The 143,843-nt window shown below is 47.2% G+C and overlaps 3 protein-coding genes across 8 annotated transcripts in view; 2 read left to right on the plus strand and 1 right to left on the minus strand.

Moving 5' to 3' along the window:
* Window positions 1-4,521: 4,521 nt before the first annotated feature.
* Window positions 4,522-53,061, plus strand: LOC140387357 (very-long-chain (3R)-3-hydroxyacyl-CoA dehydratase-like). The gene is made up of 11 exons (XM_072470315.1): window positions 4,522-4,748; window positions 27,028-27,070; window positions 31,728-31,801; window positions 32,690-32,858; window positions 39,946-39,996; window positions 41,339-41,449; window positions 45,186-45,313; window positions 45,843-45,955; window positions 50,267-50,373; window positions 50,574-50,705; window positions 51,555-53,061. Exons 1-11 carry the CDS (start codon window positions 4,602-4,604, stop codon window positions 51,629-51,631), a joined length of 1,152 nt encoding a protein of 383 aa, XP_072326416.1. The 5' UTR covers window positions 4,522-4,601; the 3' UTR covers window positions 51,632-53,061.
* A 2,831-nt stretch (window positions 53,062-55,892) lies between these two features.
* Window positions 55,893-92,763, minus strand: LOC140387356 (integrator complex subunit 14). Of its 4 annotated transcripts, none has more exons than XM_072470312.1 (12): window positions 92,649-92,763; window positions 91,042-91,306; window positions 88,599-88,706; window positions 86,394-86,549; window positions 85,604-85,722; window positions 76,617-76,759; window positions 74,546-74,638; window positions 69,777-69,921; window positions 68,673-68,806; window positions 68,450-68,568; window positions 67,449-67,514; window positions 55,893-64,786 (listed from the first exon to the last, which is right to left on the minus strand). In XM_072470312.1, the coding sequence occupies exons 2-12, from the start codon at window positions 91,261-91,263 to the stop codon at window positions 64,535-64,537; spliced, it is 1,557 nt and encodes a 518-aa protein (XP_072326413.1). In that variant the 5' UTR covers window positions 91,264-91,306; window positions 92,649-92,763; the 3' UTR covers window positions 55,893-64,534. The 4 variants fall into 4 exon arrangements, with proteins under 4 accessions (XP_072326413.1, XP_072326415.1, XP_072326414.1 ...); XM_072470314.1 differs by lacking the exon at window positions 92,649-92,763 and adding an exon at window positions 92,436-92,593 and having other exon boundaries at window positions 85,604-85,716; XM_072470313.1 differs by lacking the exon at window positions 92,649-92,763 and adding an exon at window positions 92,436-92,593 and having other exon boundaries at window positions 69,777-69,918.
* Window positions 92,764-125,064: 32,301 nt separating this feature from the next.
* The window catches only part of slc24a1 (solute carrier family 24 member 1), a 325,564-nt gene continuing 306,785 nt past the window's right edge, over window positions 125,065-143,843 (plus strand). For all 3 annotated transcript variants that reach the window (XM_072470316.1, XM_072470318.1, XM_072470317.1), the window contains exon 1: window positions 125,065-125,618. In XM_072470316.1, coding sequence (XP_072326417.1) covers window positions 125,109-125,618 — 510 coding nt within the window. In that variant the 5' untranslated portion in view covers window positions 125,065-125,108. The remainder of the gene's footprint in view (window positions 125,619-143,843) is intronic.

Raw genomic sequence — 143,843 nt, forward strand, 5'->3', positions numbered from 1 at the left:
AACGGTTGACCTGGGAAGGGAGCGCCTGCGGGGAGCGTCGGTAGGTGGGGGGGGGCCGGCGGAAGGACCGATCCTCCTCTAAGGTGCTGCGGTGGAGGGGAGGGTGGGACTGGTGGCTGGGATGTGCGTGGGGTTCCGGCGGGCGGCAGGTCCCGTAGGGAGACCGTATCTTGTCGGCCGTCGGGGTACGCCACGTAGGCGTACTGGGGGTTAGCGTGGAGCAGATGGACCCTCTCGACCAACGGGTCTGACTTGTGCGCCTGCACATATGTTCGGAGCAGGATGGGTCCGGGGGCTGCCAGCCACGTCGGGAGCGAGGTCCTAGAGGAGGACTTCCTGGGGAAGACAAGGAGACGTTCGTGAGGTGTCTGGTTGGTTGTAATCCAAAACAGCGACCGGATGGAGTGGGGGGCATCCGGGAGGACTTCCTGCCAGCGGGAGACTGGGAGATTCCTGGACCGTAGGGTCAGTAGGACAGTCTTCCAGACCGTTCCGTTCTCCCTCTCTACCTGTCCGTTACCCCGGGGGTTGTAACTGGTCGTCCTGCTCGAGGCGATGCCCTTGCTGAGCAGGAATTGACGCAGTTCGTCGCTCATAAAGGAAAACCCCCTATCACTGTGTATGTAAGCGGGGAAACCGAACAGTGTAAAGATGCTATGAAGGGCCTTGATGATGGTGGTTGCGGTCATGTCGGGGCAGGGGATGGGGAATGGGAACCGGGGAGTACTCGTCAATCACGTTCAGGAAGTACTTGTTGCGGTCGGTGGAGGGGAGGGGGCCTTTGAAGTCCATGCTGAGGCGTTCAAAGGGACGGGAAGCCCTAATCAGGTGCGCTTTCTCTGTTGGTAGAAGTGCAGTTTGCACTACGCGTAGATTTGGCAGTCCCTGGTGGCTGCCCTGACCTCCTCGGTGGAGTAGGGCAGGTTGCGGGTCTTGACAAAATGGAAAAACGAGTGACCCCCGGGTGGCAGAGGTCCTCGTGGAGGGCTCGGAGGCGGTCCACTTGTGCGGTGGCACATGTGCCGCGGGATAGGGCATCAGGAGGCTCATTTAGCTTCCCGGGACGATACAAGACCTCGTAGTTATAGGTGGAGAGTTCGATCCTCCACCGCAAGATCTTGTCGTTTTTTATCTTGCCCCGCTGTGCATTATCAAACATGAAAGCAACCGACCGTTGGTCCGTGAGGAGAGTGAATCTCCTGCCGGCCAGGTAATGCCTCCAATGTCACACAGCTTCTACTATGGCTTGTGCCTCTTTTTCGACCGAGGAATGGCGAATTTCGGAAGCATGGAGGGTACGGGAGAAGAAAGCCACGGGCCTGCCCGCTTGGTTGAGGGTGGCCGCCAGAGCTACGTCGGACGCATCGCTCTCGACCTGGAAGGGGAGGGACTCATCGATGGCGTGCATCGTGGCCTTTGCAATGTCTGCTTTGATGCGGCTGAAGGCCTGGCGGAATTTAGATATTTCAGTAAGCTCAGGGAAGGTGGTAAAAGAGGGGGAGGGGTGGCATTGTTAGTCAAGGACAGTATTACGGTGGCAGAAAGGACGTTTGATGAGGACTCGTCTACTGAGGTAGTATGGGCTGAGGTTAGAAACAGGAAAGGAGAGGTCACCCTGTTAGGGGTTTTCTATAGGCCTCCGAAATGTTCCAGAGATGTAGAGGAGAGGATTGCAAAGATGATTCTGGATAGGAGCGAAAGCAACAGGGTAGTTGTTATGGGGGATTTTAACTTTCCAAATATTGACTTGGAAATGCTATAATTCGAGTACATTAGATGGGTCCATTTTTGTCCAATGTGTGCAGGAGGGTTTCCTGACACAGTATGTAGATAGGCCAACGAGAGGCGAGGCCATATTGGATTTGGTACTGGGTAATGAACCAGGACAGGTGTTAGATTTGGAGGTAGGTGAGCACTTTGGTGATAGTGACCACAGTTCGATTACGTTTACTTTAGTGATGGAAACGGATAGGTATATACAGCAGGGCAAGGGTTATATCTGGATTCAGTCACACCATCCTGGATTCCGGTTGGCAGCTGCGGAAACGTGTTGGAGCTTGTGAGAGAATTTTAATGGGCGGCACAGTAGCACAGTGGTTGGAACTATGGCTTCATAGCACCAGGGACCCAGGTACGATTCCCGGCTTGGGTCACTGTCTGTGCGGAGTCTGCACGTTCTTCCCGTGTCTGTGTTTCCTCCGGGCGCTCCGGTTTCCTCCCACAAGCCCCGAAAGATGTGCTTGTTAGGTGAATTGGATAAGTCCCCAGGGCCTGATGGGATCTACCCCAGAATACTGAAGGAGGCTGGAGAGGAAATTGCTGAGGCCTTGACAGAAATCTTTGGATCCTCACTGTCTTCAGGGGATGTCCTGGAGGACTGGAGAATAGCCAATGTTGTTCCTCTGTTTAAGAAGGGTAGCAAGGATAATCCAGGGAACTACAGGCCGGTGAGCCTTACTTCAGTGGTAGGGAAATTACTGGAGAGAATTCTTCTAGACAGGATCTACTCCCATTTGGAAGCAAATGGACGTATTAGTGAGAGGCAGCATGGTTTTGTGAAGGGGAGGTTGTGTCTCACTAACTTGTTAGAGTTTTTCGAGGAGGTTACTAAGATGATTGATGCAGGTAGGGCAGTGGATGTTGTCTATATGGACTTCAGTAAGGCCTTTGACAAGGTCCCTCATGGTAGACTAGTACAAAAGGTGAAGTCACATGGGATCAGGGGTGAGCTGGCAAGGTGGATACAGAACTGGCTAGGTCATAGAAGGCAGAGAGTAGCAATGGAAGGATGCTTTTCTAATTGGAGGGCTGTGACCAGTGGTGTTCCACAGGGATCAGTGCTGGGACCTTTACTGTTTGTCGTATATATAAATGATTTGGAGGAAAATGTAACTGGTCTGATTAGTAAGTTTGCAGACGACGTTGGTGGAATTGCGGATAGCGATGAGGACTGTCAGAGGATACAGCAGGATTTAGATTGTTTGGAGACTTGGGCGGAGAGATGGCAGATGGAATTTAATCCGGACAAATGTGAGGTAATGCATTTTGGAAGGTCTAATGCAGGTAGGGAATATACAGTGAATGGTAGAACCCTCAAGTGTATTGAAAGTCAGAGAGATCTAGGAGTACAGGTCCACAGGTCACTGAAAGGGGCAACACAGGTGGAGAAGGTAGTCAAGAAGGCATACGGCATGCTTGCCTTCATTGGCCGGGGCATTGAGTATCATAGAATTTACAGTGCAGAAGGAGGCCATTCGGCCCATCGAGTCTGCACCGGCTCTTGGAAAGAGCACCCTACCCAAGGACAACACTTACACCCTATCCCAGTAACCCCACCCAACACTAAGGGCAATTTTGGACACTAAGGGCAATTTATCATGGCCAATCCACCTAACCTGCACATCTTTGGACTGTGGGAGGAAACCGGAACACCCGGAGGAAACCCACGCACACTCCGCACAGACAGTGACCCAAGCCGGAATCGAACCTGGGATCCTGGAGCTGTGAAGCAATTGTGTTATCCACAATGCTACTGTGCTGCATTGTATAAGAATTGGCAAGTCATGTTGCAGCTGTATAGAACCTTAGTTAGGCCACACTTGGAGTATAGTGTTCAATTCTGGTCGCCACACTACCAGAAGGATGTGGAGGCTTTAGAGAGGGTGCAGAAGAGATTTACCAGAATGTTGCCTGGTATGGAGGGTATCAGCTATGAGGAGCGGTTGAATAAACTCGGTTTGTTCTCACTGCAACGAAGGAGGTTGAGGGGCGACCTGATAGAGGTCTACAAAATTATGAGGGGCATAGACAGAGTGGATAGTCAGAGGCTTTTCCCCGGGGTAGAGGGGTCAATTACTAGGGGGCATAGGTTTAAGGTGAGAGGGGCAAGGTTTAGAGTAGATGTACGAGGCACGATTTTTACACAGAGGGTAGTGGGTGCCTGGAACTCGCTGCTCGGAGGAGGTAGTGGAAGCAGGGACGATAGGGACATTTAAGGGGCATCTTGACAAATACATGAATAGGATGGGAATAGAGGGATACAGACCCAGGAAGTGTAGAAGATTGTAGTTTAGTCGGGCAGCATGGTCGGCGCAGGCTTGGAGGGCCGAAGGGCCTGTTCCTGTGCTGTACATTTCTTTGTTCTTTGTTCTTATTCTGATTCTCCCTCTGTGCACCTGAACAGGCGCCGGAATGTGGCGACTAGGGGATTTTCACAGTAACTTCATTGCAGTGTTAATGTAAACCTACTTGGGACAATAATGAAGATTATAAACGCCGGGCTGTGTCCATGAGAGGATGATAAAGACATCATTCTGTTTATTTGCCAATAATGTTTCACTGGGATGTCCGGAAATGCATCTTTAAATCCGGGAGACTCCAGGGCAGTCCTGGAGGGTTGGGAACCACCCCGGCGTGTGCGCGAATCGCTTCGTGCGCGCTCCGCGGGAGGGGCGGCGCGGGTCGCGCGCGCGCTCCGCGGGAGGGGCGGCGCGGGTCGCGCGCACGTCAGCGTGCAGATTGTTCCAGCAAAGGCGCCGAGCCGCCCGCCCGCCGGGAGCTCAGTGAGCGCGAGCCGCAGCTGAGGGAGGCCGGAGCCGGGGATGGAGCAGCAGGGCCGGGAGCAGGCTGAAGGCAGCCCGAGGCCGGGGCCTCCGCGCCGGGAGCCGGGCCGGAGCCTCACTCCCCATGTGTACTGGGCGCAGAGACACCGCGAACTGTACCTGAGGGTGGACCTGAGCGGAGTACAGGTGGGACCGGGATCGGGAATACGGGGATTGGGAATACGGGGATTGGGAACACCGGGATCGGGAACACCGGGATCGGGAATACCGGGATCGGGAATACGGGGATTGGGAACACTGGGACCGGGATCACCGGGATCGGGAACACCGGGATTGGGAACACTGGGACCGGGATCATCGGGAATACCGGGATCGGGAATACCGGGATCGGGAACACCGGGATTGGGAACACCGGGATTGGGAACACTGGGACCGGGAATACTAGAATGGCAACACGGGAACACTGGGACCGGGAACACTGGGACCGGGAACACTGGGACCGGGAACACCGGGACCGGGAACACCAGGATTGGGAATGCCGGGATTGGGGGGACCGGGAATGCTTGGACCGGGACCGCTGGGACCGGGAACCTCGGGACCACTGGGACCGGTAACCCCAGGATTGGGGGGGACTGGGAATTCTCGGACTGGGAACACCAGGACTGGGACCAGGAAGACTGGGATTGGGAATGGGGCTAGGGAATGGGAATGCAAGTATGTTTTTGTTTTTTCATGGAATGTGGATGCCCCTGGTTAGACGAGCATTTATTGCCCACACCCAGTGCCCTTCAGAAGGTGGTGGTGAGCTGCCTTCTGGAACCGCTGCAGCCTTGAGGTGTAGGTATACCCACTGTGCTGTTAGGGAGGGAGTTCCAGGATGTTGCCCCAGTGACAGTGAAGGTGACTTGGAGGGGAACCTCCAGGTGGTGGGGTTCCCAGGTATCTGCTGCGCTTGTCCTTCGAGACAGGAGTGGTCGTGGGTTTGGAAGGTGTTGTTTAAGCAACCTTGTTGAGTTCATAGATTATAGAACTTACAGTGCACAAGGAGGCCATTCAGCCAATCGAGTCTGCACCGGCCCTTGGAAAGAGCACCCTAACAAAGCCCACACCTCCACTCTATCTCCGTAACCCAGTAACCCCACCAAACCTGTTTGGACACTAAGGGCAATTTAACATGGCCAATCCACCTAACCTGCAAGTCTTTGGACTGCGGGAGGAAACCAGAGCACCCGGAGGAAACCCACACAGACACAGGGAGAATGTCAGACAGTGACTCAAGCCGGGAATCAACCCGGGACCCTGGTGCTGTGAAGCAACAGTGCTACCCACTGTGCTGCCAGGCAAGTGGAGAGTGTTCCATTACACTCCTGACTTGTGCCACTAGATGGTGGGCATGCTTTGGGCAGTCAGAAGATAGTTATTCGCCATAGGATTCCCAGCTCTGACCTGGTCTTGAATCCGCAGTATTTATACGGCTGGTCCAGTTTCGGTGACCCCCAGGAAGCTGATAGTGGGGGATTCAGCAAAGGCTGGGAATGGGGGCTCAATGATTGGGAATGAAGTGTCAGGATTTGGGAATAGGAGCTGTTAGAAGAGGAGTGAGTGAGTTGTAAGGGATGACTTCGGAATGACATTGGAGCAGTTGAGTGGTAAGATTTGAAAAGAGCTGGATCCATCAGTGAACATTCTTGAACTGGTATTAGGTTCATACAGTTTTACAGTGCAAAAAGAGGCCCTTCGGCCCATTCTGTCTGTGCTGGCCATCAAGCACCTATCTATTCTCATCCTATTTTTCAGCACTTGGTCCGTATTAAAATGAACTATTGGAATGGGGTTAGGAATGAGATGAGAAGTGTCAGAAATTGGGATTGAAAAGGTACCGGAACTGTCAGGTAGTGAATATGGTAAAGAAATGGGAACAATCAAGAATCGAAACATGGACTGGTTAGGGTACAGAGGAGGCCATTCAGCTTTGTCTGCGTCACTCTCTGCAAGAGAAACTTGCTCATTCCCAATCTCCTACTTTTTCCCTGTGGAATTGTCAAGATTTGGACATTGTGTGAAGAATGCAAGCAGTCTGGATATGGACATGCTTTGTAATCATCCTGGATGGTTTGACCGATGCGAATGAAATGATTGGGTTAGAGCAGGTGAGTTGGATTGAAGGAGGGGGCCGAGTTCTGAGGTGCGACGGGATTGTATTACTGATAAAATAAAGGAGGCGATTATCCTTGCAGTGTCCGATAGAATTGCAGCTCCAGCTGCAGTTGATGAATAATATATTGTGTGTTGCACAGAGTAAAATAGCTTTACAAATTGGCAATGTGCATGCCATTTCTGTAATGGTGTGGAGGTGGCTGATGTTTGGGACACTGAATTTGCTGATGACAGATACATTTTGCTTAATGTACAGATGACTAATTTAAGGAAGATTGATGGCATTAAATGGGATTTGGACCCGTTCAGTTGATGAGCTAAGGAATGGGAGATTAATTTTAATCTAAAGTTAATCTGATGCATTTTGGAATATAAAATATGGGACGTAGACAGTGAGAGCCTTCCATTAGTGAATGTGGGAAAAGAGGAAGAGTGACATTATTGAACATTTGCAGGAGGTATCCAGTGAAAAGTATTATTAACGATGCTATCAGACTGGGCTGGACTGGGATGTGTCACCAGGATGTTTGTCTACAAGTCCATTGTGTTTTGGTCCCTATGTTTATCTCTGCTCGTACCTAAATTGTGACCATACACATCATTGTTTGGTCTTCAAATTATTATGTCCAATTCCATACCCTCAAAATGATGCATGAAGAGGGTTTAGAGAACCGTGAGAAGGATTATTAGATATAAGCATCCATAATAATCTTTATTAGTGTCACAAGTAGGCTTACATTAACACTGCAATGAAGTTACTGTGAAAAGCGTCTAGTAATAATCGCTTATTGTCACAAGTAGGCTTCAACAAAGTTACTGTGAAAAGCCCCTAGTCGCCTGTCTGGGGAAGTCGGTACGGGAATTGAACCCGAGCTGCTGGCATTGTTCTGCATTACAAACCAGCTATTTAGCCCACTGCTAAACCAGCCACATTCCTGTGCCTGTTCGGGTACACAAGGGAGAATTTAGAATAACTAATTCACGTAACAGCACGTCTTTCAGGACTTGTGGGAGGAAACGCGCGCAGAGACGAGGAGAACCTGCAGACTCCACACAGATAGTGACCCAATTCGGAAATCGAACCTGGGACCCTGGAGCTGTGAAGCCACAGTGCTAACCACTGTGCTACCATGCTGCCCATTATGTGGTTTATTTTAATGAGTTTTATATCCTCTGGTTAAAGTAACAATTGGTTCTTCCATTTAGTTTGGTTACATTTTGTTCCCCCAAAAACTCGAATATCTAGTTCATGAATAACAAATAACAGTCCTATCTGTTGGAAGAGTGAGTGGAAAGTTACATTAACACTGCAATGAAGTTACTGTGAAAAGCGTAACTGGAAGTGCAAATGAGGGGAAATGGGGTTTCATCAGTTCAGAAGCAAGAGCAGTTAGAATGAATTTTGTAAGTAATATTCGGCATAAAAGTGTGAAAGTTGCTGGAAATTGATTCTAAGAGTTTTTCTACATTTTTAAGACCAGGATGGTTCATAACAAATAGAACTTTATATTAAATATAACTTTATATTAAAATAAATAATACTGCCTGAGAAACTCAGCCGGTCAGGCGGAATCTGCGGAGAGAGAAACAGAGTTTTTTTTTTTATTAAATATTTTATTGAAAATTTTTGGTCAACCAACACAGTACATTGTGCATCCTTTACACAATATTATAACAACACAAATAACAATGATCTATTTTATAAACAAAAAATGAATAAATAATAAATAACAAAAATGAAAATTAACCCTAATTGGCAACTGCCTTATCACAAGTAACACTCTCCAAAAATATAATTTAACAGTCCAATATATAATTATCTGTAGCAACAACCTATACATACTATACAGTATATATTAACAACCCTGAGAGTCCTTCTGGTTCCTCCACCCCCCCCCCCCCCCCCCCCCCGCCCACCCCGATCCTGGGCTGCTGCTGCTGCCTCCCTTTTCCCATTCCGTCTATCTTTCTGCGAGGTATTCGACGAACGGTTGCCACCGCCTGGTGAACCCTTGAGCCGACCCCCTTAGGACGAACTTAATCCGCTCTAGCTTTATAAACCCCGCCATGTCATTTATCCAGGTCTCCACCCCCGGGGGCTTGGCTTCTTTCCACATTAGCAATATCCTGCGCCGGGCTACTAGGGACGCAAAGGCCAAAACATCGGCCTCTCTCGCCTCCTGCACTCCCGGCTCTTGTGCAACCCCAAATATAGCCAACCCCCAGCTTGGTTCGACCCGGACTCCTACTACTTTTGAAAGCACCTTTGTCACCCCCATCCAAAACCCCTGTAGTGCCGGGCATGACCAAAACATATGGGTATGATTCGCTGGGCTTCTCGAGCACCTCGCACACCTATCCTCCACCCCAAAAAATTTACTGAGCCGTGCTCCAGTCATATGTGCCCTGTGTAATACCTTAAACTGAATCAGGCTTAGCCTGGCACACGAGGACGACGAGTTTACCCTGCTTAGGGCATCTGCCCACAGCCCCTCCTCGATCTCCTCCCCCAGCTCTTCTTCCCATTTCCCTTTTAGTTCATCTACCATAGTCTCCCCTTCGTCCCTCATTTCCCTATATATATCTGACACCTTACCATCCCCCACCCATGTCTTTGAGATCACTCTGTCCTGCACCTCTTGTGTCGGGAGCTGCGGGAATTCCCTCACCTGTTGCCTCGCAAAAGCCCTCAGTTGCATATACCTGAATGCATTCCCTTGGGGCAACCCATATTTCTCGGTCAGCGCTCCCAGACTCGCGAACTTCCCATCCACAAACAGATCTTTCAGTTGCGTGATTCCTGCTCTTTGCCACATTCCATATCCCCCATCCATTCCCCCCGGGGCAAACCTATGGTTGTTTCTTATCGGGGACCCCCCCCAAGGCTCCAGTCTTTCCCCTATGCCGTCTCCACTGTCCCCAAATCTTCAGTATAGCCACCATCACCGGGCTTGTGGTGTAGTTCCTCGGTGAGAACGGCAATGGGGCTGTCACCATAGCCTGTAGGCTAGTCCCCCTACAGGACGCCCTCTCTAATCTCTTCCACGCCGCTCCCTCCTCCTCTCCCATCCACTTACTCACCATTGAAATATTAGCGGCCCAATAATACTCACTTAGGCTCGGTAGTGCCAGCCCCCCCCTATCCCTGCTACGCTGTAAGAATCCCTTCCTCACTCTCGGGGTCTTCCCGGCCCACACAAAACCCATGATGCTCTTTTCAATCCTTTAAAAAAAAAAAGCCTTTGTGATCACCACCGGGAGGCACTGAAACACAAAGAGGAATTTCGGGAGGACCACCATCTTAACCGCCTGCACCCTCCCTGCCATTGACAGGGATACCATATCCCATCTCTTGAAATCCTCCTCCCTCTGTTCCACCAACCGCGTTAAATTTAACCTATGCAATGTGCCCCAATTCTTAGCTATCTGGATCCCCAGGTAACGAAAGTCCCTTGTTACTTTCCTCAACGGTAGGTCCTCTATTTCTCTACTCTGCTCCCCTGGATGCACCACAAACAACTCACTTTTCCCCATGTTCAATTTATACCCTGAAAAATCCCCAAACTCCCCAAGTATCCGCATTATTTCTGGCATCCCCTCCGCCGGGTCCGCCACGTATAGTAGCAAATCGTCCGCATACAAAGATACCCGGTGCTCTTCTCCTCCCCTAAGTACTCCCCTCCACTTCTTGGAACCCCTCAACGCTATCGCCAGGGGCTCAATCGCCAGTGCAAACAATAATGGGGACAGAGGGCATCCCTGCCTTGTCCCTCTATGGAGCCGAAAATATGCAGATCCCCGTCCATTCGTGACCACGCTCGCCACTGGGGCCCTATACAACAGCTGCACCCATCTAACATACCCCTCTCCAAACCAAATCTCCTCAACACCTCCCACAAATAATCCCACTCCACTCTATCAAATGCTTTCTCGGCATCCATCGCCACTACTATCTCCGTTTCTCCCTCTGATGGGGCCATCATCATTACCCCTAACAACCTCCGTATATTCGTGTTCAGCTGTCTCCCCTTCACAAACCCAGTTTGGTCCTCGTGGACCACCCCCGGGACACATTCCTCTATTCTCTTTGCCATTACCTTGGCCAGGACCTTGGCATCTACATTTAGGAGGGAAATAGGTCTATAGGACCCGCATTGTAGCGGTTCCTTTTCCTTCTTTAAGAGAAGCGATATCGTTGCTTCAGACATAGTCGGGGGCAGTTGTCCCCTTTCCTTTGCCTCATTAAAGGTCCTCGTCAGTACCGGGGCGAGCAAGTCCACATATTTTCTATAGAATTCGACTGGGAATCCATCCGGTCCCGGGGCCTTTCCCGCCTGCATGCTCCTAATTCCTTTCACCACTTCTTCTACCTCGATCTGTGCTCCCAGTCCCACCCTTTCCTGCTCTTCCACCTTGGGAAATTCCAGCCGATCCAAGAAGCCCATCATTCTCTCCCTCCCATCCGGGGGTTGAGCTTCATATAATTTTTTATAAAATGTCTTGAACACTCCATTCACTCTCTCCGCTCCCTGCTCCATCTCTCCTTCCTCATCCCTCACTCCCGCTATTTCCCTCGCTGCTCTCCTTTTCCTCAATTGGTGTGCCAGCAACCTGCTCGCCTTCTCCCCATATTCGTACTGTACACCCTGTGCCTTCCTCCATTGTGCCTCTGCAGTGCCTGTAGTCAGCAAGTCAAATTCTACATGTAGCCTTTGCCTTTCCCTGTACAGTCCCTCCTCCGGTGCTTCCGCATATTGTCTGTCCACCCTCAAAAGTTCTTGCAGCAACCGCTCCCGTTCCTTACTCTCCTGCTTCCCTTTATGTGCCCTTATTGATATCAGCTCCCCTCTAACCACCGCCTTCAACGCCTCCCAGACCACTCCCACCTGGACCTCCCCATTATCATTGAGTTCCAAGTACTTTTCAATGCACCCCCTCACCCTTAGACACACCCCCTCATCTGCCATTAGTCCCATGTCCATTCTCCAGGGTGGGCGCCCTCCTGTTTCCTCCCCTATCTCCAAGTCCACCCAGTGTGGAACGTGATCCGAAATGGCTATAGCCGTATACTCCGTTCCCCTCACCTTCGGCATCAATGCCCTACCCAGCACAAAAAAGTCTATTCGCGAGTAGACTTTATGGACATAGGAGAAAAACGAGAACTCCTTACTCCTAGGTCTGCTAAATCTCCACCGGTCTACACCTCCCATCTGCTCCATAAAATCTTTAAGTACCTTGGCTGCTGCCGGCCTCCTTCCAGTCCTGGACTTCGACCTATCCAGCCCTGGTTCCAACACCGTATTAAAATCTCCCCCCATTATCAGCTTTCCCATCTCTAGGTCCGGAATGCGTCCTAGCATCCGCCTCATAAAATTGGCATCATCCCAGTTCGGGGCATATACGTTTACCAAAACCACCGTCTCCCCCTGTAGTTTGCCACTCACCATCACGTATCTGCCCCCGTTATCCGCCACTATAGTCTTTGCCTCGAACATTACCCGCTTCCCCACTAATATAGCCACCCCCCTGTTTTTCGCATCTAGCCCCGAATGGAACACCTGCCCCACCCATCCTTTGCGTAGCCTAACCTGGTCTATCAGTTTCAGGTGCGTTTCCTGTAACATAACCACATCTGCCTTAAGTTTCTTAAGGTGTGCGAGTACCCGTGCCCTCTTTATCGGCCCGTTCAGCCCTCTCACGTTCCACGTGATCAGCCGAGTTGGGGGGCTTCCTACCCCCCCCCCTTGTCGATTAGCCATCACCTTTTTCCAGCTCCTCACCCGGTTCCCACGCAGCTGTATCTCCCCCAGGCGGTGCCCCCCCACCCATCCTCTCCCATACCAGCTCCCCCCTCTCCCCAGCAGCAGCAACCCAGTAATTCCCCCCTCCCACCCCCCCCCGCTAGATCCCCTGCTAGCGTAATTACTCCCCCCATGTTGCTCCCAGAAGTCAGCAAACTCTGGCTGACCTCGGCTTCCCCCCGTGACCTCGGCTCGCACCGTGCGACACCCCCTGCTTCCTGCTTCTCTATTCCCGCCATGATTATCATAGCGCGGGAACCAAGCCCGCGCTTCTCCCTTGGCCCCGCCCCCAATGGCCAACGCCCCATCTCCTCCACCTCCCCTCCTCCCCCCATCACCACCTGTGGGAGAGAGAAAAGTTACCACATCGCAGGATTAGTACATAAAACCCCTCTGCCCCCCACATTCGCCCCACCACTTTGTTTGAACGTTCTTTTTAATAACCCGCTCATTCCAGTTTTTCTTCCACAATAAAAGTCCACGCTTCATCCGCCGTCTCAAAGTAGTGGTGCCTCCCTCGATATGTGACCCACAGTCTTGCCGGTTGCAGCATTCCAAATTTTATCTTTTTATGAAGCACCGCCTTGGCCCGATTAAAGCTCGCCCTCCTTCTCGCCACCTCCGCACTCCAGTCTTGATAAACGCGGATCACCGCGTTCTCCCATTTACTGCTCCGCGTTTTTTTCGCCCATCTAAGGACCATTTCTCTATCCTTAAAACGGAGGAATCTCACCACTATGGCTCTGGGAATTTCTCCTGCTCTCGGTCCTCGTGCCATCACTCGGTATGCTCCCTCCACCTCCAACGGACCCGCCGGGGCCTCCACTCCCATTAACGAGTGCAGCATCGTGCTCACATATGCTCCGACGTCCGCTCCCTCCACACCTTCAGGAAGACCAAGAATCCTCAGGTTGTTCCTCCTTGCGTTGTTTTCCAGTGCCTCCAACCTTTCCACACATCGTTTCTGATGTGCCTCCTGCGTCTCCGTCTTCACCACCAGGCCCTGTATATCGTCCTCATTCTCGGCTGCCTTTGCCTTCATGACCCGAAGCTCCCGCTCCTGGGTCTTTTGTTCCTCCTTTAGCCCTTCGATCGCCTGTAGTATCGGGGCCAACAGCTCTTTCTTCATTTCCTTTTTGATCTCTTCCACACAGCATTTCAAGAACTCTTGTTGTTCAGGGCCCCATGTTAAACTGCCACCTTCCGACGCCATCTTGGTTTTTGCTTGCCTTCCTTGCCGCTGTTCTAAAGGATCCACTGCAATCTGGCCACTCTCTCCTTTTTCCATCCGTATCCAGGGGGGATTCCCTTCTGGTTTACCGCACAGTGTTTTTAGCCGTCAAAATTGCCGTTGGGGCTCCTATCAAGAGCCCAAAAGTCCGTTTCACAGGGAGCTGCCGAAACGTGCGACTCAGCTGGTCATCGCCGCACCCGGAAGTCCAGAAACAGAGTTAATCTTTCGAGTCCACATGGCCCTTGAATTTTATATCGTTGCATTTGAACGAAGTCACTGATGGTTTTGTGAGTTCCCTCTGGTCAAACAAGCTGCAAGATGTTAGGGATGAAGCCCATTGTGTTGCTGGAGAGTTTAATCTTTTAACAGTGAAAATTATCCCAAGGTGCTTAACAGAGCTGTAATTGGACATAAATGCCAAGCCAATGAACGAAAATTACTCTGGTGACCAAAAGCTCGGTCAAAGAGAAAGGTGTAATATCCGGCATGGGACTTGAGGGGTGCCCCCCCCTCCCCCTCATTTGCGCCTCAAGAAGCACCAGCCTTGGGAGTGGAGCAAGGCCCAGGATGAGACGTTTATTTAAAACAAAGTGAACAGTGGTTGTCGTCTTCGGGGGTGCTGCTGACACGTTTCGATCCTCTGAAGCCATTATTCGCCACGTGATGCATTGTCGTATGGGATTAGGGCAGTACTGCCTCACCGGAGGCGATGGCCGTGATCGTCCAATCGCCTTTGCCTCACGGATGCTGGCTGCGTCTGCGTGAAAAGACGCTCAAATAATCTTTAATAGAGTCACAAGTAGGCTTACATTGACACTGAAATGAAGTTACTGTAAAAATCCAGAAAAGGAAGATATGGTGGTCATGTTTGGAGTGAAGTGATTTAATCCGTGCATCTAATGGCCTCCATTTGTTTATTGTCACGGACCACAAGAAGTTGTTGGGCCTCTTCGTGAGGACAAGGTGATCCCACTGATTATTTCCGCAAGGATCCAGCCCTCTGCCGTCTTATTGGCTGGTTACTAATACTCTTTTGAGCAGTGCCATGGGGCCCAGATTGCGAATGCTGATGCATTGAGCCATAATCCTCTGCAGACCAAATTCGCAGATTCCCCTAACGGTGGATGAAATGGTCTCTGTCCTGAATTTCAAGGACTCCTTGCCTGTTGCGGCATTGTGTATTCGTAACTGGACACAAACCTGGCTGTACCAAGGTGTGGCATCTGGTGCTATATGGTGGCCAGCATTGACAGCTACCAGAGAGTCAAAGGCTTTCTCCTCTAAGTTCTCCGAGCTGACCATAGAAGTCAATATCCCAGGGTTTTTGTTCCGGCGAAGTACCTTCACAACGGACATGCCGGAGAGCCCAAAATGAAGATGCTGCTGACGCGCACGTCTTGTGGCCGAGTTTTGACATGGAAATCGAGACATTGCCTCCACAGTGCCACATCTGTCAATAGCACCAGGGCAGCATGGTAGCATAGTGGTTAGCACTATGGTTTCACAGCGCCAGGGTCCCGGGTTCGATTCCGGGCTTGGGTCACTGTCTGTGCGGAGTCTGCACGTTCTCCCTGTGTCTGCGTGGGTTTCCTCCGGGTGCTCCGGTTTCCTCCCACAAGTCCCGAAAGACTTGCTATTAGGTAATTTGGACATTCTGATTCTCCCTCCGTGTACCCGAACAGGCACCAGAATGTGGCGACTAGGGGATTTTCACAGTATCTTCATTATAGCGTTAATGTAAGCCTACCTGTGACAAAGATTATTATTCTACAATAATAGGATGGAGACGATCCACCTCCCAGACGATCTTCGAATGAAATGAAATGAAAATTGCGTATTGTCACAAGTAGGCTTCAAATGAAGTTACTGTGAAAAGCCCACGTTCCTGCAGAGGCTGGTATGGGAATTGAACCCGCGCTGCTGGCCTACATGGGTCTGCTTTAAAAGCCAGCTATTTAGCCCTGTGCTAAACCAGCCCCAGAGCCCTGTGCTAAACCAGCCCCAGTCATTGCGCATTTCTTTTTCCAACTGCACTGGTAATTGGGAGATTTTATTTTTAACAGTATGCAAATGAGTATAGAAACTAGAAGCAGGAGGAGGCCATTCGGCCCCTCGAGCCTGCTCCCCCATTCATTGTGATCATGGCTGATCATCAAGTTCGATACCCTGATCTCACGCCCCCCCCCATATCCCTTGATCCCTTTAGCCCCAAGAGCGAGATCTAATTCCTTGAAATTACACAATGTTCTAACCTCAACTATTTTCTGTGGTAGCGAATTCCACTGATTCACCGCTCTCTGGGTGAAGAAATTTCTCCTCACCTCAGTTTTAAAAAGTTTACCCTTTATCCTCAAACTATGACCCCTAGTTCTGGACACCCCCACCATCGGGAACATTCTTTCTGAATCTATTGAAACATTGAAATAGCAAAATAACAAAAATTAAAAGGGAAAAAAAAACAGGGATTGACAGGTGGGGGGCAAGTTAAAGTGGTGCATTCGGAATTCGATAAGTGAACCAGTTGCATTTGCTGCATATTTAATTATAGTTCTCGTTATAAATAAAAAGTCATTGTGTTTAAACTTATAAACCTGGTGACTAATTATTAGGCAGCCAAGGGCCAAAGACTTTGGTATTTTTCTAAGAATTAAATTCACTTGTGTCTGCTTCTCAAACACACTTTTTAATGAGTAACGGGAGAAAACATGATTGGTTAGATGAAGTTGGGTAGGAGGAGGATTGTGTGGAACATAATGATGGTGTAAACCATTGCTTCAGAATCCAAAACTGTGACATTGTGTTTCAATAAAAGCAAAACTATTTCTCTTGTGTCCTTACCCTTTTAATCCACTTCCAGGACTTCCGACATAACATCTGCAAATCCCTGCCAGAATTCCCTCCGTTTCGGACATGCCCAAAACATATGAACATGGTTGGCCGGGCTACCCCCACACCGCCCACATCTGTCCTCCTCCTCCTCGAAGAACCTACTCATTGGGGCTACCGTCATGTGGGCCCTGTGGACTACCTTGAACTGAAAGAAGCTAAGTCTAGCACAGGACGAGGATGCATTTGCCCTTTTCAAGGCTTTTTCCCACAGTTCAGATTCCAGCTCTCCTCCTAGCTCCTCTTCCCATTTCCTCTTCACCTCTCTGATAGGGGCCCCTTCCCACTCTAACAATTCCCTGTATATGTCCGAAACCTTCCCATCTCCAACCCCTGTTTTTTTTAATATAAATTTAGAGTACCCAATTCATTTTTTTCCAATTAAGGGGCAATTTAGCATGCTCAATCCACCTACCTTGCATATCTTTGGGTTGTGGGAGTGAAACCCACGCAAACACGGGGAGAATGTGCAAACTCCACACGGACAGTGACCCAGAGCCGGGATCGAACCTGGGACCTCGGTGCCATGAGACTGCAGTGCTACCACTGCGCCACCATGCTGCCCCAACCCCTGTTTTTGACAGTACTTTATCCTGTAGTCCCCTCGGGGAGGCGAGGAAAGCTTGGGGCCTGTCTCCGTACAAAGTCCCGCACTTGAAGATACCGAAACCTGTTCCCACCCGGCAAATCAAACTCCTCCTCTAATGTGTCCAAGAATGGAAATCCCTCCTGGATGAATAGATCCCCAAACCTCTCAATCCCTACCCCCTGCTGTACCTTAAAGCCCCCATCCAGCCCCCCCCCCCCCCCCCCCCCGACAAACCGGTGATTGTCACAGATCGGTGACCACACTGACTCGTATGCTGTCTCCATTGCCCCCACACCCTCGGGGCTGCCATCACCACAGGACTTGTGGAGTACCGAGCCGGTGAGAATGCCAGGGGTGCCATCAGTAAAGCCTTTGCAGGATGTTGCCTCCATCCGCTCCCAGACCGACCCCTCCCCCACTACCCACTTCCTGACCATCGATATGTTGGCAGCCCAGTAATAGTTAATAAAGCTCAGGAGAGCCAATCCCCCTTCCCCGCGGGCCCGTTCCAGGAGTGTCCTCTTTACTCTTGGGGTTTTACCCGCCCATAGAAATGAAATGAAATGATAATCGCTTATTGTCACAAGTAGGCTTCAAATCAAGTTACTGTGAAAAGCCCCTAGTCGCCACGTTCCGGCGCCTGTTCAGGGAGGCTGGTACGGAAATTAAACCGTGCTGCTGGCCTGCCTGGGTCTGCATTAAAAGCCAGCTCTTTAGCTTTGTACCTCTATATCGCCACATTCATACTTCTGAAAAAAGCCTTTGGGACAAAGATCGGGAGAGACTAAAAAGAAAAGCAGTCTCGGAAGGACAGTCATCTTTACCGTCTGAACCCTCCCCACCAGCGTCAGTGGGAGCATGTCCCTTCTCATTTGATCCACTACTTTGCCCAAATGTAACTTGTGAAGCTGCCCCCAATCCTTGGCCACTTGAATCCCCAGATACCTAAAACTCTTCCCAACCACTTTAAAAGGTAGCTCCTTCAGCCTCCTTTCCTGCCCCCGTGCTTGAATCACAAACATCTAGCTTTTTTCCATATTTAACTTATAGCCTGAAAATCGCCCAAATTCTCCTAATACCTCCATGATTTCGGTCATCCCCCCCCCCCCCCCAAGAATTATCTAATTAATCCCACTTTCCTGCTGTTTCCCACCAGTCCTGCAAATGTTTCCATAGAACCATAGAATAGAACCATAGAATACCTACAGTGCAGAAGGAAGCCATTCGGCATTTCAAGTCCGCACTGGCCCTGCATCCTACCAGGGCACACTCTACTGCCCTATCCTCGTAACCCCACCTAACCTACCGGTCAATTTTATCATGGCCAATCCATCTAACCTGCACATCTTTGGACTGTGGGAGGAAACCAGAGCACCCGGAGGAAACCCACACAGACACGGGGAGAAAGTGCAAACTCCACACAGACAGCCACCCGAGGCTGGAATTCAACCCGGGTCCCTGGCGCTGTGAGGCAGCAGTGCTAACCACTGTGCCACCATGTCGCCTGTTTCCATTTCAATTAATTTTGCTGTTTGTTCCCTTTTGAAAGTTACATTTGAATCTGTTTCTACCTCCCTTTCAGGCAACATATTCCACATCATAACAGTTCATACATTAATTGAAATGACAGCACAATTTCCTATATCTCCCTCATGACACATGGTTGTCCAATGCTAACCCTTTAGAAGTCAGCATGAGAAATGGGACTGTCACTACACTGATGGTGTTACGTACAACCCTGCCTCAGCCCCAAAACTTCATGTTTCACGCTGTCTCAGTGGGTGAATCGTATCAGCTACTGGGTACAAGAGTTTGGCTACTGAAAAGAGAGAGAGAGCAAAGTAATGTTCCACTTTGCAGGTAACTTTCAGTATTTGATTGCTGGTGTGCTATGTAAATTGTCTTTTTGCTCAGTATTTTACATTGTCATTGTGGGTGATGTTTTTGAGATACAAGAAGCCATAACCCTTTCGCACTCACGCCAAAAACCTTACAAGGCTGAAGCTGAGAGCTCTTGTTAATGCATAGTTTTCTGAAGCTCTTAAGATAGGAAAATGCGATTATTTTTGACCTGTTATAATATGGAATGTGTTGCCTGAAAGGGAGGTAGAAACCGATTCTAATGTAACTTTCAAAACGGAACAGGATAAAGAATTGAAAGGAAAACATTTGCAGGACTGTTGGGAAACAGCAGGAATTTGGGTTTAATTAGATCATTCTTTAACACAACCAGCACAGATTAAATGGACCAAATGGCCTTCTGTGCCAAATGATTCTTGTATGGATTAGTACTTCCAATGTAAAGAGGATCTTCTTGGTGAAAGACCTCTCCTGATACTGGGAAAAATGTTGCATTGAATTCCTTGTCTTGAGCTCCACTAAAGGTTTGGAAACAGCCAGTTTCCAAACCTCAGCGACAGGTTCATCAGCAAAAGATCATTTATTTCCTTTGCGTCGTTCTGTTGTCAAACTTGTAACTGGTAGATTTTGAGTGTAACGAGTAGAAATAATCCTTTTCGTACCTCCAAAAATCCCTGACTTGAAAATAGAAAGTTCATCAGCGATAGTTAGCAGAGGTGTGGATACCTATACTTGTCAATCCTTTCAGTATTTGATGTTCAGTTCATTCAAAAGGAATATGAGTTGTGAAAATAATTTCACTCTCACAATTGGAGGCAGGGTTTGCAAGTTATGGAAATCAGATCCTGCTCAGCAACACTTGCAGACAGTGCAAGTATTATATGTTTTTTCATTTGATTGCCATAGACTGAGCGTACAGTTATAGGAGTGGTGAAATATGCAAAGATAATTTTAATGGGAGACTGAACACTGGCAAAGAGTTTCAGCTTCGGGAAGAATTAGCGAACTGGCCTCCAACTGAACTCAAAATTGTGCTTGTTTTCAAGAGTTTCTGCTCCATTAGTATTAGTAAAGAAATGGTTTTGGGGAAATTACTGTGATTGAAGGTGGACAGAACTCCAGGGCCTGATAATCGTCATCTCAGAGTACTTATGGAAGTGGTCCTAGAAATAGTAGATCCATTGGTGGTAATTTTCCAAAATTCTTTGGACTCTGGAGTGGTTCCTACAGATTGGAGGGTAGCGAATGTGACCCAGCTCTTCAAAAAGGGAGGTAAGTAGAAAACAGGGAGTGCAGCAAAGATTTAGACCAGTGAGCCTAACGTCAGTAGTGGGAAGTTGCTGAAGTCCATTATCAAGGATTTCATAGCACAGCATTTGGAAAGCAGTGATATAATCAGGCAAAGTCAACATAAGAACTAGGAGCAGTAGTCGGCCATCTGGCCCCTCGAGCCTGCTCCACCATTCAATGAGATCATGGCTGATCTTTTTGTGGACTCAGCTCCACTTTCTGGCCCGAACACCGTAACCCTTAATCCCTTTATTCTTCAAAAAACTATCTATCTTTATCTTAAAATTAATGAAGGAGCCTGAAGTGCTTCACTGGGCAAGGAATTCCATAGATTCACAACCCTTCGGGTGAAGAAGTTTGGATTTACGAAAGGAAAATCATGCTTGACAAATCTACAAGAATTCTTTGAAGATGTAACTAGTAGGGTTGACCAGCGAGAACCGGTGGATGTGGTTTATTTAGACTTTCAGAAGGCCTTCGACAAGGTCTCACATAGCAGATCAATATGTAAAGTTAAAGCGCATGGGGTTGTTGGTAGTGACTTGGATATGGATAAAAAGCTGGTTAGCAGACAGGAAGCAAAAAGTTGAAATAAATGGGTCTTTGTCTGATTGGTAGGCAGTGACTACTGGGGTAACGCAGGGATCTTTGCTGGGACCCCAACTGTTCACATATATTAATGATTTGGACAAGGGAACTAAATGCATGATCTCCAAATTTGTGGGTGGGAGGGTGAGCTGTGAGGAGGATGCAGAGATGCTTCAGCGGGATTTGGACAGGCTGAGTGAGTGGGCATATGCATGGCAGACACAGTATAATGTGGATAGATGCGAGGTTATCCACTTTAGTAGCAAAAATAGGAAAGCTGATTATTATTTGAGTGGGTGTAAATTGAAAGAGGCGGATACTCAGCGAGACCTTGGCATCCTTGTGCATCAGGCACTGAAAGTAAGCGCGCAGGTACAGCAGTCAGTAAAGAAGGCAAATGATATGTTGGCCTTCATAGCGAGAGGATTTGAGTCTAGGAATAGGGATGTTTTACGGCAATTGTATCGGGCATTGGTGAGGCCACACCTGGAGTATTGTGTGCAGCTTTGGTGTCCTTACCTGAGGAAGGATGTTCTTGCTGTGGAGGGAGTGCAGCGAAGGTTTATCAGGCTGATTCCTGGGATGGCGAGACTGTCATACAAGGAGAGTTATGAATACTTTGATGAATACTTTGCATCAGTATTCACCAAAGAGAAGGAATTGGTAGATGTTGAGTCTGGAGAAGGGGGTGTAGATAGCCTGGGTCACATTGTGATCCAAAAAGACGAGGTGTTGGGTGTCTTAAAAAATATTAAGGTAGATAAGTCCCCAGGGCCGGATGGGATCTACCCCAGAATACTGAAGGAGGCTGGAGAGGAAATTGCTGAGGCCTTGACAGAAATCTTTGGATCCTCGCTGTCTTCAGGGGATGTCCCGGAGGACTGGAGAATAGCCAATGTTGTTCCTCTGTTTAAGAAGGGTAGCAAGGATAATCCCGGGAACTACAGGCCGGTGAGCCTTACTTCAGTGGTAGGGAAATTACTGGAGAGAATTCTTCGAGACAGGATCTACTCCCATTTGGAAGCAAATGGACGTATTAGTGAGAGGCAGCACGGTTTTGTGAAGGGGAGGTCGTGTCTCACTAACTTGATAGAGTTTTTCGAGGAGGTCACTAAGATGATTGATGCAGGTAGGGCAGTAGATGTTGTCTATATGGACTTCAGTAAGGACTTTGACAAGGTCCCTCATGGTAGACTAGTACAAAAGGTGAAGTCACACGGTATCAGGGGTGAACTGGCAAGGTGGATACAGAACTGGCTAGGCCATAGAAGGCAGAGGGTAGCAATGGAGGGATGCTTTTCTAATTGGAGGGCTGTGACCAGTGGTGTTCCACAGGGATCAGTGCTGGGACCTTTGCTCTTTGTAGTATATATAAATGATTTGGAGGAAAATGTAACTGGTCTGATTAGTAAGTTTGCAGACGACACAAATGTTGGTGGAATTGCGGATAGCGATGAGGACTGTCTGAGGATACAGCAGGATTTAGATTGTCTGGAGACTTGGGCGGAGAGATGGCAGATGGAGTTTAATGCGGACAAATGTGAGGTAATGCATTTTGGAAGGTCTAATGCAGGTAGGGAATATACAGTGAATGGTAGAACCCTCAAGAGTATTGACAGTCAAAGAGATCTAGGAGTACAGGTCCACAGGTCATTGAAAGGGGCAACACAGGTGGAGAAGGTAGTCAAGAAGGCATACGGCATGCTTGCCTTCATTGGCCGGGGCATTGAGTATAAGAATTGGCAAGTCATGTTGCAGCTGTATAGAACCTTAGTTAGGCCACACTTGGAGTATAGTGTTCAATTCTGGTCGCCACACTACCAGAAGGATGTGGAGGCTTTAGAGAGGGTGCAGAAGAGATTTACCAGAATGTTGCCTGGTATGGAGGGCATAAGCTATGAGGAGCGATTGAATAAACTCGGTTTGTTCTCACTGGAACGAAGGAGGTTGAGGGGCGACCTGATAGAGGTATACAAAATTATGAGGGGCATAGACAGAGTGGATAGTCAGAGGCTTTTCCCCAGGTTAGAGGGGTCAATTACTAGGGGGCATAGGTTTAAGGTGAGAGGGGCAAGGTTTAGAGTAGATGTACGAGGCAAGTTTTTTACGCAGAGGGTAGTGGGTGCCTGGAACTCACTACCGGAGGAGGTAGTGGAAGCAGGGACGATAGGGACATTTAAGGGGCATCTTGACAAATATATGAATAGGATGGGAATAGAAGGATACGGACCCAGGAAGTGTAGAAGATTGTAGTTTAGTCGGGCAGTATGGTCGGCACGGGCTTGGAGGGCCGAAGGGCCTGTTCCTGTGCTGTACATTTCTTTGTTCTTTGTTCTTTGTTCTTGAGAGACTAAATCAGTTAGGATTATATTCATTGGAGTTTAGAAGCGTGAGAGGGGATCTCATAGAAATGTATAAAATTCTAACAGGATTAGACATGGTAGATACAGAAAGAATGTTCCGGGGAGAGGGGGGGGGGAGGGCGGAGAATCAGATCATGGATGATCAGCCATGATCATAAAGGGACGAATGGCCTCCTCCTATTTTTATGTTTCTATACTCTGTTTAGATAATTTTTTGTTCTAATTAAGGGGTAATTTAGCGTGGCCAATCCACCTACCCTGCACATCTTTGGGTTGTGGGGATGTGACCCACGTATGTTCAGATCATTAATGTACACCTCAAACAGCAAGGACCCAGCACCAATCCCTGTGGTATCCCACTGGACAAGTGTTTCCAGACAGAAAAACAATCTTCGACCATTACCCTCCGCCTCCTGCCACAAAGCCAATTTTGGATCCAATTTGGAAAATTGCCCTGGATCCCATGGGCTCTTACCACCTTGACCAGTTTCCCAGGAAAGACCTTACGTTTAATATTAAGAGCCTCATTGAAGGACTGCAAAGGAGGGCAATTTTAGCAGAAAGTCATGGTAATCATTTTGAACTGAGGGTGTGGCCAGTTTTATTATATACTATCCTTTTTAAACCAACATAAAAGATAAAACAGGGACGCAATTCGCACGGACGTAACCGGTGCATGAAATTCCCTGATGTCGGCGCTAATTTGACCAATTTTGGACCAATTGCTCTGGAAATATCAGCGTATTCCGATGGAAACTGAGCCCCCCTGTGTTTAAAATAATGCAATGTATTATAGTAAATGCATATATTCAGGGCTGACAGAAGGACAGTTTTGTGGATTAAAGTAAGGATAGGCATATTCCATAGACTGGAAATCTGGCCAGTGGGGAGAAACTAGGTACTTCCCATCGGAAAAGGAGGAACAAGCAGGAAAAGTCACCCAGGCTCATACTTGCGTTGCTGTGAAATGGGGTGAATTTTTATTATATTTCATATAAATTTAGATAGTGGAATTTATTAAAGTTGGGTTCAGCTGAATGACTTTATCTCTGTGCATGATCCACATACTAGGCTGGATCCTCCATCTAGCTAGGGGATTTTCACAGTAACTTCATTGCGGTGTTAATGTAAGCCTACTTGTGACAATAATAAAAGTTATTATAGCTCCAATGTGTCACTAAATTCTCTGGAAACGATTGATGTGTGGGTGGCTGATCTTCGAAATTTCAAAGTGTGAATTGCGAAGGTGAAGGATAAGCAGGCTAATTCATTAGCTACGATGGTTAAATAACGGAAGGGTGTTTCAGAGAACAGACTTGAGTCTCAACGTCAACATCTGTGACATGAAAGATTAATTTTTGGTCGAAAGGTCTGCCCTAGCTGCTCAGTTTTAGTTTAGCATTTACAGATTCTCTGTCTGGATTCAGTCCAGTAATTGATCTAAAATTGTTTTACCCAAATATTTATTCTGAAACTAATTGTATAAGAAAAATATTTTAATTGCTTGCAGACAAATTCTACCTTTATTGTTTTACATGCCATTTCAATTTTTTGTCTTAGATCTTATGCTCCCCACTCACCTTTGTCCCCCTCCAAGATGAGCAGGAATGCAGACACCTTGTAATGGCATTGTAAACCTTATTGAGTAGCATTGGCATGTTGCTGGTCCTGATCTGATTTACAGAAATATTGCTTTAAATGTTTTTGTTTGTTGCTTGTACATTTGTAATTTATTTCTTTTTTCTGTTAAAGAACATCAATTGATTTTGAGACTAAACTTGCTCAGAATATAAAAACAGACAGTAAAAGTTTCTACAAATATTTAAAACAAAAAACAGTGGCTAAGGTAAATATTGGTTCTTTAGAGGATGAGAAGGGAGATTTAATAATGGGAGATGAGGAAATGGCTGAGGAACTGAACAGGTTTTTTGGGTCGGTTTTCACAGTGGAAGACACAAATAACATGCCAGTGACTGATGGAAATGAGGCTATGCCAGCTGAGGACCTTGAGAGGATTGTTATCACTAAGGAAGTGGTGATGGGCAAGCTAATGAGGCGAAAGGTAGACAAGTCTCCTGACCCTGATGGAATGCATCCCAGAGTGCTAAAAGAGATGGCTAGGGATATTGCAAATGCACTAGTGATAATTTATCAAAATTCACTAGACTCTGGGGTCTTGGATTGGAAATTAGCAAACGTGACACCACTGTTTAAAAAAGGAGGTCGGCAGAAAGCGGGTAATTATAGGCCAGTTAGCTTAACTTCGGTAGTAGGGAAGATGCTGGAATCTATCATCAAGGAAGAAATAGCGAGGCATCTGGGTGGAAATTGTCCCATTGGGCAGACGCAGTTGTGGGTTCATAAAGGGCAGGTCATGCCTAACTAATTTAGTGGAATTTTTTGAGGGCATTACCAGTGCGGTAGATAACGGGGAGCCAATGGATGTGGTATATCTGGATTTCCAGAAAGCTTTTGACAAGGTGCCACACAAAAAATTGCTGCATAAGATAAAGATGCATGGCATTAAGGGTAAAGTAGTAGCACGAATAGAGGATTGGTTAATTAATAGAAAGCAAAGAGTGGGGATTAATGGGTGTTTCTCTGGTTGGCAATCAGTAGCTAGTGGTGTCCCTCAGGGATCAGTGTTGGGCCCACAATTGTTCACAATTTACAGAGATGATTTGGAGTTGGGGTCCAAGGGCAATGTGTCCAAGTTTGCAGACGACACTAAGATGAGTGGTAAAGCAAAAAGTGCAAATACTGGAAGTCTGCAGAGGGATTTGGATAGGTTAAGTGAATGGGCTAGGGTCTGGCAGATGGAATACAATGTTGACAAATGTGAGGTTATCCATTTTGGCAGGAATAATAGCAAAAGGAATTATTATTTAAATGATAAAATATTAAAACATGCCGCTGTGCAGAGAGACGTGGGTGTGCTAGTGCATGAGTCGCAAAAAGTTGGTTAACAGGTGATTAAGAAGGCAAATGGAATTCATTGCTAGAGGGATGGAGTTTAAGACTGGGGAGGTTATGCTGCAATTGTATAAGGTGTTAGTGAGGCCACACCTGGAGTATTGTGTTCAGTGTTGGTCTCCTTACCTGAGAAAGGACGTACTGGCGCTGGAGGATGTGCAGAGGAGGTTCACTAGGTTAATCCCAGAGTTGAAGGGGTTGGATTACGAGGAGAGGTTGAGTAGACTGGGACTGTACTCGTTGGAATTTAGAAGGATGCGGGGGGATCTTATAGAGACGTATACAATTATGAAGGGAATAGATAGGATAGATGCGGGCAGGTTGTTTCCACTGGCGGGTGAAAGCAGAACTACGGGGCATAGCCTCAAAATAAGGGGAATTAGATTTAGGACTGAGTTTAGTAGGAACTTGTTCACCCAAAGGGTTGTGAATCTATGGAATTCCTTGCCCAGTGAAGCACTTGAGGCTCCTTCATTAAATGTTTTCAAGATAAAGATAGATAGTTTTTTGAAGGATAAAGGGCTTAAGGGTTATGGTTTTCGGGCCGGAAAGTGGAGCTGAGTCCAAAAATGTTCAGCCATGATCTCATTGAATGGCGGAGCAGGCCCGAGGGGCCAGGTGGCCGACTCCTGCTCCTCGTTCTTATGTTCTTATGAATTGCAAGCAGAGTAGACCTGAGAAAATCCTGTCCGTTTAACTGGTGACTTGTTCTCTCTTTCAACAGAAACCTGATATCAAGATCACTGAAAACACCCTCTCATTCAGAGGTAAGATTGTAATGCTCATCTTTTTCTGTTGTGTAAACAGAAGTCAAAACTCAAATGGTTGGATTATAAACTAATTTGTTTCCTGATCAAAGAAAAACAATGGCACTGTTTTGTAACATTTCCGATGGGTGCTGGTGTTTAGCTGCTGACAGGATCTTGTTGTAAACAAATTGTTCTGATAAACTGAGATCAAACTCGGGTCCTCAATGCCGTAGACAGCAGTGCTAACCACCGTGCCGCCCCAACATCGTGTACAACTGTAGCGTAGCTTGCCTGCTTTTAGATTCCATTCTGCTTCTAATAAAGACAACATTCCATTTATCTTCCAAATCAGCTGCAAAAGATCGAATATAGTCTTCAGGTGAAGTGAGATTAGAGGATCAGGTTGAGTGTGGAGTAGATGTCACATTCTGTCCTTATTTTCGTGTAATATACTTTTGTTTGAAATTAGTTAAATTGCAAAGTTTAGTGCAACAGGCTGAGAAACTGAAATGCAAATAGTCAGGGGGGGATCAGGCCTTTACAAGAGGGCAGCAGAGTGGAGCTGCTGATTAGCTGTTGCGGGAAAATTTGCATCAGTGCATTGCGGTCACTGTATCCAGAACGTGTACCTGAGCAAGACACCCTCCGTGTTCAAGTGAAGGCAAGCATCCAGCAGAGGGCAGCAGAGTGGAGCTGCTGATTGGCTGTTGCGGGGATAATTTGCATCAGTGCATTGCGATCACTGTATCTAGAATGTGGTTTGTGGAGGAGCTGTTGTCAAGTGACAGTTAAACCCCAAACAGTTCTTCAGTGTTTCCCTCCCTACCTCCTCTAACCAAAAAAACCCCAATCACTGTAAGGATCCCAGCCCAGTAAAGATCAAGAGGGAGACTCGAGGGCAGGTAGAAGTGGAAAGAAGTTGAAACGTGACGTCACAACCTGCAGGTAAGTGATTGGCTGGTGACTGGTAAATAGTTTTTCTTTTCCCTGAGGTGATCTCGTGCGGGGTGCAGTTGTTGCTGAGTGAGTGCTTGCTGAGAAGGGGAGTAAATTTTAAAAAAAAACTTATTGTTGGGAGTTTCCAGCTGAATCCGGTCAGAGTGAGGACAGAGTGACTGCTGGGTAAGTCGTAAAGATGTAAATTGTTTGCGCGTGTTTTCAGAATCCTTAAGGGGGAAGGGGAACAGTCACAAGTCGTGGTACACGTCGGTACCAACGACATAGGTAAGCGAAGGGATTTAAAACCGGAATTTAGGGAGCTAGGGTGGAAGCTGAGAGCCAGGACAAACCATGTTGTCATCTTTGTTTTTTTGCCGGTGTCATGTGCTAGCGAGGTGAGGAAGAGGGAGAGAGTGCAGATAAACACGTGGCTGCAGGGATGGTGTAGGAGGGAGTGTTTCAGTTACGTGGATAATTGGAGCACATTCTGGGGAAGGTGGGACCTGTACAGACAGGACGGTTTGCACCTGAACCAGAGGGGCACCAATATCCTGGTAGGGAAATTTGCTACGGCTCTTCGGCCGGGGGGGGGGGGGGGGGTTTAAACTAATTTGTTATGGGGATGGGAAAACGAGCTGTCGTCCAGAAGCCAGTGTTGAGAGTAGTGAGGTACTGAGGGTATCAAGGTCGCAGGAGTGTACCGGCAGACAGAAAGGTGGGTTGAAGTGTGTCTACTTCAATGCAAGGAGCATCCGGAATAAGGTAGGTGAACTTGGAGCGTGGATTGGTACTTGGGACTACGATGTTGTGGCTGTTACGGAGACATGGTTAGAACAGGGACAGGAATGGTTGTTGGAAGTTCCGGGGTATAGATGTTTCAGTAAGAGTAGGGAAGGTGGTAAAAGAGGTGGAGGAGTAGCATTGTTAATCAAGGATAGTTTAACGGCTGCAGAAAGGCGGTTCGAAGGGGATCTGCCTACTGAGGTAATATGGGCCGAAGTTAGAAATAGGAAAGGAGCGGTCACGTTGTTAGGAGTTTTCTATTGGCCCCCAAATAGTAATAGAGATGTGGAGGAAGAAATTGCAAAACAGATTATGGATAGATGTGGAGGTCACAGGGTAGTTGTCTTGGGTGACTTTAACTTTCCAAATATTGATTGGAACCTCTATAGGTCGAACAGTTCGGATGGGGCGGTTTTTGTACAGTGTGTGCAGGATGGTTCCTGACACAATATGTGGGAAGGCCGACAAGAGGAGGGGCCACATTGGATTTGGTACTGGGTAATGAACTAGGCCAAGTGTTAGATTTGTTTGTGGGAGACCACAATTCGGTGTCTTTCACTATTACAATGGAGAGGGATAGGGCCATACGGCAGGCAAGGTTTATAATTGGGAGAGGGGTAATTATGATGCGATTAGGCAAGAATTAGGGAGCATAAGATGGGAACAGAAACTATCAGGGAAAGGCACAAATGAAAAATGGAGCTTGTTCAAGGAACAAATACTGCGTGTCCTTGATAGGTATGTCCCTGTCAGGCAGGGAGGAAATGGCCGTGTGAGGGAACCATGGTTCACAAAAGAGGTTGAATGTCTTGTCAAGAGGAAAAAGGAAGAGTATGTAAGGATGAGAAAACAAGGTTCAGTAGGGTCGCTTGAGGGTTACAAGGTAGCAAGGAATGAGCTGAAAAAAGGGTTTAGGAGAGCTAGGAGAGGGCATGAGAAGTCCTTGGCGGGTCGGATCAAGGAAAACCCCAAGGCTTTTTACTCTTATGTGAGAAATAACAGAATAACCAGGGTGAGGTTAGGGCCGGTGAAGGACAGTAGTGGGAACTTGTGCATGGAGTCAGAAGAAATAGGAGAGGCGTTGAATGAATACTTTTCTTCAGTGTTCACCAAGGAGAGGGGCCATGTTTTTGAGGATGAGCGTGTGATACATGCGGGTAGGCTGGAGGAAGTAGATGTTCTGAGGACGGATGTATTAGCAATTTTGAAAAACCTTAGGGGCGACAAGTCCCCTGGGCCAGATGGGATATATCCAAGGATTCTTTGGGAGGCAAGGGATGAGATTGCAGAGCCTTGGCTTTGATCTTTGGGTCCTCACTGTCCACGGGGATAGTGCCAGAGGACTGGAGAGTGGCGAATGTTGTTCCTCTGTTCAAGAAAGGGAATAGGAATGACCCTGGGAATTATAGGCCGGTTAGTCTTACTTCGGTGGTCGGTAAGTTAATGGAAAAGGTCCTGAAGGATAGGATTTATGACCATTTGGAAAGATGCAGCTTAATCCGGGATAGTCAACACGGATTCATGAAGGGTAAGTCTTGCCTCACAAATTTGATTGAATTCTTTGAGGAGGTAACTAAGTGTGTAGATGAAGGTAGAGCAGTTGAGGTCGTATACATGGATTTTAGTAAGGCGTTTTATAAGGTTCCCCATGGTCGGCTTATGAAGAAAGTAAGGTGGTGTGGGATAGAGGGAAATTTGGCCAATTGGATAAGTATCTGGCTATCACATAGAAGACAGAGGGTGGTGGTTGTGGATGGAAAATTTTCAGACTGGAGACCAGTTACCAGCGGTGTACCACAGGGATCAGTGCTGGGTCCTCTGCTATTTGTGATTTTTATCAATGACTTGGAGGAGGGGGTTGAAGGGTGGGTCAGTAAATGGATGAGGTGGAGGGCTGTTGTAGGCTGCAAAGAGACATTGATAGGATGCAGAGCTGGGCTGAAAAGTGGCAGATGGAGTTTAACCCTGATAAGTGCGAGGTGATTCATTTTGGTAGAAAAAATTTGAATGCGGATTACAGGGTCAACGGCAGGGTTCTGAGGAATGTGGAGGAACAGGGAGATCTTGGGTTCATGTCCACAGATCTCTTAAGATTGCCACTCAAGTGGATAGAGCCGTGAAGAAGGCCTATAGTGTGTTAGCGTTTATTAACGGGGTATGAGTTTAAGAGCCGCGGGGTTATGCTGCAACTGTACATGACCCTGCGGAGACCAGATTTGGAGTATTGTGTGCAGTTTTGGTCACCTCATTATAGGAAGGATGTGGAATCATTGGAAAGGGTGCAAAGGAGATTTACCAGGATGCTGCCTGGTTTGCAGGATAGGTCTTATCAGGAAAGGTTGAGGGAGCTAGGGCTTTTCTCTTTGGAGCGGAGGAGGATGAGAGGTGACTTAATAATAGTTTATAAGATAATGAGGGGGATAGATAGAGTGGACGTTCAGAGACTGTTTCCTCAGGTGGATGTAGCTGTTACAAGGGGGCATAACTATAAGGTTCGGGGTAGGAGATATAGGAGGGATGTCCGAGGTAGGTTCTTTACTCAGAGAGTGGTTAGGGTGTGGAATGGACTGCCTGCTGTGATAGTGGAGTCGGATACTTTAGGAACTTTCAAGCAGTTATTGGATAGGCACATGGAGCACACCAGAATGACAGGGAGTGGGATAGCTTGATCTTGGTTTTGGACAATGCTCGGTACAACATCGAGGGCCGAAGGGTCTGTTCTGTGCTGTACTGTTCTATGTTGTATGTATACAAATTTAAGCCAGCTGCATATAGGTACCTCTTTAGATTCACTGATAACAGCATAGACAGTGCCCAGTATAGTAATTTCTACTGATCCAAGACTGAAATATATAATTTCTCGACCCTGACAAAGGTATTTGAATACAGGTGTGATGTCTAATGTGTTATATAATGTCAGATATTTTCTAATGTGCTTCGTATCCACCTTCAGCACATGGCCATGGTGCAAAAGGGGACAATGCATACGAATTCCGCCTTACATTTTTGGAACCAGTAGATCCTGAGGTATGTCACTAATTTCTGATACTTTACCACTAACTGTGATTGCATTTCAGTGACAAATCAAATGAAAGTTGACTATTTCCAATTGATTTTAACTGTTACAGCAGGGAGACATTTAAGACCTTTAGAAAATTATTTCCTCCTCCTAGTTGTAGCCAGAAATGCATGCTACCATTCTAGTGTCCAGAGCTGGGGCTCCACGGAAGCTCATTGCTAGGCCTGTTGATCTGCTGCTTATTGTGGAGGACCTACTCCAGAGCGGAAGATCATGTAGTCATGAGATTTATAGGCAACCTTTCAGAAATGATGGCCTTATTCACAGTTGCCATTATCCAACCTGGATTGTAATGTAGTCAGTATAAACATCACGATTCGTGTTTGGAACTGTTAAAATATTGCTAATAATCTAGATCTAGTTCAGTACATGTTTTTGCTCATGGATCATTGCACAAACCTAGTTCCCGAGGTTAAGTCAGAATGTGAACTGGAATTACATAAAAGACAGTTTATGTCGTGGTAACGGACTGCCAACCCTGAAGGAAATTAGTGAACCAGCTTTCAAAACAGTTATCGAGACTTTTTGTTTGTTCTGTTTTGTGAAACCCCACAAATTAATAGTTGCTGGATACGCGATGACTGACCAATCGCTGTGCATTACAAATTCACATTCAGGACGCTGTGGTGATTCTCAAATGGCACAATCGTTGTGGTTTCTGTAATCGGTTTATCCTATCAGGGACAGTTAAGCTCTTTTTTGCTATTTTATTTCTTTCTTTTGCTTCTGCTGTATAAATGTATTTCAATAAATATATCTTGTAGTTTTAACTCAAAAATGAAGCAAATAGACTTGCTGGCAGGAAATTTACACCAAAACTTGTTGTGTGTTTATAGCCCGTGTTCAGGGCCACGGAAAGACAGGTAACTATCACAGTGAAGAAGTCCGAGAACAGATGGTGGGACAGGCTTACCAAACAAGAAAAGAAGCCAATATTCTTGGTTCCTGATTTTGACCGTTGGCAGGACGAGTCTGACGCTGAAATGGAACTCCAGGCAAAGGCAAGTTCAGTGAGGAGGCTCTACCAGTGGTATTGGGTTAAAGAATTGCCCTTTCCTTTCTCTACTTCTGCTTCAAAACCACTCGCTGTTTGAGAATTCATGTTGAACATTCTCTATCAAACCTAGTTTTCGTCCATAGCGCAAAGGGAGGCATGATGGCACAGCGGTTAGCACTGCTGCCTCACAGCGCCAGGGCCCCAGGTCGATTCTGACCTTGGGTCACTGTCTGTGTGGAGTCTGCACGTTCTCCCCGTGTCTGTGTGAGTTTCCACCGGGTTCTCCGGTTTCCTCCCACAGTTCAAAAATGCATAGGTTAGGTGGATTGGCTGTGCTAAATTGCCCTTTGTGTCCAAAAGGTTAGGTGGGGTTACGGGGATAGGGCGGGGAACTGGGCCTAGGTTAGAGGGTTCTTTTGGAGGGCCAGTGCAGACTCAATGGGCCAAATGGCTTCTTTCTGCACTGTAGAATTCAATGATTCTAAACCTGATTACATTATTGCCAAGTAACCACCAAATTGACATTGTTAATAAAACACGCCATCTGGACAATGGATGTGAAACTGGCAATAGTCTGATGTAGTTCACAGAATTATAGTGCAGAAGAGGCCCTTCAGCCAATCGAGTCTGCACCGCTGCATGAAAGACACCTGACCTGTCCGCCTATAGCCAAGTTCAGTACAACATTTAAATAAAATCATACAACACAATTAACCAACATTACACAATGGGAGAAAGAGACTAACAAGCAAAATGCACAGATTAATTTTAACCCCAAAAACTAAACTCAATCCCCGATCAGCTGACGGTAACTAGCTCCTTAAAAAGTAAATCAACGGCTGCCATCTTAGGTCAAACCCTGCTACTGACCTTCTAATAGTGAACTTAACCTTCTCCAAATGTAAAAAAGACATGAGGTCACCCAACCAGGCTGAGGCACGAGGCGGATTAGGAGATCTCCACCCAAGTAGATCTTGCCTCCAGGTTATCAAAGAGATGAAGGAGAACATCTGCGTTCACCCCGAGTCTGATACCCCAGAAATGACCACCAGCGGACATGGATCCAAATCGGCATTGCGTATCTTCGACAAGGTGTTGAAGAAAGAGACCCAGAATCTGTCCAACTTGGGGCCAGACCAGGGCATACGAGTGTGGTTAGCCAGCCCCCGAGGGCAGCTCTCACACTTGTCCTCCACCCCAGAGAAAAATCCACTCGGCCTCGCTTTTGCCAGATGCGCTCTATGGACCACCTTGAACTGAGTCAAACTTAGCCGAGCACCGAAGACGTGTGATTGACCCTGCGAAGGACCTTGCTCCACACCTCACCATCCAGAATGGGACTCAGTTGACCCTCCCATTTCATCCTCACCTCACTCAATGGAGCTGACTCCGCTGAGTGGGTATGGTCATATATGTCAGAAGTCGTCCCCCCTCCCTCCCAGTCAGACCCGGACAAAGATAAAATCCTCTTGAACAAGGAAGAGCGTGGTGCCGAGGGAAAGCCTTGCACAAACAATCGTGAATCTGAAAATACCTGAAAAGACTGGAACCAGACAATTGGAATTTCTCCACTAACTGCTTAAAACTGACAAACCTCCCCTCCACAAACAGGACTCCAAACCCTTCCCCTCCCATGACTTAAAGATTGGGTCCAAACCAGCTGGCAGGAAAAGGTGGTTGTTGCAGATGGGGGCTAGCCAATACAGGAACAGAGCTTAAAATGCTGCCTGAACTGCTTCCAAATTCTCAGAATGGACACCACCTCTGGAATCAGGGAACAGAGAGTCATAAATGTTTACAGCAAGGAAACAGGCCCTTCGGCCCAGCTTGTCCATGCGCCCAGTTTCTATCACTAAGCTAGTCCCATTTGCCCGCATTTGGCCCATATCCCCCTATACCCACCCTGCCCATGTAACTGGCTAACTGCTTTTTAAAAGACAAAATTGTACCTGCCTCTACCACTGCCTCTGGCAGCTCATTCCAGATGTTCATCACCCTCTGTGTCAAGAGATTTCCCCTTTGGTCTCTTTTGTATCTCTCCCCTCTCACCTTAAACCTATGCCCTCTAGTTCTAGACTCCTCTACCTTTGGGAAAATATGTTGACTATCTATCTTATCTACACTCATTATTTTATAGCTTTGACAAAGAGTCATCAGCCTCGAAACGTTAGCTCTTTTTTCTCCCTACAGATGCTGCCAGACTTGCTGAGATTTTCCAGCATTTTCTTTTTCATTATTTTATAGACCTCTATAAGATCAACCCTAAGCCTCCTACGCTCCAGGGGAAAATGTCCCAGCCTCTCCTTATAACTCAGACCATCAAGTCCTGGTAGCATCCTGGTAAATCCCTTCTGCACTTTTTTCAGTTTAACAATATCCTTCCGATAATAGGGTGACCAGAACTGAACATAGTATTCCATGTGTGGTCTTTCACATGGAATATGTGGCTTCACAAATGCCTCCGTCTCTTCCACCATCTCAAAATAAAAGTCTTTGGAGTTGTAGGTCACCCTCAACTTAGCTGGGTACACTATGCCGAACCACACCCCGCTGTTATACAGTGCCGCCTTCACTTGGCCGAAGGCCACTCGCCAGCTCCACAGCAAAGTCCTGGTAAATACGTATACCAGCTCCAGCCCACTGCACCTCCCCCTTCTGCTTTGCCCAACTCAGGACCTTCTCCTTCACGCAGTACCTACGGAAACAAATAATCACTGCTCTTGGTGGCTCATTCGCCTTTGGTATAGCCCTCCACGCCTTATGATCCAGTTCATACCAAGGGGAATCTTCTCCCTCCCCCAACAGCTCCTCCAACATCCTGGCAAAATACTCCGTCGGCCTGGGGAGCTCCACCCCTCCGGGCAGGCCCACGATCCTCAGATTTTGCCGCCTAGATCTGTTTTCCAGGCTCACAGACCCTTGTTGGCATCCATCACGCTCTGCAGCACCTCTCCCATCGAGGTGACTTGATCACTGTGTTATGACAAGGCCTCTTCCACTTCCTTCAGTGCCTCACCCTGCTCCCGCACCTCAGCCGATGCTCTCGATACCACCGCCCTCACGGGGGCAATCGCCCCCTCCACCTGCACTTTCAACGCTAACATCATCTCTTTCCTCATCACCTCCACGTGCTTTGCGAACTGTTGTTCAAGTTCCCCAACCATCACCTTGGTCAGCTTTTCTGCCGTGAACAGTGCGGCCCCGCCCAGCCTCTGTCTTCCTTCTAGTTGCTGAGCCGACCCTTCCACTCAACGGCGAACCTTTGGGTTTTGGACATCGTTCTTCCTGCCCCTGGGACCGGGCATTTAATTCTAAAAAAATCAAGCCCCGAGCAGCAGCCGTCCAACATGCGCCCTCCTCCAACATGCTGCCACCGGAAGAAATTAATTGTGGTTAATGCATATTGTTTTGCAAGTGTTTATTCCATCTTTCATCTTGCTTTAAATGATCCAACACTGCTGACCCAAGTGAGTAACTTGTTTCGGGAGGTAAATGATCCAACACTGCTGACCCAAGTGAGTAACTTGTTTCGGGAGGTAAATGATCCAACACTGCTGACCCAAGTGAGTAACTTGTTTCGGGAGGTAAATGATCCAACACTGCTGACCCAAGTGAGTAACTTGTTTCGGGAGGTAAATGATCCAACACTGCTGACCCAAGTGGGTAACCTGTTTTGGGAGGTAATCCAGTGTGAGAAGATAATTTTAAAAAAACCATTTAGAGTACCCAATTGATTTTTCCCAATTAAGGGACAATTTAGCGTGGCCAATCCACCTACCCTGCACATTTGTGGGTTGTGGGGGTAAGACCCACACAGACACGGGTAGAATGTGCAAATTCCACACAGACAGTGACCTGGAACCTTAGTGCTGTGAGGCAGCCGTGCTAACCACTGCGCCACCATGCCTCCCAGTACTGGCTGCCTTTGCTAACCTGTCCAGGTGGCCATTCTTTGGTCGGCTATTTGATTATTGGATGTACCAGTACTTTGTGTTTAAGTACAGATTTTAATGTTTTTTTATGATTGACGTTAGCTGACAGTGCAGGTCACACAGCGAGCCTGGTCTGTGCCACTCAGTACTACACTCCTATTGTGTAGCCTTAGAAGTATTTATCTTTTATTTAAATTAAAAGGCTGATGACCTTTATTCCATGATTGTCTGACAAAGATTCTGCTGAGGTGCAGGAGAGCACTCGGTGAGGTTCCTGTAATATCACCCTTCTTTCCATACTGCTTATTCCATGGACATTTCTCCAAATTGTACCTTTTAACCATTTTACAGAGTCCCAGATTTGTTGCATTGCAGAGGAAGGCCAATCGGCCCATCATCTCTGCACTGGCTCTCCGAATGAGCATCACCTAGAACCCTTTCCCCTGCACCCTCTCAGTCCTCCACATACATCCTATTGAGATAAGTCTAAATCCCTTTTGCAGTACATTCCAGACCCTAACCACTTGCTGCATGAAAATGTCCAGACCTCGCATGGTTACCTCTATCAAATCTCCTCAGCCGCCTTCTCTGCAAGGAGAACAGTCCCAACCTCTCCAATCTATCCTCATAACTGAAGTTCCTCATCACTGGAACCATTCTTGTAAATCTTTCTGTACTCTCTCCAATGCCTTTACATCCAGTGCGACATCCAGAACTCAACACACTACTCCAACTGAGGCTGAACTAATGACTCATTATGTTCAGCATAACCTCCTCGCTCTTGTGCTCTATGCCCCTATTAATAAAGCCCGGGATACTGTTTGCCATATTAACTGCTCTCTCCACCTGTGCTGCCACCTTCAATATCGATGCACAGATACACCCAGGTCCCTCTGCCCCTGCCGCCCATTTAGAATTGTACTCTTGATTTTATATTCTTGCCACATTCTTCCTACAATGTTTCTTCACATTGAACTTCATCTGCCACCTGTGGCCCACTCCACCAACTTGTCAATGTCCTTTTGAAGTTCGGCACAATCATCCTCAGTTCACAATGCTTCCAAGTTTTGCATCATCTGCAAACTTTGAAATTGTGCCCTGCACTCCAATGTTTAGGTGATTAATATATATATCAGGAAAAGCAAGGGCTCCAACACTGACCCCCTGGGTAACTCCAGCAAGAAAAACATCCCGCAATCAGCGCTACTTGTTTCCTGTTGCTGATCTATTTCTGTATCCATGTTGCTTATTCCAGGAACCATATCTGAGTTTGCAAGTCTGTTATGTGGCACTGTTGGAAGTCCATGTATACCACATCAACAGCATTGCCTTCATAAACCCACTCTGTTACCCTTTCAAAAAACTCCAGCAAATTAATTAATCATGAATTTCTTTTAAGAAATCCACACTGGCTTTCAAAAGACCAAAGAAAAGTACAGCACAGGAACAGGCCCTTCTGCCCCCCAAGCCCGTGCCGACCATGCTGCCCGACTAAACTAAAATCTTCTACACTTCCGGGGTCTATATCCCTCTATTCCCACCCTATTCATGTATTTGTCAAGATGCCCCTTAAACGTCACTATTGTCCCTGCTTCCACCACCTCCTCCGGCAGCGGGTTCCAGGCATCCACTATCCTCTGTGTAAAAAAACTTGCCTCTAAACCTTGCCCCTCACAACTTAAACCAATGTCCCCTAGTAATTGACCCCTCTACCCCGGGGAAAAGTCTCTGACTATCCACCCTGCCTATGCCCCTCATCATTTTGTAGACCTCTATCAGGTCGCCCCTCAACCTCCTTCGTTCCAGTGAGAACAAACCTAGTTTATTCAACCTCTCCTCGTAGCTACTGCCCTCCATACCAGGCAACATTCTGGTAAATCTCTTCTGTACCCTCTCTAAAGCCTCCACATTCTTCTGGTAGTGTGGCGACCAGAATTGAACACTATACTCCCAAGTGTGGCCTAACTAAGGTTCTATACAGCTGCAACATGACTTGCCAATTCTTATACTCAATGCTCCGACCAATGAAGGCAAGCATACCGTATGCCTTCTTGACTACCTTCTCCACCTGTGTTGCCCCTTTCAGTGATTTGTGGACCTGTACACCTAGATCTCTCTGACTATCAATACTCTTGAGGGTTCTACCATTCACTGTATATTCCCTACCTGTATTAGACCTTCCAAAATGCATTACCTCACATTTGTCCGGATTAAACTCCATCTGCCATCTCTCTGCCCAAGTCTCCAAACAATCTAAATCCTGCTGTATCCTCTGACAGTCCTCATCGCTATTCGCAATTCCACCAACCTTTGTGTTGTCCGTTTCCTTAATTAACCCACGTTTGTCCGTGTGATTAATAACTTTGTTCTGGATCACTGTTTCTAGAAATTTCCCCACCTTGACGTTAAACTGACTGACCTGTAATGGCTGATCTTTTACACCCTTTTTTGAACAGGCGTGTAATGTTGCAATTCTCCCGTCCTCTAGGACCTCGCCAAGTCTAAGGGAGACTGAACAATTATGGCCAGTACCTCTGGAATTTCCACTCTCTTTCAGCACCCTTGGGTGCCTCTTATCCGACCTGCTGCCTGATCAACTTTAAATACAGATAATCTATCCAATACCTCCTCCTGTTCAATGTTCAATCCATCTAGTGTCTGACTTACTTTCTCTTTTACCATGGCTTGGATTGCATCATCTTCCTTGGTAAGGCAGATGCAATGTATTCATTCATTCAATATCTCAGTCATGTCCTCTACCTCCATATGTAAATCTCCTTTTAGGTCCCTTATTGGCCCTACTCATATAGACATATCAATAGTAAAGGCGTGATAAAAAGAAGACTTTGGCATTTCCTTTTATGCTGACTGCCAGTCTCTTTTCATACTCCCTCTTTGCTTCTTTTTTTTGCCTCTTCATTTCTCCTCTGAACCTCCTATGGTCAGCTTGCTTTTCAATTATATTGTCTACCTGACACCTGTCAGAAACACACTTTTTCTTATTTACCTTAATTTCTATCTCTTTTGTCATCCAGGGAGCTCTGGATTTGTTTGCGCTATCTTTCCCTGAACGAACAGGAGTAGTATCTTCGAATAAACTGGATGATATTTTGGGACTATAACTATAGTAATTCTACACTTGCTCTGCTTCATTGGTAGGAAGAAGAGAAAGAAATTAATAGAATAAGTTTGGAATCAAGAATTCAGGAGAATTGTAAGTACAGGGATTCCATTGTAATGCTAGATAGTCAAATAAAACCAGAGACCACAAGAAGTGTCAATAAACAACGTTCTTGGACAGTCTGTGAACATCAGACCCTGTTATATAAAAGTAGTGTTAAACTATTTTCAATATTTTTATGTGTTTTTCTGTTGGCAACAACGTTGTAACATATCACTGTTTGAATTGAGATGGAGGGGTGGGACTCACTCCAGATGAGGACTAAGCAATGTTTTATAAAGATTTGGCATAACTTCCTTCCTTTTGTATTAATAAGGATCATGTATGCTTAACAATGACAGTGGTGCTGGTGCTGTGATTGTGACAGCAACAGAGTGCCATGTGCCTCTGCATATTTTTATATTTTTCTAAACTGAGTGAGTAGATTCCTGACTTTGCTTCCTGGTTAGTGGAGGGTTTCTTGTGCCACACAAGACTGGCTCATTTTCTGTATTTTCCACTTTACATGGCCCAGGGTTGGATGGTGGAAAATGGGACTGGTTTGATTAAAGGATTGAAATTAACCGTAATTATTCTGAAGTCCTTTTAGCTTGTGTGGGATCAGATAATTACAGTGAATTGTTTCTAAGTGAGATAATTTAGGCTCAATTTAAGTACAATTACACAGGGCCTGTTTTAGCATCCAGTATCGTAGAATTCCGACAGTGCAGAAGGAGGCCATTCGGCCCATCGAGTGCACCAACCCTCTGAAAGAGAAATATTGTGTGATATCTACCAATGATGCACCTTTGTGCCTATAATTCCCTACGTGTTGATCCCGCTAGCTCCAATGGGGGAGAGTGCCTGCCTGGAAAGAGAACCTGAGAATGAATGACCCTGGAGTCACTCTTCAAAGTGACTTGGAAGAGAGCTTCATGGTCAGGGAAGAGGGTAGCCATTGTCCTCTTGGGAATGCACCAAGGCACAGAGGGACCGACTTAGAAAATAACCTAAAGGAGAGTGGGAGGAAAGTAATCCATTTGATTAAAATTGCCAAATGCTTTGAAGTACACAAGCATAACCCACATCATCAAATCCAGTTTGTTCAAAATGATGACGCTGCAATTACGCCCAGAATAGGTGTTCCTCATTGTGTCGTACAGCATGACTAGTTGGCAGAATGAGCCTTAGCAATCTGGCCAGAGAGACCAGCCCTATTTATTTGCGTATTTATTCACTGCTTTGTTCTGATTATATTTAATGGACCTGAAGGTTTGGGAAAGCTTGTTTTTAATACTGTTGTATGTTTCATATCTCATGTTCTTAACTGAGGTAATTAAAATGGGGACAATTTTCTTTCCAGCAGCATTAACTTTTTTTTTTTCCTTCACAAAAGCGTATGTCACCATGAGGAAAGGTTATTTATTTATGTACAACCTGGTACAATTCCTGGGTTTCTCCTGGATCTTTGTCAATATGACAGTGCGGCTCTTTGTGTTGGGACAAGGTAAGTGACTAAGTAATCTGTAAAGTAGTGTGAAATGTGGCAGCCTGCCTCTGTCACTCTCAATTCCTTCTTATAATGAATCTTCTTTTGCTGTTAGGAGACAGTTGATTGTTAGATTAATTTCTTAGGATTGCGAATGTATCCGATGCAAGGTAGCACACGTGGATAGCACTGTGGCTTCACAGCGCCAGGGTCCCAGGTTCGATTCCCCGCTGGGTCACTGTGCGGAGTCTACACGTTCTCCCCGTGTCTGCGTGGGTTTCCTCCGGGTGCTACGGTTTCCTCCCACAGTCCAAAGACGTGCAGGTTAGGTCGATTGGCCATGAAGAGCTCTTGCGTGACTGCTTAGAGACAGTGGACTGGTCCATATTTAAGAACTCAGCGACCAACTTAAATGAGTATGCCACCACCGTCACAGACTTCATCAGCAAATGTGTGGATGACTGCGTGCCAAAGAAAGCAGTACGTGCGTTCCCCAACCGGAAACCATGGCTCAATCGTGAGATTGACTCCCTACTGAAGGATAGATCTGAGGCGTTCAAGGCAGATGACCCTGACCTATACAAGAAATCCAGGTACGACCTCCGCAAAGCCATCCGGAATGCCAAGAGAGAATATCAAACCAAGCTAGAGTCACAGACAGACTCTCGGCGGTTGTGGCAAGGACTAAACAACATAACGGGCTACAAAGCGAAGCCGAACAGTATCTCTGGCAGCAGCGCACCCCTCCCCGATGAACTCAATGCATTCTATGCTCGGTTCGAGCAGGTAACCAACAATCTGCTGGCGAGTGCCCCAGCAGCCCATAATTCACCCATACCCACCATCACAGCTTCCGAAGTCAGATTGGCCTTCCTGAAAGTGAACCCTCGGAAGGCGACGGGCCCAGACGGGGATCCCTGGTCGTGCACTCCGAGCCTGTGCGGACCAGCTGGCAGAGGTATTCACGGACATCTTTAACCTGTCCCTACTCCACTCCGAGGTCCCCACCTGCTTCAAGAAGACCACCATCATACCGGTACCAAAGAAGAACCAGGCAACATGCCTCAATGACTACCGACCAGTGGCCCTGACTTCAGTCGTAATGAAGTGCTTCGAGAGGTTGATCATGAAGCGCATCTCCTCCATACTCCCAGAACGCCTTGATCCACTGCAATTCGCATACCACTGCAACCGGTCCACATCAGACACCATTTCCCTGGCCCTAAACTCATCCCTAGAGCATCTCGAAAACAAGGACTCCTACATTAGACTCCTATTTATTGACTACAGCTCTGCCTTCAACACCATAATCCCAGCCAAGCTCATATCAAAGCTCCAAAACCTAGGACTTGGCTCCCCACTCTGCAACTGGATCCTCGATTTTCTGACCAACCGACCACAATCAGTAAGAATGAACAATATTCCTCCACAATAGTCCTCAACACCGGTGCCCCGCAAGGCTGCGTACTTAGCCCCCTACTCTACTCCCTGTACACATACGACTGCGTGGCAAAACTTGGTTCCAACTCCATCTACAAGTTTGCTGACGATACGACCATAGTGGGCCGGATCTAACGATGAGTCCGAATACAGGAGGGAGATAGAGAACCTAGTGGAGTGGTGTAGCGACAACAATCTCTCCCTCAATGCCAGCAATACTAAAGAGCTGGTCATTGACTTCAGGAAGCAAAGTACTGTCCACACCCCTGTCAGCATCAACGGGGCCGAGGTGGAGATGGTTAGCAGTTTCAAATTCCTAGGGGTGCACATCTCCAAACATCTGTCCTGATCCACCCACGTCGACGCTACCACCAAGAAAGCACAACAGCGCCTATACTTCCTCAGGAAACTAAGGAAATTCGGCATGTCCACATTGACTCTTACCAACTTTTACAGATGCACCATAGAAAGCATCCTATTGGGCTGCATCACAGCCTGGTATGGCAACTGCTCGGCCCAGGACCGCAATCAAACAAACCTGCCTCCCATCCATTGACTCCATCTACACCTCCCGCTGCCTGGGGAAAGCGGGCAGTATAATCAAAGAACCCTCCCACCCGGCTTACTCACTCTTCCAACTTCTTGCATCGGGCAGGAGATACAGAAGTCTGAGAACACGCACGAAGAGACTCAAAAACAGCTTCTTCCCCACTGTCACCAGACTCCTAAATGACCCTCTTATGGACTGACCTCATTAACACTACACCCTGTATGCTTCATCCGATGCCGGTGCTTATGTAGTTACATTGTATATGTTGTGTTGCCCTATTATGTATTTTCTTTTATTCCCTTTTCTTCTCATGTACTTAATGATCTGTTGAGCTGCTCGCAGAAAAATACTTTTCACTGTACCTCGGTACACGTGACAATAAACAAATCCAATCCAATCCAATGCTCAATTGCCCTTAGTGTCCAAAAAGGTTAGATGGGGTTATTGGGTTACGGGGATTGGGTGGAAGTGAGGGCTTAAGTGGGTCGATGCAAACTCGATGGGCTGAATGGCCTCCTTCTGCACTGTATGTTCTGTGTTCTATGTGATTCTGAAGACAATTCAAATCTGCCACTTCATGGTTAGACCAGTGTTACAGTGTCAGTCCCTGACCAGTGTTGTGGGTTTGAACATTGGGACTTTTTTTTAAAAAGCAGAACGTGTCGTTGTAAAAACAAAATCTCCACAATTTCTGCAGTGTCAAAGAACCTGAATGTAGAGATGCCTGAGGAAGGAGCTGCGCGCCGAAAGCTAGTGATTCGGTACACACCTGTTGGCCTTTAACCTGGTGTAAGACTTCTTACTGTCAGTACCTGAAAACAGCTGGCTTTCCAGCTTGGAAATCTTATTCAGTAACTTGACCAAGAAAATAATATAACAAAACTTGCCTCGAAGTGGAGCGGTTATAAAAGGGCTGGGAAACTTGCATGTTGAATGTTAAAAACAAGATCATTTGGAAATGTTGATAGATCAACTCCTGAATGTAAGGGTAGCACGGTGGCGGAATTGGTTAGTCCTGCTGCTTCACGGTGCCGAGGCCCCAGGTTCGATCCCGGTTGTGGGGTCACTGTCCGTGTGGAGTTTGCACATTCTCCCCGTGTTTGCGTGGGTTCCACAACCCAAAGATGTGCAGGGTGGGTGGATTGGCCACGCTAAATTACCCCTCAATTGGAAAAAATTAATTGGGTACTTTAAATTTTAAAAAACAAACTCCTGAATATGGCTACATTCCTCCAGGCAAGTGGTGCACATTTCATTCATCACAGTCCTGGCTGGAACCGTAGAAATTGTGGAGAGACATTACTGAATCAAGAGGCGAGCTTCTCATTGTAGAAAACCCAGCAGCTGACTGGCTCTTCTAGCCACAGTGTAAATCAATTTGAGCAGATCCTCTTTTAGCTGGTGGTGATTCCTGGATGTTGCTTGTGCAATTTGTTCCTGACGTAAGGCAGCAGCTAAAATGAAGGGGCTCCACAACACTGAAAATATATGAAATTTGTGACTCCTTGCACTCCACCCCCTCCACCTTTTGCTTAGACAAGGTTTAAGTATCACTACACTCTGCAGCACAAATCCATCTCATCATACCAAATCCTTCTGGGGATTTTGTGCAGTAGTATGGTGGAATGGGTTTGCTTAATCCATTTTTACATGGATTGGATGTGCATTTAAGCTGCAGTGTGGGTATGTTTAATGTGAAGTTGTCAGAACTGGCATTACAGTTGCCCTTGCTAATGATTATATTTCATTTGTGTCTATCTACAGATTCTTTATTTGATACTTTCCATGCCGTTGGTGATGTGATAAATTTTTGTCAGATGTTTGCTATTTTGGAGGTTATAAATCCATTGCTGGGTTTGGTGAAGACAGGACTGGTGCCAGCAGTAATCCAGGTACAGTACTGTCCTCGAGTCAGCACAGGTTGAGTGGGTAAAGGGGAAGGAGTGTAAAGGCAAGGCAAATCACACACCTTTTTTGATTGGAGAATGTTTTTTTGTGAAAAAATATAGCCCTAGTCCTGTTCTTGTATAGCCTGTATGACATTGTCTTTGTGTTCTGAGAAACTGGGATGTAAATAAAACTGAGCTTGGGTATTGCTGAAAATAGAGACGTGCTGTTGAAGCTTTTCATCTTGCACTCCTCAGGACAGACACAAGAATAGCGAAAGGGAGCAACAATTTATACTGCATGAGAAAAAGGTGCTGATTGGCTGCAAGTTGGCAACAATCCCAAGTGTGGAAAGAGTGACAATAACAATTTAAGATTATCAATTAAGCTTGCAATGTGGCTCACCTTATGTTTGCTAGCTGCTAATTATATTCATATTCAGGGTTTAGCTCAGTTGGCTGGACAGCTGCTTCGTGATGCAGAGACAAGGCCGGCACGCTGCTACTTATGATGTGGATATATTTGTTTTAACAGGTAATTGGGAGGAATATGATTCTGTTTGTGGTGATTGGAAGCCAGGAGGAAATGCAGAGTAAGGCAGCAGTGTTCGTTGTTTTTTACCTGTGGAGCATCATTGAAATTTTCCGGTTTGTAGCTCTTTCTATCTTGAGTTTGATTTTCAGTGTGTTGGTCATCTAAAAAACCTGGTTTTCGGATCATTCCCAGTGTCAACTTAACACAAGCAAAACACTCTGCTAGCAGACTCCGAGAGGAACATTATGGGCAAAAGATCAGACCACTAATTCAATCGGATCAATAAGATCCAAAAAATAAATCATTTCGTTGAACACCTTATTAAAATGTCATTAGATGTCATACAATGAATTACTTTTAGAATACATTACAGCTCGGGTTGCCATTCTGCCCAATTTTGGCTGTGCCCGCTATTCCACTGGAGCTTTCTTTTCTAATCCCATTCTCCTGGACCCTTTTATGTTCTCGCTCTTCAACGAAACCTTTATAATTTGTGTCAGAGCCTCAATAGCCACTTTTGGTGAAGCATCTTAGTGCCTTAACCAGCTACTAAAATGTGTGAGACCAGGTGGTGCAGTGGTTAGCACTGCTGCCTCACGGCGCTGAGGTCCCAGGTTTGATCCCGGGTCACTGTCCGTGTGGAGTTTGCACATTCTCCCCGTGTCTGCGTGGGTCTCACCCCACAACTCAAAGATGTGCAGGGTAGGTGGATTGGACACGATAAATTGCCCCTCAATTGGCAAAAAAAAAGAAATTGGTACTCTAAAATGTTTTAAAATTGTGCGAGACCAACCTGCTGCAATAATTCAGTATCACTCCTCTTTCCCCCATGTTAGCCTTGATTAGGGACTTGAGTGAAGAGCGTGAAGTGAAATGTTGCACTTGTACCTACCACTGGATAAAACAACATAAAACACATTCAAATGGGTCATATCGGCTTCAATACTTTTTGAACTGCAATCACTGGTAAAGGGGTGGCACAGTGGTTAGCACTGCTGCCTCACAGTGCCAGGGACTCTGGTTCAATTCCGGCTTTGGGTGACTGGAGTTTGCACGTTCTCCCCGTGTTTGCGTGGGTTTCCTCTGGATGCTCCGGTTTTCTCCCACAGTCCAAGGATGTGCAGGTTAGGTGGATTGGCCATGCTTGAATGCCCTTTAAGAGTGCAGGTTTTGGTTGGGTTACAGGGTTAGGGCAAGGGAGTGGGCTTAGGTCGGGTCAATGCAGACTTGATAGGTCGAATTGCCTCCTTCTGCACTGCAGAGATTGTATGTGTAAACTGATACTTGGCCACCTCTAGGGTATTTCGGTCATGTAACCTTTTAGTTTATGAGTGGGTCTTACAGCTCTTACAGCAGCACTAAATGCAAACTAAAATAGTTTGGCAAAAAGGATAAATCCATTCCAACCTTTTTTTTCATGGTGGTGGCTCTCACTTTGCCTAATTCACATTTTAGCAACCATGTAAACTAGGCTACTTCGCTCTACTGATGATTTTCTGCCAACCCTTAACTGCACAGTAACCACCAGGTGAAGGAACTTTGAACATAAGAATGAGGAGCAGGAGTAAGCCATTCAGCCATTATGGCTAATCTCCTCTTGGCCTCATCTCCACCTTCACATCCGCTCTCCATAACCCTTCATCCTCGCTCTCCATAACCCTTCATCCTCGCTCTCCAAAACCGTTCATCCTCGCTCTCCATAATCCTTCATCCTCGCTCTCCATGACCCTTCATCCTCGCTCTCCATAACCCTTCATCCTCGCTCTCCATGACCCTTCATCCCCACTCTCCATGACCCTTCATCCACGCTCTCCATAACCCTTCATCCCTGCTCTCCATAACCCTTCATCCCCGCTCTCCATAACCCTTCATCCTCGCTCTCCATAACCCTCCATCCCCGCTCTCCATAACCCTTCATCCCCGCTCTCCATAACCCTTCATCCTCGCTCTCCATAACCCTTCATCCTCGCTCTCCATAACCCTTCATCCTCGCTCTCCATAACCCTTCATCCTCGCTCTCCATAACCCTCCATCCCCGCTCTCCATAACCCTCCATCCCCGCTCTCCATAACCCTCCATCCCCGCTCTCCATAACCCTCCATCCCCGCTCTCCATAACCCTTCATCCTCGCTCTCCATAACCCTTCATCCTCGCTCTCCATAACCCTCCATCCCCGCTCTCCATAACCCTCCATCCCCGCTCTCCATAACCCTTCATCCTCGCTCTCCATGACCCTTCATCCTCGCTCTCCATGACCCTTCATCCTCGCTCTCCATGACCCTTCATCCTCGCTCTCCATGACCCTTCACTCCATGACCCTTCATCCCGATATTAATTAAAAACCTATACATCTCCTTAAATGTATTTAGTGTTCCGGAGTCTGCTGCACTCTGCGGTAGAGAATTCCACAGATTCATGACACTTTGAGTGAAGTAATTATCCTCATTTATCCCCACTCTCTGCTTTCTATAGGTTAGCCAATCTTTCTCAGCTAATATATTGCCCCCAATCCCATGGGATATTATCTATTGTGTGGCACCTCCAGATATACTACAGGATCCCCATTATCCACTGTGCATGTTACACCTTCAAAGAATTTGAGCAAATTCATCGAACACTATTTTGCCTTCATAAAACAATGCTGACTCTGATAGATTGCATTTTGACTTTCCAAATGTCCAGTGACTACTTCCTTAATAATGGATTTCAACAGTTTTCCAACGACAGGTGTTAAACTAATTGGTCTATAATTTACTGCTTTTTGCCTTTCTCCTTTTTTGAACAAGGACATTACATTAGCCTTTTCCCAACTAGAATCCTTCCAGAATCCAGAGAATTTTGGAATATTATAACCAATGCCTTCACTATCTCTGTTGCCATTTCCTTTAAGATCCCAGGATGTAGGCTATCCGACCCTGGGGACTTGTCTTCCTTTAATCCCAATACCTGGCTCAGTACCTTTTCCCTAGTGATGATTGTTTTAAGTTCCTCCTTTTCAACAACCTCAACATTATCTGTTACTATTGGAATGGTTCTAGTGTCCTCCACTGTGAAAACAGGCAAAATATTGTCATTTCTGTGTTCCCCATTATTCACTCCCCAGTCTTATTGCTTCTCGGCCTTCTGGCTAAGATCAAGCCCAAGAGTTGCAGTGTTAATGTAAGCCAACTTATGACAGATATATTTTTAAAAATATGAGATGCAGTCCCTGTTCTTGACAGCTTGGATCTTATATGCCTCTTTTGTGGAGACCATGAATTGGCTTCAATTTGAATTGGTTTTTGGAGCAAGCAATGAGATGGATTAAGGGTTTGCCCTGTCCACTCTGCACATAGGCAAAAAAATTATACTCCCAGTCTTGTCCTCTAAGGGACCAATGTTGACTTTAGCTGCTACTCTTCCTTTTTATATACTTGTGGAATCTTTTACTATCCGTTTTTATATTTTGGGGTAGATTTCTTTGATAATTTATTTTTATTGCTTTTTTTAGTAACACTTTATTGATCTTTAATAGTTTCCCAATCCTCCAGGCTGCCACTGACCTTTGCGATATGATATGCCTTAGATTTTGCCTTGAATTCCTTGCTTAGCCACAGATGCATTTTCCCCCTCTTACAATCTATCTTTTTTTTCTTCCTCTCTGGAATATATTTTAGTTGGGAGGAATTGACTATCTCTTTACGTGTCTGCCACTGATCATCAACTGTCCTATCTTTTGGTCTTTTTCCCAGTCCACTAGGCCCAAGTCTGTCGTCATGCCTATGGAATTACCTTGGTTTAACACCAAAACACAAATGTGGGACTCAAGTTTATTGCCCCCAAACTGAGTTTCAAATTCAAGCATGCAATGATCACTCTTCCATAGAGTATCCTTTACTACAAGATCATTAATTAATCCCATCACATTACACAATACTAAATGAAACAGCCTGCTTCCTGATTGGTTCGACAACATATTGTTCCAAGAAACAATCTCTAATACAGCCTATGAACTCTCCCTCGAGCCTACCCGTGCCAATTTGATTAATCCAGCCTATGTACAAATTAAAATCGCCAATGATTACCGTTGTTCCTTTCTTACAAGCCCCCAGTATTTCCTGGTTTATACTGTGCCTTACTGTGGAGCTATTATTAGGGGACCTATAGATTACTCCCACCCGGGACTACTTTCCCTTGCTATTTCTTACTTCTACCCGGACTGATTCTACATCTTGATCTCCTGTGCTAATATAATTTCTCACTATGGCACTGACCCCCTCCTTTACTAACAAATGACGGAGCACTTACTGTAAGAATGGGACACATTTCACTGACTGATGGAGCAGCATTTAGCTTTAAAATCTGTATTGTCGTTGGACTGTATATTAATGGTATCTGCTACGTTGAGGAAATGTACATAAAGCATTGTTTTGTTATTGAAATAGGTACCCATATTACATGCTGTCCTGTATAGACACAGAGTGGAGAATGCTGACCTGGATCAGATATACCATTTGGATTCCTCTCTATCCACTCGGAGTCATTGCTGAAGGTTGGTTCTGAAATTTGTACATACTTTACATTATTGACAGAATCTGAAACCACTAGAATAACAGTTTGTACATATATCATGCTCTTTGGGAGAAATGTGAAGTTGGTTTATCTTGCCGAATTCCTCTATATATCTAGCAGTTTGTGTTTCTTCATAGCTTCACATGTACTAACTACAACTCGTATTCCTCTCCTTCACAGCGGTGTGTGTGGTTCAGTCTATTGCTTATTTTGATGAAACTGGAAGATTTAGTATTCTACTGCCCAACCCGTTCAACATTTCATTCAGTTTCTCCTACTTCTTGCGAGGTTACCTTATTGTTATGTTCTTAGGTGAGTTCCATCTCTCGTCTCTGGAGCACTCTGGTCTAATGGTCTAATTGCTCTAATTTTTGTTCAGTCTCTTCCTTATTATCAACACAGGGAATATGCTGATGTAAAAGTTTTGTGTGTCAGATAAACTCAGGGACTAAAGGAGACTAATGGCTAAGAGTCAGAGTGTCGAGGTGCAATGACCTCCCTCACTGGAACTCTGTTCTCTACACACATTGTTACATCACCAGGGCTCAATGGAGGGCAGTTTTAGAATAACCCGTAGAGACAAAATATTATAGGAAGTGATTTAAAGCTGATAGTGATTGTAAGACAGCAATGTTATTGCAGTTGTTTAGTGATTTTTAAAATAAATTTACAGTACCCAATTCATTTTTCCAATTAAGGGGAAATTTAGCGCGGCCAATCCTCCTAACCTGCACATCTTTGGGTTGTGGGGGCGAAACCCACGCAGACACGGGGAGAATGTGCAAACTCCACACGGACAGTGACCCAGGGTCAAGATCGAACCTGGGACCTTGGTGCTGTGAGGCAGCAGTGCTAACCACTGTGCCACCTGCACTTGTTTAGTGTTATTGAAAGATTTGGTGATGTCCCAAATGGTATCAGACCCATGTTCTTTGGTTGAAATGGTGTGGGGATTATTCTGTTTGCCTTTTGTTGAAACAATTGTCGAGTCATTCTCGCATGTGCTTTCAAGTTTCCCTTCTGGCATTTGAACAACTCTGCATTTGCCAACAGCCGTGCCCTTAACACAGGTTAGACACAGAGAGGTTGTTTTCCCTGGCTGCGGAATCTAGACATCTGAATCCGATATGATTATGATGGGATTCTCTCTTTTTTTTCTAGGTTTGTTCATTAATTTCCGACACCTCTACAAACAAAGTAACAAGCGCCTCCGCCCAAAGAAACGCAAGCTGCGCTAGAAGGGATGTGTCTTTATTTCTTGAGTTGGAGAACCACCTCAAATATTTTAATTAAATGTAAACTTACTGCCTTTATATAAACACTGTACTTTTTTGGAGGTGAGAAAAGTCAACGGCAAAGTGTCAATAAACCTTCACTAATCTCCTACCGTATCCCACCGTCGCAAGTGTAGCCATTTGCACCTCATCGGTCAGCCTTGCTGAGGAGAATTTCGCAATAACCAAGCACACTCCTGGGTACCGATGGAAATATTCACTTTGTCTTTTCCCCTCATAAATGTACATGTTTGAAGAAATGCACACTCTTGTGGAAGGAAAATTGATGCATAACAAGTTATCCAGCACCCTTGGTAAAAGTGTATTTTTTTCCAATTCAGCAGAGTAATTTTATAAAGTGAAATTGGTTTTATGTTGCGATATAACTTTGATTTATCCAACGTGACTGAGCAATGAATGGGCGTCTCCAAACAATCAGTGGGCATTATTTTTTTTAAAATTTAGAGTACCCAATTCATTTTTTCCAGTTAAGGGGCAACTTAGTGTGGCCAATCCACCTACCCTGCACATCTTTGGGTTGTGGGTGTGAAACCCACGCAGACACGGGGAGAATGTGCAAACTCCACACGCACAGTGACCCAGGGCCGGGATTCGAACCTGGGACCTCAGTGCCGTGAGGCAGCAGGGCTAACTCACTGTGCCACCGTGCCGCCCTATCAGTGGACATTATTAGACAGATTAATAATGTTGCTGTTTCTCAGGCTTTCTGGAATTAAGAAAATTATTTTTAAATTGGGTAGTTTAAGCTCCATTACCCTCCACCATGTATTATTTTGTGTGAGAGCAGGAGCAATGTTTCAGCACTCTGCTGCTTTCTTATAACCAGCACAAGGTGGACATTCCATCCATTAGACCCCTTCTCCAATGGAGAATTGCAATACAGACTCCGAGGCGAGTTCCTTGGTTCAGTTACACCCACTGAACCACCCTGCAGTCATGCTCATGAATGTTAATGTAACAAAGATGACGACCAAACACATTTAATGAGAATGGGGTACTTTAATGTAAATTATGAAGCTTTAATCCAGTGTGAGATGGTCAGCGATAACTGCAAGAGTGAAGCTGTTGGGCTGGGTTGTCTCGCTGTGTTAAACCTCCCAAGGTTGGATCATTGCCATTCACACCAAGATATCTGATCACTTAAATATATGCAAGCTGTTGAATTTTCATTCTTTTTGTGTTTTTTAATGTAGACAATTGCAATGAATTTGGAAGAACCAAGTGGCTTAGATCAGAATATTCCCAGTTTTGTTCAAGGTTTTAAAGTGTAATGGAATGAACAGGCTTTCCTGAGACAGTTAGAGATGGGGAGCTGCTGTTTTCATTAGAAAGGACTCACTGTGATTTGAATAAATTGTGAACATTAGTGAAAACCGGTGGTCATAATTTAGTTTATCTCCATATGAGGTTTAAATGTCCTGTAAGACTTGGTTGTTGCAACTTCTCTCAGTGTCCATGTGTCCCCACCTAATGTCCCCATCCGGTGCTCTAATGTTCCACTTTTACAAATTGTAAATCCCATGCCATTTAAGGTGAATTGAAATGTGATAAATTGCACTGTTCCTTGGCGGGGGAGGGTACTCTCTGGTGTAGATTATTTGGGCAATAATGGACAAGTTTAAACAAATTCAAATAATGTCACAAACAAGATCAACAGTTTGTTTAAATGCATAAATTAATCTACTGCATTCACATTGGATTCCAGAGCTTTAACCAGTGTTTTAAGGATCACAAACCGTAATTTCAACCATTTAAGTTAAAACCATCCAAGTTAATGGAAAATTGGTGCCTTGTTTGTCAATTTTGTGTTTCGTTGCATTGTCACTGAGATTTCTGTCTGCACACTTTAATTATTTTTACATATAGTAAGATTATTAAAAACAATACACCGAACTGTAAAATATCAGGAGAATAATGGGCACTGTTGGGATGATTTCAAGCTTCTGTTTGATCCAACGGTTCAGGTAAGGGGCTGTTTAGCATAGGGCTAAATCGCTGGCTTTGAAAGCAGACCAAGGCAGGCCAGCAGCACGGTTCAATTCCCGTACCAGCCTCCCCGAACAGGTGCCGGAATGTGGCAACTAGGGGCTTTTCACAGTAACTTCATTTGAAGCCTACTTGTGACAATAAGCGATTTTCAAAGGCGTGAGATCAACACCTCTAAATCAGCCTGTGTGGCTGGGATCATCGAGTCATGATGGCTGAATGTCCTTGTGTGCTGTGCTGGCTCTGTAGAGGATACAGGCAGTGCCATCCCCTTTCCCTGCTTCTATCCCTTGAGCTCTGCAAGTTTGTTTCTCCCAGGTGCCTATCCAATTTCCTCTTCATTGATCATCTCAACTACTGTCATGGGCAGCACGTTCCAGGTCATTAAGAAAGGGTAAAGCAGTTCTTCCTTCCTTTGCCCAAAACCTAGTATCTGTTTCTAATTCTCGTACTATTAGCTAATCTACATCTTTTTGTGTACTCTATCTAAACCGGTCATACTCTTTTATCATAGAATTTACAGTGCAGAAGGAGGCCATTCGGCCCATCAAGTTTGCACCGGCTCTTGGAAAGAGCACCCTACCCAAGGTCAACACCTCCACCCTATCCCCATAACCCAGTAACCCCACCCAACACTAAGGGCAATTTTGGACACCAAGGGCAACTTATCATGGCCAATCCACCTAACCTGCACATCTTTGGACTGTGGGAGGAAACCGGAGCACCCGGAGGAAACCCACGCAGACACGGGGAGGATGTGCAGACTCCGCACAGACAGTGACCCAGCGGGGAATCGAACCTGGGACCCTGGAGCTGTGAAGCAATTGTGCTATACACGATGCTACCATGCTGCCCTATCCGATTTTACATCTCTATCCGATCTCCTCGATTTCCTTTGCTCCAAGGAGAACAATCCCAGCTTCTCCAACCCTAACCTTGTAACTAAAATCCTTCAACTTTGAAACCATTCCGGTAAATTTCTGCTGCATCCTCAAGAGCCTTCATCTCCTTCATCAGTATGGTCACCAAAACTGGATGCAATACTTCACAATTTGGTCGAACCAGAGCTTTATAAAAGGTTCAGCACATCTATCCTGCCTTTGTATTCAATACCTCTCTTTAGAAGACCAGGATTCCATATACTTTGTTAACTACTCTCTCTGTATATCCTACCACATTCAAAGATCTATGAACATGAATCCCATGTCCCTCTGGCCTTGCACACTCTCTTTAGAACTGTCCCATTAAGTCTATATTGCCTCTCCCTATCCCTTTTGCCAAAACGTATTACCCACTCTTAAGTTGCATCTGCCACTTCTTTGCCCATTCTGCTAGTCTATCTGTGCTGTTACAGTCAATTTATTGATTGATTCATATCATCAATTTATATCAGTCAATTGGTATCATCCTTGCTGTTAGCCACACCTCCAGTTTCATATTTTCAGCAAATTTTACTCCCTTTTCCAATATGCTCACACAAACCCTTGGAAAACACTCTTGTCATCCTCCAGTCTGTAAGGCAACCATTTACAAGCACTCACTGTTCTGCCCTTGAACTGGATTTTTTAAATCCAGCCTGATAACTCGTTGTACATCTTTCTGGCAAAGGCAGAAGCTGGAGCCAGTCTGCCTTCAACATAGGTTTCAGGTTTATTCACAAAACCCTGGATAACAAACATAGACTACTTTTCCTTCCAGTTTCTCTTCTCTTTTCCCCCCCCACCAGGTGGAAACTGGTTGATATATATGTTACCTAACGTTTCTCCAACTAGTATCAGCTACTCTTAATCACAACTAGAGCATGCATTCATTTGGTACAGTATTTACAAAGTTAACAGCTGATACTGACCCTCCCCATTCCACAAAGCTTTTAAGAGTTACGATGGTTTATTGGTGTATATTAGAACTTATGCTTTGATTATATTATTGAATCACATGAACTGAACTGCCACTGTATAACATCACTTGAACTGAACTGATAATCAATTTTATATATTAAAATTATAATTCAATTGAATATAAAGGAGTGCCAGAAATTCTGATACCCATGAACTCTTTGCACAATGTCCTTAGACCGGGATTGAATAACTAGTTTAAATTCCATCCAGTTAGTCATTCTTTGTAAGTGGCTGCTTTTGTCTTTACTTATTGTTACATGATGGGTTGGAGGAAACTGTGTGAGTAGGATAAAGAAAGAATTAGTCCAAAGATAAATGTCATTGAGTAACAGGTCATTTAATATTGCAGTTTAGAATAGATTTCTAATATTACAAAGTATTTACAGAACAGAAACTGACCCTTTGGCCCAATAGATCTAGTCAGGCCAAATTCCTTTCACCGTACTTCATCTTGACCTATCAAATCCTTTTATTCCTTTCTCCTGTTTAGCTAACTTCTGCTTAAATGCATCTACATCTCGACTACTTCCTGTGGGAATGAGTTCCACATTCTGACCCAGTTCTGGGTAAAGAAGTTTCTCCTGAATTCCCTATTGGATTTATTAGTCACTATCTTGCATCAGTTGAAACATGTGTATGCCCACTGTCTATCCCAGCATGATCTGTCACCACGCAGTCTTCTGCTTTTCTAGAGGAAATAGCCCCAGTGTATTTACTCCTTTCTGATGAGTATAACCCCTCAGTTCAGATCATTGTAGAAAATCTTTATTGCATCTTCTCCAGTGCATTTATATCTTCTTTTAATTACAGACACTACAACTAATCGTAGCACTCCAACAGTCTAACCAAGGACCTATATGAATTGAGTGTAACTGTTGTGCTTTTCAATTCTTTGCCTTGAGAAATTAACTCCAGTACCGTGCTTAATTTATAGCCTTATTACGTTTTAGCAATTTGGTAAAATGAATGGTCGACATACAAGAGTAATTTGCATTTCTGTAAGTGCCTTTAAAGAAAGAAAATGCTCCAAGGCACTTACAGAAATTGATAATGACCAAAGAAACTAGGCCACGTGACTAAAGGCTCGATCAGAAAAGTAGATTTTAGGAAACATTTTAAGCCAGGAAAGATTGAGAGGTTTAGGAAAGTTAGAGCGATGGGAAAGGACAAGGCAATGGAGCAAAGTGAACTCGAGAATGAGAATTTTAAAGTTAAGGTGTTGGTAAACTGGAAGTCTGTGTTGATCAGCAGACATGGGTGTGGATTGAACAGGACCTGGATGTGGATTAGGATACAGGTAACAGACTGGAGCTCACTCAAAACTATGTATTCTGCACAAATGTAGATTATAGATACAATTTTTAATTGGATAAAGTGCAATACCGATTTCACTAAAAGTTACACATGGTACAGAATCTGGCACCAAGAGTGTCATTTCCAACACTGCTCCAAACATCAGTGGCTCAACTTGAGTGAGTATAAAACACATAGAAAGGCCCCCCTAGATTTTTCCCCCTACACAGGTACCATAACCTTTTTGGAAGGCATGTCCATGTACACTAGAACTCAATGTAGGCCTGTTGGTAGTGATGCTCTGTAATGATCTGAAGACTAGCAAATTCTACCTTGCTCCTTGTATTCTCTGTATTGACTGACAATTGTAAAGCAGAGATTGATATGATCGGAGAGCTGCATCTAGCTGCTTGGTACATTACTGGAATGTTATTTTGGTTTTACATGGTTGAACTTTCATAAATGATTCGACAAAATTTGTTTTAAATGAGAAATATTATAGCATGCTGAAGAGGAACAGATGACTGGGTCTATAGTTTCCATTGTTGCTCACCATGTCTGAGTCTATTGTAGGCAAATTAATTGCAGAAGCATTATGTAGTCTGATATCCATCTCAGATAATAGAGGCAGATTGGACGCTCAAAGGCAGTTTAAACCTTGGCCCTGAATTTGCTGTAAAATTTTAATTTAGAAAGGCAATGGGTAAAGGACAATTGTACTTAACTAACTGAACATTTTGCAGAAATTGCAAGAGGGCTGCTCTTACATATGTATATAGATATGATTTAGATGTGCACAGGAGTAGTTTGCTGATGATGCTAAATGAAGGAGCAGAGCAAACACCGAAAGTGCCTGGAGGTTAGAGAAATGGGCTCATTGGTGCAGGTCTATAAAAGACTGGCAAAATAAACAGGAAAGAAATGATACACCAAATGATAAAATTAACAATGTAGATACAGACAGCAGTAAGGATGGAGAAATAAACTTTCCGAAAGAAGGAAGATTATTCAGGGAGGTTATTGAAAAGGCAAATTAAACTCTGGCCTTTTTATGTCAGAATTATTGATGATAAAAAGCAGGGACTGTTGGATTGGTGGAGGATCGTGGTTCAGGCCCAGCTGAATGTGTTCTGTACAACTCTTCACCCGATTCCAGGAATATGATAGAACAAAGTTTCACTAAAAATTAGAGATTAATTTGTTTTTCTGAATCATTGGGTCGTTTCCATCACTGCTAAGGACAGATTCATTTTCTGGTGCTATTTCTTGGGAGAAGACAGAAGTGTAGTCCTTCCCCACAGTGTTGAAGATTGTTGATGCTACTCCTACAATGGGAGACTGACCCAGCACACCTAAGGAATAGCAAGAGGTACGTATCCAAGTTAGAATGGTGTCCATGTTGGAGGTGAAAGCTAGATTGGGTTACTTTGCTCAAATAAAGGTTGGGAATTGATGAGTTTATCAAGATTAGGCGGGGAGGAAATATGGCAGTTTAGTGATTGTTACTGGATTAGTAATCCAGAGGTGTGGAGTACTGATCCAGACATTCACTTTCAAATCCTACCATGGCAGCTGGGAATTTGAATTATTAAATAAAATATGGCATAAATAGCAAGTATGGTGACCATAGAACTACCAAAAAGGACGTTTAGGGGAGCTCGGTGAACAGGACCAAGAATACTAAAAGGAATAAAACGGGAAGTAAAAACATTAATGGTAAGCGACGCGGCAGGTTGTTACATGAAGATATGGGTTCAACGACGAGGAAAATTAGGAGAAAAGTTAAGAGGAAATATAACTTGGGAGAGGTTAATGATCGAGGTGTTAAGATTCAGAACAGAGGTTTAAAAAAAAAGCCAACATAAGTGTACTTTACCTGAATGCTCGTAGTATTCGGAATAAGATAAATTAGTTGATGGCGCAAATCATCGTGAATGACTATGATTTAGTGGCCATTACTGAAACATGGTTAAAGGATGGTCACGACTGGGAGTTAAATATCCGAGGGTATCAAACTATTCGGAAGGACAGAGTGGATGGTAAGGGAGGTGGTGGAGCTCTGTTATTTAAGGATGACATCGGTGCTATGGAGGATAAGGTTGAATCCATTTGGGTGGAAATCAGGAATAGTAAGGCGAAAAAGTCACTGATAGGAGTAGTCTATAGGCCACCAAATAGTAACATTATGGTGGGGCAGGCAATAAACAAAGAAATAACTGATGCATGTAGAAATGGTACAGCAGTTATCATGGGGGATTTTAATCTACATGTCGATTGGTTTAACCAGGTGGGTCAAGGCAGCCTTGAGGAGGAGTTTATAGAACAGTATGTAATGGAACCTACGAGGGACCAAGTGGTCCTAGACCTGGTCCTGTGTAATGAGACAAGATTGATTCAGGCTCTCATAGTTAGGGATCCTCTCGAAAGGAGTGATCACAATATGGAGGAATTTAAAATACAGATGGAGGGTGAGAAGGTAAAATCAAACACTAGTGTTTTGTGCTTAAACAAAGGAGATTACAATGGGATGAGAGAAGAACTAGCTAAGGTAGACTGGGAGCAAAAGCTTTATGGTGGAACAGTGGAGAACCCTCAAAGCGATTTTTCACAGTACTCAGCAAAGGTTTATACCAACAAAAAGGAAGGACGGTAGAAAGAGGGAAAATCGACCGTGGATATCTAAGGAAATAAAGGAGAGTATCAAATTGAAAGAAAAAGTGTACAAAGTAGCAAAAATTAGTGGGAGACTAGAGGACTGGGAAATCTTTAGGGGGCAACAGAAAGCTACTAAAAAAGCTATAAAGAAGAGTAAGATAGATTGAGAGTAAATTTGCTCAGAATATAAAAACAGATAGTAAAAGTTTCTACAAATATATAAAACAAAAAAAGTGTGGCTAAGGTAAATATTGGTCCTTTAGAGGATGAGAAGGGAGATTTAATAATGGGAGATGAGGAAATGGCTGAGGAACTGAACAGGTTTTTTGGGTCGGTCTTCACAGTGGAAGACACAAATAACATGCCAGTGACTGATGGAAATGAGGCTATGACAGGTGAGGACCGTGAGAGATTGTTATCACTAAGGAGGTAATGATGGGCATGCTAATGGGGCTAAAGGTAGACAAGTCTCCTGGCCCTGATGGAATGCATCCCAGAGTGCTAAAAGAGATGGCTAGGGAAATTGCAAATGCACTAGTGATAATTTACCAAACTTCACTGGACTCTGGGGTGGTCCCGGTGGATTGGAAATTAGCAAATGTGACACCACTGTTTAAAAAAGGAGGTAGGCAGAAAGCGGGTAATTATAGGCCAGTGAGCTTAACTTCGGTAGTAGTGAAGATGCTGGAATCTATCAAGGAAGAAATAGCGAGGCATCTGGATGGAAATTGTCCCATTGGGCAGACGCAGCATGGGTTCATAAAGGGCAGGTCGTGCCTAACTAATTTAGTGGAATTTTTTGAGGACCTTACCAGTGCGGTAGATAATGGGGAACCAATGGATGTGGTATATCTGGATTTCCAGAAAGCCTTTGACAAGGTGCCACACAAAAGGTTTCTGCATAAGATAAAGATGCATGGCATTAAGGGGAAAGTAGCATGGACAGAGGATTGGTTAATTAATAGAAAGCAAAGAGTGGGGATTAATGGGTGTTTCTCTGGTTGGCAATCAGTAGCTAGTGGTGTCCCTCAGGGATCAGTGTTGGGCCCACAATTGTTCACAATTTACATAGATGATTTGGAGTTGGGGACCAAGGGCAATGTGGCTAAGTCTGCAGACGGCACTAAGATGAGCGGTAAAGCAAAAAGTGCAGAGGATACTGGAAGTCTTCAGAGGGATTTGGATAGGCTAGGGTCTGGCAGATGGAATACAATGTTGACAAATGTGAGGTTATCCAATTTGGTTTGAATAACAGCAGAAGGGATTATTTAAATGAGAAAATATTAAAACATGCTGCTGTGCAGAGACCTGGGTGTGCTAGTGCATGAGTCGCAAAAAGTTGGTTTACAGGTGCATCAGGTGATTAAGAAGGCAAATGACATTTTGTCCTTCATTGCTAGAGGGATGGAGTTTAAGACTAGGGAGGTTATGCTGCAATTGTATAAGGTGTTAGTGAGGCCACACCTGGAGTATTGTGTTCAGTGTTGGTCTCCTTACTTGAGAAAGGACGTACTGGCACTGGAGGGTGTGCAGAGGAGATTCACTAGGTTAATCCCAGAGCTGAAGGGGTTGGATTACGAGGAGAGGTTGAGTAGATGGACTGTACTCGTTAGAATTTAGAAGGATGGGGGGGGGGGGATCTTATAGAAACATATGAAATTATGAAGGGATTAGATAGGATAGATGCGGGCAGGTTGTTTCCACTGGCGGGTGAAAGCAGAACTAGGGGTCATAGCCTCAAAATAAGGGGAAGTAGATTTAGGACTGAGTTTAGGAGGAACTTCTTCACCCAAAGGGTTGTGAATCTATGGAATTCCTTGCCCAGTGAAGCACTTGAGGCTCCTTCATTAAATGTTTTTAAGATAAAGATAGTTTTTTGAAGAATAAAGGGATTAAGGGTTGTGGTGTTCGGGCCGGAAAGTAGAGCCGAGTCCACAAAAGATCAGCCATGATCTCATTGAATAGTGGAGCAGGCCCGAGGGGCCAGGTGGCCGACTCCTGTTCCTAGTTCTTATGTTAGTGAACCTGGTTCACTATGTACCTTTAGGGAAGGAAATCTGTCATCCTTACCCGGTCTGACCTACATGTGACTCCAGATTCTCAGCAATGTGGCTGATTTTTAACTGTCCTCTGAAATGGCTGCACAGTTGTTTCCAAGAAGGAAGTTAAGAACCAACAAAGGATAATAATCCACATACCAAAGGAATTAAAAATGATGAAAGTTTGGTTCAGGGGTTAATAAGATAAACATCCAACAGTATCATAGAATGGAGTGGGGAAGTTGGAAGAATTTCCCCCCTCCAGAGGGTTAGTGGGATACGGAATATGGTACTATTCATCAAAGTTTTCGAAGTGTGGTGGTGGGAGGGTTGTGGAGCGATTGGTCGTGGTGGTCCTGATTGTGGGAGAAATGCACAAAGGCTGCTACTGGCATTTTTATTGAGAATTTTAAATTAAAAAATGAGGCGGTGTGCAGTCCTCTGGCCTTAAGCAGCAGCTGTGAGCAGGTCACGTGCCCTGCACGTACTTTGCGTCAAGCACCCCGTATGCAAGTGCTTTTGCTGCCAAATCACACAGGAGAGCTTCTTCCTTTTTCTAGCTTCTGGCAAGGCGAGGACTGAAACGGAATCATTTTATTTCAAGAAAGAGACGGCCAAAGACACAAATAGGCAGTAAACCGACCGGCCAGGATCTCTCTGAATCTGGAGAGAGCTGCTCAGGAGAGTCCAGCGTAGGGCTAGTGTTAGCTCTGTACAAGAGCTCCAAGGCCTCTGGTTAACAGCCTACAAAGAAGAAACTTAACTTGGGAACAAAGCAGTATAAAGATGATTTCTTGAGGTGTGGTTCTGTCAACTGTGCCAATGCAAATAAGGATGCAAAGCCCACGTGCGTTATATGCAGAGAAGTTCTGGCAAATGAGAGGAGACGGTTTAGTTTGTGAAAGATGAGTGGTGGGTGAAAAATTCCGTTTGAGGTTGAGACCCCAGTTGAGTCCAACAAAGAGACTAAGCTGCTGTACCTGACCTGCAACAGCACATGTAAAAACATGCCAAAAGCCTACAAGACTGTCAGCATTCTGGAGTAGCATCTCACAGGAGAATCCAGTGCGGAGTAAAACAAGCATTTTGTTGCTATTACCCTTCATGATGGCCTACATGGGAGGTTGGATTTTCTGTTTGCACAAAAATGAAGACTGCACAAAGGATGCAAAGCCCATGCGTGTTATATGCAGAGATGGTTTATAATTTGAAAGATAAGCGGTGGGTGAAAAATTCCTTTTGAGGTTGAAGTCTGCACCTGGTATGCACAATGCCCTCCTGTGAAGCTGATTGGAGAATGTGAGGACCAAGCAGGCTGCCTTTTGCATGAAAAGTAAGCAAACATGGCGTGGGACACGAAGGCCAGCTGGCTGGCAAAGTGGGTCCCACGAAAAACTTTGAAAAACACTAAATGACAAAGCATAGATTGTGTCATTCTAAAGGGTGCTGCCTCAGTGTTTGAAACATGTCACAGCTTGACAGGGAAGGAAACTGCAAAGGTTTTTGTTGTTGATGGTGATAAGATAGCAATCAAAAATGACAGTTTGATTAGTCAGCAAGAACATGTTTCCGTAAACTTAATCAGAGTTAACATCTACAAGATACTTACTCTGTAACTGGCAATGAAATCAACCCCAACAAAATTGCAACTGTCAGCAAGCAGTTTAAAAATAGTTCACTTTTTTTAAAACCTTCAGTTACTGAAGCCGTTGTAAATTAAAAGAAACTAACCACCACTGGAATAGCAATGGTCTAGATTTCAAACACATCCCCAATATACCTGTCATGCTTCCGCCGAAGTTGATCACAGGTTTATCTTTGCTATTGCAGCTTTGGGTATGATCCAATGCAGCATGATAGCACTATGGCTTCACAGCGGTAGGGTCCCAGGTTCGATTCCCGGCTTGGGTCACTGTGTGTGTCGAGTCTGCACGTTCTCCCCGTGTCTGCGTGGGTTTCCTCCCGGGTGCTCCGGTTTCCTCCCACAAGTCCCGAAAGACGTGCTGTTAGGTAATTTGGACATTCTGAATTCTCCGTGTACCTGAACAGGCGCTGGAGTGTGGCAACTAGGGGCTTTTCACAGTAACTTCATTACAGTGTTAATGTAAGCCTACTTCTGACAATAAAGATTATTATTAATTAGTTTCCTGCTCTACAGTCTACATTACTAAGAGATTGCAGAGTTCTGGATCGTAGTCTGCTCCACAAATATTTCCTGAATTAATTCAAATTTAGAATTTTAAGTGCCTGCTTAACTTTGGATGCATTCTTGTAAATGCTATTTTAATAACTTGAGGCTTTTATTTTTTTTACTCCCTTTCGACACAAATGAGAAGATACTTTCAGATATGTAATGAATATTGTAATATTCATAAGTCTACACATAACTGAAAATGGTTGAGTTTTTGTAACAGCTGTGGACAAGTCAACACTCAAACTAGTTGCCTAGTGAATCACATTAGGGATTAGGTATCGCTCCTGTATGATTTTCACATCTTTCTCTTTATTCTGCCTAAGTTAAGAGTTGGGTTAAGTAGCTACACACACAGTGCTAAATGGTGGCAGTTTCAATCCCAAATGTGAACGGTCAGAGTCACACCTGGACCCAAACACGGACTCCTCTACAACCAGGTACAACACCCGGACATGAGCCAACGCAGGATTGGTCTGGACTGTAACTGGAGAAGGATTAGTTGAGAAAGTACAAGAACTGCACCATACCACATCCTTATGTGCAGTGAAAAGGCAAAGAAATGGAGATTTTAATCTTCACTAAGAGTAACCAAAAAGCCAGAGCTTATTAAAAAATAGATCATGTAAAAAAGATTTTCTTTTGGTGCAGGTAGATTTTGTAGCATTTGTTTTTTAACAGCCTCATGTCCCTTGCTGTAACCTTGTGCACAGCACTTCCAGCAGAACAATGGTTTTAAAAAGCAAGGTCCTCAAAAGTGAACCAAATATAGTCTCGGTTGTAATCATAGCCTGTCAGCACTACTGCTGGAGAAGTCTGTCTGCAGAGGGGCAATGTTGTGCTCGTATGCTGCATACTCTGAGTTGCCAGTACTGGCTAACTTTAGTTGCTGGGCGGCATGGGAGAGTTGAAATGCAGCATCGGGATGGGCTGTGTCTGGAAGGAGTGTGCATTCACGGTCCAGCATATCCGCCACACCTTTCAGTAGGTCCAGAAATCCAAACGCGAGGGCTGCCTTTCTCAGCCGATTCAGTTCCTGCGGAAGGGAAAAGGCGCAGGGTGAAGGATAGTTTGCTTTTAGAATGTGAAACATGTTCATCAATGTGAATGCTAAGAAATAGAGTGTCAGAAACCCTCAGGCAAAGGGCAGCACAGGACATGGCATGCTGCTCCTATCTGCCTTAATGTGACTAAACCCTTTAATGTAAGACAATTTCCACTCCTCATATCAGTCTCGCAACAAAGCTGTAAATTATTGGCATTTGCCAGTGGTGTTTGGTGCTGTGCTCCATCATTTAATAGAAACTGGATTAAAATGCTTCTAATCATATTTCACAAAGACCCTTTCATCCCTTAGAAAGAGGAAATGCTAATTCCAATTGACTTCAGCTTCAATTTGGATCCCAGACACGAAAGAAGAGGGAGCTAAGCCGGCACTTTCCCCCAGGTCCCAGAGATGGTTTTCATCAAAAAGCTCCTAACAGGGAGGGAGGTACCAAGGGTGGAGACTGGAGGTTACAGGTGGGGGAATTCACTCCGTCAAGATTAGAGGAGGCGGAGGGGAACTGAAAATGAGGACAAAGACCCGATGTCTTTAGGATGGCAACACTCTGATAACCGGCGATATTAGAATTTCCAGATGCTGCAGGATGAGCTAGAAAGATAACCGTGGCAATACTGGGCGTGGCTGCAGACTGTGTCAGCAACTGCTGGACCTTCTGTGTATACCCAATGGTTTCGCTTTTAGTATTCATTCAAGAATGTGGGCAGCATGGTAGCCTTGTGGATAGCACAATTGCTTCACAGCTCCAGGGTCCCAGGTTCGATTCCGGCTTGGGTCACTGTCTGTGCGGAGTCTGCACATCCTCCCCGTGTGTGCGTGGGTTTCCTCCGGATGCTCCGGTTTCCTCCCACAGTCCAAAGATGTGCGGGTTAGGTGGATTGGCCATGATAAATTGCCCTTAGTGTCCAAAATTGCCCTTAGTGTTGGGTGGGGTTACTGGGTTATGGGGATAGGGTGGCGGTGTTGACCTTGGGTAGGGTGCTCTTTCCAAGAGCCGGTGCAGACTAGATGGGCCGAATGGCCTCCTTCTGCACTGTAAATTCTATGAAAAAATCTATGAAATCAATGTGGGTGTCGTTGACCCAGCATTTGTTGTCCGTCCGTAGACAAGGCGGTGGTGAGCTGCCTTCTTGAATCGCTACAAACACAGTGCTGTTGGGGAGGAAATTCCAGGATTTTGAACAAGCGACAGTGAAGGAACAGCAATGTATTTTCAAGTCAGGGTTGTGAGTGGTAAATTTATTTAGGAAGAGCATAGGAAAGTTCGGCGATAACTGTTCAAAATTTCAATTACTCTTTTGACATTTTAATCATTTCAAGAGGAGTAAAATTTGTCCTAAGTGCGGAACTGTTTCATTACTGAATCCATTACTGAAAGGATGCAAACTGCCTTTATATCATGTCAGCTGCTTAAAGATTGTCTCTCCAATGTCACACTTTGTCAAGGATCACGAGCCAAATGGTATATTCCAGATTAGTCAGGTAAAAAATTAACCATCATATTTTCCCCATTTGGTTGCAACTGAGCAGCACAGTTGCTTCACAGCTCCAGGGTCCCGGGTTTGAATCCCGGCTTGGAGTTTGCACGTTCTCCCCGTGTCTGCGTGGGTTTCCTCCGGGTGCTCCGGTTTCCTCCCACAGTCCAAAGATGTGCGGGTTAGATCAGGCATTGTCAAACTCGGGGGCGCGACCCGCGGGTGGGTCGCAGAGCTCCCGATCGCGCAAATCTGCGCGCAACAGCCGGCTGCAAGCGGCCTTCAAAATGGCCGCCATCATGTAAAACAAATACGGCCGCACTGCGCACGCGTGTCCGATCATCAGTGCGCATGCGCAGTGCGGCCGCTTTTTTAAAAAAAAAACGGTTGCAGCTTTTTGTTTTACAGGTTCGGGAGGGGGATTTATTTGATAAAATTTTACAGGAAAATAATGCAGAACTTTGGACAGATAGAGACTCCATACTTTCCGACACCGGAAGGCTTCACCTTCATCCAACAGGTTCCATTGGAGGAACGTGTACGAGGGCCAAAGGGACACAAAACCATTTCCTCCATTTTTGTCAGCAGCAAACAAGGTAAGGGAAAATGGTGGGTCGCGCAGGTCGGCCGGCGTGGGGCGCGAAGGTCGGCCGGCGTGGGGCGGGTAGGTCGGCCGGCGTGGGGCGCGAAGGTCGGCCGGCGTGGGGCGGGTAGGTCGGCCGGCGTGGGGCGCGAAGGTCGGCCGGCGTGGGGCGCGAAGGTCGGCCGGCGTGGGGCGGGTAGGTCGGCCGGCGTGGGGCGCGCAGGTCGGCCGGCGTGGGGCGGGTAGGTCGGCCGGCGTGGGTCGCGCAGGTTGGTAAAAATGAGTCCCCGGAAAAAAAGTTTGAAGAACTCTGGGTTAGATGGATTGACCAGGCTAAATTGCCCTTAAGAGTCCATCAAGGTTAGGTGGGGTTACTGGGATAGGGTGTTCTTTACAAGGGCCGGTGCAGACTCGATGGGTCGAATGGCCTCCTTCTGCACAGTAAATTTTATGGTTCTATGATCAATAACATTGTACAAAGAACACACTCTCTTTAATCTCCGATTTGATTGCCTACACACTGCTTTTTATTTCATTCATTTGCTGATGCAAATTCACCGAGGATCAATGCATTTACCTTGTAGAATGTCTGTGTTTTTTCTGGAAGTTTCCGAGCATTTCTTAAAATCTTCTGAACATCGGTCTAAAGTCAAAAGAGAAACCATTAGATGGTCTTTAAAGGCTACATTCTCCTTTGAATATGTTAAGAACTTATTTGGTCGACGAAAGTATCCACCATCCAGCTGCTGAATGCTGTCATTTCACTGTGTGGTCCTGTAAAGGTTAGAAATGACAGCAACACTACAAACATCAGCCACTCCTTCGTTTATGCTGCAAAGTACAGAACCACAAAGTGAGACAGACCATCTTAGGGTAATTAGTGTCGGGACAGATATTTACTATTTAATTCTGATGCATGGATGAAGCAGCATGTTTCAAACACACTGAGCAGGAAGTAAAATAAACCGGGCAGCACAGTGGTTAGCACTGCTGCTTCACGGAGCCGAGGTCCCAGGTTCGATCCCAGCTCCGGTTCACTGTCCGTGTGGAGTTTGCACATTCTCCCCGTGTCTGCGTGGGTCTCACCCCCACAACCCAAAGATGTGCAGGGTAGGTGGATTGGCCACACTAAATTGCCACTTAATTGGAAAAAATGAATTGGGTACACTAAATTTAAAAAAAGTAAAATAAACCACCTATACAATTAATAAAAATGTCGGGGGAGGTGGTGGAAGCAGGGACGATAGTGACGTTTTAAGGGCTTCTTGACACCTACATGAACAAGATGGGAATAGAGGGATACGGGCCCCGGAAGTGTAGAAAGTTTTAGGTTAGATGGGCAGCATGGTTGGCGCAGGCTTGGAGGGCCGAAGGGCCTGTTCCTGTGCTGTATTTTTCTTTGTTTTTGTTCTTAATTCATTCTGCTCTAAGGGGCAACTTATGGTACTGATCGGATTGACTGAAATTCTTAAAATGAGCTTCTGTCCGTTCTCCACACTGTCCAGTTATCAATCGGTGCAGTGAGACAAGGAGCTTGAACAGTCAGGCTAACATCACAATGCTTAGTAGCTGCCATACCTGCAATCCACTGGGTTTAATCCACACAGTCACATTCTGAGCATAACTGCGCTTTGTCCTTGGCTGGAGGGGAAAGGGGCTTTTGCTGTCATCCTCACCATAGGGATTTTCCTCAGCGTCTGAAATTAACCAAAATGGAATTTTACAGTTAGAAACAAACATGGTGGTTGGGTACAAGATGTGTTGAAAACCATTTTCACAGAAAATCCAAGTTCAAACTCACCCAAGATGGGCCCTAATTGCGACATCTTTCCAAGCCAAGGAAGCGGCTCTGGACCAGGCTCAAACAAGGACATCATCAGATTAGATTTCTTTTTGCTGTCAGCCTGGGAGTACAGCATTCCGTACCAGTCTGGTCTGATCAAAGCAGCAAGTATATTACAAACATTACCATGAAACCAGCAGATTAATGAACCGCATTTCCCAGCTTCAACACCGTATATAGAGGATGGGGAAATTGAGACAAAACGGGTGGAGGGTTCGGTGCGCAAAGCTTTCCATTTTAGACACTCAATTTCTTATTACATTGCCCAGCAACTCAACAATGATACAACCACTGAGCTTCTCGCGAGGAAGTTGTACTGACCTTTCAGCTTTATAAAGTGAGGAATGTCAATTTTCAGAATCGATCCCTTTGTTTATGGAAAGTAGACGGGAACAGTCAGTGTAAGGTGTGAAGTGGAGCTGGAAAACATTAGTATCCCCAAACTATTCAGCTTTTTACCGAGGGTATTTGTGCACTCGGATCTTACAGGTGCTCAGGTGTCTAGTCTGGAAACAATTCTCAGGCTTTCCTGAGGCTGTTGCTGATCGATCGGCCAATTGGCTCGAGTTGCTGAAAGGAGGCCAAACTCTCTCCGTATTAAGCAAGAACGGAAAGCAGCTCAGTGTAGGCAGGATACAAGACTGATTAACACAGTGTCATCCTCTACACCTTACCCAGCACCCAGAGAAGGGAAGGAATTACCAATGTGACATCCTTCCATGACACTGGAGGACAGGGTGGAGGTGCACACAGCTTTGACAGAAGGTCATCTGGACTCGAAACGTGAGCTCTTTTCTCGCCCTACAGATGCTGCCAGACCTGCTGTGATTTTCCAGCATTTTCTTTTTGGTTTCAGATTGCAGCATCTGCAGTAATTTGCCATTATCCTGAACGTGGCCTTTGAATGTATGAAGCGTCATTATGGTTTGTGAATAATAATTTGTTACTAATGTTTCGGATTTTTTTTGCCAATCCTTCTCAGTATGAATTAGAGACAGAGAGCGGGTGTTTTACAAAAGACACTTGGCTAATTTCAGAGCTGGTTAGTGTACAGCTTCTCACCCGAGTAGCACGATAGCCACCATCCCTTCCACTTTGAGGCTTCCATGCAGCAAGACACAAAACGATGGCATCTTTCCAGCAATTTGAGAAGCAGAGGTCTCATCTTCGGTTTCTTCAGGTAACCCGCTCCCCAGGTCATCACCTTCTACCAAAAGAAAACAAACGTTTAGTGTCAGCACATTCACCCTCTGCTCCCCATCAGCAGCAACACCACACTCTCACCCTCACACAAGGACACTTCAATCTTGCAGGACATCACCTTCTATAAACCTCTCCTGTTACATTCCCACCTTCACAAAACTGGCAGAAGGCAAATCCTGGGTTCATATAGGGATGCAGTGAGATGGAAGCTAACTTCATTGAAGCCTACTTGTGACAATAAGTGATTATTTTTATCTGCGGTGCAATGAGTGGGATACTATCCGCTGTCTGCCTCGTGTGGCCAAATCGATTTCTTTCCCAAATGCTGCACTTAACCAAATCAGAAATAGCTGCCTCTCATTCTGTCTTCTTGATGCTTTTGAAATCATCCAGCCAGTGATGAACAGCCAGAACAATCGAACATCAAATCACCCGGGAATGAAAGGCTGACCCATCAGCCCGATGTCAGCAGGTTCAGCTTCACACAACTCGCCTTTGTCACATAGAAGAGAAACAGTTTGTATTTATCACATTTTTCACACCAAGGTGTCCAAAAGCACTTTGCAGCCAGTTACATTTTTATATGAAGAGGCAGCACGGTGACGCAGTGGTTAGCACTGCTGCCTCAAGGCGCCGAGGACCCGGGTTCGATCCCGGCCCACTGTCGGTGTGGAGTTTGCACATCCTCCCAGTGTCTGCCTGGGTCTCACCCCCACAACCCAATGATGCGCAGGGTACAAAGAACAAAGAAATGTACAGCACAGGAACAGGCCCTTCGGCCCTCCAAGCCCGTGCCGACCATACTGCCCGACTAAACTACAATCTTCTACACTTCCTGGGTCCGTATCCTTCTATTCCCATCCTATTCATGTATTTGTCAAGATGCCCCTTAAATGTCACTATCGTCCCTGCTTCCACTACCTCCTCCGGTAGCGAGTTCCAGGTACCCACTACCCTCTGCGTAAAAAACTTGCCTCGTACATCTACTCTAAACCTTGCCCCTCTCACCTTAAACCTATGCCCCCTAGTAATTGACCCCTCTACCCTGGGGAAAAGCCTCTGACTATCCACTCTGTCTATGCCCCTCATAATTTTGTATACCTCTATCAGGTCGCCCCTCAACCTCCTTCGTTCCAGTGAGAACAAACCGAGTTTATTCAACCGCTCCTCATAGCTTATGCCCTCCATACCAGGCAACATTCTGGTAAATCTCTTCTGCACCCTCTCTAAAGCCTCCACATCCTTCTGGTAGTGTGGCGACCAGAATTGAACACTATACTCCAAGTGTGGCCTAACTAAGGTTCTATACAGCTGCAGCATGACTTGCCAATTCTTATACTCAATGCCCCGGCCAATGAAGGCAAGCATGCCGTATGCCTTCTTGACTACCTTCTCCACCTGTGTTGCCCCTTTCAATGACCTGTGGACCTGTACTCCTAGATCTCTTTGACTTTCAATACTCTTGAGGGTTCTACCATTCACTGTATATTCCCTACCTGCATTAGACCTTCCAAAATGCATTACCTCACATTTGTCCGGATTAAACTCCATCTGCCATCTCTCCGCCCAAGTCTCCAGACAATCTAAATCCTGCTGTATCCTCAGACAGTCCTCATCGCTATCCGCAATTCCACCAACCTTTGTGTCATCTGCAAACTTACTAATCAGACCAGTTACATTTTCCTCCAAATCATTTATATATACTACAAAGAGCAAAGGTCCCAGCACTGATCCCTGTGGAACACCACTGGTCACAGCCCTCCAATTAGAAAAGCATCCCTCCATTGCTACCCTCTGCCTTCTATGGCCTAGCCAGTTCTGTATCCACCTTGCCAGTTCATCCCTGATCCCGTGTGACTTCACCTTTTGTACTAGTCTACCATGAGGGACCTTGTCAAAGTCCTTACTGAAGTCCATATAGACAACATCTACTGCCCTACCTGCATCAATCATCTTAGTGACCTCCTCGAAAAACTCTATCAAGTTAGTGAGACACGACCTCCCCTTCACAAAACCGTGCTGCCTCTCACTAATACGTCCATTTGCTTCCAAATGGGAGTAGATCCTGTCTCTAAGAATTCTCTCCAGTAATTTCCCTACCACTGACGTAAGGCTCACCGGCCTGTAGTTCCCGGGATTATCCTTGCTACCCTTCTTAAACAGAGGAACAACATTGGCTATTCTCCAGTCCTCCGGGACATCCCCTGAAGACAGCGAGGATCCAAAGATTTCTGTCAAGGCCTCAGCAATTTCCTCTCCAGCCTCCTTCAGTATTCTGGGGTAGATCCCATCCGGCCCTGGGGACTTATCTACCTTAATATTTTTTAAGACACCCAACACCTCGTCTTTTTGGATCACAATGTGACCCAGGCTATCTACACCCCCTTCTCCAGACTCAACATCTACCAATTCCTTCTTTTTGGTGAATACTGATGCAAAGTATTCATTTAGTACCTCGCCCATTTCCTCTGGCTCCACACATAGATTCCCTTGCCTATCCTTCAGTGGGCCAACCCTTTCCCTGGCTACCCTCTTGCTTTTTATGTACGTGTAAAAAGCCTTGGGATTTTCCTTAACCCTATTTGCTAATGACTTTTCGTGACCCCTTCTAGCCCTCCTGACTCCTTGCTTAAGTTCCTTCCTACTTTCCTTACATGCCACACAGGCTTCGTCTGTTCCCAGCCTTTTAGCCCTGACAAATGCCTCCTTTTTCTTTTTGACGAGGCCTACAATATCACTCGTCATCCAAGGTTCCCGAAAATTGCCGTATTTATCTTTCTTCCTCACAGGAACATGCCGGTCCTGTATTCCTTTCAACTGACACTTGAAAGCCTCCCACATGTCAGATGTTGATTTGCCCTCAAACATCCGCCCCCAATCTATGTTCTTCAGTTCCCGCCTAATATTGTTATAATTAGCCTTCCCCCAATTTAGCACATTCATCCTAGGACCACTCTTATCCTTGTCCACCAGTACTTTAAAACTTACTGAATTGTGGTCACTGTTACCGAAATGCTCCCCTACTGAAACATCTACCACCTGGCCGGGCTCATTCCCCAATACCAGGTCCAGTACCGCCCCTTCCCTAGTTGGACTGTTTACATATTGTTTTAAGAAGCCCTCCTGGATGCTCCTTACAAACTCCGCCCCGTCTAAGCCCCTGGCACTAAGTGAGTCCCAGTCAATATTGGGGAAGTTGAAGTCTCCCATCACCACAACCCTGTTGTTTTTACTCTTTTCCAAAATCTGTCTACCTATCTGCTCCTCTATCTCCCGCTGGCTGTTGGGAGGCCTGTAGTATACCCCCAACATTGTGACTGCACCCTTCTTATTCCTGATCTCTACCCATATAGCCTCACTGCCCTCTGAGGTGTCCTCTCGCAGTATAGCTGTGATATTCTCCCGAACAAGTAGCGCAACTCCACCTCCCCTTTTACATCCCCCTCTATCCCGCCTGAAACATCTAAATCCTGGAACGTTTAGCTGCCAATCCTGCCCTTCCCTCAACCAGGTCTCTGTAATGGAAAATATATATTTAAGAGTGATCAATTCATTTTTTCCAATTAAGGAGCAATTTAGTGTAGCCAATCCACCTACCCTGTACATCTTTGGGTTGTGGGGGTGAAATCCGCGCAAACACGGGGAGAATGTGCAAACTGCACACGGACAATGACCCAGAGCTGGGATTGAACCTGGGACCTCGGCGCCGTGAGGCATCAGTGCTAACCTACTGCGCTACCCATGGACCCCATGGGTAGGTGGATTGGCCACGTTAAATTGTCCGTTAATTGGAAAATAAAGACTAGAATACTGTAAATTTTAAAAAAAACATTTTTATATGAATGGAGTCACTCTTGGAGTGTAGTAAACACAGCAACCAAGTTGTGCACAGCAAGATCCCAGAACCAGCAATGTGATCATGGCCAGAAGCTTTAGTGATGTTGATTGAGGGATAAATATTGGCTAGGATACCAGAACTCACTGCTCTTTTCTGTAAAGTGACGTGGGATCTTTTATATTCCTCTGAAAGGGCAGATGCCTCATTTGAAAGATGGTGAAATGAAAATCGCTTATTGTCACAAGTAGGCCTCAAATAAAGTTACTGTGAAAAGCCCCTAGTCGCCACATTCCGGCGCCTGTTTGGGGAGGCTGTTACGGGAATCGAACCGTGCTGCTGGCCTGCCTGGGTCTGCTTTCAAAGCCAGCGATTTAGCCCCGTGCTAAACAGCCCTGTTGGTGCCACCAACAGTGCAGCATTCCCCCAGTGCTTCACTGGGGTGTCAACCCAAACCTTCTGCCTCAGGTGCAAGGGGGCTGGCTGACACTTTGAATGGACTCCAGGCAGAGTAATGTCTCTTTGTCAAAGCTTTGGCAAAGAGTCATTGGACTCGAAACGTTCGCTTTTTTCTCTCCCTACAGATGCTGCCAGACCTGCTGAGATTTTCAAGCATTTTCTCTTTCGTTTCAGATTGCAGCATCCGCAGTAATTTGCTTTTATCCAGAGTAATGTCTCACAGTGCGAACTCTACTGGCCCCATTCACAGTGCCCACAGCTCACTGATAGTCAGGTACTGTGTGACTGACACTCGCAAGATGCCAAGTAATATCCAAAAGGATCGGGGTCTCACCTTTATTCAACGCTATGGGTAAAACCAAGTGACGAGAAAGCACAGGCGGACTGGCGATATCAGCAATCTTTATAAATCCCACTATATCCAGTTCTGCGAAAGAAAAACACAATCAAATCAAAGATAAAATCACATCAGGTTCTCCCCCTGCCTCCCAAACCTGGACTATAACCTGCAGCATAAAGTTCATTGGTGCAGAGCTAAGACTGGTTTGTTAACAGGAGTTTGTAACTGGGTTAGTCAGAAAATAAACAGGTCTTGCTGGTGCATGTCCCCAACAATCACCAACCGAAGCAACACTCCCCTGCCTGGAGTGTGACCAGCCTCCCAACAATCACCAGGTCGAAGCAACACTCCCCTGCCTGGAGTGTGACCAGCCTCCCAACAATCACCAGGTCGAAGCAACACTCCCCTGCCTGGAGTATGACTAATCTCAATGCAGTGATGCATTTTCTGTTTGCAACAAGGAGCATATAGTGTGAGAACATTTCATCCTAAGCACCTGCTGGAGGTTCCCAATTATCAACACACAGTATCAACATGTAGTTGATGTAGTGAGAGAGTAGTGAGGCCGTGGAATGCCCTACCTGCTACAGTAGTGAACTCGCCAACATTGAGGGCATTTAAAAGTTTATTGGATAAACATATGGATGATAATGGCATAGTGTAGGTTAGATGGCTTTTGTTTCGGTGCAACATCGTGGGCCGAAGGGCCTGTACTGCGCTGTATTGTTCTATGTTCTATGTTCACCCTGCCAGTTATAAGGCCAACTGGGAATTCAGGAGAAACATTTTTACCCAGAGAGTGGTAGAGAATACAGCAGGGTGTGGTTGAGAAGAATAGCAGAGGTGCAGTGAAAGCTGGATAAGCACGAGGGAGACCGGAATTGAAGGGTATATAGGCAGGATGAGATGAAGTAGGGTTGGAGTAAACGCCCATGCAGCATAAACACCAGCATTGGCCACTTGGCTCAAACAGCCAGTGTCTGTGCTGTGGAATCCCACGTCACTCTGTGACGCAACCTCATGTACCCTCCCCACCCCACCACTAAATCCAAGAGGCCAAAAAAAGCAACAGTCATTTTCAGCAAGAACTCTGGGAAAATCCTTTCTAAAACAAACACACGCATCTTATGATGTGACAGGAGCAGACATAAAGCCCTCGCTTTCCATATTTCCCAAGAATATCAGAGGAGGCCATTAAGCCTATGCCCCATTCGGTGGAAAATTTCCAACCAGCCCCATTCCCCGGCTCCTTCCCCACAGTCCTGCAAGTTTCCACCCGTCAAATATTCATCCAATATTCTTTTGAAAGATGGTGTCAAGCATGATCTGGACCAGGTGAGGACATCAGACCTCCTTCCCTCAAGGACATTTCGTCATATTTCTAGATTTAAAAGCCAATTTCAAATTCTCACCAGTCTTGTTGGGATTTGAGCTCACATTCTCTAGGTAACACAAGGCTAACACTCGATACGACAGAGTGGTGGCAACCCAGTCCTCAGTGAATATAAACTGAATGGTTCACAGTGACACACTCTCGTGACACCAACTTAAATGTATCACTCAGACATTCCAAGATGTGGAGAAGCTCGTGCTGGACTGGGGTGGGCACAGCAAGAAGTCTCCCAACACCAAATCAAAGGCCAACAGGTTTGTTTGAAATCACTAGCTTTCGGAGCACTGCTCCTTCCTCAGGTTACCATTGGCCAGAAACCAGAAACTGAAGTCTTCACCTGATGAAGGAACAACACTCCGATAGCTTATGATTTCAAATAAACCTGTTGGACCTTAACCTGGTGTTGTGAGACTTCTTACTGTGCTCAGACATACTAGGCAGAGAGCTGGTTCCACATCAATCACATATTCTTTCAGAACAGGGTTAGGGAAAAGGAAGCTGTGCTCTGCTCATACCATGACTAAACTTCAGAATCCTGGCACTAACATGTAAAGTAGCAAAGTTTTTGATTCCCTCTTATCAATATTCTGCAAAGATTCACACAAAGAATCAAAAGCTAAACCAAGGGAAGAGTCTGCCCAGCAACAGGCAGATTTACCTGAACACACTCACCTGTGTTGATAGTTTTTGGAACAGGCTCCAATTCTTCGTCAATAATAACAGGTTCTGGTCTTGGAAACATTTGCATGTCAGACACCAGGTGACCACATTTTAACACAGCGTGGAAAGGAGAGTATGCTTGGTCAATCAGCTTGCTGCAACGCCAAAGAAAGTCACAACAATGAAATCGGAGGTGTATACTGGAGATGTTCTACTTATCAAAACCTACCTGGATATTTAATACTCTCTAATATCTATCCTGGATATTTAATACTGTCTACTATCTCCACCTTTATTTCTTTAAAAAAAAAATTCCAATTAAGGGGCAATTTAGTGGCCAACCCATCTACCCTGCCCATCTTTGGGTTGTGGGGGTGAGACCCACAGAGACATGGGGAGAATGTACAAATACCGCACGGACAGTGACCCGGGGCTGGGATCGAACCCGGGTCCTCAGCTCCACAGGCAGCAGTGCTAACCACTGTGCCGCCAGGGTCCTCAGCGCCATGAAGCAGCAGTGCTAACCACTGTGCCGCCCGGGTCCTCGGCGGCGTGAGGCAGCAGTGCTAACCACCGTGCCACCCCACCATTAATTATGTTTCATTCTCCCATGAATTCTCCGGAATTGCCAACTTCCTATTGCTGAGGAAATCCTCCCAAAGACACAATGTGGCTTTAGACCTTCCAGAGGAACATCTGACATGGGTCTTTTTGCCAGAACATCAGGAACTGCTCATTGTATTCATCATCCTGACCAAAGCACCTGACTGAGGAAATTGCAAGGCTCTGTGGATTGAGCTCCAAGAAACTTCACTACAATTCTGCAGCTGCTTCATGATGGTATGACAGCAACTGTTTGGAGTGTGAGATCTGAAACAGCTGCCATCAAAATCGGGGCCGGTATGGAGCTGGCCTGAGAGGCAGCCCCCATACCATTCACAATCGACCAGACAGTGGCTATTCATAGAACCATAGAATTTACAGTGCAGAAGGTTCATCTCATCAAAGGTCAACTGCGAGGCTTTTCCCCAGGGTAGAGGGGTCAATTACTAGGGGGCATAGGTTTAAGGTGAGAGGGGCAAGGTTTAGAGTAGATGTACGAGGCAAGTTTTTTTACGCAGAGGGTAGTGGGTGCCTGGAACCCGCTACCGGAGGTGGTGGAAGCAGGGACGATAGTGACATTTAAGGGGCACCTTGACAAATATATGAATAGGATGGGAATAGAGGGATACGGACCCAGGAAGTGTAGGAGATTGTAGTTTAGTCGGGCAGCATGGTCGGCACGGGCTTGGAGGGCCGAAGGGCCTGTTCCTGTGCTGTACATTTCTTTGTTCTTTGCCCTCTGGTGTCAGTATTAAATCCCAACTGGATGGAAAATTCTATAATCTCAGTCAAACCTAAACTGACTACCATAGATATATGTGATGTACAGTTTGTGGATGGCTGCAGTGTCATTGCCCACTCTGCACCACATTTGCAAGCCACCCTCGATCGCTTCAAGAAACTCGGCCTGTCCTTGAATGCTGCCAAAACAATCTGGCCAACCAAATCTTCTAGCTCCAATATACGTTGAAGGAGACACTCTGGAATATATTGAACACGTCCCGTACCTCAACACCCACCATTGAAGAGGAGATCCAACATCAGATCTGCTGTGCAAGTTCAGCTTTCTCAAACAACCCAGCAAGTTCTCAAACAAAGTGCTGGTGCACAGAGCAGGTGTCGTCACTACACTCCCATACTGCAGTGTAATCTGGACTGTGTATCAGTGACACTTAACAGGAGAGAAATTCCACCAGCAATGTCTCTGCCACATCCTCCGAAATCAGTGGAAGAACTGTCAGACACTAGTGTGCTTTTAAAAACTAGCTCCACAAACATTCGGGCAAAACTCCTGTAAAATCAACTTGGATGGACTGGACACTGTGTCCGGGTGGCCAAAAAGTGTCTCCCCCTTCAGGTCCTGTTGTCTCAACTCTCAATTGGTCAGCGTTCCGGGGAAGTACAAAAGAAATTCAAAGACAGTTGAAACTCTCCCTGAAGCGTAGTGACATTGACATTAATGGCTGTGAGGAACTTGCCACCAATTGTTCAAAATGACAACAATTTGTCAATCAAGCTGCACCCTGTTATGAGTCCAAATGCCTCAATAGCAGTGGAGAAACAAAGAAGAGTATGCAAATCCTAGACAGAAAATACCCGATTCTGAGAAAGACTGTTTTTACAGCCTGTTTCCTGTGAGAGTCCAGAGCTGCACAGAATGAGTCCATGACTTCAAAGTAATTCTAGATCAGAGAAAGAGTCGTTTGTTGTTGTAATGCCAGGGCACAAGGGGCAGGAGGGTGAGGGGCAGGGAGTGTTGTGTTGGGCGCTCTGGATCCGTGGAACACATACAGGTCACCAACACTTGAAATAGTGCAACACTATTTTGAGTCATTAACAGTTTAACATACGCTGACTGTGGGTTAACACGATATTAGATTGAACTAAAGACCTTTGCCTTGTCCTAACCAGTCGATGCACTCAGCACATGGTGAATGTCTGTGTTGCAGGCTGTGAGCTCTGTCCTCCTAGCTAGCTGCAACTCGAATGAGCGGGAACTCTGATGTCCCCTGTCTTTATAGTGCGTGTGCTCTAACTGGTGATTGGCTGCGGTGTTGATTGGTCCCACTGTGTGTCCATCAGTGTGTGTCTGCACCATGATATACTGGTGTATATTATGCCATCCCCCCCGTTTATAAAAGAATGTACATGTGTGGCAATAAATAGTGTATAGTGAGAATGTCCCTAACTACATGTGTGCGAAAGACATATTTACAGGACTATGTACATGAGAACTAAACTATTTACATGGGAAGGTGCCTGGTGCAGAAAAACAGTGTGTCACAAGAATAACGAGATGAACACTATATACAAACCACGTAAACGATTAAACGGAAGCACAGAACAAATCAGAAAGTCCATAAGCCCACAAAGTTCACAAATTAAGTCTCTGAGGTGGGCGACGAATTCTGGTTGACCGCCTCAAGGGTGGGTCGGGAGCCGCCGGCTGAGGAGCGGGCTGGACTGCGTCAGAGTGAGGAGGATGCAGAGTGACCGGGATCTCTGCATAGTCCAGGGCAGGGTCAGCAGGATGGCGAGGCGACAGTGGAGGATCACGTAGCGAGCATGGAACGAGACGAAGGGTGCGTCGATTGCGGCGCAGAATGGAGCCATCCGGTAGACGAACCAGGAACGAGCGGGGGGCCACCTGCCGAAGGACAACAGCGGTTGCAGACCAGCCACCATCTGGAAGGTGGATGCGGACGTTGTCATCTGGAGCCAGAGCAGGGAGATCAGCTGCATGGGAGTCATGAGCCGCCTTGTGCTGTGCACGAGACAGCTGCATCCGTCGAAGGACCAGAACGTGGTCGAGGTCTGGGACATGAATGGATGGCACCGTCGTCTTCAGGGTACGACCCATGAGCAACTGGGCTGGCGACAGGCCAGTGGATAGTGGGGCAGAGCGATAGGCCAGCAAGGCAAGGTAGAAATCGGACCCAGCATCGGCAGCCTTGCAGAGGAGCCATTTGACTATATGGACTCCCTTCTCCGCTTTGCCGTTGGATTGGGGGTACAGGAGACTGGATGTCACATGGGCAAAATGTACCACCTGGCAAAGTTGGACCATTCCTGGCTTGCGAAGCAGGGGCCATTGTCCGACATAACCGTGAGTGGGATGGCGTGTCGAGCAAAGGTGTCCTTACAGGCACGGATGACTGCAGACGACGTGATGTCGTGCATCCGTATCACCTCCGGGTAATTTGAAAAGTAGTCCACGATCAGGACATAGTCTCTACCCAGCGTGTGGAACAGGTCGATGCCCACCTTGGTCCAAGGTGATGTGACCAACTCATGGGGCTGCAGGGTCTCACGTGGTTGGGCCGGCTGGAAGCGCTGACAAGTGGGGCAGTTGAGCACTGTGTTGGCTATGTCGTCATTGATGCCGGGCCAGTACACTGCCAATCGGGCCCGTCGGCAGCACTTTTCCACGCCAAGGTGGCCCTCGTGTAGCTGTTCCAGGACGAGCTGGCGCATGCTATGCGGGATGACAATGCGGTCCAGTTTCAGAAGAACCCCTTCTACTACCGCCAGATCATCTCTGACATTATAGAACTGAGGGCATTGGCCCTTGAGCCACCCGTCCGTTAGGTGGCGCATGACACGCTGTAGCAAGGGGTCAGCCGCCGTCTCGCGGCGAATTTGGACGAGGCGTTCATCCGTGGCCGGTAGATTGGAGGCCACGAAGGCCACATGGGCGTCAACCTGGCAGACGAATCCCGCTGGGTCACACGGGGTGTTGACTGCCCTGGAGAGAGCGTCGGCAATGATGAGTTCTTTGCCTGGGGTGTATACCAGCTGGAAGCTGTATCGCCGGAGCTTGAGCAGAATACGCTGGAGGCGAGGCGTCATGTCGTTCAAGTCTTTCTGTATTATATCGACCAGCGGGCGATGGTCGGTCTCGACGGTGAATTGAGGAAGTCCGTACACATAATCGTGAAACTTAACCACATCGGTCAGAAGGCCCAGGCGCTCCTTTTCTATCTGCACGTAGCGCTGCTCCGTGGGGGTCATGGCGCGTGACGCATATGCAACGGGGGCCCATGATGAGGGCTCATCGTGTTGCAGGAGCACTGCCCCAATGCCGGATTGGCTGGCATCGGTAGAATTTTTGGTCTCTTTTGCTGGATCAAAGAAAGTTAAGACCGGGGCCGTGGTGAGTTTGGTTCTGAGTTCTCTCCATTCGCCCTCGTGGGCAGGGAGCCATTGGAAGTCTGTCGTCTTCCTGACCAGGTGCCTGAGAGCCGTGGTATGAGAGGCGAGGTTAGGGATGAACTTCCCTAAAAAGTTGACCATGCCCAGAAATCGGAGGGCCACCTTCTTGTCCTCTGGCGTTTTCATGGCAGTGATAGCAGCCACCGTGTCCGCATCTGGCCGCACACCCAACTGGGAGATGTGGTCCCCGAGGAACTTGAGTTCCGTCTGACCAAAAGAGCATTTGGCCCTGTTGAGGCGGATGCCCTGCTCACGTATACATTTGAATACGCGTTGGAGGCGACTGACATGCTCCTGCGGGGTGGTGGACCATAGACGCGAACACCTTCAATGCCTTCCATCATTTGTTCCATAATTCTATGGAACACTTCTGAAGCAGATATGATCCCAAACGGCATCCTGTTGTAACAATATCTGCCAAAGGGGGTATTAAATGCACACAGTTTCCTGCTGGATTTGTCGAGCTGGATTTGCCAGAATCCTTTTGAGGCGTCGAGTTTGGTGAAGAGCTTGGCGCAAGCCATCTCGCATGCGATCTCTTCGCGCTTGGGAATTGGATAATGCTCCCTCATGATACTGCGATTTAGATCCTTGGGATCAATGCAAATTCTCAATTCGCCGGAAGGCTTTTTTACACATACCATGGAACTGACCCAGTCGGTTGGTTCCGTAACTCTGGAGATCACTCCTTGGTCCTGCAGCTGCTGCTTGAGGGGTGCTGGGACACTGCGAGGTGCGTGCACCACAGGCGTGGCATTCTGTTTCAATAAGATCTTGTAGGTATATGGGAGCGTGGCCATGCCTTCGAAGACACCGTGGTGCTGGTTGATGATGGCGTCGAGTTGCGCCCTGAAGTCGGTGTCCTGAAAGGCAGACGTGTCATCAGGAAAGAGAGACTGAACACTCTGAACTAGGTTCAACAGCTTGCATGCCTGCACGCCAAGCAGGGAGGCTTTCGAGGAGCCCACGATTTCTAAAGAAAAGATGGCTTTGCGTGACCTGTGCGTCACTTCAAGTTGGCACGAGCCGCTGGCATCAATGGCATTGCCATTGTAATCCAATAGCTGGCAGGCTGATGGGAGGATGGCTGGTTTGACACAAAGGCTTTGGAAGTCAGGCCGCGCAATGAGATTGGCGGAGGCACCAGTGTCCAGGCGGAATCGTATTTGGGACCAGTTGACCGTCAGGGTGGCACACCACTCATCGTCTGGATCGATGCTGTATACCGACAGCGGCTGGTGTCTTTGCTTCGGGAGCACCCTGTTTTTTGTCACGATACCGACTCGAAAAGGTGTTTTCGGGTCCTCGGTGTCACTGCTGTGTGGGAGGTCCGCATTGGACTCGGTGACCGTGGGATGAATTGCCCGGACATTCCTGCGAGGCTGGCTGAAGCGATATGAATTGGCAGGCTGAGCTGCTCGGCATAAGGCAGCATAGTGGCCAAGTCTGCCACATCTTAGGCATCGTCGAGATTTGGCGTTTTAAATGGGCGGAGCCACAGTGGCCGCACTTCGTAGCGTCAGCACGTTCGCTGCACCACCGCGCATGCGCGGCCGCTCTTGGTGCACGACTGCGCATTACGTTCTTCAAAGTCGCCGTCCCCTCTTTTGGTGTGCACAAGCGCGGGAGTCCCCGAAAAACGCGCAAAACGGCCGCCCTCATCCAGGCTGAGGCCCTGGAGTTGCTCAATTGCTTGGACCCGTTCCGCCTCGTGGGGACCTTGCCGCGCCGTTTCAGCCGCTTGGATGTGGGAATACCGACTCGTGGCGTTTTTGTGTAGGACACAGGTCTCAATGGCGGTCGCTAGGGTGAGCTGCTTTACTTTGAGGAGCTGCTGTCATAGAGGATCCGACTGAACACCGAAAACGATCTGGTCGCGTATCATGGAGTCGGAGGTGGGCCCGTAGCTGCAAGATTGTGCAAGGATGCGGAGGTGGGTGAGAAAGGATTGGAAAGATTCATCCTTACCCTGCAAACGCTGCTGGAACACGTAGCCCTCAAAACTTTCATTCACCTCTACGCTGCAGTGTGTCAAACTTGAGGAGGACCGTCTTGAACTTTGTTTTATCTTCATCATCCGCAAAGGTGAGAGAATTGAAAATGTGGATGGCATGGCCGTGGAGAGGAGGAGAGCGATGTTCCTGGTATTCAAGGCGTCCTCCCTGTCTGTGGCTTCAAGGTAGAGCTGGAAGCGCTGTTTGAATACCTTCCAGTTGGCCCCACGGTTGCCGCGATGCGGAGCGGCGGCGGCGGGCTGATGTTGTCCATCGCAGGATGACGGAATGCTGGTGGAAGGCAGATCACTTGCAGGTAGGTCTAAGAAGTGCTAATATCCCTCAACTCCTGGTATCATGTTGTGTTGGGCGCTCTGGATCCGTGGAAGACATACAGGTCATCAACACTTGAAATAGTGCAACACTATTTTATTGAGCCATTAACAGTTTAACATACTCTCACTGTGGGTTAACACGATACGAGCTTTAACTAAAGACCTTTGCCTTGTCCTAACCAGTCGATGCACTCAGCACATGGTGAATGTCTGTGTTACAGGCTGTGAGCTCTGTGCTCCGAGCTGGCTGCTACTCGAATGAGCGGGAACTCTGATGTCCCCTGTCTTTATAGTGCGTGTGCTCTCACTGGTGATTGGCTGCGGTGTTGTGTGTGTTGATTGGTCCCACTGTGTGTCCATCAGTGTGTATGTCTGCACCATGATATACTGGTGTATATTATGAGGGGCAGGGGGGGGTTGAGGGGCAGGGGGGGTTGAGGGGCGGGGGGGTTGAGGGGCGGGGGGGGGGGGCCGAGGGGCGGGGGGGGGGGCCGAGGGGCGGGGGGGGGGCCGAGGGGCGGGGGGGGGGGCCGAGTGGCGGGGGGGGGGGGCCGAGGGGCGGGGGCCGAGCGGCGGGGGGGGGGGGCCGAGGGGCGGGGGGGGCCGAGGGGCGGGGGGGGGGGGGCGAGGGGCGGGGGGGGGGGGGCCGAGGGGCGGGGGGGGGGGGGCCGAGGGGCGGGGGCCGAGGGGCGGGGGGGGGGGCCGAGGGGCGGGGGGGGGCCGAGGGGCGGGGGGGGGGGGCCGAGGGGCGGGGGGGGGCCGAGGGGCGGGGGGGGGCCGAGGGGCGGGGGGGGGGGGCCGAGGGCGGGGGGGGCCGAGGGGGCCGAGGGGGGGGGGGCCGAGGGGCGGGAGGGGGGGGGGCCGAGGGGCGGGAGGGGCGGGGGGCCGAGGGGCGGGAGGGGCGGGGGGCCGAGGGGCGGGAGGGGCGGGGGGCCGAGGGGCGGGAGGGGCGGGGGGCCGAGGGGCGGGAGGGGCGGGGGGCCGATGGGCGGGAGGGGCGGGGGGCCGAGGGGCGGGGGCCCGAGGGGCGGGCCAAGGGGCGGGCCAAGGGGCGGGGGGGCCGAGGGGCGGGGGGGGGGGGGCCGAGGGGCGGGGGGGGGGGGGCCGAGGGGCGGGGGGGGGCGAGGGGCGGGGGCCGAGGGGCGGGGGGGGGGGGCCGAGGGGCGGGGGGCCGAGGGTCGGGGGGCTGAGGGCCGAGGGGCGGGGGGGGGGGGGCCGAGGCCGAGGGGGCCGAGGGCCGAGCCGAGGGCCGAGGGGCGGGGGGGCCGAGGGGGGGGGGGGGCCGAGGGGCGGCGAGGGGCGGGGGGGGGCCGAGGGGCGGGGGGGGGGGCCGAGGGGCGGGGGGGCCGAGGGGCGGGGGGGGGGCGAGGGGCGGGGCCGAGGGGCGGGGGGGGCCGAGGGGCGAGGGGCAGGGGGGCGAGGGGCAGGAGGGCGAGGGGCAGGAGGGCGAGGGGCAGGAGGGCGAGGGGCAGGAGGGCGAGGGGCAGGAGGGCGAGGGGCAGGAGGGCGAGGGGCAGGGGGGCGAGGGGCAGGGGGGCGAGGGGCAGGGGGGCGAGGGGCAGGGGGGCGAGGGGCAGGGGGGCGAGGGGCAGGGGGGCGAGGGGCAGGGGGGCGAGGGGCAGGGGGGCGAGGGGCAGGGGGGCGAGGGTCAGGGGGGCGTGGGGCAGGGGGGCGAGGGGCAGGGCAAACACCATTCTGCTGTGTATTCCAAGCATGATACTTTGTTATTTTGAGCTGGAATGTATCACAGACTGTGGCTCATGCAAATCTCCACATGAACATAACCCCCTTAAAGTGATGATACAGACATCGTGGCAAATAAGCAATCTGTGTCACATTCACAGCAATGACATACCCAAACATGGACTGCACATTTTTCAGACAGAGCGGACCATCAATAGTGAAGATCTGTCCTTCGCCATTATTTAAATCTATCAGACGTTCCAGAATGTCCAGTGTGTCCGTGGTCTGCAGCTGGAAAAAATTAACTTGAATCAGCAGACCATCAGTCTGTAAAACACCAACTGGCTCTCACACAGCTTTCCACTTGTTACAGCCACAAATTGCACTGTGCCTCACTCCTCACACTCTCCATCCCTCTCACTCCTCACACTCTCCATCCCTCTCACTCCTCACACTCTCCATCCCTCTCACTCCTCACACTCTCCATCCCTCTCACTCCTCACACTCTCCATCCCTCTCACTCCTCACACTCTCCATCCCTCTCACTCCTCACACTCTCCATCCCTCTCACTCCTTACACTCTCCATCCCTCTCACTCCTCACACTCTCCATCCCTCTCACTCCTCACACTCTCCATCCCTCTCACTCCTCACACTCTCCATCCCTCTCACTCCAGCCTCACTGTTGGAGTTACGTGTATGCGCACAGCCAAGATAGATGTTTTGATCCAATTATCACTGGTGGAGCATAATCTCCTCCCTCTGGTATCAGTTACCATTACAATCAGATGAATTTCGGACAGTACCAAGTTAATTTTCTAATAAATAGTTATATTAACGCACACACAGAATGCAAGGACAGAAGAACATTGGGATAAACCAGCCAGTGCAGAGAGCAGCCAGTATTCTGGGGGATTTGCTACTGAAAGCAAAGGTCCAATTTTCTTGGGAGATGTGTCGTACCTCTTCCAAGTTAGCGATGCACATAACATACAACTTTGATGGAAAAGGAAAGGGAAGTGGGAACTTTGACTCCTCGGAGCGCTGACTGAGGACAGAGAGGGAATGTCGCAGTGATCCTCGGCCTATTCCCAAACTCCCATCCGTTACAAGGATCACCTGAAAAAGAGAAAACGTTTCAATTCTAGCCAATGCCATTGTGTGAATGTGCTGCAACAAGCGGTTGGGGCAGCACATGGCGAATGAATTCAGTTCTCATTGTAACATTCGCTCACTTTGAAGATAATCCATATTTTTACAGCCAGGACCGAAATGTTCATCAACCACCTTATCCACAGGCTCAGAACCAGGAGCCCGAGGAACCCTGATCTCGTCACGAGGAGCTGAACAGATGGGAACCTGAGCTGCACTTTCATGCCAGGAATTTGTATTTATTTATTTTTTTAAATTATTTTTATTCAGGTTTTTATCAAAACAAAATTGTTACATAACCATTAACAACATTTAACAAAACAAGGTGAATGTTAACATTATTTAAAAAAAAGTAAGTGAACATTCCCCCCCCCCCTGACCTTTACTGCTCTCCTAGAAAGTCGAGGAACGGCTGCCGCCTCCGTGAGAACCCGCCATGGACCCTCTCAAGTCAAACTTTATTTTCTCGAGAATGAGAAACCCAGCCATGTCACCAACCCAGGTCTCCACACTCGGGGGGTTCGAGTCCCTCCACATTAAAAGGATCCGTCTCCGGGCTACCAGGGAGGCAAAGGCCAAAACCTTGGCCTCTTTCGTTTCCTGCACTCCCGGGTCGTCTGACACACCAAAGATCGCAACCTCTGGACTCGGCACCACCCGCGTGTTTAGGATCTTGGACATTGCCTTAGCGAATCCCTGCCAGAATCCTTTGAGAGCCGGACATGCCCAGAACATATGGACATGGTTCCCTGGGCTTCCCGCACATCTATCCTCAACCCCAAAGAACTTGCTTATTCTCGCTGCCGTCATGTGTGCCCGATGGACCACCTTAAACTGAATTAAGTTAAACCTGGCACATGATGAGGCGGAATTAACCCTGTTTAGGACATCAGCCCACAGGCCTGCATCCAGCTCCCCGCCTAGCTCCTCCTCCCACTTGCCCTTAAGTTCCACCACTGGGACTTCTTCCGCCTCCTGTAGTTCATGGTAGATGTCCGACACCTTCCCTTACCCAGGTGCCGGGGACCATCCTGTCCTGTATCCTACGTGGGGGTAGCAACGGAAATGCCACCACCTGTTCTTTTAGAAAGGCACGTACCTGAAGGTATCTGAAGGCATTTCCAGGGGGCAGATTAAATTTCTCCTCCAGATCATCTCTGACATTATAGAACCCTACTTGACCCTAAAGTCTCCATAGTGGGGTTTGAACCAACATCCTCTGGTTCAGAAGCGAGAAAGCCGCTTTCACCTTGGGGGTCCAGTGAATTCTCTGTAAATTCACAGTAATAGCAAGCAGCCAATATTTCAGAGAAAGAGAGAGAGCAACACAACTGCCTCTTTCAGAGTCCATGAGCTTTCTGCTGGGTCCTCTGAAAAATACCCACCTGGCAGGAACCAATCGCTGTCTGTTGCTGGGCAGAATACTGTCCCTGGCCAATCCATTGGCCACCAACCAACGAATCAAACCAAATCCCTCCAATCTCTCAGGTGCCATCAAGTCTGGGTTCTACTGTTCAAAATATAAAACCTGCTATGGCACAATATACTGTTTTGCAACTTTTGAGTTCCTCACTCAATCTGCTCGACATAAAGGTATGTCTCCATTAAAGCTCCATGGACCAAAAACAATAACAAAAAAATAAAAGAAATATGAAATAAAGGAATAAACAGGGAGGGCCCTTACACATCAAAGCAATCAACTGCAAACAAGGATTCACTTGGCAAATTAAACCTTTGACAAAGACACCACTGTTCACAAACGGATGTGTTCCAAATATGGACTTCCCACATATTCAGCACTAATACTATACGTTCTCCAGCTCCCGCTTCATACCTTTGAGGGGGGGGTGGGGAAAGAGACCTTAACCAATCCCAAAATCCATTGACAATGAGAACAGCTAATTTCAAAAATTACACCCAAACAGAACAGCAAAAGTCAAAACAACACGCCAGAGAAATAGACTCAGGAGATGGGACAGTTGAATCTAAACTCTGAGCTAGCAGATGTCCAGTTACCTGACAGGGGATGCAGACACCCCACTCATCCTGCACAATGTTGCTGATCCCTGAAAGTGCAGATTCCAGGCAGGTCTTGTCATAGTCATCGACAGTGCTCAACGCTTCCTGGGAAAGATGAAATGTAATTGAGTGAAAGCTGCTGTGAGCATCACACTGAAGGCTTCAAACCTCAAAGAACAGCAATAACTTGAACTGCTATAGTGCCGTTTACATAATGAAATATAACAAGGTGTTTCACCAAAGCAGTATAGTAATTGGACAGCGAAACACAGGAGATATTAGGGCAGATTAACCTTGGTCTAAGAAATTGGTTTTACAAAGCACCTTAAAGCTGAATCATAACACAGAAGAAGCCACTCAGCCAGTTGATGCTGTACCACCAGCAGCTAATCTGGTCCCACAGCCCCGCCCCACCCCCCACGCCCCACCCACTCCTACTCTCCCACCCCACCCACTCTTACTCTCCCACCCCACCCACTCTTACTCTCCCACCCCACCCACTCTTACTCTCCCACCCCACCCACTCCTACTCTCCCACCCCACCCACTCCTACTCTCCCACCCCACCCACTCCTACTCTCCCACCCCACCCACTCCTACTCTCCCACCCCACCCACCCCTACTCTCCCACCCCACCCACCCCACCCCACCACTCCCATCCCTCCCCCGCCCCACCCACTCTCCCGCCCCAACACTCCCCCGCCCCACCCACTCTCCCGCCCCACCCACTCTCCCGCCCTACCCACTCCCACTCTCCCACCCCTGCAATTTTTCTTCTTTTCAGCTGCTTCCCCAATTCCCTTCTGAAAGCCACGATTGAATCTGCCTCGACCACTCACAGACAGTGCATTCCGGATCCTAACCACTCGCTGTGTGAATCCATCTCCACCACACTCACAGACAGTGCATTCCGGATCCTAACCACTCGCTGTGTGAATCTGCCTCCACCACACTCACAGACAGAACATTCCAGATCCTAACCACTCGCTGTGTTAATCTATCTCCACCACACTCACAGACAGTACATTCCAGATCCTAACCACTCGCTGTGTGAATCTGCCTCCACCACACTCTCAGACAGTACATTCCAGATCCTAACCACTCGCTGTGTGAATCTGTCTCCACCACACTCACAGACAGAACATTCCAGACCCTAACCACTCGCTGTGTGAATCTGTCTCCACCACACTCACATACAGAACATTCCAGATCCTAACAATTCACTGTGTGAATGTGCCCCCACCACACTCTCGAATAGAACATTCCAGATCCTAACCACTCCTGTGTGAATCTGATTGCCATGGCAGGGTTATGTGGTGTCGTGGTCACTGTTCTGAAGGCTGGGGAGTTTGCTGCAAACAATGGTTTGTTTGAGGTTGCGCGGTTGTTTGAAGGCAAGTAGTGGGGGTGTGGGGATGACCTTGGCAAGATGTTCATCTTCACCGATGACGTGTTGAAGGCTGCGAAGATGATGTCGTAGTTTCAACGCAGAATCGCCGAGCAGAAACTTGTAGCCAAGTTCCGCACACATTAATACGGCCTCAGCCGGGACCTTGGATTCATGTCGCATTACATTCACCCCCGACCATCTGGCCTGGGCTTGCGAAATCCTACCAACTGTCCTGGCTTGAGACAATTCACACCTCTTTAACCTGGGATTACCCCTCTCTCTGGATCTGTAAAGACTTAATTACCTGCAAATGCTCGCATTCAAAGTATTGTCTGCATCTTTGAATCTGTCTATATATATGTTTCTGGAACATACCTCTTCATTCACCTGAGGAAGGAGCAGTGCTCCGAAAGCTAGTGATTTGAAATAAACCTGTTGGACTTTAACCTGGTGTTGTAAGACTTCTTACTGTGCTCACCCCGGTCCAACGCTGGCATCTCCACATCATTATAAATATACAGATGGAATAGTGTCACTAACACACAGCAAACCTCCAACTTTCTCTGCTGAAAACACCAATTATTGTAGTTACTGCTTTGAACAACATGTTCTTCAGATGTGGCCATGGCAGTAAATGTCAGTAGGTTATTCAATCATGGGGGTGTGCATGATTCTATCCACGTCTGAGGTTCAGTGACAGGTGATTTCCTGCTCTGGCCACCTGATAGCGGTCAGGAGCAGGAATCCTGGTTAAAATCTAATGACCCAGCGTCAGCCGGACTGAGATAACTAACGTGGCGCAGACCGTGTGGTCTGTACAGTTTAGCAATACTCACGGCAGTTCCTTAATCCACTTCCACGTTCTTACCTTACCAGATAGCACAAATCATTAATACAATTAATACAAATCATTCATCCTGAAATAACTGATTAAAGTTTATCTAAATGTATTTTTGTTAAATCCACTTTTATTATGGCTGTCTGCAATTTTCTAATCATCTTCCTTTTTAAACTTGTCACAAATTGCTGACTGAGAAAGAGGAGTCCCTACCTGCAGAGTGTTGTAGTCCCTGGTGAAGGGCACCATTAGCTCCCAGAGTGAGGAGAAAGCAACGAGACAGGTGAACTCCAGTTTGTAATTGGTTGCCATGTGTTCAAACAGCATGCTGAGCCCATGGGCAGCCAGGTGCTTGCGCTGGTATTCCTCCGTGCCCTCCAGAGAGACAAGGCGCGTCATGGAGAGGGAAACATCTAATAAGACCACAGTCGGCATGGCTGGCGCTCACCTCCACTTCAAACACGAATAAACGGATTTGCTGTAATCAAACAAAGAACATTCTTGTGAAATATACTGCTGTCCGAGGGATCCAAGTGGCAACCAATTCAACCCCAGCACTTGACTCTTGGACCCAGTAGCCAAGTACCAACTGAGCACTGGCCACAAGTCCCATGTCTAAGGTACAAATAATGTGTGCTCACAGTGACACAGACACGGGAATGTAGGAATGAGTCATCCAATTTGCTGCTGTTTCGAATAAAACCTCCATTAAACTTGCTGCCACCACCAAACTCCCAGAGTTAATAATAATCTTTATTAGTGTCACAAGTAGGCTTACATTCACACTGCAATGAAGTTACTGTGAAAATCCCCAAGTCGCCACATTCCGGCACCTGTTCAGGTACACAGAGGGAGAATTCAGAATGTCCAATTCACCTAACAGCACGTCTTTCGGGACTTGTGGGAGGAAACCGGAGCACCCGGAGGAAACCCACGCAGACACGGGGAGAATGTGCAGACTAAACATAGGCAGCATGGTAGCACAAGTAGCTAGCACTGTGGCTTCACAGCGCCAGGGTCCCAGGTTCGATTCCCCGCTGGGTCGCTGCCTGTGCGGAGCCTGCACGTTCTCCCCGTATCTGCGTGGGTTTCCTCCGGGTGCTCCGGTTTCCTCCCACAGTCCAAAGACATGCAGGTTAGGAGGATTGGCCATGATAAATTGCCCTTACTGACCAAAAAGGTTAGATGAGGTTATTGGGTTACGGGGATAGGGTGGAAGTGAGGGCTTAAGTGGGTTGATGCAGACTCGATGGGCCGAATGGCCTCCTTCTGCATTGTATGTTCTATGTTCCACACAGACAGTGACCCAAGCCGGGAATCGAACCCGAGACCCTGGAGCTGTGAAACTGCAGTGCTATCCACTGTGCTACCGTGCTGCTGCCCAAGACGGAAGGTCCATCCCCAAACTTCCCAGTTGAATGATATAATAATCACTTATTGTCACAAGTAGGCTTCAATGAAGTTACTGCGAAAAGCCCCTAGTCACCACATTCCGGCACCTGTTCGGGGAGGCCGATTTGAACCCGCGCTGCTGGCCTTGTCTGCATTACAAGCCAGCTGTTTAGCCCACTGTGCTAAACCAGCCCCATATAATAGTAATAACAAACCTGCTGAGTAACCCCATCAATTCATCAACTAGAATGATGCCGGAGGCTATTCAGCCCATCTTGTTGGTGCTGGTTGTGAAAGGTCCATTTAGACCCAATCTCCCCCCCCCCCCCCCCCGGAGCTCTGCGATGGGGAAGCGGCAGAGGGACAGATGTCGGGTATTGTCCCGCCCCCGACCCCAAACAAAACCCTCCTCCCGCCGCACCACCTACCCCAGCCCCAGGCTGTGCGGCCTACAGCCCGAGGAACCTCAGGCCTCGCCTCCTCCGGTCCTCCCAGTCCGCCGCCTCCCGCTCCGGTCCTCCCGCTCCGGTCCTCCCAGTCCGCCGCCCCCCGCTCCGGTCCTCCCGCTCCGGTCCTCCCAGTCCGCCGCCCCCCGCTCCGGTCCTCCCAGTCCGCCGCCCCCCGCTCCGGCCGCTTAAACTCCCCCCAACAAACGTTCCGGAGACACTCCGCTCCCAAAGCCCAGCCTGCGCTCCGGGGCAGCTGACAGACTGGGCAACAGCAACCACTGAGTGATAGATAATAGACCCTGGAAACAACTCAATAACACAGCTATATAATATAACTCAACAATATAACTACATAATACAACTAATAACTATATAAATAACTATATCATATAATTAAATAGTATAACTATAATATAACTGGATAACTTTATAAATAACTAAATAACTATATAAATAACTATATAATATAACTAAATAACTAGAAATATCTATAACATAACTAAATAATAAAACAATATAATATAACTGTAGAACTATATAAATAACTATATAATATAACTAACTATATAATGTAACTAAATAACTAAGTTCGATTCCCCGCTGGGTCACTGTCTGTGCGGAGTCTGCACGTTCTCCCCGTGTCTGCGTGGGTTTCCTCTGGGAGCTCCGGTTTCCTCCCACAAATCCCGAAAAACGTACTTGTTAGGTTAATTGGACATTCTAAATTCTTCCTCCGTGAACCTGAACAGGCGCCGGAATGTGGCGACTAGGGGCTTTTCGCAGTAACGGCATTGCAGTGTTAATGTAAGCCTACTTGTGACAATAAAGATTATATTATAATCACTACAGTTTCACTTTCTCTCTATCAATGTTAATCTCCCGATAAAATCCTCTTCCTACTTCTCTTATAACCGTACTAACCTTTTAAAACTTAGTTATAACACTAACATTATCTATCGTATGTGCAATGGTTTTCATGTCTGGAACGATCTGACTGGACTGTCCGCAGTGCTTTTCACTGTACCTCGGTACACGTGACAATAAATATAAATCAAAGTTACTCTGCATCTCCCACCATGTCTAATTGGCTCTAACTCCATGCCAATGTCAATATTTCCCCCTTTCAGTGACTCTCTTTTGCATTGCAAGTATCTTTTCTCCTGGGTTTCTCCTAATGGATGACTCTTTTTCCTGTTTTTCCCTTATTACCAGGAATTTATTTGTTTTCCTAGTTTCTCTTTCTGATCCTATCAGTTCCGATCACTCCCCCTCTCATTCGTTTCTCTCCTTTTTCCCTGTTCCCAAGCAACTCTTTCAATTTTCTCTGTGCGTCTCTCTCCGACAATTTTGCTTTTCTTCCACCAGCATCATGTCAGTCTCAGATGTCAAAGTAGAATTAGAGTTACAAAGGTATGTGGGAGATTGACATGGTGAAGCAGTGTTGTAGACATAGAGAGATGGAAGTTAGCCTGTTCCCTTTTGCTGATATAGTTAAAAACTCAACCAGGGAGTGCTTCAAAATCTGCCTGCCCCATTTTAACTATCTTTCACCTTATGATAAGATGTCGAACAACACCAGGTTAAAGTCCAACAGGTGTATTTGGAATCACTAGCTTTTGGAGCGCAGCTCCTTCATCAGAGGGGTACCAATATCCTGGGGTGGGAATTTGCTAATGCTCTTCGGGAGGGTTTAAACTAATTCAGCAGGGGCTTGGGAACCTGAATTGTAGCTCCAGTATACAGGAGGTTGAGAGTAGTGAGGTCATGAGTACGGTTTCAAAGTTGCAGGAGTGTACCGGCAGGCAGGAAGGTGGTTTAAAGTGTGTCTTCTTCAATGCCAGGAGCATCCGGAATAAGGTGGGTGAACTTGCAGCATGGGTTGGTACCTGGGACTTCGATGTTGTGGCCATTTCAGAGACATCGATAGAGCAGGGACAGGAATGGTTGTTGCAGCTGCCGGGGTTTAGATATTTCAGTAAGCTCAGGGTAGGTGGTAAAAGAGGACGAGGGGTGGCATTGTTAGTCAAGGACAGTATTACGGTGGCAGAAAGGACGTTTGATGAGGACTCGTCTACTGAGGTAGTGTGGGCTGAGGTTAGAAACAGGAAAGGAGAGGTCACTGTGTTAGGGGTTTTCTATAGGCCTCCAAAAATTTCCAGAGATGTAGTGGAAAGGATTGCAAAGATGATTCTGGATAGGAGCGAAAGCAACAGGGTAGTTGTTATGGGGGACTTTAACTTTCCAAATATTGACTGGAAACGCTATAGTTCGAGTACTTTAGATGGGTCCGTTTTTGTCCAATGTGTGCAGGAGGGTTTCCTGACACAGTATGTAGATAGACCAACGAGAGGCGAGGCCATATTGGATTTGGTACTGGGTAATGAACCAGGACAGGTGTTAGATTTGGAAGTAGGTGAGCACTTTGGTGATAGTGACTACAATTCGATTACGTTTACTTTAGTGATGGAAATGGATAGGTATATACCGCAGGGCAAGAGTTATATCTGGGGAAAGGCAATTATGATGTGATGAGGCAAGACTTAGGATGCATCGGATGGAGAGGAAAACTGCAGGGGATGGGCACAATGGAAATGTGGAGCTTGTTCAAGGAACGGCTACTGTGTGTCCTTGATAAGTATGTACCTGTCAGGCAGGGAGGAAGTGGTCGAGCAAGGGAACCGTGGTTTACTAAAGCAGTCAAACACTTATCAAGAGGAAGAAGGAGGCTTATGTAAAGATGAGACATGAAGGTTCAGTTAGGGCGCTCGAGAGTTACAAGTTAGCTAGGAAGGATCTAAAGAGAGAGCTAAGAAGAGCCAGGAGGGGACATGAGAAGTCTTTAGCAGGTAGGATCAAGGATAACCCTAAAGCTTTCTATAGATATGTCAGGAATAACAGAATGACTAGGGTAAGAGTAGGGCCAGTCAAGGACAGTAGTGGGAAGTTGTGCTTGGAGTCCGAGGAGATAGGAGAGGTGCGAATGAATATTTTTTGTCAGTATTCACACAGGAAAAAGACAATGTTGTCGAGGGGAGTACTCATCCCCATTCTCCTGCCTTCTCCCCATAACCCCTGATCCCCTTAGCTGCTATCTCCCCTCTGTCCAACATCCACTTCAAACTTGCGATGTCTATCCTTAACCTTTTCTCATTCACACTTTTTGTAGAGTGCACATTTTCCCACAGGGATTTATTGTCAATGTGACACTCAATGGGTATATTACCCAAATCCCCTAATCCCAAAATGTCTGTCAATAGCTGGGATATATAAAAGGCCATATCCACCGCCTCTACAAGGCTTAACATCTCAGCGGCCAAAGTGCTTTTGACTACTCTCCTTATTTTCTTTGTTTCCCACACAAGAGGGCAACATTTACCATTGTTCCCCAAAAGGAAAATTATAAAACCTCCTGCGCTTGAAACCCCATCACATAAATTTGCATAGGACGCATCACTAGAAACTGAGTTTTAAGAGCCTAAGATCACCTAAAACTGGGGACCTCAAACTCACTCCTGCATTTTTAATTTGGCCAACGCTTTATTTACTCTTATTATGTCTTCCACTTTCGAATCATTCATGTTTGTACTCGACTCTAAGACATCAAAACTCACATCCGGTCTAGTCTGTCTACCTCACCAATTCAGTTGCCCAATTAAACTTCGCAGTTGCTCTTTTTCCACCTTTGAAACCATTGCGTCTTCTTGTAAAATTCGGCCACGACTAATTGCTATTGGACTGATGCTTTCCAAATAGGATTGCTGACGTAAAGTTGCCCCTAACTCAGTCTGTCCAATTTCCAGTCCAATATATTTAAATGCACTGGAAGCCTGACTTCCAACCCTGAATTCTTTCCTCAAACCAGAGATTACAATAGCTTCGAAATCACTAGTCCCACTCCACAAAAATCATCGACATGCATCATAAAGATGCCAGGAAAATTTCCTTTATAGTGCCAGTAAAACATTGCCGGATCTGTTTTCAACTAGCAACAGCCTAACTTTAACAACATTTTTAAAGAATAATAAATTTAGAGTCCCAATTCATTTTTTCCAATTAAGGGGCAATTTAGTGTGGCCAATCCACCTAGCCTGCGCATCTTTGGGTTGTGGGGGTGAGACCCACGCAAACACGGGAGAATGTGCAAACTCCACACGGCCAGTGACCCAGAGCCGGGATCGAACCTGGGACCTCAGCGCCGTGCAGGGCTAACCACTGTGCCACTGTGCTGCCTACTTTAACAAAACTGACCTCACGAAAAATACCAGACCCTAGATGCATCATTTAATTCATATACACATTTCTTCAACTTCCAAAGTATCCCTTCTGTGTTAGCTGCCTCTTTCGGATGGAGAAAAATGTCTCTCTGAAGCTGATGCTCCTGCAAAAAGGCAGCTTTTATATCTATAGATTTTCATTCCCATGCCTTTGTGGCTAATAGAGCCAAGAAAATATCAAAAATAACCTTTCCTACCATAGGCGAATCGACCCTTAAACCCTGACTTCTACGTTTTCTTCAAACCTTATAAGGCCGGGCCTTTGCCTTATAAGTTCCATACGGAAGAACCTTTTCCATGCAAATCCATCTGTGGGGTAGAGCTCTTTGTCCCCTATCTGGTCCTTGAGGGGCTGGTTTAGCACAGTGGGCTAAACAGCTGCCAGCAGCAGGGGTTCAATTCCCGTACCGGCCTCGCCGAACAGGCGCCGGAATGTGGCGACTAGGGGCCTTTCACAGTAACTTCATTGAAGCCTACTTGTGACAATAAGCGATTATTGTTATTCTGTGTATACCCCAAATTCACTCCACCTATGCAGGTCTTGCTGTTTGGCATCTTTGATAACTTTTTCATCTAATTTATTGGAGGCCATCAAAATCTCATGAGCATGTGGGCTTCTACTCCTAGTAGCATTTGTAGTTTTACCCATGTTCCGAGACCTTGACAAACTACGTCCCCTCTCCCGCCTGGTATCTCATTCTGTACTGCTACTGCTTGATCTTTCCCTTCTGCTGTGGGATGTCCTTTCAATAGTTCTCGACCTTTTCCTGTGAACCGGTTCACTATCCGATGTACTATCTGAACTGGCACTGCATTTCTGTGCCCTCCATTTTTGAACTTCGTATTCCCAATCCATTGTCTTGACTCCCTCCCCTGAATGCTGTACATTCAACCAGTGTTTATACTTTCCAGTGGCCTTCCCTGCTCTACTAATAACAGTTGCATCCTTCCATTGACTAGACCCTTCAGGCAAGTATGTCACTTTTGTACCAACTTTTGGCAATTGTCTTTTCGGGAAAATTGCCTGTTCGCATTCATCAGAAGTATTGTGTTCCTCTACAGATGTCTATATCAGTTAACTGGTCCTAATAGTTCTGTAACACGTGCGTACGAGATGACCCTGGTTCCTCATCATGTCCGTCTGCTCTGTCTAAATTTGAAAATTTATAATCTGGACCCATTATCCTTGATGAATGTACCCTAATAGTCTGATTGTCATGTTGCAAAACAATTGTTTTGGCAGCTATGCCTATGATCTTCCCTGGGCCTTTCCATTCATTAAAATTGTCTCTCTTATAGTATACTATGTCTCCTTGCTGAAAAACGGTATTTGATGGCCGTACGTTATGCCTTAAAGCTCTGTGAATTCTTTCAGAGACTTCTGCTTCCAAAAATGCTTGTCTACTGCTATGTAATGCATTTAAATGCTCAGCAAAGGCAGAGCTAATTGTAGTGCCTTCCCAAGCTGGAGGCTGGTCATCCAAAATGGACGGAATTTTAGAATTTCACTAATTGATAGGGACTATAGCCCCAACCATCTGCAATGAATTCTTTGCATGTACCGCCCATGCTCAGGCTGAATTTAACTTACAATTTGGTCTATCTGCCAAAATTATCCGGAGCATGTCATCTAGCACAGCATGGCTTCTTTCACACACACCATCACTAAATGGGCTTTCCGCAGCTGTATTCATAACTGTGATATTCATGTTTTCACACATATGCCTCAACTCATCATTAGCAAATTCTCCTGTCTGTACGGAATTTTGCCGGTGGGCCCATTCCTGTCCCTATCCATTTTTCCATGATCTGATCCAGGATTACTCTCTTTTCTTTACTTCATAATTGATTGACTAAATTTGGTCGCTAAATCTACAAAATAAATATCATAGAATAGAATTTACAATGCAGAAGGAGGCCAGTCAGCCCATTGAGTCTGCACCGGCCCTTGCACTCTACTCAAGCCCACACCTCCACCCTATCCCCGTAACCCAGTAACCCCACTTAACCTTTTTGGACACTAAGGGCAATTTAGCATGGCCAATCCACCTAACACACACACCTTTGGACTGTGGGAGGAAACGGGAGCGCCCGGAGGAAACCCACGCAGACACGGGGAGAACGTGCAGACTCCGCACAGGCAGTGACCCAAGCCGGGAATCAAACCTGGGACCTTGGAGCTGTGAAGCAACTGTGCTAACCACTGTGCTGCCGTGCTGTCCCCACTGTGCTACCATGATGCCTACTGTAGCTTTATCCCAGATCATAAGGTCCATGACCACAATGTTGTTAAATTTCCTGGCCAAAGATAGGGTTACTATTGGTCGTGATGGTGTCCTTTTGTACTTCCTACAAACCTCACAGCGACCTGCTCTATCAGCTTAGTATATCCTTCAACCCTTACCCCGCATCCTTTAATACATTTTTCAATGGGCCCCTATTAGGGAGGTGAATAGGAAGTGGAAAGAGGGGCTGGGAGGAGAGCTGGAAATTGAACTGTGGAAAAAAGCCTTGAAGAGAGTCAATTTCATAGAATTTACAGTGCAGAAGGAGGCCATTCAGCCCATCGAGTCTGCACCGGCTCTTGGAAAGAGCACCCTACCCAAGCCCACACCTCCACCCTATCCCCATAACCCAGTAACCCCACCCAACACTAAGGGCAATTTTGGACACTAAGGACAATTTAACATGGCCAATCCACCTAACCTGCACATCTTTGGACTGTGGGAGGAAACCGGAGCACCCGGAGGAAACCCACGCACACACGGGGAGGACGTACAGACTCCGCACAGACAGTGACCCAAGCCGGGAATCGAACCTGGGACCCTGGAGCTGTGAAGCAATTGTGCTATCCACTATGCTACCGTGCTGCCCCAAATTCATCCTCGTCAGGTGCTAAACGTAGCTTTTCCCAGTTCAAGGTGGTCCACAGGGCTCTCATGACGGTAGCCCGGATGAGTAGGTTCTTTGAGGAGGTGGAGGACAGATGTGGGCGGTGTGGGGGTAGCCCGGCAAATCATGTACATATGTTTTGGGCATGTCCAGAATTGAGGGGATTCTGGCAGGGATTCGCGGATGTTATGTCAGAGGTCCTGGAAGGGAGGGAACTCCGAGTCCAGAACTGGCAATATTTGGGGTATTGGAAGATCCGGGGGTCAAGGGGGGGTGGGAGGCCAATGTCCTATCTGCCCGGAGATGGATTTTGCTGGGATGGAGGGACTCGGAGCCCCCGAAGGCAGGAGTGTGGGTCAGCGATATGGCTGGGTTTCTCAGTCTGGAAAAAAATCAAGTTCGCTTTGAGAGGATCAATTCAGGGGTTCGGCCAGAGATGGCAACCGTTCACCGATTTCTTCAAAGAAAATTGAATGTCAGCAGTAAGAGGTGGAAAGGGAAGGGGGGAGGAAAACAGGAGGCATGGCAATGTTAGATAAGGACAGGGAGCTTAGTATACGGGTAATTAGGGGATAGGGCAGGGGTAGTAGGGGACGTTGTTTACTGTTTTTTGTTTTTTAGGTGTTTTGCGTGTGCGGCCCGCACGGTTGTTTAAGAAATATTAAGGTGTTAAACTGTGAAAATTACAAATATTTTCTAAAAAAAAAAAATTTCAGCTTCCGAGGGGCAGATGTGCAAATTGCCTACGCAGTTTTACTACAACAAGCTTTTTATCAGCTAAAGTCCCATTTCCAGCTGCCCATAGCACATCCTTAACAACTGCATCTGAAGTATTATTTGTCAGTAATGGAATACAATAGCGTCCCGACTGTGTAAATTGTAAGTCCACTGTCTTTCCAAAAACTGTTGCCTTATCCTGTTCCATATCCAGTTTCATGTGTGCTGTCTTCATCGACGGTCTGCTCAGAAGCAAAGGTATCTCACTTGATACAACATCCGTGCTAATGGAATGATTCACTCCGGCAATATTGCAAGGGATCAACACTCTTTTCAGCGACTTCAGAGTATTATCATCCCCAAACCTGAAACTTGTGGAACTTTCAAATTCCTTAACCTTGTTACGATTGTCAGCATTCAAGGAGTTCAAGTAACATTTTTTAAAAAAATATATTTTATTGAAGTTTTTCAAACAAAGATTTTCCGTTTTTACAACTTAATAAAGGAATATACATTAAACGTTATTTAAATAATATATTAAACTAACAGATGGAAAAAGAAATAAACAAAAAGCAAATATCAACAACTAACTAAGAAAAAGCAAGAACACGGAATAATCCCCCCCCCCCCCCCGGGTTGCTGCTGCTGTCTTTTCTGTTTTTCCATTATCGTTCCGCGAGATAGTCAAGGAACGGTTGCCACCGCCTGGTGAACCCCTGAGCCGATCCTCTTAACGCATATTTTATTCGTTCCAGTCTTATGAACCCTGCCATGTCGTTTATCCAGGCCTCCACTCCCGGGGGCTTCGCTTCTTTCCACATAAGTAGAATCCTTCGCCGGGCTACTAGGGACGCAAAGGCCAAGACGTCGGCCTCTTTCGCCTCCTGCACTCCCGGCTCTTCTGCAACCCCAAATATAGCCAACCCCCAGCTTGGTATGACCCGGACCCCCACCACCTTTGAGATCACTCTTGCCACACCCTCCCAGAACTCATGCAGTGCCGAACATGACCAGAACATGTGGGTGTGGTTCGCCGAGCTTCCCGAGCACCTCCCACACCTGTCCTCCACCCCAAAAAACCTGCTCAGTCTTGCTCCCGTCATATGCGCTCTGTGTAGAACCTTAAATTGAATCAGGCTAAGCCTGGCACACGAGGACGAGGAATTTACCCTACTTAGGGCATCTGCCCACAGCCCCTCCTCAATCTCTTCCCCCAGCTCCTCTTCCCATTTTCCCTTCAGCTCCTCTACCATCGCCTCCCCCTCGTCTCTCATCTCCCTGTATATTTCGGACACTTTACCTTCTCCAACCCATGCCCCCGAAATCACTCTATCCTGGACCCCTTGCGTCGGGAGCCGTGGAAATTCCCTCACCTGTTGCCTCGTAAATGCCCTCAATTGCATGTATCGGAAAGCATTCCCTGGTGGCAACTTATATTTTACTTCCAATGCTCCCAAACTCGCAAACGTCCCGTCCACAAACAGGTCCTTCAGCTTCCTAATTCCTGCTCGCTGCCAACATTGAAATCCCCCATCTATCCTCCCCAGGACGAACCTGTGGTTATTCCTTATCGGGGAACACACCGAGGCACCCGTCACTCCCCTATGTCGTCTCCACTGCCCCCAGATCTTCAAGGTCGCCACCACCGCTGGGTTTGTGGTGTACCTTTTCGGGGAGAACGGTAGTGGCGCTGTCGCCAGCGCTTTTAGCCTCGTTCCCTTACAGGACGCCGTCTCCAACCTTTTCCATGCCGCACCTTCTTCTTCCCTCATCCACTTACAGACCATCGACACATTGGCGGCCCAACAGTAGTTACTCAGACTCGGCAGTGCCAATCCCACTCTGTCCCTACTGTGCTGCAGGAACCCCCTCTTTACCCTCGGGGTCTTTCCCGCCCACACAAAGCTCATAATACTCCTGTCTATTTTTTTGAAGAAGGCCTTTGTAATCAGGATGGGGAGGCACTGAAACACGAAAAGGAACCTCGGGAGGACCACCATTTTAACCGCCTGTACTCTGCCCGCCAATGACAGGGGCACCATATTCCACCTCTTAACGTCCTCCACCGTCTGCTCTACCAATCGCGTCAGGTTAAGTTTATGTAGGGTTCCCCAGTTCCTGGCCATCTGAATCCCCAGGTATCGAAAATTCCTTGCTACACTCCTCAGCGGCAGAGCATCTATCCCCCTGCCCTGTTCCCCGGGGTGCATCACAAAAAGTTCACTCTTTCCCATGTTTAATTTGTATCCCGAGAACTCTCCAAACTCCCTGAGTATCTGCATTACCTCTGGCATCCCCTCTACCGGGTCCGCCACATATAGCAGCAAATCGTCTGCATATAGTGACACTCGATTTTTCTCTCCCCCTCTAAGCACTCCCCTCCACTTCTTAGAGTCCCTCAGCGCTATGGCCAATGGTTCAATTGCCAACGCGAACAGTAACGGGGACAGGGGGCACCCTTGGCCAGCAGTTTGGGGTCTACGTTTAGGAGGGAGATGGGCCTGTATGACCCGCACTGCAGCGGGTCTTTGTCTCGTTTCAGGATTAGCGATATCGTCGCCTCCGACATTGTCGGGGGTATTGCCCCCCTTTCCTTAGCCTCATTAAAGGTTCTCGCCAAAAGCGGGCCCAACAGGTCCATATATTTCCTATAAAATTCCACCGGGAACCCATCTGGTCCCGGGGCCTTCCCTGCTTGCATGCTCCCGACTCTTTTGATCACCTCATCCACCTCAATCTGCGCCCCCAGACCTGCCACCTCCTGCCCCTCCACCCTCGGGAACTCTAGCTGATCCAAAAAGTGTATCATTCCCTCTTTCCCCTCCGGGGGTTGGGACTTGTACAGCCTCTCATAGAATGTCTTGAACACCTCGTTCACTTTCCCTGCTCTCTGCTCCATCTTTCCCGTTTCGTCCCTAACTCCTCCAATCTCTCTCGCCGCCCCACTCTTCCGAAGTTGTTGGGCCAGCAGCCGGCTCGCCTTTTCCCCATATTCATATTGTATCCCCTGTGCCTTCCTCCACTGTGTCTCTGCCTTTCCCATGGTCAGCAGGTCAAACTCCATCTGTAATCTTCGTCTTTCCCTGTATAGCCCTTCGTCTGGGGCCTCCGCATACTTCCTATCCACCCTCAAAATTTCCCCTACTAATCTCTCTCTTTCTTTACCCTCTTGTTCATATTGTGGGCTCTGATGGAAATCAGCTCTCCTCTAACCACCGCCTTCAGCGCTTCCCATACTACTCCCACCTGGACCTCCCCATCGTCATTGACCTCCAGGTATCTTTCGATACATCCCCTCACCCTTCCGCATACCCCCTCGTCCGCCAGTAGTCCCATGTTTAATCGCCAGAGTGGGCACTGGTCCCTTTCCTCTCCTAGTTCCAGCTCCACCCAATGCGGGGCGTGATCTGAAACGGCTATGGCCGAGTACTCCGTTCCTGCCACCTTCGGGATCAGTGCCCTTCCCAAAACAAAAAAGTCTATCCGGGAATATACCTTGTGGACGTGGGAGAAAAAGGAAAACTCTTTACCCATCGGTCTGGCGAATCTCCACGGATCTACTCCCCCCATTTGCTCCATAAATCCCTTAAGCACCTTGGCCGCTGCCGGCCTTCTCCCGGTCCTGGATCTGGACCGGTCCAGCCCTGGGTCAAGCACTGTGTTAAAGTCCCCCCCCATTAACACGTTTCCCACCTCCAGGTCCGGGATACGTCCCAGCATTCGCTTCATGAATCCCATGTCATCCCAGTTCGGGGCATATACGTTCACCAGCACAACCGCCTCTCCCTGCAATCTGCCACTCACCATCACATATCTGCCCCCACTATCCACCACTATGGTCTTAGCCTCGAACGCTACACGTTTCCCCACCAGTATTGCCACCCCTCTGTTTTTTGCGTCCAACCCTGAGTGGAATACCTGTCCCACCCATCCTTTCCTTAGTCTAACCTGATCCGCCAACTTCAGGTGCGTCTCCTGGAGCATGACTACGTCCGCCTTCAGTCTCTTTAAGTGCGCAAACACCCTTGCCCTCTTAATCGGCCCATTTAAACCTCTCACATTCCACGTGATCAGCTGGGTTGGGGGGCCATTTACCCCCCCCCCCTCGTCGACTAGCCATCCCCTTTTTTGAACCATCTCCTCACCCTGGTCTCACGCACCCATCTGTCCCCCAGACGGCGCCCTCCCGTCCCGACCACCTCGTCTCGTATCAGCTCCCCCTTACCCTCAGCAGCAGCAACCCAGTTAATCCCCCCCCTAGATCCCCCTCTAGCTTGATTACTCCTCCCATATTGCTTCCGGAAGCCAGCTAACTCTGGCTGACCTCAGCTTCCCCCGTTCATCCTTTGACCTCCCTGCGTGTGAGGCTCACTTCCTTCCTGCGCCCTTTTTCCCGCCATAGTTTCCATAGTGCGGGAAAATACCCGCGCCTTCCTCGGCCCCGCCCCTAATGGCGCAGTTCCCTCATTCCCCTTCCCTGTCCCCTTTTCCACCGGCGCCCACATTTCTTCATGTCCCCCACATCGGGAGGAGAGAAATCCCCCGTCCAACATTATTATACATTAGCCCTCCCCTCTCCCCACTTTATATTTCTGTGCCACCACCTCGCTACCCCTCTCCGGGCGTCAATTTCTCAAGTCTAATCCAATTTCTCTTCCTGAATAAATGTCCATGCCTCCTCCGCCGTCTCGAAGTAGTGGTGTTTGCCCTGATGTGTGACCCACAATCTCGCCGGCTGCAGCATCCCAAATTTGACTTTCTTCCTATGGAGCACCGCTTTGGCCCGGTTGAAACTCGCCCTCCTACTCGCCACCTCCGCACTCCAGTCTTGATACACGCGTATCACCGCGTTCTCCCATTTGCTACTCCGTGTCTTCTTAGCCCAGCTCAGGACCATCTCTCTGTCCATGTAGCGATGGAACTTCACCACCATTGCTCTTGGTGTTTCCCCTGCCTTTGGTCTTCTCACGAGGACCCGGTACGCTCCCTCCACTTCCAGGGGGCCCGTTGGGGCCTCAGCTCCCATTAGAGTGTGGAGCATCGTACTCACATACGCCCCAGCATCAGCTCCCTCTGTTCCTTCGGGGAGACCTAGAATCCGTAGGTTTTTCCTCCTCGAGCTGTTCTCCAGGGCTTCCAGCCTTTCTATGCACCTCTTGTGTAGTGCCTCGTGTGTCCCCGTTTTTACCACCAGGCCCTGTATCTCATCTTCATTCTCGGCTGCCTTTGCCTTCACTCCACGGAGCTCCATTGCCTGGACCTTTTGTGTTTCCTTCAGTCCCTCGATTGCCAGTAGCATCGGTGCCAGCACCTCTTTCTTAAGCTCCTCCACACATCGTCGGAGAAACTCCTGCTGGTCCGGGCCCCATACCATCTGGGCTCCCTCGGCCGCTATCTTGCTTCTCCCTTCTCTTCTCTGCCGCTGCTCCAAAGGATCCTCCGCAATCTGGCCACTACTGTCGCTCCTTTCCATCCACACCCGGGGGGACTCCTTCCTTTGTCACCTCACACTGGGTTTGGCCGCAAAAAATTTCCATTGGGGCTCCCGATAAGAGCCCAAAGGTCCGTTGAAACGGGAGGTGCCGAAACGTGCGGCTTAGCTGGTCATCGCCGCAACCGGAAGCCCCAAGTAACATTTTAACCAGTCCATTCCACACGCAGTAGATGTGCAGCCACTGTCCAATACAGCACAGTTGAAGGATTCTGCAACCAACACCCTCATTACCGGCGTAAAACTGCTTGTCAATAGGACAATGCCTTCTTTCTGGTCACTATCTTTTTCCTCTTCCGACTCTTCCGTGTCATGTGTAGTTTCAAACTCTCTATTATAACGTGTTGGATAGTTGAAAGCATTGAGAGTCACATGGAAAACATTGATTCATTATGCCCTGGGCATTTCTGGGGTTCATTTTCCTTTTACCATTCTCCATGTCCCTCCTCCTGTTATAGGTTTTAAATGGGTTTCTGTCCTCCTAATTTCCGGGTCCCGATCTCCTTCCATACTCTCGAACCTGTTTGTAGCCATACGATCTCGCCATCCTGTCAGTAGTGTATCTTCCATAGTCTGCTTCATTGCTTACTGACCCATTTATGTCATAAGTGCCAGAGAAATTGAATGTTTCCCCAGAAACCTCTTTAAGGCCTCTATCATCTGATCGAATATCATCTGATCGAATATGGTATCATTATCCACAAACTTAACTCCTGTCAAAACCAGGAGCCTATCCATATTTGTCACTCTAGCACAGTCCAGTAACTTAAATGCCAACACGGACTGTGGAAATTCCAGGCGGTGTTTGTGCAGTCTGCTAAATTCCCTGATATAGCCCTCAATAAAGAAAATCTATCAAATTCCGACCAGGCTTCATACGCACTTACGAAGTTAGAAGAAGGTGGGCACCCCAATCATTGAGGATGGGGATTTAGGAACATAGGACTTAGGAGCAGAAGTAGGCCATTCAGGGCAGCACGGTAGCGCAGTGGTTAGCACTGCTGCCTCACGGCGCCGAGGTCCCAGGTTCGATCCCGGCCCCGGCTCACTGTCCGTGTGGAGTTTGCACATTCTCCCCGTGTTTGCGTGGGTTTCACCCCCACAACCCAAAGATGTGCAGGGCAGGTGGATTGAACACGCTAAATTGCCCCTTAATAAAAAAGAAGAAAAAGTCGGCCATGCGGCCCTTCGAGCTTGCTCCACCATTCATGACTGATCCGATTGTGGTGTGAACTGCATTTTCCAATCCCAATAACTATTGACCTTGTCTATCATTAATCTATTTCACTCTCTGCAGCTTTCTGGGAAAAAGATTGTGGTTCCTTCTCCTCCAGTGACTTGTTTAATTGTCCAGCGTCATTTGCAACTGGATGTGGCAGACAGCAGAACTTAGATCCCATCCATTGATCGTGGGATCACTTAGCTCTGCCTCTAACTTGCTGATTCTGTTGTTTGGAACGCAGGGAAGGGGCTCAGAAGGGAAGGGGGGAGAATAGAAAAGCAATAGTTGTAGGAGATTCAATGGTTAGGGGAATAGATAGGAGATTCTGTGGTCGCGAGCGAGACTCCCGGAAGGTATGTTGCCTCCCGGGTGCCAGGGCCAGGGATGTCTCGGATCAGGTCTTCAGGATCCTTAAGGGGGAGGGGGAGCAGCCAGAAGTCGTGGTGCACATTGGTACCAACGGCGTAGGTAGGAAAAGGGGTGTGGAGTAATAACAAGTTTAGGGAGTTAGGCTGGAAGTTAAAAGCCAGGACAGACAGAGTTGTCATCTCTGGTTTGTTGCCGGTGCCACGTGATAGCGAGGCTAGGAATAGGGAGAGAGTGCAGCTGAACACGTGGCTGCAGGAATGGTGTAGGAGGGAGGGCTTCAGGTATTTGGATAATTGGAGCGCATTCTGGGGAAGGTGAGACCTGTACAAGCAGGACGGGTTGCATCTGAACCAGGGGGGGCACCAATATCCTGGGAGGGAGGTTTTCTAGTACTCTTCGGGAGGGTTTAAACTAATTTGGCAGGGGAATGGGAACCGGATTTGTAGTCCAGCAACTAAGGTAGCCGATATTCAGGACGCCAAAGCGTGTAATGAGGCAGTGGGGAAGGGAACACTGACAAAGGAGAGTACTTGCAGGCACGGAGATGGGTTGAAGTGTGTATACTTCAACGCAAGAAGCATCAGGAATAAGGTGGGTGAACTTAAGGCATGGATCGGTACTTGGGACTACGATGTGGTGGCCATCACGGAAACTTGGATAGAAGAGGGGCAGAAATGGTTGTTGGAGGTCCCTGGTTATAGATGTTTCAATAAGATTAGGGAGGGTGGTAAAAGAGGTGGGGGGGGCATTGTTAATTAGAGGTAGTATAACAGCTGCAGAAAGGCAGTTCGAGGAGTATCAGCCTACTGAGGTAGTATGGGTTGAAGTCAGAAATAGGAAAGGAGCAGTCACCTTGTTGGGAGTTTTCTATAGGCCCCCCAATAGTAGCAGAGATGTGGAGGAACAGATTGGGAAACAGATTTTGGAAAGGTGCAGAAGTCACAGGGTAGTAGTCATGGGTGACTTTAACTTCCCAAACATTGAGTGGAAACTCTTTAGATCAAATAGTTTGGATGGGGTGGTGTTTGTGCAGTGTGTCCAGGAAGCTTTTCTTTTTTTTTTAATAAATATTTTATTGAAAATTTTTGGTCAACCAACACAGTACATTGTGCATCCTTTACACAATATTATAACAACACAAATAACAATGACCTATTTTATAAACAAAAAATGAATAAATAATAAATAACAAAAATGAATACTAACCCTAATTGGCAACTGCCTTGTCACAAGTAACACTCTCCAAAAATATAATTTAACAGTCCAATATATAATTATCTGTCGCAACGACCTATACATATTATACAGTATATATTAACAACCCTGAGAGTCCTTCTGGTTCCTCCTCCCCCCCCCCCCTTCCCCCCGATCCTGGGCTGCTGCTGCTGCCTTCTTTTTTCCATTCATAGAACATAGAACATAGAAAATACAGCACAGAACAGGCCCTTCGGCCCACGATGTTGTGCCGAACCTTTGTCCTAGATTAATCATAGATTATCATTGAATTTACAGTGCAGAAGGAGGCCATTCGGCCCCCCGAGTCTGCACCAGCTCTTGGAAAGAGCACCCTACCCAAACTCAACACCTCCACCCAACACCAAGGGCAATTTGGACATTAAGGGCAATTTATCATTGGCCAATTCACCTAACCCGCACATCTTTGGACTGTGGGAGGAAACCGGAGCACCCGGAGGAAACCCACGCAGACACGGGGAGGACGTGCAGACTCCGCACAGACAATGACCCAAGCCGGAATCGAACCTGGGACCATGGATCTGTGAAGCAATTGTGCTATCCACAATGCTACCGTGCTGCCCTTAAGAACAAATAAATCTACACTATATCATTTTCCCGTAATCCATGTACCTATCCAACAGCTGCTTGAAGGTCCCTAATGTTTCCGACTCAACTACTTCCACAGGCAGTGCATTCCATGCCCCCACTACTCTCTGGGTAAAGAACCTACCTCTGATATCCCTCCTATATCTTCCACCTTTCACCTTAAATTTATGTCCCCTTGTAATGGTGTGTTCCACCTGGGGAAAAAGTCTCTGACTGTCTACTCTATCTATTCCCCTGATCATCTTATAAACCTCTATCAAGTCGCCCCTCATCCTTCTCCGCTCTAATGAGAAAAGGCCTAGCACCCTCAACCTTTCCTCGTAAGACCTACTCTCCATTCCAGGCAACATCCTGGTAAATCTTCTTTGCACCTTTTCCAGAGCTTCCACATCCTTCCTAAAATGAGGCGACCAGAACTGTACACAGTACTCCAAATGTGGCCTTACCAAAGTTTTGTACAGCTGCATCATCACCTCACGGCTCTTAAATTCAATCCCTCTGTTAATGAACGCGAGCACACCATAGGCCTTCTTCACAGCTCTATCCACTTGAGTGGCAACTTTCAAAGATGTATGAACATAGACCCAAGGTCTCTCTGCTCCTCCACAATGCCAAGAACTCTACCGTTAACCCTGTATTCCGCATTCATATTTGTCCTTCCAAAATGGACAACCTCACACTTTTCAGGGTTAAACTCCATCTGCCACTTCTCAGCCCAGCTCTGCATCCTATCTATGTCTCTTTGCAGCCGACAACAGCCCTCCTCACTATCCACAACTCCACCAATCTTCGTATCGTCTGCAAATTTACTGACCCACCCTTCAACTCCCTCATCCAAGTCATTAATGAAAATCACAAACAGCAGAGGACCCAGAACTGATCCCTGCGGTACGCCACTGGTAACTGGGATCCAGGCTGAATTTGCCATCCACCACCACTCTCTGACTTCTATCGGTTAGCCAGTTCGTTATCCAACTGGCCAAATTTCCCACTATCCCATGCCTCCTTACTTTGTGCAGAAGCCTACCATGGGGAACTTTATCAAATGCCTTACTAAAATCCATGTACACTACATCCACTGCTTTACCTTCATCCACATGCTTGGTCACCTCCTCAAAGAATTCAATAAGATTTGTAAGGCAAGACCTACCCCTCACAAATCCGTGCTGACTATCCCTAATCAAGCAGTGTCTTTCCAGATGCTCAGAAATCCTATCCTTCAGTACCCTTTCCATTACTTTGCCTACCACCGAAGTAAGACTAACTGGCCTGTAATTCCCAGGGTTATCCCTAGTTCCTTTTTTGAACAGGGGCACGACATTCGCCACTCTCCAATCCCCTGGTACCACCCCTGTTGACAGTGAGGACGAAAAGATAATTGCCAACGGCTCTGCAATTTCATCTCTTGCTTCCCATAGAATCCTTGGATATATCCCGTCAGGCCCGGGGCTCTTGTCTATCCTCAAGTTTTTCAAAATGCCCAACACATCTTCCTTCCTAACAAGTATTTCCTCGAGCTTACCAATCTGTTTCACACTGTCCTCTCCAACAATATTGCCCCTCTCATTTGTAAATTCCATCTATCTTTCTGCGAGGTATTCGACGAACGGTTGCCACCGCCTGGTGAACCCTTGAGCCGACCCCCTTAGAACGAACTTAATCCGCTCTAGCTTTATAAACCCTGCCATGTCATTTATCCAGGTCTCCACCCCCGGGGGCTTGGCTTCTTTCCACATTAGCAATATCCTGCGCCGGGCTACTAGGGACGCAAAGGCCAAAACATCGGCCTCTCTCGCCTCCTGCACTCCCAGCTCTTGTGCAACCCCAAATATAACCAACCCCCAGCTTGGTTCGACCCGGACCCCCACTACTTTTGAAAGCACCTTTGTCACCCCCATCCAAAACCCCTGTAGTGCCGGGCATGACCAAAACATATGGGTATGATTCGCTGGGCTTCTCGAGCACCTCGCACACCTATCCTCCACCCCAAAAAATTTACTGAGCCGTGCTCCAGTCATATGCGCCCTGTGTAATACCTTAAACTGAATCAGGCTTAGCCTGGCACACGAGGACGACGAGTTTACCCTGCTTAGGGCATCTGCCCACAGCCCCTCCTCGATCTCCTCCCCCAGCTCTTCTTCCCATTTCCCTTTTAGTTCATCTACCATAGTCTCCCCTTCGTCCCTCATTTCCCTATATATATCTGACACCTTACCATCCCCCACCCATGTCTTTGAGATCACTCTGTCCTGCACCTCTTGTGTCGGGAGCTGCGGGAATTCCCTCACCTGTTGCCTCGCAAAAGCCCTCAGTTGCATATACCTGAATGCATTCCCTTGGGGCAACCCATATTTCTCGGTCAGCGCTCCCAGACTCGCGAACTTCCCATCCACAAACAGATCTTTCAGTTGCGTTATTCCTGCTCTTTGCCACATTCCATATCCCCCATCCATTCCCCCCGGGGCAAACCTATGGTTGTTTCTTATCGGGGACCCCCCCAAGGCTCCAGTCTTTCCCCTATGCCGTCTCCACTGTCCCCAAATCTTCAGTGTAGCCACCACCACCGGGCTTGTGGTGTAGTTCCTCGGTGAGAACGGCAATGGGGCTGTCACCATAGCCTGTAGACTAGTCCCCCTACAGGACGCCCTCTCTAATCTCTTCCACGCCGCTCCCTCCTCCTCTCCCATCCACTTACTCACCATTGAAATATTAGCGGCCCAATAATACTCACTTAGGCTCGGTAGTGCCAGCCCCCCCCTATCCCTGCTACGCTGTAAGAATCCCTTCCTCACTCTCGGGGTCTTCCCGGCCCACACAAAACCCATGATGCTCTTTTCAATCCTTTTAAAAAAAGCCTTCGTGATCACCACCGGGAGGCACTGAAACACAAAGAGGAATCTCGGGAGGACCACCATCTTAACCGCCTGCACCCTCCCTGCCAGTGACAGGGATACCATATCCCATCTCTTGAAATCCTCCTCCAACCGCGTTAAATTTAACCTATGCAATGTGCCCCAATTCTTGGCTATCTGGATCCCCAGGCAACGAAAGTCCCTTGTTACCTTCCTCAACGGTAGGTCCTCTATTTCTCTACTCTGCTCCCCTGGATGCACCACAAACAACTCACTTTTCCCCATGTTCAATTTATACCCTGAAAAATCCCCAAACTCCCCAAGTATCCGCATTATTTCTGGCATCCCCTCCGCCGGGTCTGCCACGTATAGTAGCAAATCGTCCGCATACAAAGATACCCGGTGTTCTTCTCCTCCTCTAAGTACTCCCCTCCACTTCTTGGAACCCCTCAACGCTATCGCCAGGGGCTCAATCGCCAGTGCAAACAATAATGGGGACAGAGGGCATCCCTGCCTTGTCCCTCTATGGAGCCGAAAATATGCAGATCCCCGTCCATTCGTGACCACGCTCGCCATCGGGGCCCGATACAACAGCTGCACCCATCTAACATACCCCTCTCCAAAACCAAATCTCCTCAACACCTCCCACAAATAATCCCACTCCACTCTATCAAATGCTTTCTCGGCATCCATCGCCACTACTATCTCCGTTTCCCCCTCTGGTGGGGCCATCATCATTACCCCTAACAGCCTCCGTATATTCGTGTTCAGCTGTCTCCCCTTCACAAACCCAGTTTGGTCCTCGTGGACCACCCCCGGGACACATTCCTCTATTCTCATTGCCATTACCTTGGCCAGGACCTTGGCATCTACATTTAGGAGGGAAATAGGTCTATAGGACCCGCATTGTAGCGGGTCCTTTTCCTTCTTTAAGAGAAGCGATATCGTTGCTTCAGACATAGTCGGGGGCAGTTGTCCCCTTTCCTTTGCCTCATTAAAGGTCCTCGTCAATACCGGGGCGAGCAAGTCCACATATTTTCTATAGAATTCGACTGGGAATCCATCCGGTCCCAGGGCCTTTCCCGCCTGCATGCTCCTAATTCCTTTCACCACTTCTTCTACCTCGATCTGTGCTCCCAGTCCCACCCTTTCCTGCTCTTCCACCTTGGGAAATTCCAGCCGATCCAAGAAGCCCATCATTCTCTCCCTCCCATCCGGGGGTTGAGCTTCATATAATTTTTTATAAAATGTCTTGAACACTCCATTCACTCTCTCCGCTCCCCGCTCCATCTCTCCTTCCTCATCCCTCACTCCCCCATTTCCCTCGCTGCTCCCCTTTTCCTCAATTGGTGTGCCAGCAACCTGCTCGCCTTCTCCCCATATTCGTACTGTACACCCTGTGCATCCCTCCATTGTGCCTCTGCAGTGCCCGTAGTCAGCAAGTCAAATTCTACATGTAGCCTTTGCCTTTCCCTGTACAGTCCCTCCTCCGGTGCTTCCGCATATTGTCTGTCCACCCTCAAAAGTTCTTGCAGCAACCGCTCCTGTTCCTTACTCTCCTGCTTCCCTTTATGTGCCCTTATTGATATCAGCTCCCCTCTAACCACTGCCTTCAGCGCCTCCCAGGCCACTCCCACCTGGACCTCCCCATTATCATTGAGTTCCAAGTACTTTTCAATGCACACCCTCACCCTTAGACACACACCCTCATCTGCCATTAGTCCCATGTCCATTCTCCAGGGTGGGCGCCCTCCTGTTTCCTCCCCTATCTCCAAGTCCACCCAGTGTGGAGCGTGATCCGAAATGGCTATAGCCGTATACTCCGTTCCCCTCACCTTCGGGATCAACGCCCTTCCCAGCACAAAAAAGTCTATTCGCGAGTAGACTTTATGGACATAGGAGAAAAACGAGAACTCCTTACTCCTAGGTCTGCTAAATCTCCACGGGTCTACACCTCCCATCTGCTCCATAAAATCTTTAAGTACCTTGGCTGCTGCCGGCCTCCTTCCAGTCCTGGACTTCGACCTATCCAGCCCTGGTTCCAACACCGTATTAAAATCTCCCCCCATTATCAGCTTTCCCATCTCTAGGTCCGGAATGCGTCCTAGCATCCGCCTCATAAAATTGGCATCATCCCAGTTCGGGGCATATACGTTTACCAAAACCACCGTCTCCCCCTGTAGTTTGCCACTCACCATCACGTATCTGCCCCCGTTATCCGCCACTATAGACTTTGCCTCGAACATTACCCGCTTCCCCACTAATATAGCCACCCCCCTGTTTTTCGCATCTAGCCCCGAATGGAACACCTGCCCCACCCATCCTTTGCGTAGCCTAACCTGGTCTATCAGTTTCAGGTGCGTTTCCTGTAACATAACCACATCTGCCTTAAGTTTCTTAAGGTGTGCGAGTACCCGTGCCCTCTTTATCGGCCCGTTCAGCCCTCTCACGTTCCACGTGATCAGCCGGGTTGGGGGGCTTCCTAACCCCCCCCCCCTTGTCGATTAGCCATCACCTTTTTCCAGCTCCTCACCCGGTTCCCACGCAGCTGTATCTCCCCCAGGCGGTGCCCCCCCGCCCATCCTCTCCCATACCAGCTCCCCCCTCTCCCCAGCAGCAGCAACCCAGTAATTCCCCCCTCCCACCCCCCCCGCTAGATCCCCCGCTAGCGTAATTACTCCCCCCATGTTGCTCCCAGAAGTCAGCAAACTCAGGCTGACCTCGGCTTCCCCCCGTGACCTCGGCTCGCACCGTGCGACGCCCCCTCCTTCCTGCTTCTCTATTCCCGCCATGATTATCATAGCGCGGGAACCAAGCCCGCGCTTCTCCCTTGGCCCCGCCCCCAATGGCCAACGCCCCATCTCCTCCACCTCCCCTCCTCCCCCCATCACCACCTGTGGAAGAGAGAAAAGTTACCACATCGCAGGATTAGTACATAAAACTCCTCTTTCCCCCCTTTTTAACCCCCCTCTTCGCCCCCCACATTTGCCCCACCACTTTGTTCAAATGTTCTTTTTAATAACCCGCTCATTCCAGTTTTTCTTCCACAATAAAAGTCCACGCTTCATCCGCCGTCTCAAAGTAGTGGTGCCTCCCTCGATATGTGACCCACAGTCTTGCCGGTTGCAGCATTCCAAATTTTATCTTCTTTTTATGAAGCACCGCCTTGGCCCGATTAAAGCTCGCCCTCCTTCTCGCCACCTCCGCACTCCAGTCTTGATAAACGCGGATCACCGCGTTCTCCCATCTACTGCTCCGAGTTTTCTTCGCCCATCTAAGGACCATTTCTCTATCCTTAAAACGGAGGAATCTCACCACTATGGCTCTGGGACTTTCTCCTGCTCTCGGTCCTCGCGCCATCACTCGGTATGCTCCCTCCACCTCCAACGGACCCGCCGGGGCCTCCGCTCCCATTAACGAGTGCAGCATCGTGCTCACATATGCCCCGAAATCCGCTCCCTCCGCACCTTCAGGAAGACCAAGAATCCTCAGGTTGTTCCTCCTTGCGTTGTTCTCCAGTGCCTCCAACCTTTCCACACATTGTTTCTGATGTGCCTCATGCGTCTCCGTCTTCACCACCAGGCCCTGTATGTCGTCCTCATTCTCGGCTGCCTTTGCCTTCACGACCCGAAGCTCCCGCTCCTGGGTCTTTTGTTCCTCCTTTAGCCCTTCGATCGCCTGTAGTATCGGGGCCAACAGCTCTTTCTTCATTTCCTTTTTGAGCTCTTCCACACAGCATTTCAAGAACTCTTGTTGTTCAGGGCCCCATGTTAAACTGCCACCTTCCGACGCCATCTTGGTTTTTGCTTGCCTTCCTTGCCGCTGTTCTAAAGGATCCACTGCAATCCGGCCACTTTCTCCTCCTTTTTCCATCCGTATCCAGGGGGGATTCCCTTCTGGTTTACCGCACAGTGTTTTTAGCCGTCAAAATTGCCGTTGGGGCTCCTATCAAGAGCCCAAAAGTCCGTTTCACCGGGAGCTGCCGAAATGTGCGACTCAGCTGGTCATCGCCGCACCCGGAGGTCCAGGAAGCTTTTCTAACACAGTACGTAGATTGTCCGACCAGAGGTGGGGCCATATTGGATTTAGTACTTGGTAATGAACCAGGGCAAGTGATAGATTTGTTAGTGGGGGAGCATTTTGGAGATAGTGACCACAATTCTGTGACTTTCACTTTAGTAATGGAGAGGGATAGGTGCGTGCAACAGGGCAAGGTTTACAATTGGGGGAAGGGTAAATACGATGTTGTCAGACAAGAATTGAAGTGCATAAGTTGGGAACATAGGCTGTCAGGGAAGGACACAAGTGAAATGTGGAACTTGTTCAAGGAACAGGTACTGGGTGTCCTTGATATGTATGTCCCTGTCAGGCAGGGAAGAGATGGTCGAGTGAGAGAACCATGGTTGACAAGAGAGGTTGAATGTCTTGTTAAGAGGAAAAAGGAGACTTATGTAAGGCTGAGGAAACAAGGTTCAGACAGGGCATTGGAGGGATACAAGATAGCCAGGAGGGAACTGAAGAAAGGGATTAGGAGAGCTAAGAGAGGGCATGAACAATCTTTGGCGGGTAGGATCAAGGAAAACCCCAAGGCCTTTTACACATATGTGAGAAATATGAGAATGACTAGAGTGAGGGTAGGTCCAATCAAGGACAGTAGCGGGAGATTGTGTATTGAGTCTGAAGAGATAGAAGAGGTCTTGAACGAGTACTTTTCTTCTGTATTTACAAATGAGAGGGGCCATATTGTTGGAGAGGACAGTGTGAAACAGACTGGTAAGCTCGAGGAAATACTTGGTAGGAAGGAAGATGTGTTGGGCATTTTGAAAAACTTGAGGATAGACAAGTCCCCCGGGCCTGACGGGATATATCCAAGGATTCTATGGGAAGCAAGAGATGAAATTGCAGAGCCGTTGGCAATGATCTTTTCGTCCTCACTGTCAACAGGGGTGGTACCAGGGGATTGGAGAGTGGCGAATGTCGTGCCCCTGTTCAAAAAAGGGACTAGGGATAATCCTGGGAATTACAGGCCAGTTAGTCTTACTTCGGTGGTAGGCAAAGTAATGGAAAGGGTACTTACTGAAGGATAGGATTTCTGAGCATCTGGAAAGACACTGCTTGATTAGGGATAATCAGCACGGATTTGTGAGGGGTAGGTCTTGCCTTACAAGTCTTATTGAATTCTTTGAGGATGTGACCAAGCATGTGGATGAAGGTAAAGCAGTGGATGTAGTGTACATGGATTTTAGTAAGGCATTTGATAAGGTTCCCCATGGTAGGCTTCTGCAGAAAGTAAGGAGGCATGGGATAGTGGGAAATTTGGCCAGTTGGATAACGAACTGGCTAACCGATAGAAGTCAGAGAGTGGTGGTGGATGGCAAATTCAGCCTGGATCCCAGTTACCAGTGGCGTACCGCAGGGATCAGTTCTGGGTCCTCTGCTGTTTGTGATTTTCATTAATGACTTGGATGAGGGAGTTGAAGGGTGGGTCAGTAAATTTGCAGACGATACGAAGATTGGTGGAGTTGTGGATAGTGAGGAGGGCTGTTGTCGGCTGCAAAGAGACATAGATAGGATGCAGAGCTGGGCTGAGAAGTGGCAGATGGAGTTTAACCCTGAAAAGTGTGAGGTTGTCCATTTTGGAAGGACAAATATGAATGTGGAATACAGGGTTAACGGTAGAGTTCTTGGCAATGTGGAGGAGCAGAGAGATCTTGGGGTCTATGTTCATACATCTTTGAAAGTTGCCACTCAAGTGGATAGAGCTGTGAAGAAGGCCTATGGTGTGCTAGCGTTCATTAACAGAGGGATTGAATTTAAGAGCCGTGAGGTGATGATGCAGCTGTACAAAACTTTGGTAAGGCCACATTTGGAGTACTGTGTACAGTTCTGGTCGCCTCATTTTAGGAAGGATGTGGAAGCTTTGGAAAAGGTGCAAAGGAGATTTACCAGGATGTTGCCTGGAATGGAGAGTAGGTCTTACGAGGAAAGGTTGAGGGTGCTAGGCCTTTTCTCATTAGAACGGAGAAGGATGAGGGGCGACTTCATAGAGGTTTATAAGATGATCAGGGTAATAGATAGAGTAGACAGTCAGAGAGTTTTTCCCCGGGTGGAACAAACCATTACAAGGGGACATAAATTTAAGGTGAATGGTGGAAGATATAGGGGGGATGTCAGAGGTAGGTTCTTTACCCAGAGAGTAGTGGGGGCATGGAATGCACTGCCTGTGGAAATAGTTGAGTCAGAAACATTAGGGACCTTCAAGCAGCTATTGGATAGGTACATGGATTACGGTAAAATGATATAGTGTAGATTTATTTGTTCTTAAGGGCAGCACGGTAGCATTGTGGATAGCACAATTGCTTCACAGCTCCAGGGTCCCAGGTTCGATCCCGGCTTGGGTCACTGTCTGTGCGGAGTCTGCACATCCTCCCCGTGTCTGCGTGGGTTTCCTCCGGATGCTCCGGTTTCCTCCCACAGTCCAAAGATGTGCAGGTGAGGTGGATTGGCCAATGATAAATTGCCCTTAGTGTCCAAAATTGCCCTTAGTGTTGGGTGGAGGTGTTGACTTTGGGTAGGGTGCTCTTTCCAAGAGCTGGTGCAGACTCAATGGGCCGAACGGCCTCCTTCTGCACTGTAAATTCAATGATGATCTATGATTAATCTAGGACAAAGGTTCGGCACAACATCGTGGGCCGAAGGGCCTGTTCTGTGCTGTATTTTTCTATGTTCTAAGTAGTCCTGTGTTGTTGCTTCATTTTTAGGTTTGTCCTTTCGGACCCGGCAGCTCAGTCTGTGGTGATACTACTGAGCCACTCTTGGTGATGGGCATTTACATCCCTCACCTGGAGCACATCCCTCACCTGGAGCACATCCCTCACCTGGAGCACATCCCTCACCTGGAGCACATCCCTCACCTGGAGCACATCCCTCACCTGGAGCACATCCCTCACCTGGAGCACATCCCTCACCTGGAGCACATCCCTCACCTGGAGCACATTCTGTGCCCTTGCCACCCTCAGTGCTTCTTTTTTTTAAACTTTATTCGTTCTTGGGATGTGGGCTTTGCAGGCAAGGCCAGCATTTGTTGCCCCCATCCCTAGTTGACCTTAAACTGAGTGGCAGTTTTTAAGAGTCAACCCCATTGCTGTGGGTCTGGAGTCACGTGTAGGCCAGACCGGGTAAGGGCGGCAGATTTCCTTCCCGAAAGGACATTAGTGAGCCAGGTGGGTTTTTACAACAATCGACAATGGTCTCATGGTCATCATTAGACTTTTAATTAAAAACAGAAAATACTCAACAACCTCAACAGGTCTGACAGCATCTGTGGGAGAAAAGCAGTTGACGTTTGGAGTCTGGATGACCCTTTGTCAAAGCTAGCTGACTCAAAGTACTAACTCCCTTCTCTCTCCACAGAGGCTGTCAGACCTGCTGAGATTATCCAATATTTTGTGTTTTTGTTTCAGATTCCAGCATCCCCAATAATTTCCTTTTATATTAGACTTTTAATTTCAGATTTTTATTGAATTCAAATTTCACCGTCTGCCGTGGGGGGATTTGAACCCAGGTCCCCAGCACATTACTCTGGGTCTCTGGATTACTCGTCCAGTGACAATACCACTAGCCCACCACCTCCTCCATGTGATGTTCAACCTGGAGAAGTACTGATTCATCAGCTGGGGGTTGGCATGTGGTAATCAGCAGGAGGTTTCCTTTTCCATGTTCGGCCTGGCGTCGTAAGATTTCACGGGGCCCAGAGCCAATGTTGAGGGCTCTCAAGGAAGCTCCTTACCACCTGTATACCAATGTACAGCCACCTCTGCCTAGTATGTGCTGCTGGTGAGACAGGGCATACCCAGGAATAGTGATGGTGGTGTCTGTAAGGCTGTTGTTTGACTCGCCTGTGAGACAGCTCTCCCGAGCCCCCAGACCTGGGGAAATCTGCAAGTGAGAAATCGGACATCTGGGGCTGGATTCTCTGTCGGCAGGTTCCTCCGCTTCGCCGACAGCGCACTCACGCCAGCGGATTTCCCGACGGCGTGGGGGTGCCCACAATGGGAAGCCCCATTGGCTGGCTGCCGAGACGGAGAATCCCGCTGCCGGCGGGGGCGCGCCGCACCAGAAAAGGGGTGCAGCAGGACGGAGAATCCCGCCCCAGAAGTAATCCTGAGGCTGGTGACACCTTAACACAGCCTGTGGTGCAACGGTGGCATGGCCGGGCGCCTGAGTGATTGCGTGGAATCTTGAATGCATGTGGCAATCTGGGGCAGAGAAACACCAAACGGAGAAGATGAAATCCTGAATGTGGATTCTCGGTGAAGGCAGCCGAGAGAAAGTGCGTGTGGGAGATGATTCAAAGGTGGGTTTTTTTCGAGAGTGGTGTTTGGAAAAACTCGTGTGAAAGTCAGAGTTCCAGTGAGATCAGTTTGCTCACAATGTGACAGACATCGAGGAATCTGGTGAGAAATACACAGAAGTTGTTTTGGGTGGCACTTGTCACTTGGTTTCAGAGTGTGGTGTGTCTGACCACAGTTGGCCTGTTGGTTGACATGGACTGTGTACCTTCCTGAGAATATCATAGTATAAGATACATTTTGTAACTTGTGTTATCCTTAAAAATCTGTCTACATCTGTGAAGATATAGGTGGAATGAAGGAGTAGTGTATTGTAATGAATCTTTTCATGTTTACTAAATGTTGTTCTTTTGTTAAAAGTTCATTGGCTCCTGTGACTCTGTTCATCCATGAACCTAAACAAAAAGATAAGAAGTTAGGAATAAAAACAGAAACTGCTGGATATTCGGTGCAGAGAGACGAGTCTTGTGGACTTGGAACGTTGATATATTTTCCTGCTGAACATTTGCAGCAGTTTCGAATGAAGATGTTCAAATTAGATATCCAGAGCTTTACATGTATTCAATAATTTCAAACAAACTCGATCTAATTAGAGGCAAGTGACAAAGTCATTAACAATGAAACTGAAAGAGATTGAAATGTGGTGGAATTTCAGAAGTTAATGTACAATATTTTGGACTATGTCCAAAGATGTGCATTCCAAAGGTGGGTTGCGTGCTCTTTCAGAGACGCAGTGCAGGCTCGATGGGCCGAATGGCCTTCTTCTGCACTGTAGGAAATCTGTGGAAATTGCTGATGGATGATCTTGTTTTGTGCCCACCCCTTACCCAACAGCCCCCCCCCCCACACACCCCTCCCTCACACACACTCCTCCCCCTCCCCTACCTCCCCTCCTGCCCATAAATCCTCCCTGCCACAATTCTTCTCCCTCCCCACACATACACAAGCCCTCCACCCCACAACCCCAACACACACCCCCACTCCCCCACACATACATCCTTACCCACACACACATGCACCCTCCCACGCCCCTCACCCACACACACCCCTCCCCCACCACACCCTCCCATGCCCCCTCCCCACACTGACCCTCACCCACACACAGACCCTCCCCTCCACACCCCTCCCCTCCAAACACAAAATCTCCTCCTCCACAACCCCCTCCCACACACGCCCTTCCCCCAAACTCCCTCACACACACACACACTCCTTCCCCTCCCACACACACCCTCCCCCACCACAACCCCCTCACCCCTCCCCTACACCCCCTCCCGCCCGTGCCTCCTTCCCCATAATCTTCCTCCCTCCCACACACGCACCCTACCCTTCGTGCAAGCCCTCCTCCTCCTCAACCCACACACATACCATCCCCCACATACACCCTCCCCACCACACACGCATACACCCTCTCAGACACAAACACTCCCCCACATACATACACCCACCCACACACACATACTACATCCTCAAACTCCCTCCCCACACACACAAACCACTCCCACCCAACACACACACACAGACCGCCCCACCCGCCCACACACACAAACCACTCCCACCCACACACCCACCCATACACACACACACCCACACACACACAGACCCCCCCCACCCTTCCACACACACAAACCACTCCCACACTCCCCTCCCACACACACCGTTCATCTCTCTCCCCCCCCCCCCCGGCCACACACACACTCTCCCCCCATACCCCGTCCCCAAAACACACACACACTTCCAAACCCCCCTCCTCACACACCCCAGCCCCCGGTTCTGTGATGAGTCATAACCTTTGCCCAGGTTACTGGGAATCACATACATCTGATTAGAAGGTGTAAACATTCATGATGATATTTTATAACATTAGTCCAACAGTACTGTCGCTAAATGGAATTTAATAAACTATAATCGGAGCAGCGGGATTGTCTTCTGTGAAACAATGTGAACATTTCTTTATTGGAGCTGAGATTAGAGTTTGGTTGGTGTGAAAGCTGCTCTAATCGCTGCAGCTTTATTCTGCTTCTTGGCAACGTCCTTCACACTGACCCGGAGCAGTGACAGCGAAAGGGAGACTAGGAAAACCAGCATCCTCATCTCAGCCCCTCACCGACCCTCATCTCAGCCCCTCCCCAACCCTCATCTCAGCCCCTCACCGACCCCCATCTCAGCCCCTCCCCAACCCCCATCTCAGCCCCTCCCCAACCCTCATCTCAGCCCCTCACCGACCCCCATCTCAGCCCCTCCCCGACCCTCATCTCAGCCCCTCACCGACCCCCATCTCAGCCCCTCCCCAACCCTCATCTCAGCCCCTCACCGACCCCCATCTCAGCCCCTCCCCAACCCTCATCTCAGCCCCTCCCCAACCCTCATCTCAGCCCCTCACCGACCCCCATCTCAGCCCCTCACCAACCCCCATCTCAGCCCCTCACCGACCCCCATCTCAGCCCCTCCCCAACCCTCATCTCAGCCCCTCCCCAACCCTCATCTCAGCCCCTCACCGACCCCCATCTCAGCCCCTCACCAACCCCCATCTCAGCCCCTCACCGACCCCCATCTCAGCCCCTCCCCAACCCCCATCTCAGCCCCTCACCGACCCCCATCTCAGCCCCTCCCCAATCCTCATCTCAGCCCCTCACCGACCCCCATCTCAGCCCCTCCCCGACCCCCATCTCAGCCCCTCCCCGACCCCCATCTCAGCCCCTCACCGACCCCCATCTCAGCCCCTCACCGACCCCCATCTCAGCCCCTCCCCAACCCCCACAGGAGCAGAAGAAAACCCGCCACTCCCACTCGAGGAGCAGGTCCCAGGTAAGAGCGATCAGCGACGAAATCTAGAAACCTTTAGGAGGCTAATTCCAGGTTTAGCGATGTGATCATTTATTCAACATTTGTAATAACTTGGGGCTTTAAAAATCTAACTCAATATCTCAATGTTTTAATGACATCTGGTGGAGGGTTTAATTTGCTCCATTAGTCGTGGCCAAGGTAAATAAATTCTGTTTCCAATTCAGGATGTGTTTCTTTCTATAGAAAAGCCGGCTGAGGAATTCAGGCCTTTGTTGTATGAGGGACCCTCAGTTTGCTGCATCAGTTAGAGTCAGATATTGGGGTATTTTGTTTGAGGCGAGAGGGAGCTCACTGGGCAGATCTGATTAAAGTTTGTCACTTCATTGATTGATTGATATTTATTGTCACATGGACCGAAATACAGTGAAAAGTAAATTTCTGCGGCCGAGGTAATGTACACAGTAGACAAAAAGAATAATCGACAGAGAACAGTGACAAATACTCAGTGCCTTTAATCTTCTTAAAAAGAGCGGCTGATGTCGCTGATTGTTAAGCAGGTATTAGGGTAACACTCACTGATGCAGGGGGGCAGGTCGAGTGACCGATATCACTTTATAGTCAGGACCATTTGTATTTATCTCAATAATTCCTGTGTTTTTCCCCCTGGTCTTATTATGGTTTCCTGTTTGTTTTTACTTTTCCTTCCACAGGTTAGAGAGGAGACCACTGCCCAACTGGCCATGGGGGGACTGTAACAAGTACCCAGAATCGCCCCACTGAACAGAACACTTTCAGCAATTTGAAGATAAACAGCAAAGAAACAAATTACCCTCAAAAGGCAGAACCCAAAATCCGTTCATAGTCAGAAACTTTCATGGGCGAAGTTTAACTGGTTCATCTTTAACAACATTCTACTTCTATTCAAAGGCAACCTCATCCCTTCCCGCAGACAGACATGTATCTGAGACGGAAGAGAAAGTTATCCCGGGACCGGATTCTCTTCCTGATTTCAGGGCTGCTCATTTGCTCCGTTTATCAAATCTTCACCGGAAATCTCCAACACTCTACACCGCGAAGAGCACCAAGTGAGATTGGCTCAAGTCACCAATCCATCTCCATGCAAGGCAGGAAGCTACTGCAAGCCAAAAGTGACATCAGAACGCAGACCAGCACCCCCCCAACCGGGCCCCCCCCAACCGGGACCCCCACAACCGGGACCCCCCCAACTGGGGTGCCCACAACCAGGATCCCTGCAGTCAAGATCCACACAACCTGGACCCCCACAACCTGGACCCCCACATCCAGGACCCCCACAATTGGGGCCCCCAGGACCCCCACCGCCAGGACCCCCACACTCGGGGCCCCCAGGACCCCCGCAATCCACCCTAACACCATCAGCAGCTCCAACATCAGCAGCAGCGGGGCGAGAACCGCAGCCACAGGGACACCTCGGTTAAGGGGCTGCATTAGAGTGGGAAATGAGATTATCCCGGCTCCCACAACAGTGCCCCCAGTGCTGGGAGGCAGCAGCACCGAGATGGGGGTGATAGAACCCCCGCTGGGCCACTCGAAGGGTGAATATCCTGTTGACTTGTTCTCAGTGGAGCAGCGCAGGCAGGGCTGGGTACTCCTGCACGTGCTGGGGATGGTCTACATGTTCATCGCCTTGGCTCTGGTGTGTGATGAATTCTTTGTTCCATCTTTAGGGGAGATCATCGAGACTTTTGACATTTCGGACGATGTGGCGGGGGCCACGTTCATGGCGGCAGGGGGGTCTGCCCCTGAACTCTTCACCTCGCTCATCGGAGTCTTCATTTCCCACAGTAACGTGGGCATTGGCACCATTGTGGGATCTGCTGTGTTCAACATCCTGTTTGTGATCGGAATGTGCGCCATCTTCTCCAGGGAAATGCTGCACCTGACCTGGTGGCCCCTGTTCAGGGATGTCTCCTTCTACATCCTGGACCTGATCCTGTTGATCATATTCTTCCTGGACAATATGATTGAGTGGTGGGAGAGTGTCCTCTTGCTCTCTGGCTACATCACCTACGTCTGCTTCATGAAATTTAACAGACAAATTGAGCGGTGGTTCAAGAGCAACATCATAACCAATAACAATGTGGTTAAAGTCATGTCGATGATCAACCCAGTCAAGGTCAGTCAGTTTGTATTTCCCCCTTTCAATCCCGTTCCAGCTCCGCATCTTCATTTTGAGATTAAAGTGAAGGCTTCACTGGTTGAACTCCGGGTACACTCGCAATTTCAGTTCAATAAGGACACATTGCACCCATAGTAACCCGCCGTGCCCACATTTAACTATCCCGTGTCATCTTAGCAAAATAAGAAGTCTTACAACACCAGGTTAAAGTCCAACAGGTTTGTTTCGATGTCACTAGCTTTCGGAGCACTGCTCCTTCCTCAGGTGAATGAACAGGAAGGAGCCACGCTCCGAAAGCTAGTGATTCGAAACAAACCTGTTGGACTTTAACGTGGTGTTGTAAGACTTCTTACTGTGCTCACCCCAGTCCAATGTCGGCATCTCCACTTAGCAAAACAAATCCCATCAAATCTTATCCAAAATAAAAAGGTGAGTAAGGGTATTAAAGAGAGAGAGAGTGTGTGTGTGTAAGGGTGTTTGAGAGAGTGTGTGAGAGTATTTGAGAGTGTGTGTGTGTGTAAGGGTGTTTGAGAGAGTGTGTGTGAGAGTATTTGAGAGTGTGTGTGTAAGGGTGTTTAAGAGAGTGTGTGTAAGAGTATTTGAGAGAGTGTGGGTGTAAGGGTGTTTGAGAGAGTGTGTGTGAGAGTATTTGAGAGTGTGTGTGTGTGTGTAAGGGTGTTTGAGAGAGAGTGTGTGAGAGTATTTGAGAGAGTGTGTGTGTGTAAGGGTGTTTGAGAGAGTGTGTGTGTGAGAGTTTTTGAGAGTGTGTGGGTGTGTACGGGTGTTTGAGAGAGTGTGTGTGAGTATTTGAGAGTGTGTGTGCATGTATAGGTGTTTGAGAGAGTGTGTGTGAGTATTTGAGAGTGTGTGTGTGTAAGGGTATTTGAGAGAGTGTGAGTGTGTATGTGTGAGTATTTGAGAGTGTGTGTGCATGTAAGGGTGTTTTAGAGAGTGTGTGAGAGAGTATTTGAGAGTGTGTGTGTAAGGGTGTTTAAGAGAGTGTGTGTAAGAGTATTTGAGAGTGTGTATGTATGGGGGGATCTTATTGAAACTTACAGGATACTGCGAGGCCTGGATAGAGTGGGCATGGAGAGGATGTTTCCACTTGTAGGAAAAACTAGAACCAGAGGACACGATCTCAGACTAAAGGGCCGATCCTTTAAAACTGAGATGAGGAGGAATTTCTTCAGTCAGAGGGTGGTGAATCTGTGGAACTCTTTGCCGCAGAAGGCTGTGGAGGCCAAATCACTGAGTGTCTTTAAGACATAGATAGACAGGTTCTTGATTAATAAGGGGATCAGGGGTTATGGGGAGAAGGCAGGAGAATGGAGATGAGAAAATATCAGCCATGATTGAATGGCGGAGCAGACTCGATGGGCCGAGTGGCCTAATTCTGCTCCTATGCCTTATGGTCTTTTGGTCTTATTTGAGGGTGTGTGTGTATGTAAGGGTGTTTGAGAGAATGTGTGTGTGTGAGTATTTGAGAGAGTGTGTGTGAGGGTTGGAATGATATGTATAATACAAGTGTAGTAAAGGGTTAACAACAGAAACTATGTGTAACTCAACACCAGATGGCGTTACTAAGTTATTGTATATAAGGCAGCATCTCTCAGAACTCAGGGAGAAGATGATGATGAGAAACTGATGAGAAAGCAGAGGGAGATTTCATTGTAGAAACATAGCACGAGGTTGAGTTACTGTGTAGTTTAATAGTTAGAGAGAATATTGATTACTGTACCACAGATTCAATATTATTAGTTTATTATCTGTTACTTAGTCAAGTGTGCAAACCTAGTCAAGTTTAATATTGTAAAATAAATTTGTTTTGATTTAAACGTCTTATTTTTATATTCTTTGTCAACACAAAGAATGTGTGTGTGTGTGAGGGTGTGTGTGTGTGTGAGGGTGTGTGTGTGTGTGTGTGAGGGTGTGTGTGTGTGTGAGGGTGTGTGTGTGTGAGGGTGTGTGTGTGTGTGATGGTGTGTGTGTGTGAGGGTGTGTGTATGTGTGAGGGTGTGTGTGTGTGTGTGTGTGTGAGGGTGTCTGTGAGTGTGTGTGTGTGTGAGACGGTGTGTGTGTGTGTGCGACGGTGTGTGTGTGATGGTGTGTGTGAGGATGTGTGTGAGGGTGTGTGTGTGAGGGTGTGTGTGTGTGTGTGTGACGGGGTGTGTGTGCGTGTGACGGTGTGGGTGTGAGGTTTTGTGTGAGGGTGTGTGTGTGTGAGTGTGTATGTGTGATGATGTGTGTGTATGAGGGTGTGTGTGTATGAGGGTGTGTGTGTGTGAGGGTGTGTGTGTGTGAGGGTGTGTGTGTGTGTGAGGGTGTGTGTGTGTGAGTGTGTATGTGTGATGATGTGTGTGTATGAGGGTGTGTGTGTATGAAGGTGTGTGTGTGTGTGTGTGACGGTGTGTGTGAGTGTTTGTGTGTGAGTGTTTGTGTGTGAGTGTGTATGTGTGAGGGTGTGTGTGTGTGACGGTGTGTGTGAGTGTGTATGTGTGACGGTGTGTGTATGAGGGTGTGTGTGTGTGAGGGTGTGTGTGTGTGAGGGTGTGTGTGTGTGTGAGGGTGTGTGTGTGTGTGAGGGTGTGTGTGTGTGTGTGTGTGTGAGGGTGTGTGTGTGTGTGTGAGGGTGTGTGTGTGTGTGTGTGTGTGTGTGAGTGAAAGAAACTTAGCAACTGACCTTTTGGGCAGTTGATGGCCTCACGGGTACTAAATGATTAAATAAATCTGTGTGACTGGTGGGTGTTTACAGCAGCATTGTTGTGTAGAGTGTATGATGTATGATGTATGATGCTCCAGTTATCCAGTAATTGTCCTGTATTTGCTTTGGAGGAGCTGATGTTTTTGTTCCATTGCTCTCGTCTGTAGTTGGGGGAGCTGCTGCTGTAGGTTTGTGCTGTAGATACAGCGGGCGTGATGGAGGTGGGTATTCACTAAGTCCAGGGGTGTCCATTCTTGTGACCATTTCTGGATCAAGGTTGTGATGAGATTCAGAAGCAAGTGGTCTGGAGGAACCAAACTGACCAGTAGTGAGCAGATTGTTGCAGAAGATATTGAACCCCAATTCCCTCCATTACCTGGTGAGCTGGATCAATGAGTGAGTTTAAACAAAATTCAATCCACCTTTTAGCAACATTTTAGTTGAATAACGGCCTGGTCACTGTGATCTGGCTTTTTGATATCACTTTATTGGCAGCCAATTGGATTTAGCAAAGATCTTTTCAGTGAATCTTTTGTTCAGTTTGAAAGGGTTGGTGTTATAACCTGCCTGCTTACCATTGGCTGGGGACTAGTGACAATCCCACAATCCTGTGGGAGTATGAGCTTCCCCAATGAGGCGGGGGGGGGGGGGCGGAGAAACCATTAGTAAACTCCGAGTATAAATAAAGCTGGCCAGTTTAGGAACCAGCAGGAAGGAGTGTGCAGCAAGGGAAGTTGCTGCTGCTGTTATATATATATATATATATATATGTTATTGTAAATAAATGTTATTACTTTGTATCCCTAAAACTCGTGCTGGATTCTTCGTGGCCCTCACAAAAGTTGGAAAGTTAGACAGTGTGTTAGACAGTGTGTTAAACAGTGTGTTAGACAGTGCAGTTAGACAGTGTGTTAGACAGTGTGTTAGCCAGTGCAGTTAGACAGTGTGTTAGCCAGTGCAGTTAGACAGTGTGTTAGCCAGTGTGTTAGCCAGTGCAGTTAGACAGTGTGTTAGACAGTGTGTTAGACAGTGCAGTTAGACAGTGCAGTTAGACAGTGTGTTAGACAGTGTGTTAGCCAGGGCAGTTAGACAGTGTGTTAGACAGTGCAGTTAGACAGTGTGTTAGCCAGTGCAGTTAGACAGTGTGTTAGCCAGTGTGTTAGCCAGTGCAGTTAGACAGTGTGTTAGACAGTACAGTTAGACAGTGTGTTAGTCAGTGTGTTAGCCAGTGCAGTTAGACAGTGTGTTAGACAGTGTGTTAGACAGTGCAGTTAGACAGTGCAGTTAGACAGTGTGTTAGACAGTATGTTAGCCAGGGCAGTTAGACAGTGTGTTAAACAGTGCAGTTAGACAGTGTGTTAGCCAGTGCAGTTAGACAGTGTGTTAGCCAGTGTGTTAGCCAGTGCAGTTAGACAGTGTGTTAGACAGTGCAGTTAGACAGTGTGTTAGACAGTGTGTTAGCCAGGGCAGTTAGACAGTGTGTTAGACAGTGCAGTTAGACAGTGTGTTAAACAGTGCAGTTAGACAGTGTGTTAGCCAGTGCAGTTAGACAGTGTGTTAGCCAGTGTGTTAGTCAGTGCAGTTAGACAGTGTGTTAGCCAGTGCAGTTAGACAGTGTGTTAGCCAGTGTGTTAGCCAGTGCAGTTAGACAGTGTGTTAGACAGTGCAGTTAGACAGTGTGTTAGCCAGTGCAGTTAGACAGTGTGTTAGACAGTGTGTTAGACAGTGCGTTAGCCAGGGCAGTTAGACAGTGTGTTAAACAGTGCAGTTAGACAGTGTGTTAGCCAGTGCAGTTAGACAGTGTGTTAGCCAGTGTGTTAGCCAGTGCAGTTAGACAGTGTGTTAGACAGTGTGTTAGACAGAGCAGTTAGACAGTGTGTTAGACAGTGTGTTAGCCAGGGCAGTTAGACAGTGTGTTAGACAGTGTGTTAGACAGTGCAGTTAGACAGTGCAGTTAGACAGTTTGTTAGACAGTGTGTTAGCCAGTGCAGTTAGACAGTGTGTTAGCCAGTGCAGTTAGACAGTGTGTTAGCCAGTGTGTTAAACAGTGCAGTTAGACAGTGTGTTAATCAGTGCAGTTAGACAGTGTGTTAGCCAGGGCAGTTAGACAGTGTGTTAGACAGTGTGTTAGACAGTGCAGTTAGACAGTGTGTTAGCCACTGCAGTTAGACAGTGTGTTAGCCAGTGTGTTAGACAGTGTGTTAGCCAGTGCAGTTAGACAGTGTGTTAGACAGTGCAGTTAGCCAGTGTGTTAGACAGTGCAGTTAGACAGTGTGTTAGACAGTGTGTTAGACAGGGCAGTTAGACAGTGTGTTAGACAGTGTGTTAGCCAGTGCAGTTAGACAGTGTGTTAGCCAGTGTGTTAGACAGTGTGTTAGCCAGTGCAGTTAGACAGTGTGTTAGACAGTGCAGTTAGCCAGTGTGTTAGCCAGTGCAGTTAGACAGTGTGTTAGACAGTGCAGTTAGACAGTGTGTTAGACAGTGTGTTAGACAGGGCAGTTAGACAGTGTGTTAGACAGTGTGTTAGACAGTGTGTTAGACAATGCAGTTAGACAGTGTGTTAGCCAGTGCAGTTAGACAGTGTGTTAGCCAGTGTGTTAGACAGTGTGTTAGCCAGTGCAGTTAGACAGTGTGTTAGCCAGTGTGTTAATCAGTGCAGTTAGACAGTGTGTTAGCCAGTGCAGTTAGACAGTGTGTTAGCCAGTGCAGTTAGACAGTGTGTTAGCCAGTGTGTTAATCAGTGCAGTTAGACAGTGTGTTAGCCAGTGCAGTTAGACAGTGTGTTAGCCAGTGCAGTTAGACAGTGTGTTAGACAGTGCAGTTAGCCAGTGTGTTAGCCAGTGTGTTAGCCAGTGCAGTTAGCCAGTGTGTTAGCCAGTGTGTTAGCCAGTGCAGTTAGACAGTGTGTTAGCCAGTGTGTTAGCCAGTGCAGTTAGACAGTGTGTTAGCCAGGGCAGTTAGACAGTGTGTTAAACTGTGCAGTTAGACAGTGCAGTTAGACAGTGTGTTAAACAGTCCAGTTAAACAGTGCAGTTAGACAGTGTGATGGACAGTGTGTTAGCCAGGGCAGTTAGACAGTGTGATGGACAGTGTGTTAGCCAGTGTGTTAAACAGTCCAGTTAAACAGTGCAGTTAGACAGTGTGATGGACAGTGCAGTTAGCCAGTGCAGTTAGACAGTGTGTTAGCCAGTGCAGTTAGCCAGTGTGTTAGACAGTGTGTTAGCCACTGCAGTTAGACAGTGCAGTTAGACAGTGTGTTAGACAGTGTAGTTAGCCAGTGCAGTTAGACAGTGTGTTAGCCAGTGCAGTTAGACAGTGTGTTAGCCAGTGTGTTAGACAGTGTGTTAGCCAGTGCAGTTAGACAGTGTGTTAGACAGTGCAGTTAGCCAGTGTGTTAGCAGTGCAGTTAGACAGTGTGTTAGCCAGTGCAGTTAGACAGTGTGTTAGCCAGTGTGTTAATCAGTGCAGTTAGACAGTGTGTTAGCCAGTGCAGTTAGACAGTGTGTTAGCCAGTGCAGTTAGACAGTGTGTTAGACAGTGCAGTTAGCCAGTGTGTTAGCCAGTGTGTTAGCCAGTGCAGTTAGCCAGTGTGTTAGCCAGTGTGTTAGCCAGTGCAGTTAGACAGTGTGTTAGCCAGTGTGTTAGCCAGTGCAGTTAGACAGTGTGTTAGCCAGGGCAGTTAGACAGTGTGTTAAACTGTGCAGTTAGACAGTGCAGTTAGACAGTGTGTTAAACAGTCCAGTTAAACAGTGCAGTTAGACAGTGTGATGGACAGTGTGTTAGCCAGGGCAGTTAGACAGTGTGATGGACAGTGTGTTAGCCAGTGTGTTAAACAGTCCAGTTAAACAGTGCAGTTAGACAGTGTGATGGACAGTGCAGTTAGCCAGTGCAGTTAGACAGTGTGTTAGCCAGTGTGTTAGCCAGTGCAGTTAGCCAGTGTGTTAGACAGTGTGTTAGCCACTGCAGTTAGACAGTGCAGTTAGACAGTGTGTTAGACAGTGTAGTTAGCCAGTGCAGTTAGACAGTGTGTTAGACAGTGTGTTAAACAGTGCAGTTCGACAGTGTGTTAGACAGTGTGTTAGCCAGTGCAGTTAGCCAGTGCAGTTAGACAGTGTGTTAGCCAGTGTGATGGACAGTGTGTTAGACAGTGTGATGGACAGTGTGTTAGACAGTGGGATGGACAGTGTGTTAGCCAGTTCAGTTAGACAGTGTGTTAGCCAGTGCAGTTAGACAATGCGTTAGCCAGTGGGATGGACAGTGTGTTAGCCAGTGCAGTCAGACAGTGCAGTTAGACTGTGTGTTAATCAGTGCAGTTAGACAGTGTGTTAATCAGTGCAGTTAACCAGTGTGTTAATCAGTGCAGTTAGGCAGTGCAGTTAGACTGTGTGTTAATCAGTGCAGTTAGACAGGGTGTTAAACTGTGCAGTTAGACAGTGCAGTTAGACAGTGTGTTAATCAGTGCAGTTAGACAGTGCAGTTAGACAGTGTGTTAATTAGTGCAGTTAGACAGGGTGTTAAACTGTGCAGTTAGACAGTGCATTTAGACTGTGTTAATCAGTGCAGTTAGACAGTGCAGTTAGACAGTGTGTTAATCAGTGCAGTTAGACAGTGCAGTTAGACAGTGTGTTAATCAGTGCAGTTAGACAGGGTGTTAATCAGTGCAGTTAGACAGTGCAGTTAGACTGTGTGTTAATCAGTGCAGTTAGAGTGTGTGTTAAACTGTGCAGTTAGACAGGGTGTTAGACTGTGCAGTTAGACTGTGCAGCTAGACAGTATGTTAATCAGCGCAGTTAGACAGTGCAGTTAGACTGTGTGTTAATCAGTGCAGTTAGACAGGGTGTTAAACTGTGCAGTTAGGCAGTGCAGTTAGACTGTGTGTTAATCAGTGCAGTTAGACAGTGCAGTTAGACAGGGTGTTAATCAGTGCAGTTAGACAGTGCAGTTAGACTGTGTGTTAATCAGTGCAGTTAGTGCAGTTAGACAGGGTGTTAATCAGTGCAGTTAGACAGGGTGTTAATCAGTGCAGTTAGACAGTGCAGTTAGACTGTGTGTTAATCAGTGCAGTTAGACAGTGCAGTTAGACAGTGTGTTAATCAGTGCAGTTAGACAGTGCAGTTAAACAGTGTGTTAATCAGTGCAGTTAGACAGGGTGTTAATCAGTGCAGTTAGACAGTGCAGTTAGACTGTGTGTTAAACTGTGCAGTTAGACAGTGCAGTTAGACAGGGTGTTAGACTGTGCAGTTAGACTGTGCAGTTAGACAGTTTGTTAATCAGCGCAGTTAGACAGTGCAGTTAGACTGTGTGTTAATCAGTGCAGTTAGACAGGTGGTTAAACTGTGCAGTTAGACAGTGCAGTTAGACTGTGTGTTAATCAGTGCAGTTAGACAGGGTGTTAATCAGTGCAGTTAGACAGTGCAGTTAGACTGTGTGTTAAACTGTGCAGTTAGACAGTGCAGTTAGACAGGGTGTTAGACTGTGCAGTTAGACTGTGCAGTTAGACAGTTTGTTAATCAGCGCAGTTAGACAGTGCAGTTAGACTGTGTGTTAATCAGTGCAGTTAGACAGGTGGTTAAACTGTGCAGTTAGACAGTGCAGTTAGACTGTGTGTTAATCAGTGCAGTTAGACAGGGTGTTAATCAGTGCAGTTAGACAGTGCAGTTAGACTGTGTGTTAAACTGTGCAGTTAGACAGTGCAGTTAGACAGGGTGTTAGACTGTGCAGTTAGACTGTGCAGTTAGACAGTTTGTTAATCAGCGCAGTTAGACAGTGCAGTTAGACTGTGTGTTAATCAGTGCAGTTAGACAGGTGGTTATACTGTGCAGTTAGACAGTGCAGTTAGACTGTGTGTTAATCAGCGCAGTTAGACAGTGCAGTTAGACAGGGTGTTAATCAGTGCAGTTAGACAGTGCAGTTAGACTGTGTGTTAATCAGTGCAGTTAGACAGGGTGTTAGACTGTGCAGTTAGACTGTGCAGTTAGACAGGGTGTTAGACTGTGCAGTTAGACTGTGCAGCTAGACAGTATGTTAATCAGCGCAGTTAGACAGTGCAGTTAGACTGTGTGTTAATCAGTGCAGTTAGACAGGGTGTTAAACTGTGCAGTTAGGCAGTGCAGTTAGACTGTGTGTTAATCAGTGCAGTTAGACAGTGCAGTTAGACAGGGTGTTAATCAGTGCAGTTAGACAGTGCAGTTAGACTGTGTGTTAATCAGTGCAGTTAGACAGTGCAGTTAGACAGGGTGTTAATCAGTGCAGTTAGACAGGGTGTTAATCAGTGCAGTTAGACAGTGCAGTTAGACTGTGTGTTAATCAGTGCAGTTAGACAGTGCAGTTAGACAGTGTGTTAATCAGTGCAGTTAGACAGTGCAGTTAAACAGTGTGTTAATCAGTGCAGTTAGACAGGGTGTTAATCAGTGCAGTTAGACAGTGCAGTTAGACTGTGTGTTAAACTGTGCAGTTAGACAGTGCAGTTAGACAGGGTGTTAGACTGTGCAGTTAGACTGTGCAGTTAGACAGTTTGTTAATCAGCGCAGTTAGACAGTGCAGTTAGACTGTGTGTTAATCAGTGCAGTTAGACAGGTGGTTAAACTGTGCAGTTAGACAGTGCAGTTAGACTGTGTGTTAATCAGTGCAGTTAGACAGGGTGTTAATCAGTGCAGTTAGACAGTGCAGTTAGACTGTGTGTTAAACTGTGCAGTTAGACAGTGCAGTTAGACAGGGTGTTAGACTGTGCAGTTAGACTGTGCAGTTAGACAGTTTGTTAATCAGCGCAGTTGACAGTGCAGTTAGACTGTGTGTTAATCAGTGCAGTTAGACAGGTGGTTAAACTGTGCAGTTAGACAGTGCAGTTAGACTGTGTGTTAATCAGTGCAGTTAGACAGGGTGTTAATCAGTGCAGTTAGACAGTGCAGTTAGACTGTGTGTTAAACTGTGCAGTTAGACAGTGCAGTTAGACAGGGTGTTAGACTGTGCAGTTAGACTGTGCAGTTAGACAGTTTGTTAATCAGCGCAGTTAGACAGTGCAGTTAGACTGTGTGTTAATCAGTGCAGTTAGACAGGTGGTTAAACTGTGCAGTTAGACAGTGCAGTTAGACTGTGTGTTAATCAGCGCAGTTAGACAGTGCAGTTAGACAGGGTGTTAATCAGTGCAGTTAGACAGTGCAGTTAGATTGTGTGTTAATCAGTGCAGTTAGACAGGGTGTTAGACTGTGCAGTTAGACTGTGCAGTTAGACAGTATGTTAATCAGCGCAGTTAGACAGTGCAGTTAGACTGTGTGTTAATCAGTGCAGTTAGACAGGTGGTTAAACTGTGCAGTTAGACAGTGCAGTTAGACTGTGTGTTAATCAGTGCAGTTAGACAGGTGGTTAAACTGTACAGTTGGACAGTGCAGTTAGACTGTGTGTTAATCAGCGCAGTTAGACAGTGCAGTTAGACAGGGTGTTAATCAGTGCAGTTAGACAGTGCAGTTAGACAGGGTGTCAATCAGTGCAGTTAGACAGTGCAGTTAGACTGTGTGTTAATCAGTGCAGTTAGACAGGTGGTTAAACTGTGCAGTTAGACAGTGCAGTTAGACTGTGTGTTAATCAGCGCAGTTAGACAGTGCAGTTAGACAGGGTGTTAATCAGTGCAGTTAGACAGTGCAGTTAGACTGTGTGTTAATCAGTGCAGTTAGACAGGTGGTTAAACTGTGCAGTTAGACAGTGCAGTTAGACAGTGTGTTAATCAGTCCAGTTAGACAGTGCAGTTAGACTGTGTGTTAATCAGTGCAGTTAGACAGTGCAGTTAGACTGTGTGTTAATCAGCGCAGTTAGACAGTGCAGTTAGACTGTGTGTTAATCAGTGCAGTTAGACAGGTGGTTAAACTGTGCAGTTAGACAGTGCAGTTAGACTGTGTGTTAATCAGTGCAGTTAGACAGGTGGTTAAACTGTGCAGTTAGACAGTGCAGTTAGACTGTGTGTTAATCAGTGCAGTTAGGCAGTGCAGTTAGACTGTGTGTTAATCAGTGCAGTTAGACAGGTGGTTAAACTGTGCAGTTAGACAGTGCAGTTAGACTGTGTGTTAATCAGTGCAGTTAGACAGGTGGTTAAACTGTGCAGTTAGACAGTGCAGTTAGACTGTGTGTTAATCAGCGCAGTTAGACTGTGTGTTAATCAGTGCAGTTAGACAGTGCAGTTAGACAGGGTGTTAGACTGTGCAGTTAGACTGTGCAGTTAGACAGTTTGTTAATCAGTGCAGTTAGACAGTGCAGTTAGACTGTGTGTTAAACTGTGCAGTTAGACAGTGCAGTTAGACAGGGTGTTAGACTGTGCAGTTAGACTGTGCAGTTAGACAGTTTGTTAATCAGCGCAGTTAGACAGTGCAGTTAGACTGTGTGTTAATCAGTGCAGTTAGACAGGTGGTTATACTGTGCAGTTAGACAGTGCAGTTAGACTGTGTGTTAATCAGCGCAGTTAGACAGTGCAGTTAGACAGGGTGTTAATCAGTGCAGTTAGACAGTGCAGTTAGACTGTGTGTTAATCAGTGCAGTTAGTGCAGTTAGACAGGGTGTTAATCAGTGCAGTTAGACAGGGTGTTAATCAGTGCAGTTAGACAGTGCAGTTAGACTGTGTGTTAATCAGTGCAGTTAGACAGTGCAGTTAGACAGTGTGTTAATCAGTGCAGTTAGACAGTGCAGTTAAACAGTGTGTTAATCAGTGCAGTTAGACAGGGTGTTAATCAGTGCAGTTAGACAGTGCAGTTAGACTGTGTGTTAAACTGTGCAGTTAGACAGTGCAGTTAGACAGGGTGTTAGACTGTGCAGTTAGACTGTGCAGTTAGACAGTTTGTTAATCAGCGCAGTTAGACAGTGCAGTTAGACTGTGTGTTAATCAGTGCAGTTAGACAGGTGGTTAAACTGTGCAGTTAGACAGTGCAGTTAGACTGTGTGTTAATCAGTGCAGTTAGACAGGGTGTTAATCAGTGCAGTTAGACAGTGCAGTTAGACTGTGTGTTAAACTGTGCAGTTAGACAGTGCAGTTAGACAGGGTGTTAGACTGTGCAGTTAGACTGTGCAGTTAGACAGTTTGTTAATCAGCGCAGTTAGACAGTGCAGTTAGACTGTGTGTTAATCAGTGCAGTTAGACAGGTGGTTAAACTGTGCAGTTAGACAGTGCAGTTAGACTGTGTGTTAATCAGTGCAGTTAGACAGGGTGTTAATCAGTGCAGTTAGACAGTGCAGTTAGACTGTGTGTTAAACTGTGCAGTTAGACAGTGCAGTTAGACAGGGTGTTAGACTGTGCAGTTAGACTGTGCAGTTAGACAGTTTGTTAATCAGCGCAGTTAGACAGTGCAGTTAGACTGTGTGTTAATCAGTGCAGTTAGACAGGTGGTTATACTGTGCAGTTAGACAGTGCAGTTAGACTGTGTGTTAATCAGCGCAGTTAGACAGTGCAGTTAGACAGGGTGTTAATCAGTGCAGTTAGACAGTGCAGTTAGACTGTGTGTTAATCAGTGCAGTTAGACAGGGTGTTAGACTGTGCAGTTAGACTGTGCAGTTAGACAGGGTGTTAGACTGTGCAGTTAGACTGTGCAGCTAGACAGTATGTTAATCAGCGCAGTTAGACAGTGCAGTTAGACTGTGTGTTAATCAGTGCAGTTAGACAGGGTGTTAAACTGTGCAGTTAGGCAGTGCAGTTAGACTGTGTGTTAATCAGTGCAGTTAGACAGTGCAGTTAGACAGGGTGTTAATCAGTGCAGTTAGACAGTGCAGTTAGACTGTGTGTTAATCAGTGCAGTTAGACAGTGCAGTTAGACAGGGTGTTAATCAGTGCAGTTAGACAGGGTGTTAATCAGTGCAGTTAGACAGTGCAGTTAGACTGTGTGTTAATCAGTGCAGTTAGACAGTGCAGTTAGACTGTGTGTTAATCAGTGCAGTTAGACAGTGCAGTTAAACAGTGTGTTAATCAGTGCAGTTAGACAGGGTGTTAATCAGTGCAGTTAGACAGTGCAGTTAGACTGTGTGTTAAACTGTGCAGTTAGACAGTGCAGTTAGACAGGGTGTTAGACTGTGCAGTTAGACTGTGCAGTTAGACAGTTTGTTAATCAGCGCAGTTAGACAGTGCAGTTAGACTGTGTGTTAATCAGTGCAGTTAGACAGGTGGTTAAACTGTGCAGTTAGACAGTGCAGTTAGACTGTGTGTTAATCAGTGCAGTTAGACAGGGTGTTAATCAGTGCAGTTAGACAGTGCAGTTAGACTGTGTGTTAAACTGTGCAGTTAGACAGTGCAGTTAGACAGGGTGTTAGACTGTGCAGTTAGACTGTGCAGTTAGACAGTTTGTTAATCAGCGCAGTTGACAGTGCAGTTAGACTGTGTGTTAATCAGTGCAGTTAGACAGGTGGTTAAACTGTGCAGTTAGACAGTGCAGTTAGACTGTGTGTTAATCAGTGCAGTTAGACAGGGTGTTAATCAGTGCAGTTAGACAGTGCAGTTAGACTGTGTGTTAAACTGTGCAGTTAGACAGTGCAGTTAGACAGGGTGTTAGACTGTGCAGTTAGACTGTGCAGTTAGACAGTTTGTTAATCAGCGCAGTTAGACAGTGCAGTTAGACTGTGTGTTAATCAGTGCAGTTAGACAGGTGGTTAAACTGTGCAGTTAGACAGTGCAGTTAGACTGTGTGTTAATCAGCGCAGTTAGACAGTGCAGTTAGACAGGGTGTTAATCAGTGCAGTTAGACAGTGCAGTTAGATTGTGTGTTAATCAGTGCAGTTAGACAGGGTGTTAGACTGTGCAGTTAGACTGTGCAGTTAGACAGTATGTTAATCAGCGCAGTTAGACAGTGCAGTTAGACTGTGTGTTAATCAGTGCAGTTAGACAGGTGGTTAAACTGTGCAGTTAGACAGTGCAGTTAGACTGTGTGTTAATCAGTGCAGTTAGACAGGTGGTTAAACTGTACAGTTGGACAGTGCAGTTAGACTGTGTGTTAATCAGCGCAGTTAGACAGTGCAGTTAGACAGGGTGTTAATCAGTGCAGTTAGACAGTGCAGTTAGACAGGGTGTCAATCAGTGCAGTTAGACAGTGCAGTTAGACTGTGTGTTAATCAGTGCAGTTAGACAGGTGGTTAAACTGTGCAGTTAGACAGTGCAGTTAGACTGTGTGTTAATCAGCGCAGTTAGACAGTGCAGTTAGACAGGGTGTTAATCAGTGCAGTTAGACAGTGCAGTTAGACTGTGTGTTAATCAGTGCAGTTAGACAGGTGGTTAAACTGTGCAGTTAGACAGTGCAGTTAGACAGTGTGTTAATCAGTCCAGTTAGACAGTGCAGTTAGACTGTGTGTTAATCAGTGCAGTTAGACAGTGCAGTTAGACTGTGTGTTAATCAGCGCAGTTAGACAGTGCAGTTAGACTGTGTGTTAATCAGTGCAGTTAGACAGGTGGTTAAACTGTGCAGTTAGACAGTGCAGTTAGACTGTGTGTTAATCAGTGCAGTTAGACAGGTGGTTAAACTGTGCAGTTAGACAGTGCAGTTAGACTGTGTGTTAATCAGTGCAGTTAGGCAGTGCAGTTAGACTGTGTGTTAATCAGTGCAGTTAGACAGGTGGTTAAACTGTGCAGTTAGACAGTGCAGTTAGACTGTGTGTTAATCAGTGCAGTTAGACAGGTGGTTAAACTGTGCAGTTAGACAGTGCAGTTAGACTGTGTGTTAATCAGCGCAGTTAGACTGTGTGTTAATCAGTGCAGTTAGACAGTGCAGTTAGACAGGGTGTTAGACTGTGCAGTTAGACTGTGCAGTTAGACAGTTTGTTAATCAGTGCAGTTAGACAGTGCAGTTAGACTGTGTGTTAAACTGTGCAGTTAGACAGTGCAGTTAGACAGGGTGTTAGACTGTGCAGTTAGACTGTGCAGTTAGACAGTTTGTTAATCAGCGCAGTTAGACAGTGCAGTTAGACTGTGTGTTAATCAGTGCAGTTAGACAGGTGGTTATACTGTGCAGTTAGACAGTGCAGTTAGACTGTGTGTTAATCAGCGCAGTTAGACAGTGCAGTTAGACAGGGTGTTAATCAGTGCAGTTAGACAGTGCAGTTAGACTGTGTGTTAATCAGTGCAGTTAGACAGGGTGTTAGACTGTGCAGTTAGACTGTGCAGTTAGACAGGGTGTTAGACTGTGCAGTTAGACTGTGCAGCTAGACAGTATGTTAATCAGCGCAGTTAGACAGTGCAGTTAGACTGTGTGTTAATCAGTGCAGTTAGACAGGGTGTTAAACTGTGCAGTTAGGCAGTGCAGTTAGACTGTGTGTTAATCAGTGCAGTTAGACAGTGCAGTTAGACAGGGTGTTAATCAGTGCAGTTAGACAGTGCAGTTAGACTGTGTGTTAATCAGTGCAGTTAGACAGTGCAGTTAGACAGGGTGTTAATCAGTGCAGTTAGACAGGGTGTTAATCAGTGCAGTTAGACAGTGCAGTTAGACTGTGTGTTAATCAGTGCAGTTAGACAGTGCAGTTAGACAGTGTGTTAATCAGTGCAGTTAGACAGTGCAGTTAAACAGTGTGTTAATCAGTGCAGTTAGACAGGGTGTTAATCAGTGCAGTTAGACAGTGCAGTTAGACTGTGTGTTAAACTGTGCAGTTAGACAGTGCAGTTAGACAGGGTGTTAGACTGTGCAGTTAGACTGTGCAGTTAGACAGTTTGTTAATCAGCGCAGTTAGACAGTGCAGTTAGACTGTGTGTTAATCAGTGCAGTTAGACAGGTGGTTAAACTGTGCAGTTAGACAGTGCAGTTAGACTGTGTGTTAATCAGTGCAGTTAGACAGGGTGTTAATCAGTGCAGTTAGACAGTGCAGTTAGACTGTGTGTTAAACTGTGCAGTTAGACAGTGCAGTTAGACAGGGTGTTAGACTGTGCAGTTAGACTGTGCAGTTAGACAGTTTGTTAATCAGCGCAGTTGACAGTGCAGTTAGACTGTGTGTTAATCAGTGCAGTTAGACAGGTGGTTAAACTGTGCAGTTAGACAGTGCAGTTAGACTGTGTGTTAATCAGTGCAGTTAGACAGGGTGTTAATCAGTGCAGTTAGACAGTGCAGTTAGACTGTGTGTTAAACTGTGCAGTTAGACAGTGCAGTTAGACAGGGTGTTAGACTGTGCAGTTAGACTGTGCAGTTAGACAGTTTGTTAATCAGCGCAGTTAGACAGTGCAGTTAGACTGTGTGTTAATCAGTGCAGTTAGACAGGTGGTTAAACTGTGCAGTTAGACAGTGCAGTTAGACTGTGTGTTAATCAGCGCAGTTAGACAGTGCAGTTAGACAGGGTGTTAATCAGTGCAGTTAGACAGTGCAGTTAGATTGTGTGTTAATCAGTGCAGTTAGACAGGGTGTTAGACTGTGCAGTTAGACTGTGCAGTTAGACAGTATGTTAATCAGCGCAGTTAGACAGTGCAGTTAGACTGTGTGTTAATCAGTGCAGTTAGACAGGTGGTTAAACTGTGCAGTTAGACAGTGCAGTTAGACTGTGTGTTAATCAGTGCAGTTAGACAGGTGGTTAAACTGTACAGTTGGACAGTGCAGTTAGACTGTGTGTTAATCAGCGCAGTTAGACAGTGCAGTTAGACAGGGTGTTAATCAGTGCAGTTAGACAGTGCAGTTAGACAGGGTGTCAATCAGTGCAGTTAGACAGTGCAGTTAGACTGTGTGTTAATCAGTGCAGTTAGACAGGTGGTTAAACTGTGCAGTTAGACAGTGCAGTTAGACTGTGTGTTAATCAGCGCAGTTAGACAGTGCAGTTAGACAGGGTGTTAATCAGTGCAGTTAGACAGTGCAGTTAGACTGTGTGTTAATCAGTGCAGTTAGACAGGTGGTTAAACTGTGCAGTTAGACAGTGCAGTTAGCCAGTGTGTTAATCAGTCCAGTTAGACAGTGCAGTTAGACTGTGTGTTAATCAGTGCAGTTAGACAGTGCAGTTAGACTGTGTGTTAATCAGCGCAGTTAGACAGTGCAGTTAGACTGTGTGTTAATCAGTGCAGTTAGACAGGTGGTTAAACTGTGCAGTTAGACAGTGCAGTTAGACTGTGTGTTAATCAGTGCAGTTAGACAGGTGGTTAAACTGTGCAGTTAGACAGTGCAGTTAGACTGTGTGTTAATCAGTGCAGTTAGGCAGTGCAGTTAGACTGTGTGTTAATCAGTGCAGTTAGACAGGTGGTTAAACTGTGCAGTTAGACAGTGCAGTTAGACTGTGTGTTAATCAGTGCAGTTAGACAGGTGGTTAAACTGTGCAGTTAGACAGTGCAGTTAGACTGTGTGTTAATCAGCGCAGTTAGACTGTGTGTTAATCAGTGCAGTTAGACAGTGCAGTTAGACAGTATGTTAATCAGCGCAGTTAGACAGGTGGTTAAACTGTGCAGTTAGACAGTGCAGTTAGACTGTGTGTTAATCAGCGCAGTTAGACAGTGCAGTTAGACTGTGTGTTAATCAGTGCAGTTAGACAGTGCAGTTAGACAGTGTGTTAATCAGTGCAGTTAGACAGTGCAGTTAGACTGTGTGTTAATCAGTGCAGTTAGACAGGTGGTTAAACTGTGCAGTTAGACAGTGCAGTTAGACAGTGTGTTAATCAGCGCAGTTAGACAGTGCAGTTAGACTGTGTGTTAATCAGTGCAGTTAGACAGTGCAGTTAGACTGTGTGTTAATCAGTGCAGTTAGACAGGTGGTTAAACTGTGCATTTAGACAGTGCAGTTAGACTGTGTGTTAATCAGCGCAGTTAGACTGTGTGTTAATCAGTGCAGTTAGACAGTGCAGTTAGACTGTGTGTTAATCAGTGCAGTTAGACAGGTGGTTAAACTGTGCAGTTAGACAGTGCAGTTAGACTGTGTATTAATCAGTGCAGTTAGACAGGTGGTTAAACTGTGCAGTTAGACAGTGCAGTTAGACAGTGTGTTAATCAGTGCAGTTAGACAGTGCAGTTAGACAGGGTGTCAATCAGTGCAGTTAGACAGTGCAGTTAGACTGTGTGTTAATCAGCGCAGTTAGACAGTGCAGTTAGACTGTGTGTTAATCAGTGCTGTTAGACAGTACAGTTAGACAGTGTGTTAATCAGTGCAGTTAGACAGTGCAGTTAGACTGTGTGTTAATCAGTGCAGTTAGACAGGTGGTTAAACTGTGCAGTTAGACAGTGCAGTTAGACAGTGTGTTAATCAGCGCAGTTAGACAGTGCAGTTAGACTGTGTGTTAATCAGTGCAGTTAGACAGTGCAGTTAGACTGTGTGTTAATCAGTGCAGTTAGACAGGTGGTTAAACTGTGCAGTTAGACAGTGCAGTTAGACTGTGTGTTAATCAGCGCAGTTAGACTGTGTGTTAATCAGTGCAGTTAGACAGTGCAGTTAGACAGTATGTTAATCAGCGCAGTTAGACAGGGTGTTAAACTGTCCAGTTAAACAGTCCAGTTAAACAGTGCAGTTAGACAGTGTGTTAAACTGTGCAGTTAGACAGGGTGTTAATCAGTGCAGTTAGACAGTGTGTTAAACTGTGCAGTTAGACAGGGTGTTAATCAGTGCAGTTAG

Source organism: Scyliorhinus torazame, chromosome 12 (assembly GCF_047496885.1).
Source record: "Scyliorhinus torazame isolate Kashiwa2021f chromosome 12, sScyTor2.1, whole genome shotgun sequence".
Classification (NCBI taxonomy): domain Eukaryota; kingdom Metazoa; phylum Chordata; class Chondrichthyes; order Carcharhiniformes; family Scyliorhinidae; genus Scyliorhinus; species Scyliorhinus torazame.

Coding starts and splice junctions, on each gene's coding strand:
- LOC140387357 (XM_072470315.1), top strand. CDS start 4,602: ATGGAGCAGCAGGGCCGGGAGCAGGCTGAAGGCAGCCCGAGGCCGGGG. Junction 31,802..32,689: donor TGGAACCAGTAGATCCTGAG/GTATGTCACTAA, acceptor GTGTGTTTATAG/CCCGTGTTCAGGGCCACGGA. Junction 41,450..45,185: donor GCTCTTTGTGTTGGGACAAG/GTAAGTGACTAA, acceptor GTCTATCTACAG/ATTCTTTATTTGATACTTTC.
- LOC140387356 (XM_072470312.1), bottom strand. CDS start 91,263: ATGCCGACTGTGGTCTTATTAGATGTTTCCCTCTCCATGACGCGCCTT. Junction 86,550..88,598: donor GTGTCTGCATCCCCTGTCAG/GTAACTGGACAT, acceptor TCTCTTTTTCAG/GTGATCCTTGTAACGGATGG. Junction 64,787..67,448: donor AAACACAGACATTCTACAAG/GTAAATGCATTG, acceptor TCCCTTCCGCAG/GAACTGAATCGGCTGAGAAA.